Source organism: Cnephaeus nilssonii (assembly GCF_951640355.1).
Source record: "Cnephaeus nilssonii genome assembly, chromosome: 4".
NCBI lineage: Eukaryota > Metazoa > Chordata > Mammalia > Chiroptera > Vespertilionidae > Cnephaeus > Cnephaeus nilssonii.
Window position 1 is genome coordinate 56,931,770 of NC_137075.1, and position 144,179 is coordinate 57,075,948.

Consider the following 144,179-nt stretch of genomic DNA (forward strand, 5'->3'; position numbering starts at 1 on the left):
TTTTTGGTGGCATGGTGAATAAATCGTTATCCAATTCAAGGTGGTGACATTTTACACGTGTTTTCTTTGAAGAGCTTTATAGTTTTGGCTCTTAAGGTTAGGCCTTTGATCCATTTTGAGTTAATTTTTGTACATGGTGTGAGATAAGGGTCCAACTTCATTCTTTTACAGTTGGACATCCACTTATCCTAGTACCATTTGTTGAAAAGACTATTCTTTCCCCCCATTGAATGGTCTTAGCAACCTCGCTGAAGATTAGATGACCCTAAATGTGAGTTTCTTTCCCCCAAATTGGAATTTTGGACTCCTTACTGTCTTCCAGGCACCGTCCTAAGCACAATTCGTCTACTCCTCCTATTAATGGTGAAAGGGCACTATTGTCACTCCCGTTTTACAGATGAAGAACTCGAGTTAACAGAACGCTTTGTCCAAGATGAACTACATGGCTGCTGAGCAGCACAACCAGGACCTCACCTGCGGCCTCCCGACTTGAGAGTTTGAGCTCTGACGCCTGCCATGGATGATTGCGAGCAATCAGAACTTAGAATTCCCCTGAAGAGTTCCTTTAAAACTAAACAGGGGGAGGTCGGGTTGGCCACCAACTTGGGAAAAGCACAACAGAGCAGGGGCTTTCCTATCTGGCTTCGACTGAGAATTAGAAATGCACCTGCCTTCTTCGGTTGGAACCCTTCCGTGCCAACGTAAGAGTTTGTATGTGAAAGCAGCACATTGGCCTCTTAGGTTCCCGGGCAGCGCTAACGTGCACCGCGCTGAGCGGCAGAGAGGTCGAGGCCCCGGCCCCGCCCCGCCCCGCCCTCGCGGAGTCCGCGCCCTCGGCGTGAGGATGCCCGAGAGGAGGCGACTCTCGCGGGAAGTTACTCTGTTGCCTCGGTAACGGCGTCGGGGTCGCGAAAGATGGCAGGGCGAAGCCGCGGCGTGAGGGTCCGTTCCACCCCGGTCTCCTGGGTCGCGTCTAGGTTGCGGGCGGGCTGGAGGACGCCGAACCTCTTTTAACTCTGGGTCTGAACGTCTCGGTCTCTTTTGCAGAGACGGACAGGGACTCCACTCCCGCCCCGCGTTCAGCCACCGGCTGCGCCGCGACGGGACTTGCTCGCCAAGGAGGAAGAATATAAGTAAGAAATGTGGCGGTTCCGCTTTTCCTTCTCCCTTTCACCTAACAAGTGAGGCTGCTTACGAGGACTTCTGCGGGTGGCCGGAGCGTTGGGACGGCTCACTGCCCAGCATTCTCTCCCATCTTTTTAACTCGAGTTCGCCGGCGTCCAACAAAGGTGTTTGAAGTGAGCGAAATTTCCGTCCAAGCAAAATGCTCGTCCCTGAGACGATACTGCTGGACGTGGTTTGGATGGCCGGAATTGCCACGGATAGCTAGCTCCGTTTGTAGTGTAAGGAATTCCACTCAATTCCCGTTTCCTAAGAGTTTACGTCTGTAAATGTCTTTTAGGCTTGGTTTCTAAAATGGAAAGCCTGTTTCTCGGGGCATTTGGAATTTTCTTGTCCACATTTGGTGGCGCTGGGAGAAGGATTTCATCTCTTCATCAGCTGAACGTAATGACAAACGATCCTGACAACATGTGTTTTCATTCTCGGACGATGTCCCTCTTCATCCCCCGGTTTTCACACAGATGCCAAGAATAATCTCTTAATTTGATCATGTCATTCCCGTCCCTAAGTTTTTTGCAAGGATCTCATGTTGCACTTCGAAAGCCCTGTCAGATCTGACGCCAGCCTCTTGTTTGACCTGGTGCTCTCTCCTTTTTGCCTACCACACTTCATTCAGCCTGACTGGCCTTTTAGTTCCTCAGCTTTTTCCTTGAGGGACAGTCCCACGTGTTTCCCACCCGTAATGCTCAGAGTGGCCTTCCTTGACTATGCTAAATAGGCACCTCTGTTCTTCCCTTTTTTCTTTATTGCCTTATTAATTTTTCCTTGCATTCCCCTAAATTCATTTGTTAGTTTACTTTTTGTCTTTCCTCCACTGGATGATGAGTTCCACAAGGTCTGAGACCATGTTTTTATTTACCATTGTATGCTAATATACCCTTAAAACATCAACAAAAATTATATTTTAACAATTCACTTTCTTTTTTAAGGAACTAATTTGATTTAAAATTTGGAACACATTTTGACAGTTCTTTAAACAGTTAAACAGAGTTACTATGTAGTTTGTACAAAGCATATTTAAAGTTAAAACTGACATGTACCCTCTTTAGATGAACGAAACACATACCATTTGCCATATAGCATGTGGGAACATAATCATCCCTCTCTATTTGATGAAATGGGTCTGTTATTCCAGTTTAAGAGTGTACTTAAGCAACTGACCTGTTGTCCATATACAATTCAGTTATTTTCATCACTATACACCAGATAGCACTAAATACCTAATTTGATTAGATCAAGTCATTTGTTTATTTAAGGGGTATGTTTTGCATCTGGCTCTGGCTGTCATTAGGGATATAGTCCAACTTAAAGGCAGACTGTTCTATTTTAGCAAAAGTTGTTTTTTCTTAAAGATGCCCAGGTCTGTTACCTGTAATCTGCAGTTGCAAATCTGAGACGTTTCAACAGAGTAGCTCACAAGTTCTGACTAAAGCTTGTAGGTCACTTCTGCACCACGGAGAAAAGTAAACTGGCCATTGTTTTATTTTATTTTATTTTATTTTATTTTATTTTATTTTATTTTATGTATTATTGTGGTAAAATTAGTATACAACATTATATATATACACTGAGTGGCCAGGTTATTATGATCTCTGAATGCATAATAATCTGGCCACTCAGTGTATATCCTATATAATAAAAGGCTAATATGCAAATTGTCTCCTCAAACAAGAGTTCGACCAGCAGGCAGACTGGCCAACCGTCCATGTCCCCTCCCCCTGGCCAGGCTGGCCGGACCCCACCCATGCACGAATTCATGCACCGGGCCTCTAACAAATATACACACACACACACACACACACACACACGCACACACACACACTGAGTGGCCAGATTATTTTGCATTCAGAGATCATAATAATCTGGCCACTTAGTGTATATTTCAGGTGTCCAACATTATAATTCAATATTTGTATATACTACATAGTAATCACTACTATGTCTTAATTACTCCCTCCCTCAACCTCTGCCCCTCTGGTACCTGCCAATCTGTTCTTTGCATCTTTGAATTTGTTTGTTGGTTTTTGTAGTTGTTGTTTTAGAAGATTCCACATATAAGTGAAATCATAAGGTATTTGTCTTTGGTCATTCTGATAGGCAAGAATGTGAGTTCATACACAATATTTTGACCACATGTTGTTTTGCTTTTAAGCATATTGTGATGTCTTTTCAATTACCTGAACACAAGACTTCCCAGGGATTTCAATACAGAATTGGAGGAAATAATCACTATCTAAGAGGATAGACTAAGGAACATGCTGATCATTGAAGTCAGTAGATTTTCCAAGCTTCATGTTATATCATAAAACCAGAGAGCTATAGAACAAGATTATGTGACATCTGTTTTAATTGGTCTCGATAACTGGTAGGACAAGCCTCCCCACACACCCCCACCTGCCCAACCCCCTGCCTGTAAATGGCAGTTACATTGTATTTATAGATTAACTAGAGGCCCGGTGCGTGAAAATTCATACACTGGAGGGGCGGTCCCTCAGCCCGGCCTGCCCCCTCTCACAGTCCAGGAGCACTAAGGGGCAGGAGGTGACCTGGCAATCAGGGGAAGGTGATGCTCCCATCACATCTCTGCTGCTGCCACTGCTGGCAGCGCAAGCCTTGGCCAGCCCTGGTTACCTGAGCCTTGGGCAGCCCTGGGCAGCTGGGCAGTTGCCATCCAAGGCTTGCCTGTGCTTCAGGCTGGCCCTGGGTGGCTAGGGGACTGAGGGGACTGGGCGCCGCCATCTTGTGGCTGTGGGCGCCTCCATCTTTGAGGGTGTGGCAGTCAACTAGCATATTTCCTCCTTATTGGCTGTGGGCACTGCCATCTTTGTGAGGGCATGATGGTCAATTAGCATATTTCCTCTTTATTAGATAGGATTTGCAGAGAGCAGATATCTTTATGCTGTTGAATCTTTCCTTCCACAAATATGGTACACCTCCAGTTACACATGGGTGTTTGGGTGTCCTTTACTATTATCCTAATATATAAAAACCCAGTGTCCGTAACAACCGAAGGCTCGAATGACGAAGTCAGTCCTGCAGTCAGTGCTGGGTTGCCGTGGCGACCCAGCAATGACTGCCACTGCTGTGGGCACAGCGACTGAGCACTGACTGCCTAGGGGGCTGCGGATCAGGCCTGGAGAGAGGCCTGGAGAGAGAAGCAGGGTCTGATCTGTAGCCTCTGTGGCAGCTGTTGATCAGCCCTTGCCTCTCTCTGTGTCTTTCTCTCTCTCTCTCTCTCTCTCTCTCTCTCTCTCTCCCTCACTCCCCCCCCCCCCTCCCCGGGCCTGGCCAGCAGCCGTGCCTCTCTTTTTCTCCGGGCCTCGATGGGGTCTGCTGATCAGGCCCGGAGACGCTGACTGGCATAGCAGCCAACCAGTCAGAACCAAATCTGGATGAACTGTGAGGAGCCAATGGTTGCCTAGGAGGCAGAGCTTTTGACGCTGACTGGCATAGAAACTGACCAATCAGAACCAAAACTGGGTGAACTGTGAGAAGCCAATGGCTGCCTAGGAGGTGGAGCTTTTGACGCTGACTGGCATAGAAACTGACCAATTAGAACCTAATCTGGGTGAGCTGGGAAGGCAGAAAATAAGGTGGGGCTGAGGAGGCGTTTAAGGGAAACAGATTTTTGGTTTATATCATTATATTACCTTTTTTTTTTTTTTTTTTACTAGCTGTATTGGTTTCTTAGAGATGTACTAAAATCAATTATAACTATAATTGAAAAATAATCTATAATAATTTAATATGCTAATTAGACTGGACGTCATTCCAATTGTCATTCTGTATGTCCTTCCAGACGAAGCCAGGGCCAGAGGGAAGCCTGCATCCCAGGTGCCTGCTGGCGCCTAGAGCAAAGCACAGGTCCTGGGTGCCTGCCAGCAGCCAGAGGGAAGCCGGTGCTGGCAGATGGGGGAAGGAAGGCATACTCTTGCATGAATTTCGTGCATCGGGCCTCTAGTCCTATATAATAAAAGGATAATATGCAAATAGACTGAACGGCAGAACGACCGGTCACTATGACGTGCACTGACCACCAGGGGGCAGACGCTCAATGCAGTAGCTGCCCTCTGGTGGTCAGTTTGCTCCCACAGAGGGAGTGCCACTCAGCCGCAAGATGGGCTTACCGCTGGCAAGTGCAGCGACCCACCTCCATGGCAGTGCTAAGGATGTCCAAGGATGTCCCAGTGTGGTTAAGCCATCAGTTGGACAACCCCTGCGAAAGGGTGCAGGCTGGGCTGAGGGACCCACCCCCCCCAGAGTGCACAAATGTCATGTGCCTCTAGTTATTCATATAATCGTGTCCATTTTTGTTTGGGGGATATATTATTTACTTAAATCCTCTAGATGAATTATTCCTTTCATTATTACATCATGTCTGTCATATCATTTTTCATTCCTTTATATTCAAACTTTTTATGTCATTTAGCTTTAAGAGTACTAGTATTCCTTTTATATTGTGTCTGATAATTTCTGCCTTCTAATAAGTGAATTCATTTATATTATTTTGCTTATTAAGTTGAAGTTGTTTGGCTATCTTATTTTGTTTTTTGTATTACGATGCCTTTTCTTTAGTTCTCATGACTTCTGTTGGATTGAATGAGTTTATATTGTCTTCATTTTTCTTTTACTGGTGTGGAAAGACCTTAGATTGATTTAACTTGTTTTTTTTCCTGCCTGTGATGTTAGATATTGGATTATACTTTCATTCCTCTTTGTTTGAATACCCCTCTCTGTTATTTTTATAGTCTTTACTAATTTAGATTTATCATTATGTTTTCTAATTTCTTGTTATGATTTTTTTTCAAGTTCAGTTTTCTTCTTCCTGAAGTGTAGACTCTTCATTACTTGTCTCTGTGAAAATTTGAGTCTTAAATTCTCCATTCTTTCCTGAAAAATTTCTTCCTTTGCACTTATTGTTCAAAGACAGTTTAGCTGAACATAAGAATTCTAGATGGTCTATTTTTTCCACTCCACAGTTTAAAGAATGTTCTCTTGGTCTTTGAAGTTCTGCAGTGTCACTATGATGTATACAGGTGTGGATTTGTTTTCTTAATTCTGCTTGATATCCATCTTTCTTCACTTCTGGAAAATTCTCAGCATTATCTCTTCAAATATTGACATTCCCTCCTTTTCTGGGATTTCCTTCTGCACTTTCTATTAGGTAGATATAAATCTGTCTTTGTCATGCAATCTGTCTTTAGTGAATGTTAATCTCTCTTTTGTATTGCTATCTTTCTGTTTCTCTGTACTTCCTTGTAGGTGATTTCTTCATATCTGTCATCTAGTTCATTTATTCTCTCTTCAGTGCATTCTGTTGTCCAACTTATCCATTGAGTTTTTAATTTCAATGACTGTGTTTTCATTTTTGTAATTTCAGTTTGGTTCTTTTCCATATTCAGTGTTCTTTTGTAATGTCTAGTTCTTGCCAGATGGTTTCTATTCTTGCTTTGTTTTTTTTGAAAAAAAAAAAACGAAAAATGTTTATTTACTTGTTTTATTATCTTCAGTTCTTACACATTTTTTTTTTGTATCTGCTGATTATTCCTCTTGGTGACTTGGTTCTTTATGCAATTTTGTTATCTTTGTGAAGTCATCTTTAGCAGGGTTTACTTTCTGAGAGAGTTCTCTATGTTGTCAATGAGTAAATGTCCCTAAAGATGGTTTTGCATTTAGCTTAAAGTTTTGACTGGTTCTAGGCCAACTTTCTATATTACAGTTTTGGCATAGAGTCTCTATATCATCTTGGTAAGAAAAACTTGGACCACATTCCTGTATGCTCTTACTACTCACAAGAGATTCTTTTCCACCAATGGCTATAGTTTCATTTCTGTTCACCTAAGGTTATGGGTAGTGTCTTTGTTTGTGTTTAATAGGTGTAGCTCTCCATGACTCCCACATGTGCATCATTTTTTAGCTGTTAAGCTAGTTTGTCTTCTGTTCTTGTTAATTGCTCTCACTTTTAGTTGCTGCTTTATTTTTGGTGCCAGTTTATTTTCCTTGCCTGAGTTTGAGCTTAGCAATATAGCCTTCATTACATTATTTCCATGGGTTTGAACAGAATAAAAGCCTTCTGAATCATCTTGGTCCATTACATTTCCCAGAGGCTTCTAATGGTTCTTGTTAGGGAAATATGAAAATTCAGATAATGCCATCTTAAATGGAACTTTAAGCATTTATTAGTTATTTTTCTTTTGATTAATTCATCCTAAGCTGTAAAAATATTTTCTGAAACATTGGACTATTTTAAGAAGAGATATGTTACTGCTTTTTTTTTTTTTAAACAGGGGTGGTTGGTGTTGTGTTTTGTTCACTTCAGAATCACATATCAAAAAAAACACAGCAAAGTATCTAATTTTTAAAAATTGCTCAACATATTTTCTTCTTATAACTTCCAAACATCGTAAATATTCCAGAAATTTTAAAATTCTATTTTAGTCTATGAATAGAATAAAATAAGTTACATGCTTTTGAATGTGTTTATTATAGTGTTACTTACATTTATGTATGTATGTATGTATGTATGTGTGTGTGTGTGTGTGTGTGTGTGTGTTAATTCTCACCTGAGGATATTTTTCCCATTAATTTTTAGAGAGTGGAAGGGAGGGGAGAGACAGAAAGAGAACATTGATGTGAGAGAGACAAATTGGATTGGTTGCCTCCTGCATGTGCCCTGTCTGAGGGGTTAAGAGGTGAGATCAAGCCTGCAACCTAGGCTCTATCCACTGAGCCAAACAAGCTAGGGCTATATTGTTACCTTTAAAAGTGAAAAAAAAGGGACTTTAACTAACAATAGGAATAGATTAATATATACATTATGTTAACTTCAACTTATTAAAGTATTTCATATCCATTTAAGGCACTAATTATAAAGAGATAAACATATTTCTTCTGTTTGTTATGGGAAAACATAGTGCAAAATTGTGTATATACTATAGATGAAAAATACAAAGTAATAGAATAAAAATGTCACAGCAACGCCCGAGGCCAAAGCAGGCTTCTCTCCCACCCTACCCCACCCCTGTCCCCAGTTGGAGTTCATCCCAAGATGATGAAGAGTGGCATTGAGTTGAACCCACCAGTTTACTCTTCCCAAATAAGACATTACACCTGAAATGAGGGCCAGAGAGAAGACAAGAGTTACACTGTTTGAATTTCTACCATAAAAAAAGAGGAATCTTGGGGAGTTGGAGATAAGTGTTCTAGTCATTTTGTTAATTTTAGAATAAAAAGTCATGTTTGTTTTGGAATTTGTTGATTAGCTAAAGTATAGTTACTGAAACTTAATTACTTTTATTTTTGTTAGAATCTTCAGTATATTCCAATTAGTAAATTATTTTCTGCTTTTAGGCGTTTAAATGCAGAATTGGAGGCAAAAACAGCTGTTCTCGTTCGACAAGCTGAGGAAGCAATAGTAAGTAAATGTTAGTAGTAATTCCATGTAAGTGCTAGTTTTTTTAAAAAATTTGATTTATAACGTGCATACAAAAAAGTACCCAAAGCATAAATTTTAAGTTCAATGAATTATGACAAATTGAACATGAATATATGTATAGGTAGGTAGGTGTGTGTATATATGCATGCATGTGATTTTTGTAAGCATATATTTTCTAAAAGCCACTGAAAGTGTTTTCCATTTAGATGTCCAATCATAAGAATATTAATATTAATAAACTTCCCCACTATTTTAAGATTAATATTTGAGAATAGCTATGTAGAATTAACACTGGTAATTCTGTAAGGAAGGAAATAAAATTGTCTCTGGGCAAAAGCTGGATAAAGGATAACAATCATTAGATGGTAATTTACTTCTTATTCAGGTGTAATTTGTTTCTTAAATTCTGCAGATGCCTATAATTTACATTCTTAGGGATAGACCATATCAGATTTATAGTTAGGAAAAATGTAGTGAGGTTATAACACTAGACAATGTAAGCATTTTTACCCCATTCTGGGTACCAATTGGTTATTCCTGCTTTAAACATTCATCCTTATGCATCAGCATCCCCATTATGAAATGGAAGTATGTAGTAGCATTCCTTAGAGCCGTGGTCAGCAAACTGCGGCTCGCGAGCCACATGCGGCTCTTTGGCTCCTTGAGTGTGGCTCTTCCACAAAATACCACGGCCTGGGCGAGTCTATTTTGAAGAAGTGGCGTTAGAAGAAGTTTAAGTTAAAAAAATTTGGCTCTCAAAAGAAATTTCAGTCGTTGTACTGTTGATATTTGGCTCTGTTGACTAATGAGTTTGCCGACCACTGCCTTAGAGGAATAAAGTGGCTGCTTTAAAAATACCTTTTTTTATAGTTTTTACTCTAATTATAATTTTTTCTTTTAAACCCCACCCTCCACCCCACTTTGGAGTTGATGGGTGCAGGAAAGAAGAGGTGATATTTTATTTTAAGGCCTTATATATAACCATAATTATTTGTTAAGAGTAGAATAAGAAACTTAATTTTATATATATATTTTTTTTCAGGTAATACATTTTTATAATGGATGCAGATTTGCTAGTTGCATTTGTAACTAAATATTTATTTAAAAAGAAATATTTTTATTACATCTTTTAGTTTTGCCAGTGTCTGAAGAGTCAGAAAATGCTTTAAAAAGAAATCCCAAGTTATGGTAGAATGAGGGATTCATTATGTTCTGCTTCAAGAACCCTCTAATAAGGATCTTGTAATTTATTTATTTAAAAAAAGAGTAGAGTAGAAAACTGGGAAGGGGTAGGAAAGAGGAGAGGGCATTCCTGCCCCTACAGAAACTGATAGATATAATTATTGTCACATTGGATGTTTGTTTGCTCACTTTTATTCCTTGATATATCTTTGCCAAAAGATTTTACTCTTAGTGCTTCTTTTTTTAGCCTTTTCATGGTATTCTTAACATTGAAGTTCTGTGTTATTTGCGACAAATTTTTCTACCCATCTCATGGATTTATGTTTTCATTTCTTGTGAGTATAATTTCCTTTGCATATTACACAAAATGGAAGATTCTAATGTAGTATGGGAGCAGGAGTCGGATAAGATCATATAAAGGCATTAACACACTAACATTTTCCCCTTAAAATTGACTTTCTTAACCCAGAACGGATGAAAGGTGAAACTACATTGTTACAGACCTTATTTTCATACCATGTTCTTTAGAATTCTGTGCCTCAATTTCGTGGAAGCTGTGGACAAGTCTGAAATGATTAATAATAATAAAGGCACTGAATAAATTCTATTTTTGTTCATTTTTTCCCTATGTCACTTATCTTTACTCATTTAACTAGAGAGATCAGCAAGAAGTACGATCTCAGCCTATTTCAACACAAATTAAATCCTATGAAGATGATGGTGATTACAGTTTAAGGTAAGTGACTTAAATTCTTAAACACCTTTTTTAAAACTGGGTAAATGCTTTAAGGTTGTTTTTACTTTTAAGATCTAATCAACATATAACTTATTAGTTTCAGGTATACGGCAATTATTTGGTATTTATGTATTGTGAAGTAGTCATCATAATGAGTCTAGTTAACAACAATCATATATCTGGCTACAGAATTCTTTTGTTATAATGAGAACTTTGAAGATCTACTTTCTTAGCAACTTTCCAATAATGCAGTACAATGTTATTAACTACTAGAGGCCCAGTGCATGAAAATTCATGCACTGGAGGAGGGGTCCCTCAGCCTGGCCTGCCCCCTCTCACTGTCCAGGAGCCCTCGGGTGGGAGTTGACCTGGCGATCAGGGGAAGGTGATGCCCCCATCACACATCTGCTGCTGCCACTGCCGGCAGCGCAAGCCTCAGCTGGCCCTGGTTACCTGAGCCTCGGGTGGCCCTGGGCAGCTGGGCAGCCGCCATCTGAAGCTTGCCTGTGCCTTGGGCCAGCCCTGAGCGGCTGGGGGGCTGAGGGGCCTGGGGGACTCCGGTGGGGCTAAGGGGAGTGGGTGCCACCATCTTGTGGTTGTGGGCGCCACCATCTTTGAGGGCGTGGCAGTCAATTAGCATATTCCCTCCTTATTGGCTGTTGGTGCTGCCGTCTTTGAGGGCATGGCAGTCGATTAGCATATTCCCCCCTTATTGGCTGTGGGTGCAGCCATCTTTGTGACAGCATGAGGGTCAATTAGCATATTCCCTCTTTATTAGATAGAATAGTCATGCTGTACATTACATTCCCATGACTTATTTATTTTATAACTGAAATTTTGTACCTTTTGATTCCCTTCACCCATTCCCCCCCCCCCCACACACACACACACACACCTACCCCAGTCCTCAGCCTCTGGCAACTATCAGTTTGTTCTCTGTATCTATGAGTTATTTTTTGTTTTTTGGTTTTTCAGTTCCACATATACATGAGATCATATGATATTTGTCTTTTTATGTCTAACTTATTCACTTAGTGTAATGGCCTCAAGGTCCATCCATGATATGGCAAATGGGTCTTCTTAATGGCAGAATAATGCCACAGTTTCTTTATTCATTCATCTGACAATGGACATTCAGGTTGTTTCCACATCTGGGCTATTGTAAATAACGTTGCAGTGAACATACATCTTTTTGGGTGTGTTTTTGTTTTCTTCAGATAAATACCCAGAAGTCGAATTGCTGGATCATAAGATAGTTCTCTTTTCAGTTTTTTGGAGGAACCTCCACGCTGTTTTCCATAGTGGCTACACCAGTTTGCATTCCAACCAACAATGCACAAAGGCTCCCTTTTCTCCACATCCTCATCAGCATTTATAATAACCATTCTAACAATTGTGAAGTGCTATCTCATTGTGGTTTTGATCTTCATTTCCTTTATGATTAGTGATGTTGTGTACCTTTTCATGTACCTATTGGCCATCTGTATGTCTTCTTTGGAAAATGTTTGTTCAGATCCTCTGCCCATTTTTTAGTTGAACTATACTGCTTTGATTATCCTTGCTTTGAAAGTAAGCTGTTTTGGACCTCAAAAATTGAGATAAAATTTAGAAAATCTTTGAGTAACAAAAGCCTATTAAAGCTCAACTTTGAGGTAAAGATTAGACTAAAGGTGTGGTTTTCACAACTATGGGTAACATTTTTCCAGTGGTTCTTCAGGGCAAAGATCATATTAAATGGCACCTAGTGAAACTTTCCAATTGGGTAAAATGACTCAGGGCAAAGATCTAACTATAGGTATAGTCTCTCCATAGAAGCCTGACAACCTCAAAACAACCCATTTTTAAATTGGAGTGGGGAGAAGGAGAAAGAGGGAGAGGTGGGGGATGTGTTCAGGGTAAAGAAATACAGTCTTGGAAAGCATTGTGGGTGTGTTAATGGCACATGAAACTGACTGGAACCAAATAAGTAAGAAATTCACTAGTTTTTGAGAGTTATACCAGCAAAGAAACTTTGAGTGATGGACCTAAACTATTACTGTTTAAATCTTAAAATAGCTATCTGTCCTCCCATTCTTCTAAGATAAAGAAGCAGACTGTGAGAGTTGCACAGCCCTACTTTAGGGTATAGTATTTAAACACCTTAGAGAACTTAGAAACAAAAAAAAGAACTGTATTTAAGCGGCAGTATGTTTGGCTATACTTGAAATATTGGGACATTATTCAGGTACTCAAAAATAATTATTGCATATGACCCAGAAATTCCTCTCTAGATATTTAACCAAAAGAACTGAAGACATGTTTCCAAGCAAAAACTTGTATGCAAATGTTTATAGCAGTTTTATTCATAATTGCCAAAACCTGGGAACAACTCAGTATCCTCAAGTGGAGAATGGATAAACAAATCATGGTATATCCATGCGATGGAATACTACTTGACAATAATAATGAACTACTGATACTGCAGCAATATAGATGCTAAGTGGAAGAAGCCTGACCAAAAAATGTATAAATTGTATGATTCCATTTATTTGATATTCTGGAAAGTAGTTATATGGGGCTCGGTGGAAGGAGAAGATTAATTACAAAGGGGCACAAGATAATTTTTTGTGGTGGTGGAAGTATTTTTTATCTTGGTTGTTGTATGCTTACATGACCACATAAGTTTGTTCAAATGTATAGAACTATATGCCTAAAAAAGGTGTATTTTACTATTATGTAAATTATATCTCAATAAACTTGAAAAAATAAATTTTGGACACCATTAGTGCCAGGTCTAGTTACAGTGGTACAATGGTGAGTAAACAGACCAGGTTCTGCTTCCAAGGAGTTAATGCCTAGTGTGTTGCTTTTTAATTAAACAAATTTTCCATAAAAATTTTTACATCATCATTTGATGCCATGAAACTACTTATCCTTATTACATGTAATGCTTTGATATTTTGTGGAAAATGATGTTTAATAGTAATCAAAATTCCAAACTTTAGATTACTAATAAGATTGGGCAAGGCTTTTATTTGATAAACTGGTTTCTGTTGAAGCAAGTGAGAGAATTTCATAAGCATAAAAATAAATCTGTTGATTTTCTTTCACTAAATTTTCCTTAAGTGCAGAATAGTGATAACACCTCTGTTTACCTAGATCAGGTGGCTTTTAAAAAAATTACTTTGGATGGCGTTTACCACATGAACGAAACATGGCACTAGACTATTAGTAGGGAATTGCTGATTATGGGAGATAATTAATTCTGTAAAGAAACAGTCTATTTCAACTTGGAACAATGATAATTTAGCTAAATTATTATAGTCAGGCAGTATATCCTATATAATAAAAGTGTAATATGCAAATTGACCAAATGGCCAAACAGTGGGACGACCATCCGGGACCACATTATGACACCCACTGGTACCAGGCCAGCCAACGTGGGTGCGATGCGATTGGTTGGGGCCCGGCCATCACCCCATGATCGCCCTGCAGAGGGAGGCCCAGACCACCGACCCGGCAGGCTGCGGCGGGTGGGTGAGGCCTCCCTCTGCGAGGGAAGCCCAGGTCCCAGGTGTCGGCAGCCAGAGGGAAGTCTGGGTCCCAGGTATGGAGGGAAGCTGGTGCCGGCAGCCGGGGGAAGGAAGGCCTACTCTTGTATGAATTTCATGCATCAGGCCTCTAGTATTGTAATAAATATTCAGCATCCAAGATTACTCTGCCAAACTGTGTGCTAGGGAAACCAGAATTTATTTCCTAAAAGTATAGCATACATACAGTCTGCTGGAAGCAAAGTTTACTACACAAATCATTTCAATTATATTACACACAAACCTTTCCTATTCTCTATGCTGTACTTTGCATCCCCAAGACTATTCTGTAACAACCAATTTATACTTCTTAGTCCATCTTTTTCCCCCCTTGTGCCCAGCCCCCCTCCCATCTGGTAACTGTAAAATGTTCTCTGTATTATAAGTCTTTCTATTCTGTTTGTTTATTTTGTTTTTTAGATTCAGTTGTTGATATGTATTTATTGCCATTTAATATTGTTCTTTTTTTTTATTAAGAAAGACCCTTTAGCATTTCATGTAATACTGGTTTGGTGGTAATGAACACCTTTAGCTTTTTCTTATCTGTGAAGCTCTTTATATGTCCTTTGATTTTAAATGGTAGCTTTGCTGGGTAGAGTAATCTTGGTCGTAGGTCCTTGCTTTTTATCACTTTGAATTTTTCTTGCCCATCCCTTCTGGGCAGCAAAGGTTCTGTTAAGAAGTCAGCTGACAGTTGTATGGGAGCTTCCTTGTAGGTAACTAACTGCTTTTAAGATTCTTTCTTTATCTTTCACCTTTGCATTTTAATTCTGATGTGTCTTGGTGTGGGCCTCTTTGAGTTCAACTTTGGGACTGTGCGATTTCTGGACTTGTATGTCTGTTTCCTTCACCAGATTAGGGAAGTTTTCTGTCTTTTTTTTTCTTCAAATAAGTTTTCAATTTCTTGCTCTCTTCTCCTTTTGGCACCCCCATGATTCCAATGTTGGTACATTGAAGTTGTCCCAGAGGCTCCTTTACTTTTTTGAATTTTTTTTCTTTTTGCTGTTCCAATTGGGGTTTTTTGCTGTCTTATATTCCTCTGCTTCATCCACTGTACTGGTGATTCCCTGTAATGTAGTCTCCATTTCAGTTACTGTGTATTCTTCATTTCTGACTGTGTATTTTTTTAAATTTTCTATCTTTGTTTTTGTTTCCTATCTCTTCTTTCTGAGTTCTCACTAAGTTCATTGAGCATACTTATAATCAGTGTGTTGAACTCTGTATCTGAGAGGTTGTCTCCATTTTGTTTAGTTCTTTTTCTGATGGGCTGCTCTGTTTTTCATTTGGGACATTTTTCTTTTTCTCCTCATTTTGGTTGCCTCTCTGTGTTTGTTTCTATGTATTAGATAGATCTCCTGTTTCCCAGGCTTGATAGAGTGACCTTATGTAGTAGATGTCCTGTAGGGTCCAATGGCATAGCCTCTCCATTCACTTGAGCTGGGCACTCCAGGTGTAGACCCCCCTGTGTGGGCTGTGTACACCCTTCTGTTGTAGTTGAGCCTTGATTGCTATTGACATGTCAATGGACGGGAGCTATCCCCAGGCCAGGTGGCTGCAGGAACGGCTGTGACCACCAACCGCCATGGAGGATAGCTATGCTGGGGCCCACCCCACAGAGAAGGATTTACTTGAGTATGTCACTTGTGGAGGTGGTTGGGTGATGCTTCAATGTGGTCTGAAGATGTTTACTGGGTGCACTGGCTCTGAGGCCTCCTTGGAGGTGCTGACCAAGGTCATTTGCTGCCTGTGTTCTGCCTGGGGCCAGCCGGCATGAGCTACAAAGTGATCTGCAGATGGCTGCTACTTGTGCTGGGCTTGGAGATGCCCTGGCAAGGCCAACCTTATACCAAGGCCAGCTGCTGCTTGTGCTGAGCCTGGGGTCACTTAGCTAGAGGGATGGGGTACACTCAGGCCAGATTTTGCTTGTTAGAGAGATTTAATGAAAGTCAGAATCATGAGCCACGATAGGCCATTTGTATGGGAAACCTACTGGAAACTGCTTGGATAGGCTCACAAGTTTGGGATACAGGGTTTCGGGGAATCACCAGGGCAGGGTGAACAGTGTGACTTTTGAGACTCAGATAAGGCACTCACCTGCTGGCTCTATGGCAGGGGTCTCAGAAAAGGAACAGTGGCCTCTATCAGCACTTAAACATTTTTTAAAAATTTATGGATTGATTTTAGGCAGGGAGAGAGAGAATGAGAGAGAGAAAGAAACATCAATTGTTGTTCCACTTATTTATACATCCATTGGTTGATTCTTATACTAGTGTGTGCCCTGGGGATGGAACCTGCAACCTTGGTAAATCAGACATCATCTAAGCACTGAGCTACCCAGCCAGGGCTCTGCCAGCACTTTTATCTGACAGAAAGCTGTCCACCCACAGCTTTCCCCTTGATGCCACACAATCCAGTTCCTCCCTGTATGCCCCTGGTTCCTTTCAATCTGTTGCCCCAGTGCTGGACCTCAGAGGGAGGGAGTCGAGTAAGTCTGCACATGGGCCCTTTTAAAGGAACTGCCTGGGACTCCAGCAGCCCTTGGTCTTATTCAGCCATGCTGGTTTTGTTGCGTTTTGGTTTTTTAAAAAGATTTTCTTACTGATTTTTAGAGAGAGAGGAAGGGAGAGAGAGAAAGAGAAACATCAACGTGAGAGTGAAACATTGATCAGCTGCTTCCTGCAGGCTCCCTATCAGGGATTGAACCCACAACCTGGGCATGTTCACTTACTAGGAATCAAATCAGCAACCTTTAGGTGCATGGTACGATGCCCAGCTAACTGAGCCACACTGGCCAGAGATTCTTGTTGGTTTTTATAGCCAGAAATTACGGAGACTTCTCTTTTTGGCACTGGAACCCTGGGTTGGGGGGACCTGGTGTGGGACTGGGACCCCTCACTCCTCAGGAGGGACCTTCACAGCTGAGATATCCCTCCCAGTTTTTATCACCACCTGTAGGTGTGGGACCAGCCCATTCCACATCTCCACTCCCCACCTGCTAATCTCGATGAGGCTTCTTTAAATTTGATGAGGACTTACATTCAGCTAGATTTCAGGTGGTTCTGAATGATGGTTTTTCTGTAGTTTAGTTGTAATTTTGATGTGGTTGTGGGAGAATTCAAGTACAGTATTTTTAAGGTGATTTATTCAACCAAACCACTTTTCTTGTTTGTGACACTTAGGTTAAATAAATTAACACATGCATACCTAAAATTATAGCAAAGTCTACTTGATGTATATTTTTTCCTTTCAAATATAGTTGCTGTTGAATTTTATTGGGTCTCAGCTTAATATCATCTCTTTATTAATATATGTTTATTTTTGGTGTCTAGAGGTCTATTATCTGAAGGGACAGTTCATCCATATTCAGAAACTCAGGTATGAAATCAAACTTTTTGTGAATATAATTACATTCTGTAAAATTTAGGGTTTTTATTTTAGACTTTTCTTAGACAAAACAGAGAAGGGTTATGACTTAGAATATAAGCTTGACACTCAGAAGAGATGTCTTCATGAAATTTTGCTCATAAAATGAATGAAATCCATTTTTGTCTCATAATTTCACTGAACAATTTGGAGCTACAATGGAAAAAATTCTAAGTGAAATGAGTCTGTACCCTAAGCATATTTTAGTTTTCTCTCTGAAGCCCAAATTTATAGATAGAAAATCTGAAAAAGAAAAGTATTTATATATAAAGAGTATATTTTTAAAAGGTTTATTCAGTCATTTAAATATTTACATGTAGGAATCACTATTGTAGGTGCCGAGCTTACTGTGGACTGTAAATTCCCCACCCATGGGGATGTAGGTCTAAGTAACAGTATACATCAAGCATATCAAACTCGCGGCCGGCTTCGAGTTTGACATGCTTGGTATACATGAAAGCCATCTGGGGAATAATCAGTAAGGGGAACTAAATTCTGTGAGTCAGAACATTCAGTTTAACGTTCGACCCACTAGCTGAATATCCTTGAATCTTTGGGACTCATTTTCCTTGTCTTGGAATCTCTTGGTCCTAATATCATCTAGGTCTTTTCCAGCTATAGAATTCTGGGATTTTAAAAAAAAGTACAGTGTGATTCATTTCATGAAATTAGCAATTCTTTTATGTAGCAAACCAACAAGTCTGAATTATTTACTTTAGCACATGATTAGAATCTTAACTAATCAATTATTTAATTTTTTTTTCATATAGCCAAAGAACAAAAATGTTGATACAGTAAACAAGGTTAAAAAAAAACTACACTCTGCAAATAAAGGAAAGAAAACAAATTCAAGGTATAGTACAATTTTAAAGGTATACTTTTTTCCTAAATTTTATAATTTACAGTAGTATCATTCTTTTTAAAAAATATTTTTTATTGATTTTAGAAAGAGGAAGGGACAGGGAGAGAGAAATAGAAACATCTACACTGAGAGAGAATCATTGATTGGCTGCCTCCTGCACACCCCAAAATGGTGATAGAGCCTGCAACCTGGGCATGTGCCCTTGACTGGGAATCGAACTGTGACCTCCTGGTTCATAGGTCAGTGCACAACCACTGAGCTATGCTGGTCAGGCCATTCTTAATTATTAAGCTTTTTGTTTCTCCAGGTCTTTTTTACCACAAAATATACAAAATTACACTCTATATATCTGTCCACATTCAGTAATTTAAAACATTTTCTATTCAGAAATGTCTTGTAGCAGTTTTTTATTTTCTTAGAACTGTGACTAGAACCTAGATGTTATTTCCTGCCTACTTCTCTCAAGTAAACTAAATTGCATATACTTTTTGAGTATTTAACAGGGCACCATACCTTACTGTATTTATTGAGACATAGAATGATTTGACTGGCTCTAAGACTATAATATAATTTACATTCTATTGCTTTTGATGAAAAATAATTCAAGACTGTTCTTAGTATTTTACATATTAAAAGTGGGGCCCACGAGGCTCTTTGGGTTGGAGACTTTCTAGAAAAGGAGGGTCATACCTGCCGTGGGTTGTACCAATCAGCTTCTTATCCACAGTATTTTAAATTCATATGTCTATTACTTACCTAAACTCCTAATTTGGGAAAAATGTTTGTTAATTCTGTGTCTTTTAACTGGCTAACCAACCTTTTTGTTTTTTTCAAAAAAAGAAAAAATAGAGTGAAAGGATAGGAAGAAAAATCTTAAAAAAATGATTAATTGAAGAAGAGAGAACACATACTATATACTGGAAAGGTTATCTTATTTTTAGACTTCATGTTTACTTTTATAAAGAAAAGGTTGCTTTTCAAAATAAAATTCAGAAGCCTTTGCTTATGTGTCAAAAGTAAATCCAACTTTTTGGTCGACTTTGATCCTGGTTACAATGTGTTTCTTTAGGTTGAAAAAATGTTGAGTTTGAGCTAAGAAGTGTTTACTCTGTAATTCTTTCTCAAGAGATATTGTTTTTTAGTGTTTGCAGAATTATGGCTGGAGTGCTATTATTTGTACAGGTCTTCTCCAGTAGCATGTGAAATTAAAAGCCACAGGCTAGATTTGACGAAAGAGGCCAAGTTTAGTACTTTTATTTTTGCCTAGAGCAGTGGTTGGCAAACTGTGGCTCACAAACCACATGCGGCTCGCGAGCTGTGGTTTGCCGCTCTGTTGACTAATGAGTTTGCCGATCACTGGGATAGGGGCTTAATCACAAGGAACAACAACAGTCTGTAATTATTGGAATCGAGACTCTAGGTCAGTGGTCAGCAAACTCATTAGTCAACAGAGCGGCAAACCGCAGCTTGTGAGCCGCATTGGCTCACGAGCTGCAGTTTGCCAACCACTGGACTAGAGGCCTGGTGCACAAAAATGTGTGCACTCAATTGGGGGGGGGGGTCCCTCAGTCTGGCCTGTGCCCTCTTGCAGACCAGGAGCCCTTAGGGAATGTCCTATTGATGGTTTAGGCCTCCCACTGCAGGAGGGACCAGTGGAGTGATCAGGAGACGGCACCAGCCCCCAATCGCCCCTCTGACTCTGCCAGTCACCGTCCCCTCCCTCTGCCCACTGGCACCGCCTTGGCTGGCCTGGTGCTGCCTGCTCGCTGGCCCTGCTGACCGGTCATTCTGCCGTTTGGTTGATTTGCATATTAGGCTTTTATTATATAGGACTAGTGGCCCGGTGCACGAAATTCATGCACGGGAGGGGGTTGTCCCTCAGTCTGGCCTGCACACTCTCCAATCTGAGACCCCTCGGGGCATGTTTTGTCCTGAAGGTCTCCCGGTCTAATTAACATATTACCCTGTGGGATCGGGTCTAAACCGGCAGTCGGACATCCCTCTCACAATCCAGGTGGCTCCTAACTGCTCACCTGCCTGCCTGCCCGATGGCCTCTAACCACTCTGCCTGCCAGCCTGATTGCCCCCAACTGTCCCCCCTTCCAGCCTGATCACCCCTAACTGCCCCACCCCTACCAGCCTGATTGTCCCCAACTGCCCCCCTTGCCAGCCTGCTCACCCCCAACTGCCTACCCTGCAAGCCTGATTGCCCCCAACTGCCATCCCTGCCGGCCAGCTCACTCCCAACTGCACCCCCTGCTAACCTGCTTGCCCTCAACTGCCACCCCCTGCCAGCCTGATCACCCCCAACTGCCACCCCCGCTGGCCTGTTTGCCCCCAACTGCCCCCACCTGCCAGCCTGCTCACCCCCAACTGCCACCCCTGCCAGCCTGCTTGCCCCAAACTGCCCCCCCCTGCCATCCTACTTGCCCCAATTGCCTCGCCCACACTGAACTGATTGCCCCTAACCTGCCTCTGCCTTGGCCCCGCCACCATGGTTTTGTCCTGAAGGTCTCCTGGTCTAATTAACATATTACCCTTTCATTAGTATAGATGTTCTCTGTTTGGAGGCAATCCTCTCTAATAAAAGAGTAATATGCAAATTAACCATCACTCCACTACACAAGCCATGCCCACCAGCCAAGCCACGCCCACCAGCCAATCAGGGTGAGTATGCAAATTAACCCCAGCCAAGATGGCTACCAGAAGGGAGGCTTGGGTTTCCCTGGCAACAGAAGAAGCCAAGCTTTCCACACACACTGGCGGGCCCTGGCCTCCACTCAAGGATACAAAGTTTCAATTATAGAAGGTAAACAAATCCAAACAGAAATGGCGGCAGCCACAGATTGAGCAGGAGGCTTGGCTCCGCTCCAGGCTACAAAGTTTCAATTATAGAAGGTAAATAAATTCCAGATACCAGGGCCTCTGCTTGGGTCACCAGGGGGTGTGGCTGGCCTGCAAACCACCACAGGCCCCTCGTTCAGGCTGCCCCACGCCCCAAGGGAACACCCACCCTGATCCAGGACACCCTTCAGGGCAAACCAGCTGGCCCCCACCCATGCACCAGGCCTCTATCTATCTAATAAAAGAGTAATATGCAGATTGACCATCACTCCAACACAATATAGCTGCCTCCATGTGGTCAAAGATCTTGCCCCCAAGTGGACACAAGACGGCCACCACAAGATGGCCAGCAGGGGAGGGCAGTTGAGAGGCACCAGGCCTGCAAGGGAGGGCAGTTGAGAGGCACTAGGCCTGCAAGGGAGGGCAGTTGGAGGCAATCAACCCTGCAGGAGAGGGCAGTTAGGGGTGACCAGGTCAGCAGAGGAGGGAAGTTGGGGGCAAACAGGCTGGCAGGGGAGCAGTTAGACATCAATCAGGCTGGCAGGGAAGTGGTTAGGGGGTGATCAGGCTGTCAGGCAGAAGTGATTTAGGGGAAATCAGGAAGGCAGGCAGGCGAGCAGATGTGAGCCAGCAGTCCTGGATTGTGAGAGGGATCCCAGATTGGAGAGGGTGCAGGCTGGGCTGAGGGACACCCCCCTGCTTCGTGAATGAATTTCGTGCACCAGGCCTCTAGTGTTTAAAATAAACAGACCTCACAAAGCCTTCTCTAGCTCTGTGGTTGTGTAAATCATAAAGATAGAAAGTCTACTAAGACTCTTATAGTCCTTGAAGGTATCAATTATAGGTTTCATCATAAATTTAAATTTTATTATAATTTTGATATGCTTTGTTATTTGGATAAAAGTCATATTTAGGAGTCTTATATATAAAGTACGTGTAATGTACATTTACATATGTAATTTTATTATTTAGTATGAAGTTGAAATACTCTGATGTATCAACTGCCAATGATGTTGCCATTCCAGAGGATTTCTCAGACTTTTCTCTTGCAAAAACAGTTAGCAAAATTGAAGGGCAACTGGAAGAAGAAGGCTTACCTGATTATATAGATGATGATATTTTTTGTGGTGCTAGTAAAGACATTGGAACAGGTAAGTTTTCTTTTTGTATATCACAGTTACTTAGAAAAAGATATTTAGGAACTTTATTTTGCATTTTAAAATGTATTGTGATGTATTTGTTTAAAAATCATCTAGTGGGACATGATGGTGGAAGGAATGAGTGGGATTATAACTGAAGTAATTGGTTATGAGTTAGTAATTATTAAATGGATCATGGGTAAGTAACTGCCTCATTGAACTGGTCTCTATTTTTATGGTGTTGGTTTCATTGACCACTCTTAAACTAAGGTTAAAATGTCCCAAAACTAATCCTTAAAACATTAAAATAAAAAATAAAAAACACACACACACCACATGATTCTTTGAATTTTTTCATTTACCATTACTATATTCTGCTTATTGCATATTAAATTAACACATGCAAAAAGATAAATGAATTATAGATGTAGCATCAGGTAAAATGATCAAATGAGTTTTCTAACCAATATAATTTTCTTTCTTATAAACTCATTTTCATCAGAACACTAGAAACATAATACTACTAAGTTTAGATCATCTAAAGACATTGTTAGTTACCAGTAATGTCTCTAAAATTATGTTGAATTTTTGAGGAGTCACTAATGCTATTGTAAACCAAAAATAAGACAGTTCAGTGTATATGTACATAGTTAATGCTGAACTGTAATTAATTGTGAGTTCAGACAAGCCATTTAGCCCCTCTATAATAGCAATATATTAATTTTGAAATTTAGCAGTTTGTATTAGGTGATTATAAACTTTATCTTTAAAATTATCTGTTTCTGTGAAAATCGCAACAATTGTATGTATGATTGTTGTGCTGCATGCTAGTTAGTCATAAGTGAGGAGCAATATATTTATGCATTTACTATATTTATTGACCTATCCAAGCTTTCTGGGGCTAGTTGACAAGAAGGAAGTTAAATGAAGCAGGACGTTGCTTTTGTGTCTCTGTTAAGATGCCTTCAAGGACACAATGGTCAGATGTTAGCTGTACCTCAGCACACAGTGAACATGGCCCTGTCACAGTATTCCTCTTCCCTGATACAGGGAACCAGCACAAATTACTTTTTCTAATTGTTCAATTGCCCCTCTGCAACTTTACTCCCTTTTTGAGAATTTTTGCCCTAGCTCTCTCCTCTTTTATTCTTTTTAAAAATATATATTTTATTGAGAGGAAAGGAGAGGGATAGAGAGTTAGAAACATAGATATGAGAGAAACATCCATCAGCTGTCTCCTGCACACTCCTAATGGGGATGTGCCTGCAACTCAGGTACATGCCTTTGATCAGAATCAAACCTGGGACCCTTCAGTCCACAGGCCGACGCTCTATCCACTGAGCCAAACTGGTTAGGGCTCCCCTTTTATTCTTTTACTAGAGGCCCAGTGCATGATTGAATCATGCACGTGTAGGGTCCCCTACACGCTTTTGCTTTTGATCACGGGGAGCTGGGTGCCTGTCCGCTAGTGCACCAGGCCTTTCAGAAACCTCCAGCGCAGCGGAGACTTCTGAAAGGCCTGGTGTCTGAGCGGAAAGGCATCCAGCTGCCACGCTTTTGCTTTTGATCGCAGGGAGCTGGGTGCCTGTCTGCTGGTGTCTGAGCGGACAGGCATCCAGCTGCCACGCTTTCACTTTCGATCGCTGGTGCACCAGGCCTTTCAGAAGCCTCCGCCACGCCGGAGGCTTCTGAAAGGCCTGGTGCTTGAGCGGAAAGGCATCCAGCTGCCACACTTTTGCTTTTGATCGCGGGGAGCTGGGTGCCTGAGCGGACAGGCACCCAGCTCCCACGCTTTTGATGGTCCGTGGCCGCTGAAGGGGGCTACCCTGCTGTTGAGAGGCGCAGGGGGCGGGACTCCCACCCCCTGCGCCTCTCAACGGCCGCTGAGGGGGGCTGCCGCGGACACCTGGCTACCCTGCCGTTGAGAGGCGCAGCTGGGTGTCCGCGCAGGCCCCCTCAGCGGCCGCGGATTTGGCCTCCATCTGGCCGTTGAGAGTCGCAGGGGGCGGGAGTCCTGCCCCCCTCAGTGGCAGCAGATCCGTGCCTCTCAATGGCCGGATAGGCCACCCCGAGTCCCGCCCCCCAGCCTCCCACTGCCCAATCGTGGGCGTAGCGGAGTGATGGTAATTTACATTTTACTCTATTATTAGATAGGAGGATTCCAGATGATTGCCTGTGGTTACCTGGGGGAGGAAAAGATCAAAAAGTAGTTTAGCAGCACAGATTGCTTTGAAAGACTAATGGTTGGAGTGGGATGGAGAGGTTAGTGCTGTGTACCTAAAGTTGGGGAGAGAAAGATAGTAGGAAAAAAAGTCATGCTCTCCCATTCTTTTTTCTTTTCTCCTAGAGACCAACTACTGCAAACATCACACTTTTTAATTTATCATTCCCCTTCTATCCCTGTTAGCCTGATGTTATATGAGAGGCTAGAAAGAGAGTTGAGGCTAGAGAGATCTAGGTGGGTTAGAGCCAACCACAGGTCATCAGCTCCATGGTGACACTGGAACCTTAGTAAGAACTTTGGAACAGAAAGTGTGTACGCACACTTATGCCTGTGGTTCAGATTCTCAGGAGTGCTTTGGTCCTGCCCTATTCCCCCCTTTCTTTACTTGATTCCACTGTTGAAATGTGAGCAGTTTGTTTCTGTTGGGTGGATTTGTTAATTTATATTTAAATTAGGAATATTTAGTCTTCCTAAACAGGGATCTCCTGTTAGATTCCCATCTTGAACATGTTTGTTCTTTCATAATATAATGGTCTGTCTTACAACTGATGATGTTTTAGATTCAGTGAAAGGCAATAAATATAATTATTTTAATCCACAGAAGCACAGATCAGATTTCTGAAGGCCAAACTCCGTGTTATGCAGCAGGAATTGGATAATGTTGTATGTGAATGCAATAGAAAGGTTAGTTTTTAAAAGCTCTCAATATACATGCTCTAATATTAAGACATTTTAGGAGTAATTTAAATTATATTTTTTAATTAGCTTCATTGAGATATAATTCAGTTAAATTTTGAATTAAAAAATTATATGTAAACACTGAACTCCATTCTAAGATGTGGAATTTTCAGAGCTAAAGAATTTTAAATACTTGTTAGCAATTAGAATTCTTTATATTAGACTTACAAGTGTAAGCTATTAAGCACAAATAAAATATGTGACTCATTTTTTAAGATGAAAATCAAAGATCATATGAAGTTCCTTTTTGTTTCTGCTTTATATTTTAAAATCATGTGCATTTTTATATACCAAATCATGTGCATTTTTTTCACATAATCTATAATTTCATAACTATAGGAGGATGAAATTGAGGATTTAAAGTCTCAAGTAAAAAATTTTGAGGAAGATTGTGTAAGACAGCAGCGAACAATTAATTTGCAACAGTCTCAAACAGAAAAATATAAAACTCTTTTTGAAGAAGCAAACAAAAAATGTGATGGATTACAGCAACAGCTGTCTTCAGTAGAAAGGGTAATTATTTTGCTATTTTTCTTAACCTAAAACCAAAGATGCACTAAAACACTATAGTTGCACACTTGGATAGACACCACTTTTGGTTGTTTAGTTACTTTGTCAGTGTTGACTGAAAAGTCTTCTTCCTTATATAGGAGAGTATTTTTTAATAGATTTATTGAGATATAGTTCACCTAAAATACATTGCACCCTTTTAAAGTTTACAATTCAGCGGCTTTTAGTGTATTCAAAGAGTTGTGCAACTACCACCACTTACCGATTTTAGAACATTTCATCACTCCAAAAGACACCTATACCCTTTAGCCAAGTACCCCATCCCTCTTCTTCCAAACCCTTCCAGCCCTAGGCAACTTCTTATCTACTTTTAGTCTCAATAGATTTGACTATTCTGGACATTTCATATATATACAGCATCATACAATGTGTGGTATTTTGAGACCGACATCTTCAGCTTAACATGTTTTCAAGGTTTATCCACACTGTAGCACATATCATTACTTTAGTACTTTTTATGGAGTATGTAGTTGTAACACATTTATCTGTTTATCAGTTGATAGACATTTGGTTTGTTTCCAATTTTTGTGAATAATGCTGCTATGAACATTCATGTACAGGTTTTTGTGTGGACATGCTTTCATTACCCTTGGGTATATACCTAGGAATGGAATTGCTGAGTCATAGGTTAACCCTTTATTTAACTTTTGAGGAACTGCCAACTGTTTTCCAAACCAGCTATACAACTTTTACATTTCCACCAGCAGTGTATAATGGTTCCAACTTCTCTCTATATTCTTTTTTTCCCAGTTTTTTATTTTATTTATTTTTTTATTGTTTAAAGTATTACATGTAGTAGTACATACATCTCCTTTTTTTCCCCCTTGACCTTCCCCAGCCTCCCTTACCCCCTGCCTCATGCCCTCATCCCACACCCCGCCAGTGTCTTGTGTCCATTTGTTGTGCTTATGTGAATGCATACAAGTCCTGTGGTTGATCTCTTTCCCCCCCTCCTCAACACTCCCCAGCCTTCCTGCTGTATTTTTGACAGTCTGTTCGGTGCTTTACTGCCTCTGTATCTATCTTTTTGTTCATCAGGTTATAATGTTCTTTATTTTCTGTAAATGAGTGAGATCCTGTGGTATTTTTCTTTCATTGCCTGGCTTATTCCATCCATGCTGCTGCAAATGGTAAGAGTTCCTTCTTTTTTATAGCAGCGTAGTATTCCATAGTGTAGATGTACCATAGTTTTCTAATCCACTCATCTGCTGATGGGCATTTAGGCTGTTTCCAAATCTTAGCTATGTTGAAGTGTGCTGTATGAACATAGGGGTGCATATATCCTTTCTGATTGGTGTTTCTAGTTTCTTGGGATATATTCCTAAAAGTGGGATTACTGGGTCAAATGGGAGTTCCATTTTTAGTTTTTTGAGGAAACGCCATACTGTTCTCCACAATGGCTGCACCAGTCTGCATTCCCACCAGCAGTGCACAAGGGTTCCTTTTTCTCCACATCCTCACCAGCACTTGTCGTTTGTTGATTTGTTGATGATTGCCATTCGGACAGGTGTGAGATGGTACCGCATTGTTTTGATTTGCATCTCTCAGATAATTAGTGACTTTGAGCATGTTTTCATATATCTCTTGGCCTTCCTTCTGTCTTCTTTCAAAAGGATTCTATTTAGGTCTGTTGCCCATTTTTTTATTGGATCATTTATCTTCCTTTTATTAAGTTGTATAAGTTCCCTGTAGGTGTTGGAAATTAAACATTTATCAGTGGTAACATTTGCAAATATGTTCTCCCATACAGTGGGCTTTCCTGTTTTGTTGATGGTTTCTTTTGCTGTACAAAAGCTTTTTATTTTGATGTGGTCCCATTTGTTTATTCTCTCTTTAGCATCTATTGCCCTAGGAGCGGTATCGGTGAAGAAATTGCTTCGGCGTATGTCTGAGATTTCTCTGCCTATGGATTCCTCTAGTATTTTTATGGTTTCCCATCTTATGTTTAAGTCCTTTATCCATTTTGAGTTTATTTTTGTGTATGGTGTAAGTTGGTGATCTAGTTTCATTTTTTGCATGTGTGTGTCCAATTTTCCCAACACCATTTATTGAAGAGACTTTCTTGACTCCATTGTATGTTCATGCCTCCTTTGTCAAATATTAATTGAGCATAGTAGTTTGGGTCAATATCTGGATTCTCTATATTATTCCATTGGTCTATATGTCTGTTCTTGTGCCAGTACCAGGCTGTTTTGAGAACAGTGGCTTTGTAATACAGCTTGAAATCTGGTATTGAGATCCCTCCTACTTTGTTCTTCTTTCTCAGGATTGCTGTGGCTTCGGGGCGTTTTTTTTATTCCAGAGAATTTTTGAAGAGTTCTTTCTAGGTCTCTGAAATATGCCATTGGTATTTTGATGGGGAGTGCATTGAATCTGGAGATTGCTTTGGGTAGTATGGACATTGTAATGATGTTGATTCTGCCAATCCATGAACATGGTATATTCTTCCATCTGTTTACGTCTTCCTCTATCTCTTTTTTCAGTGTCCTGTAGTTTTCCGCCTATAGGTCTTTTACCTCCTTAGTTAAGTTTATTCCTAGATATCTTACTTTTTTTGGTGCGATGGTAAATGGGATTGCTTTTTTAGTCTCTCTTTCTGTAAGTTCTCTATTGGTGTATAGAAATGCCATAGATTTCTTGGCGTTAATTTTGTATCCTGCTACATTGCCAAATTCATGTATTAAGTCTATTAGTTTTTTGATGGAGTCTTTCGGGTTTTTTATGTTCAATATCATGTCATCTGCCAATAAGGATGGCTTTACTTGTTCTTTTCCAATTTGGATGCCTTTTATTTCTTCATCTTGTCTAATTGCAATGGCTAATACTTCCAGTACTATGTCGAACAGGAGTGGTGAGAGTGGGCATCCCTGTCTTGTTCCTGTTCTTAGGGGAAATGGTTTTATTTTTTTCCCATTGAGTATTATATTTTCTGTGGGTTTATCATATATGGCTTTTATTATGTTGAGGTATGATCCTTCTATTCCCACCTTGTTGAGAGCTTTTATGAAGAAAGGGTGTTGGATTTTGTCAAATGCTTTTTCTGCATCAATTGATATGACTATGTGATTTTTATCTCTCAATTTGTTTATGTGATATATCACGTTTATTGATTTGCGGATATTGTACCATCCTTGCATTCCTGGGATAAATCCTACTTGGTCATGGTGTATGATCTTTCTGATGTACTGCTGGATCCGATTTGCTAGAATTTTGTTGAGGATTTTGGCATCTATGTTCATGAGTGATATTGGCCTGTAATTCTCTTCCATTATGTTGTCTTTATCTGGTTTAGGGTGATGCTGGCTTCATAGAAGGAGCTTTGAAGTGTTCTTCCCTCTTGAATTTTTTTTGAATAGTCTGGAGGATAGGTTTTAGTTCTTCCTTGAATGTTTGGTAAAACTCCCCTGTGAAGCCGTCTGGCCCCAGGCTTTTGTTTGCTGGATGCTTTTTGATGACTGCTTCAATTTCTTCCATGGTTATTGGCCTATTGAGATGTTTATATTCTTCCTGATTGAGTTTTGGAAGGTTATATTTTCCTAGGAATATGTCCATATCCTCCAGGTTGTCTAGTTTGTTGGAATATTATTGTTCATAGTATTTTTTAACAATCCTTTGTATTTCGGTGGGGTCTCTTGTTATTTCTCCCCTTTCATTTCTGATTTTGTTTGTTTGGGTCCTCTCTATTTACTTCTAGGTGAGTCTTGTTTATATTTTCAAAGAACCAGCTCTTGGTTTTGTTGATCTTTTTTATTGTTGTTGTTGTTTATTTATTTTTTTTTTTGGTCTCTATGTCCTTTATCTCCGTTCTGATCTTTATTATTTCCTTCCTTCTGCTTACACTGGGCTTTTCTTGTTGCTCTCTTTCTAACTCTTTGAGTTGTAGGGTTAGGTAATTTATTACCATTGTTTCTTGTTTTTTGCAGTAGGCTTGTAGAGTATGAACTTCCCTCTCAAGACTGCTTTAGCTGTGTCCCATAGATTTTGGATTGTTGTGTTTTCATTGTCGTTTGTTGCCATGATGTTTTTTATTTCTTCATTGATCTCTCTGGTAACCCAGTCATTGTTTAATAGCATGCTGTTTAGTCTCCATGTGTTTGATTTTTTTGGATTGTTTTTATTGTAGTTGATTTCCAGTTTTATGCCACTGTGATCTGAGAAGATGCTTGATATGATTTCTATCTTCTTGAATTTGAAGAGACTTTGTCTGTGACCCAAAATATGGTCTATCTTTGAAAATGACCCATGTGCACCTGAGAAGAATGTATATTCTGTGGCTTTGGGGTGAAATGTTCTGAAGATGTCAATGAATTCCATCTGGTCTAGTAAGTCATTTAGGATTGAAGTTTCTTTGCTGACTTTTTGTTTAGAGAATTTGTCCAATGGTGATAGTGAGGTATTAAAGTCTCCTACTATGATTGTATTGCTGTCAATCTCTCCCTTGATATCCTGCAGAAGTTTTTTTTATGTATTTCGGTGTTCCTGTATTGTGTGCATATATGTTTGCCAGAGTTATCTCTTCTTGTTGGATTGCTCCCTTTAGTATTATGAAGTGGCCTTCCTTATCTCTTTTTATGTCCTTCACTTTGAAATCTAATTTGTCACATATAAGTATTGCTACCCCAGCTTTTTTTTTTCATTTCCATTCACCTGAAAAACCTTTTCCCATCCCTTCCCCCTCATTCTGTGTGTGTCTTCTTTTCTGAGGTGGGTTTCTTGTAGACCGCAGATATATGGGTCATGTTTTCTTATCCAATCCGTTACCCTATGTCTTTTGATTGGGGCATTTAATCCATTTACATTTAAAGTTATTATTGGTAGGTACTTATTTGTCGCCATTTTTATTCTTTACCCCTGTGTTCCTTCTTCGCTTCCTATTTCTTTTTTTTTTTTTACAGCAGACCCTTTAGCATTTCTTGCATTGCTGGTTTGGTGGTAATAAACTCCCTTAGTCCTTTTTTGTCTGTGAAGCTCCTGATTTCACCTTCAATTTTGATTGATAGCCTGCTGGGTACAATATTCTTGGATTCAGACCCTTCCTTTGCATGACTTTGTGTATTTCATTCCATTCCCTTCTGGCCTGATGTGTTTCTGTTGAAAAATCAGTTGCTAGTCTGATGGGGGATCCTTTGTAGGTAACTTTCTGTCTCTCTATTGGAGTTTTCTCCCCATATATATAGTTTGCTCCCCTCTTCTTTCTTATTCTCTTTCTCTGGTGTTCACCTTTATTTGGGGTTTAATATCGTGAATACATTTCTGTTCAGTGCCTTGTGCGTTGTACCTGGTTGCGTTTTATTTTGTGCCTTTAAATCAACGCAGGAGAGAGAGAACTACATAACCAGACACCTGTAGAAGAGAGATCATGGGGAGACAAAGAAACAGCCCGCATATGAAAGAAAAGCAGGCATCACCAGAAAAGGAAGTAAACGAAATGGAGGCAAGCAACCTGTCAGAGAAAGAATTCAGAGAAATGGTCATAAGGTGGATGAAAAGAATGGAAGACAAGTTCGACAATATGTGTAAGAACCAAGAGGAAATGAAGAAGAATCAAGAAAAAATGAAAAATGACATTGCTGCTGTAAAGAACTCAATAGAAAGCATCAATAGTAGACTAGAAGCAGCAGAGGATCACATCACTGAGCTAGAAGACAAGATAGGAAAAAAATACCCAAGTAGAACAGCTTCTAGAAAAAAAAATTAAAAAGCAGGAGAGCCTAAGGGAACTTTAGGACAACATGAAACAAAACAACATCTGCATAATAGGGGTTCCAGAAGGAGAGGAAACTGAGCAAGGAATAGAAAACCTGTTTGAAGAAATCATCCCAGATTCTACACCTGACCGGGAATTCTTCATTCTGGATTGTGACTGAGGGAAGATACTGATATCCAATTGGTTATAAGGAGGACCTTTCAGTTTCTGTAACAGCATCTGAGTCCTATGCATGTCCTGGAAAGGTGCCTGCCACTGGCCAATTCACACGCTGTAATGCCAACATTGTAAATATCTGACTTTACATTGTATCCATGTAAATCCTGTTTCAGTAGTTCTGGACTCAGCCACAGCTGCACTGATGTGGAAATAAAACACAGCCCTATGCCTCTGTCTGTGCTAACCCAAACTATGCAGGTGGGACAGGCCAGAGAGGGTCACTAGGCCATCACCAGAAATGAGGGTATGGCTGGCTTTAAAACTCCGGTGAATACAGCCATTTTAGTGCAGATAGTTCAACCCTCTCACTGCTCCAAAGAGAATGTTTCTTATTAAAGTTTCACTCATTCCTTCAGGAAAATAAGTCCTCAAGAACTGACTTGCTGAACCATCTACACCAGGGGTCCTCAAACTTTTTAAACAGGGGGCCAGTTCACTGTCCCTCAGACTGTTGGAGGGCCAGACTATAGTTTAAAAAAAACTGTGAGCAAATTCCTATGCACACTGCACATATCTTATTTTGAAGTAAAAAAACAAAACGGCAAAAACACCCGCATGTGGCCCACGGGCCGTAGTTTGAGGACGCCTGATCTACACTAATAAAAGAGATGCAAATTGACCGTACCTTCACAATGCCCACCAGCCAATCAGGAGTGAGTATGCAAATTAAACCAACAAAGATGGAAGATTAATTTGCATATGCAGGTGCCGAGCGGCCGGTTCCGCACCGCCCCAGCCACTCCAGGCCTCTGGGTAATGTGGGAAGGTGGAAAGGCAGCTCTGGGCCTGGAGCAAAATGGCTGCTGCCTCCAGCTTATCAAAAGCCATCAGTAGCACTGCCTCCAGCACCACCTTGGAATGAGCCAGACTCTGACTTTCCAGATGAAAAAGACGCAAACTGGAAATTCTAGGGCTGCCAAATCCTTTCCATCCTATATACTTGACACTTTCTCCCTGCTGCTTTTCTTCTGTATTTCTAGGTACAAATACTAGAATTATACTTAAAAATACAATTGGCGCACTGGAGAATCTACCATTTAACCATTTGCACTCACTTGCTTTTTTCTCGATTCCTTTATTCTAATGCTAACCGTGTCGAGTCACACTTGACATCTGAGTGCAAAAGGTTAAAACCACTCTATTCAAAGGAGCATGAGTTCGTAGCCCCTTTGGTTAGCTCAGAGCGCTACTACACCTCCAGGGAAACTTTAGAAGTATTCGTTTAGCTGCACTTAGTGTTATCTATTCTCACCCCCCCCCACCCCCACCCAAAGCTGTGACTAATTCTTCTTCTTGATCTCAATATAATTTTTGAGCCATTTAATTCTTTTAGCATTTCCTGCCCTCAGGGAATGTGCCCTCAAAGAACACATTTTTTACTTCCAGATTTTCGAGCATTTTTGATCAGCTATTGTTAGACCAACAGGCTAGTTGATTCTGGCATCAACCCCTTGTTTGGTAATAGGGAAAAGTTTATACTTTCCCATTTTCTTCTGTTAATACTTATGGTAATATCAAACTGAGCCTCATTCACATTAAATGATTCACTTGAAATATATTTAAAAGGGGGGGGGGGTGCGATCCTCATGCACTGATAGTGGGAATGCAGATTGTTGTAGCTACTACAGAAAACAGTATGGAGGTTCCTAAAAAAATTAAAAATAGAATTACCTTATAACCCAGAAACTCTGCTCCGGCCAGAGCGAAGGCGGTGCCGGCAGCCAGGGGAAGGCAGGACCATTCTTGCACGAATCTTTGTGCATTGGGCCTCTAGTAGGCTATAAATGGAGAAATAACCCAAAGCCAGCTGCCAACAGTGAAAACAGTCCAATAAGTTATAATATTGGGGTGCCGGAAAAAGTGGGATAGAATCACAGCTTTTTGTAAAGCTTTCGGGCATTCTTCAGTGCAGTTTTCCAGATTTGTGATTTTGATAGTCACCAGAGTTCCTGTGAGAGTATGCCGTGTAAGATGGACAGAAGTCAGGTTATCAAAGCCTCTTCCTATTTCCACTTGGAGTTCATAGTGAGAAGCATTGGTGGAGCAGATCACTTCACTGGGTCTAGCACAGTGGTTGGCAAACTGCGGTTTGTGAGCCACATTCGGCTTTTTGTCCCCTTGAGTGTGACTCTTCCACAAAATACCACGTGCGGGCACACACATACAGTGCAATTTAAACTTCGTGGCCCATTCGTATAAGTCGGTTTTAGGCTCTCAAAAGAAATTTCAATCGTTATACTGTTGATATTTGGCTCTGTTGACTAATGAGTTTGTCGACCACTGGTCTAGCAGATGGAGACAACCAGGGAAGGGTTGGCTTACCAACCAAGTTTTGATGGATACTGGTTTCAGACTGTTTCTCAGTCCTGAGTGATTCAACTTGTGTTTGTGAAGTACAGAAACAATCCAGGAAAGACATTGAATCGCTTTAGTTCACAGAAAGTGACAAAAATTAATTATTGCAGAGAAGATTATTACTTAATCTTCAAGATGCAAAAATATCCTTCCGGAGGCGATCATGGCCAGGACTCTTCCTCAGGCGGCCAGTGGTGCGGGGCGTGGGCAGCATGGGCAGTATGGGAGGCCAGTCCGCCCAGGGGCAAGGCAAGTGAGCGAGGCCCACTCCAGTGTTGGCCGGGCTGCGGGGTACAGGAGGCCTGAGCAACCCGGCCAGGACGGTCCACGGGGAACTCTCGAGGGTTCCCTTTTTATCCACATCCTTGCCAATACTTGTTTTTGTTGATTTATTGATGATAGACATTCTCACAGGTGATACCTCACTGTAGTTTTAATTTGCATTTCTCTGATGATTAGTAATATTGAGCATCTTTTCATATTTATTTGCCATCTATATGCCCTCTTTGGAGCAGTGCCTTTTCAGATCCTCAGCCATTTTTTAATTGTACTGTTTGTTTTGGTGTTGAGTTGTCTGAGTTCTTTATAAATTTTGGATATTAACTCCTTATTGGATATATCGATGGTGACTGTTTTATTTCATTTAGTAAGTTGTCTTTTTCTTTCTTTAATGGTTTCTTTTACTGTTCAAAAACTTACTAGTTTGATGTTGTCCCATTTGTTTATTTTTTTCTATTTCCCTTAAGAAAAAATATATCAGAAAAAATATTGCTAAGAGAAATGTTAGGGTTTGCTGTGTATGTTTTCTTCTAGGAGTTCTATGGTATCAAGTCTAACATTTAAGTCTTTAATTCATTTTGAGTTTGTTCTTATATATAGTGTAAGAAGGTGGTCTAGTTTTATATTTCCACATGTATCTGTCCAGTTTTCCCAATATCATTTCTTAAATAAAGTGTCTTTACCCCATTGTATGTTCTTGCCTCCTTTGTCAAATATTAATTGATCATATAAGTGTGGGGGGTTTTTTCTGGGCACTTGATTCTGTTTCATTGATTTATGTGTCTGTTTTTATGACAGTACCATGCTGTTTTGATTACTGTGGCATTATAGTATAGTTTGATATCAGGTAGTGTGATACCTAAAGAACTTTGTTATTCTTTCTCAAGATTGCAAAGGCTACTTGGGGTCTTTTGTGGTTTCATATACATTTTTGGTTTATTCTACTTCTGTAAAAATGCCATTAATATTTTGATAGGGATTGCTTTGATTCTATAGATTGCTTTGGGTAGTATGGACATTTTAACTATGTTAATTTTTCCTATCCATGAGCACGGTGTATACTTCATTTGTATCTTCTTTGGTTTCTTTCTTCAGTGTCTTATAATTTCCTTACTACAGTCTTTTACCTCCTTGGTTAAATATATTCCTAGGTATTTTGTTTATTTATTTATATTATCAATATTTTTTAGGGTACAAAAACATTTTAATAGACCCATCACTAAAGAAAATACATGAATAGCAAATAAGCACATGAGAAGATGCTCAACATCATTAGGTGCCAGGGAAATACAAATTAAAACCATAATGAAATACCACTACATACATTCATTAAAACCATAATGAAATACCACTACATACATTCCCACATGGCTAAAACAGAAAGAAATAATTAAGAACAAATGTTGACCAGAAACTCATATATTGTTGGTACAAGTATAAGATGATACATTTTGGAGAAAGGTCTGGCAGTTCCATATAAAATTAAACATAAAGACTTGGGATGATGAACACACAATACAGTGTACAGATGATGTTTTGTGGAATTGTGCACCTGAGACGTATGATTTTGTTAACCAGCATCACCCTCATAAATTGAATAAAAAGGAAAAATTAAACTGAAATATAAAAAAAAGAAAATACTAGTTGCTATATTTAAAGTCCCAATAAGAGCAAAGGTTTTTTCCCTACAGTTTTCTAGTACAAATTGCCGTATTTTCAATAAACACTGTATAATATTGTGATTTAGAATCAGATTCAAAACCTTATCTTTTTTATTGTTTAAAGTATTATATATAGTACTAGAGGCCTGTTGCATGATATTCGTGCAAGAATAGGCCTTCCTTCCCCTGGCTTCACTCCCAGCTGCCCAGGAGCTGGCATGTCCCCACTCCCCGGCCCGCCCGGGAGCCCACAAGTCCCCGCTTCTGTCCAGAGCACCGCTCCAGTAGCTCCCTCCGCCGCCCCCTTTCCCCTCATAGCAGGCGTCACCCCCTCTCCGCCGCTCCGCGAGCCTGCATATGCAAATTAACCTCCATCTTTGTTGGGTTAATTTGCATACTCACTCTGATTGGCTGTAGGCGTAGCGGAGTGATGGTTAATTTGCATGTTTCTCTTTTATTAGGTAAGATTATATGTATCTCCTTTTCCCCCTATTGACTGCCCCCGGGCCACCCCACACCCGCGGCACATGCCCTCACCCCTATAGTGTGTGACCATTGGTTATCCTTATATGCACACAAAGAAGTCCTTTGGTTGATCTCTTATCCTTCCTCCAGCCCTCCCTTGCCTTCCCGCTGATAAGTTTGACAGTCTGTTCGATGCTTCTCTGTCTCTATATCTATTTTTGTTCATCGGTTTATGATGTTCATTATATTCAACCAATGAGTGAGATTATGTCATATTTATCTTTCTCTGGCTGCCTTATTTCGCTTAGCATAATGCTCCCCAGATCCATCCATGCTATTGCGAATGGTAAGAGATCTTTCTTTCTTACAGCAGCATAGTATTCCCTTGTGTAGATGTACCACAGCTTTTTAATCCACTCATCTGCTGACGGGCACCTAGGCTGTTTCCAAATCTTAGCTATTGTAAATTGTGCTGCTATGAGCATAGGGTTGCATATGTCCTTTTTGATTGGTGTTTCTGGTTTCTTGGGATATATTCCTAAAAGTTGGATTACTGGGTCAAATGGGAGTTCCATTTTTAATTTTTTGAGGAAACTCCATACTGTTTTCCACAGTGACTGCACCAGTCTGCATTCCCACCAGCAGTGCATGAGGGTTCCTTTTTCTCCACATCCTCACCAGCACTTGCCATTTGTTGATTTGTTGATGATAGCCATTCTAACAAGTGTGAGATGATACCTCATTGTCGTTTTTATATGCATCTCTTGGATGATTAGTGACTTAGAGCATGTTTTCATATGTCTCTTGGTCTTCTGTATGTCCACTTTCAAAAGGTGTTTTTTTTAAGTCCTTTGCCCATTTTTTTATTGGATTATTTATATTCTTTTTGTTAAGATGTATGAGTTCCCACCCTGACCGGTTTGGCTCAGTGGATAGAGCGTCAGCCTGCGGACTCAAGGGTCCCAGGTTCGATTCCAGTCAAGGGCATGTACCTTGGTTGTGAGCACATCCCCAGTAGGGTGTGTGCAGGAGGCAACTAATCGATGTTTCTCTCTCATCTCATTGATGTTTCTAACTCTCTATCCCTCTCCCTTCCTCTCTGTAAAAATCAATAAAATATTTTTTTTTAAAAAAGATGTATGAGTTCCCTATAAATTTTGGAGATTAGGCCCTTATCAGATATAACATTGGCAAATAGGTTCTCCCATGCAGTGGGCTTTCTTGTTGTTTTGTTGATGGTTTCTTTTGCTGTACAGAAGCTTTTTAGTTTGATGTAGTACAATTTGTTTATTTTCTCCTTAGTTTCCATTGCCCTAGGAGCTGTATCAATAAAGCTATTGCTATAACATATGTCTGATATTTTGCTGCCTGTGGATTCTTCTAAGATTTTTATGGTTTCCCGTCTTACATTTAAGTTCTTTATCCATTTTGAGTTTATTTTTGTGTATGGTGTAAGTTGGTGGTCTAGTTTAATTTTTTGCAGGTATGTGACCAATTTTCCCAACACCATTTATTGAAGAGACGTCTTGATTCCAACGTATGCTTTTTCCTCCTTTGTCAAATATTAATTGAGCATAATGGCTTGGGTCAATTTCTGGGTTCTCTGTTCTGTTCATTTGATCTATTTCTCTGTTCTTGTGCCAGTAGCAGGCAGTTTTGAGAACAGTGGCTTTACAATATAGCTTGATATCTGGTATTGTGATCCCTCCAACTTTGTTCTTCTTTCTCAAGATTGCTGCACCTATTCGGGGGTTTTTATTCCATATGAATTTTTGGAGAGTTTGTGAAATATGCCATTGGTATTTTAATGGGGAGTGCACTGACTCTATAGATGGCTTTGGGTAGTATGGACATTTTAATGATGTTGATTCTACCAATCCATGAACACAGTATATTCTTCTATTTGTTTATCTCTTTTACCTCCTTAGTTAAGTTTATTCCTAGGTATCATAATTTTTTTGCAAGGTAGATGGTTTGTTTTTTTTAGTTTCTTTTTATCTTGATTTTTAAGGGACCCCACTTTTAATAACTTATCACTGTTTGATATATGTATTGGTACCTCAGCTTTTTTATTATTTCACAAAATTTTTCTCTAGCAGTATGAAAACTGCTTAATTTTTTGTGACTGTAGATTTACTTTATATTGAGTAACTAGAGGCCCGTTGTACGAAGAGATTTGTGCAATAGGCCTTCCTTCCCTTGGCTTCCAGCACCGGTTTTCCTCCAGCACCCAGGACCCAGGCCTTTGCTTTGACCAGAGTCTGCCATCTTTGTCTTCACTGAAGACTCCGGTGTCTGCAGTCTTGTATTTGCTGCAGCACTCCACTCCTGTAGATCCTTTTGCCCCCTGCCCTCCCTCTCATAGCAGGCGTTCTGCCCCGCCTGGCCACTCCGTGCCTGGAGCATCTGGGCGGCTGCCATCTTTAGCCTTTCATTTGCATACTCACTCTGATTGGCTGTGAGCTTAGCAGAGGTACGGTCAATTTACATGTTTGTCTATTATTAGGTGAGATTTCAGGATGAAAGCTCTCTCATAACAGTATTGGTATCCTGTCTGCACTTTGTAAAAAGTACTTGAAATGATTGAAAAATGTTTTCAAGTTTTTAATAAGCTTTTTTATTTCTATAGTGGATTTACTTACATAGGAAAACTTTATTTCCTACTTTACTATTCTTCTGACTATACTTTTTCTTTTTCACTTCAAGAAAGGGATTGGGCAGTATTGAATCAGGGTTAGGGAGGACATCATATGGTGAAGGATGGTTTTCATTTTTCTGTGAAGTAGGTTACAAAGTCACCAAGAATTTTGGACTTTGTAGTTAACGAGAGAATCTTTGCTTTTTCTATGTGAACAGTGAGATAAATCAGGCTTGTTCTTAGTGTAAGCTTCCACCAGAAAGCTGTGAAGAAGGCTGGTGATAGCAGATGGTATCCATACACAGTCTGATTTGTTTAGAAACCTACATAAAGAGCAGCATGTGTTTTGTTTTCCCTGTAATTACTTGGAGCCAGGGAGATCAGTTTTCAAATACAGCAGAGTGATACAGCCAGGAGAAAAACTTACAAAAGGAAACAGATAACTGTATTTTTAACTCCCTCATCTCAATTCCATATTTATTATGTTCTTTGTAAAAGGCTCTGTACTAGGCATTGCAGGTGATACAAAGAAGATGGAGTGAAGTATTTAAAAATAAAACCCATTCAACTAACATGTCATTAGTGCCTATTATATGCCACCAAAGTTCTGGGAATATAGAAATTAGGACAGTTCCTATCCTCAAGGAGCTTACCCTGTAGTGGGGGAAACAAACAAAATGGATAGATTCAGTTTCATACAACAGGGACTATCATGTATGTATATCAAGATGCTATTGAAGCTCTGAAGAACGGTACTAATCTAACCTGGGAGGATAGTGAGGAAAGTCTTCTGGGAGAAGGTAAAACAATAGTGTATAGTCCTAGCTGTCTTAAAGGGGAGTATGTGCTAGCCAGGTAAAAATGAAGAGTAGGGAGGGATCAGGGCAGAAGGAAGAGCATGAGCGAAGGCTCAGAGGCAAGAAATGTCATGGTGGTTTGGGAGATAGCCAAGTACTGTTGATAATAGCCAAAGTTAACATCTGTGGCAGGAAATGAGATTATGGTGCCAGATTATGGTGGAGTTGGGAGTTTATCCTATATGTTCTTGTTTCTTTTTTGTGTGGCCTACAGATTCTCTGCAACAGCAACTCTTAGAATATTTGCAGAAATGCAGGTCTAAACCCACCCTGATATGTGGAAAATAACCCCTAAGAGCTGTTATTTTTGCATAGAATTGGGATTTCCCTGTAAGGCTAATGTAGAACGCTCTGTATTTAATATTTATTTTTAAAAGTTTGTCAGGTTTACACAAACAGTATTTATGAGTTTGTGTTTTACATTTGGTGTTTTGGGTTGTTACCAAAGGAATAACTGTAGTTATAAAAAGTTGCTTATAAAATAGAGGGCATGACTACTGTATCTTGGGATCAATAAAAAGAGGCAGAAAATTCCAAACAAAAAATAATCTGAAAGCTTAATTTGCAACTATATCTTTAAAGATATATTTTTCTAATACCAATTCAGGGTAAGAATCCTCTGAGACCTCTGTCACTCAGTGTTCAGCCTCTGGTGGTGGCGTGTGTGTAAAATTTTGAAGAGAGCAAGGAATATGAAATGGAAAATATTGCAGACTAATAGAGGGAACGTACGATATATTTATAAATGTTCCATTCATTTTCTTTTTACTGTACAGGAATTAGAAAATAAAAAAAGACTACAAAAACAAGCTGCCACTACTCAAAGTGCCACGGAGGTTCGCTTGAATAGGGCTCTAGAAGAAGCAGAAAAATGTAAATTGGAGCTAAGTAAATTAAGACAGAATAACAAGGTATGGAAACATGGAAAGGTTTCAGTAGTGATCAACTTTGATAGCTTCCTCTTTTATGCAAGAGTCAAAACTAAATAGTTTTTTAATTATAATTCTTATTGTCATGGTAAACATTTCTTTTTTGAGAAATACACTCAATATCAATATGTACATCTTCAGTAAGAATTACATTGCTTGGGCAATTGCTATAATTGGGTGATAGCACAACTCTTTGGAGGATTCATTCACTATTTTCATCCAACATATCTGCCAGACACTTTTCTAATTTGGGGATAAATGAAGAAGAAAAGTCTCTTTCTTTCTCGTTTGTTGTATCCTTCTTTGAGCCTCAATTTTTTAGTATATAATACAAGGGGCTCTTTTACAGGTCACTGGTTCACCTGGAGGGCTCATTAAAACATAGATTGCTGGGCCCCAGCCCAGAGTTTCTGTTTCAGTAGATCTGGGGTAAGGCCTGAGAGTGTGCCATTTTAACAGATTCCCAGGTGATGCTGATGCCACTGGGTCTGAGATAACATTTTGATAACCACTGTTATAGAATTACTAGGGGCCCAGTGCACGAAAATTCGTGCACTGGGGGTGGGGGGTCCCTCAGCCCAACCTGCCCCCTCTCACATACTGGGACCCCTCAGGGGATGTCCTACTGACAGCTTAGGCCCGCTCGCCCGCTCCAAGCCGCAGTCTGGCCTCCCTTTGTGGGAGGCAACCGGGCTGATCAGGGGAAGGCACCAGCCCCATTACCCTGCTGCTGTAGCCATTGCCAGTCACCACAGCCACCAAGGTGTTTTCATCAACACGGACTCCAGTCCCTTCACCAAGAAAAAATGACAACTTTCTTCAGGCATTTTCAAGATGTGTCTTTCATAGGATATGCATTTCTTTATTTTTATTTTTTATCCTCACCTGAGGATATGTTTCCATTGACTTTTAGAGAATGTGGAAGAGAAAGGGAAAGACAGAGAGAAACATCAAAGTGAGAGGAGCACTTTTGATTGGTTGCCTCCTGCATGAGCCCTGATCTGGGCCCCGGCCAGGGAGGAGCTGCAACCTAGGTACATGCCCTTGATCAGAATCAACCCAGACCCCGCTGTTGGCAGGTCGAGGCATTATCCACTGAGTCAAACCGGCTAGGGCAGAATATGACATTTCTTAGCCCTCCAGCAGTGGACCTTTGTTTTTTTCTCCAGAAGTGTGGTGGAAAAACCCTAGATCACCTTTTTGGATTCTTATTACCCAAGTTACTAAGAATATTACCAGTGGCATTCAGGAAGCTTAGCCAATGTGCAGTCAGAAAAGGTGTTTCCTCTATAGGTCACACCAATCGTGGGCTGGGCCCTGGCCGAAGCTTTAGGCCTGGGCAGGGGCCCTCCAGCTCCCTCTAATTGCCGGCTCCGCCCCTGCCCAGGCTGAAAGCGGCCTGGGCAGGACACCCCCAGCTCCCTGAGATCGCAGGCTCTGCTCCTGCCCAGGGCAGGGGACCCCCAGCTCCCTGTGATCACAAGCTCCGCCCCTGTCCAGGCCTGCCCAGACCGAAAGCGGCCTTGGGCAGGGGACTCCCAGCTCCCTGCGATTGCAGGCTTTTGGCCCTGGGCAGGAGCAGACCCCAAGCTCCCTGCGATCGCAGGCTCCGCTCCTGTCCAGGCCTGCCCAGACTGAAAGCCTCTGGCCGAGGCTTTTGGCCTTGGGCAGGGGACCCCCAGCTCCCTGTGATCACAGGCTCTGTTCCTGCCCCCTCGTTCTGATGGCAGGCTTGGCCCTGCCCAGGAGCCCCTTGGCTCAGGCCCTTCCCAGGCTGCTCTGGACCCACTCGGCCTTAACTCACAGTGACCTGAGTGCCAGGATGATCCTGGGACACAGGCGCTGGGCGCCTATATATGCAAATTAACCATCTTTTTTGGGTTAATTTGGATACTCACTCTGATTGGCTATGGGCATAGCGAAGGTACTGTCAATTTACATGTTTGTCTATTATTAGGTAAGATTGTGAGAATATTCTTGGTATTCCCAGTATCTAACAAATGATTGCCATAGAATTACCATTTAATTCCTAAAATATCTGTTGAATAAATGAAGACTCAAATATTGATGTGTGTGAAAACATTTTGTACACTATAAAATATTAGCTATAGTTTTTGGTTCTGTGTCAAGCGGAAAGTGTTGCTCCATTGAAATCTCTCTCTTAGGACAATATTTAACAACTAGAGGCCCGGTGCATGAAATTCGTGCATGGGGGTGGTGTGTCCCTCAGCCCAGCCTGCACCCTCTCCAATCTGACATCCCTCTCAACAATCCAGGATTGCTGGCTCCCAACTGCTTGCCTGCATGCCTTCCTGATTGCCCCTAACGGCTTCTGCCTGCCAGTCTGATCACCCCCTAACTACTCTCCTGCCAGCCTGATTGATGCCTAATTGCTCCCCTGCCAGCCTGATTGCTCCTAACTGCCCTCCCCTGCAGACCTGGTCACCCCTAACTGCCCTCCCCTGCAGGCCTGGTCTTCCCCAACTGCCCTCCCCTGCTGGCCTGATTGCCCACAACTGCCCTCCCTTGCAGGCCTGGTCCCTCCCAACTGCCCTCCCCTGATGGCCATCTTGTGGCGGCCATCTTGTGTCCACATGGGGGCAGCCATCTTTGACCACATGGGGAAGCCATCTTGTGTTGGAGTGATGATCAATTTGCATATTACTCTTTTATTAGATAGGATAGAGGCCTGGTGCACAAGTTGGGGCCGGCTGGTTTGCCCTGAAGGGTGTCCTGGATCAGGGTGGGGGTTCCCTTGGGGAATGGGGCAGCCTGGGTGAGGGGCCTGTGGTGGTTTGCAGGTTGGCCACACACCCCCGGCGACCCAAGCAGAGGCCGTGGTATCTGGGATTTATATATCTTCTATAATTGAAACTTTGTAGTCTTAAGCGGAGACCTGGGCTGGCCAGGCTGGGTGGGAAGCTTGGCTTCCTCTATTGCCAGGGGCAACCCAAGCCTACTGCTCTCTCCAGCTCCATGGCTACCACCATTTTTGTTGGGATTTATTTATCTTCTACAATTGAAACTTTGTAGCCTTGAATGGAGGCCAAGGCTGTCAGGGGCGGGCAGGAAGCTTGGCTTCCTTCATCACTGGGGGCAACCCAAGCCTCCTGCTTGCTCCAGCTCTGTGGCCACTGCCATATTTGTTGGGTTAATATGCATACTTGTTCTTATTGGCTGGTGGGCATGGCTTGTGGGCATAGCAGAGGTACGGTCAATTTGCATGTTTCTATTTTATTAGATAGGATGGGTTGGGTGATGAAATTAGGAGCTAAACTCATTACATAAAATGATATATTTTAGATTAAATTAACATAACATAGGGCATTGAACAAAACTGATCTTGGTAAGTCCTCCAACAAGTTGAATAGAGGCAAATATGTTGCAGTGACTATAGAGTTTTAAGATGTCTTCTGCAAGATAGTTTATACTGTATGCACTTACTATGTTCATATTTAAGAGCTTATAATGATGGCATGATGATGGGGATTTATCAATAGAAGTCATTAAATGAACAAATTAGGAAGTCTACAGACTTACCAGTAATTAGCATGTTATTACAGTACTAGAGGCCCGGTGCACAAAATTCATGCAATGGGGGTTGGGGGAGGTGTCCCTCAGCCTAGCCTGCGCCCTCTTGCAGTCCAGGACTGCTTGGGGGATGCCAGGGATCAGGCCTAAGCCGGCGGTTGGACGTCTCTCTCGCAATCCAGGATCCCTCGCTCCTTACCACTCGGCTTGCTCCTCCTTAGTGCTGCTGCGGAGGTGGGAGAGGCTCCCGCCACTGCTGCTGCTTGCCAGCCGTTAGCCCAGCTTTTGGCTGAGTGGCTGCTCCCCCTTTGGGAACGCACTGACCACCAGGCGGCAGCTCCTGCATTAAGCATCTGCCCTTGGTGGTCAGTACGCATCATAGCAACCAGTCATTCTGCTGTAATGGTTGCTGAGGCTTTTATTATATAGACTAGAGGCCCTATGCACAAAATCCTTCATAGCCCTGGCTGCTGCCTCGGCCCTCGCAGCCCCGGCTTTGTCCAGAAGGTCGTACGGATGGTTGTTCTGCTGTTCGGCCATTCGGTCGATTTGCATATTACGCGTTTATTATTATAGATTATTTTTAATTTGGTGCATTCTAAAGGAAGTCTGAAAAAAATGAAGTGAAATAACCAATTATGTCAGGATTTGCTATTTCTGGTTATAGATTTGATTTTTATTTTAGCATACACACTAAACAAGTAGAAAGTAAAACTTGCTTCCATGACAACAGACGAGTCTCCTAATTATAGCCAGCCATTTTGCAAGTTTAAGTAATGACCTGGTATGTGAACAACTTAGTATAAAAACCATCAACTTTATATAAACAACTTAGATGTATTAAAGACAAACGTCCGACCCCAGGACTGCATTATGGGTGAGCGATTTAAACAATGGAATGACATTTTGTTTGTATATTACTGCGTATTTACTATCAAGTTTTCTTCCAGGCGTTTCATGGCTTTTGGTCTTAGATTTAAGTCTTTAACCCATTTTGAATTAATTTTTGTGGGTGGTGTAAGATAGGTGACTAGTTTCATTCTTTTTTCCCATTGTGTATTCTTGGCTTCCTTGTCAAGTATTAGTTGATCTTATGTGCATGGGTTATTTCTGGACACTAGATTCTATTCTTTTGGTTTACATTTTCTGTTTTTATGCAATACCATACTATTTTGATTTCTACAGCTTTATATGTAGTTTGAAATCAGGAAGTGTGATGCCTCCAGTTTGTTGTTCTTTCTGAGGATTTGCTTTGTCACTTTGGTATCTTTTGTGGTTCCATATAAATTTTAGGATTGTTTTTTCTATATCTGTAACAACTGTCATTGGAATCTTGATAGGGAGTTGCATTGATTTGATAGGTGGCTTTGGTAATACGAACATTTTAATAATACTAATTCTTCCCATTTACTTGTCTCTTCTTTGATAACTTTTATCAATGTCTTATAGTTTTCATTGTACAGATCTTTCACCTCCTTGGTTAAGTTTATTCTTAAGTATTTTTTTTCTTTTTGATGCAGTTTGTAAAGGGGATTGTTTTATTTCTTTCATAGATAATTATTAGTCTATAGAATGATTACTGATATTTTAATGTTAATTTTGTATCCTGCAATGTGAGTTTGTTGATTAGATCTTAACAGTTTTTTCATGGAGTTTTTAGGATTTTTTCCATATAAAATCATGTAATCAACAAATAGACAATTTTACTCCTTTCTTTCCAATCCTGATGCCTTTTATTTTTTTCTTGCCCGATTACTGTAGCTAGGATTTCTGGTACTATGTTGAATGGGAGTGGTAAGAGTGGGCACTCTTGTCTTGTTCCTGATCTTAGAGGAAAAGCTTTCAACCTTTTACCATTTAGTATGATGTTAACTATGGACTTGCCATATATGGCCTGTTATTATGTTGAGGTATGTTCCTTCTAAACCTAATCTGTTGAGTTTTTATTATGAACAGATGTTGAATTTTGTCAAATGTTTTTCAGTGTCTATTGAGATGAGCATGTGATTATTTTCCTTTATTCTCTTAACTAGAGGCCCAGTGCATGCACTGTTAGGGGGGCTCCCTCAGCCTGGCCTGCCCCCTCTCACAGTCTGGGAGCCCTCAAGGGCAGGAGGTGACCAGACAATCAGGGGAAGGCAATGCCCCCATCACACCTCTGCTGCTGCCACTGCTGGCAGCACAAGCCTTGGCCGGCCTTGGTTACCTGTGCCTCAGGCCGGCCCTGGGCGGCTGGGGGTCTGAGAGGAATGGAGGACTCCGGAGGCAAGCGCACGGGCCCGGCCTTGCTACGCACCTGCCACCCCGGCGAGACTGAGGGGACTTGGCGCCTCCATCTTTGAGGGCATGGTAGTCAATTAGCATATTCCCTCTTTATTGGCTGTAGGTGTCGCCATCTTTGAGGGCGAGGCAGTCAATTAGCATATTCTCTCCTTATTGGCTGTGGGCGCCGCCATCTTCGCGACGGCATGAGGATCGATTAGCACATTCCCTCTATTAGATAGGATGTGTTGTGTTACATTCATTTTCATGTGTTGAATCATCCTTGCAAATCCAGCAATAAATCCCACATGGTGTATAATTTTTTCATGTGCTGTGGAAATCAGTTTGCTATTATTTTGTTGAAGATTCTTGCATCAATATTCATTAGGGATAGTGGTCTGTAGTTTTATTGCAGTATCTTTGTCTGGCTTTGGTATCAGGTTAACCCTTTGCACTCGCCTGTTTTTTCTCGATTCCTTTATTCTAATGCTAACCGTGTCGAGCCACACTCGACATACGAGTGCAAAAGGTTAATAATGCTGGCCTCATAGATTGAGTTTGGAATTGTTTTGTCCTCTTCCATGTTTGGAAGAATTTGAGGACAGTTGGTGTTACTTCTTTTAATGTTTCGTATTATTCACCAGTAAAGGCATCTGATACTGAGCTATCTGATTACTGTTTCAGTCTCCTTACCAGTCATAGGTCTGTTCACATGTCCTATTTCTTCATCATTAAGTTGTAGTAGGTTGTGAGTTTCTAGCAATTTATCCATTTCATCTAGGTTATCTGATTTGTTGGTGTTCATGATTATCTTATGATCCTTTGTATTTCTGGGATGTCATGTTGTAATGTCCCTCTCTAATTTCTGACATTATTTGAGCCTTCTCTTTTCTAGGTAAAGGTGTGTCAGTTTTATTGTTTTTTTTTCCTAGAACCAACTCTTGATATCATTGATTTTTCTACACTATTTTTCTATTATATATTCATTAACTCTGCTTTAATTTTTATTATTTCCAATCTTCAACTAACTTTGGGTTTAATTCTTTTTCTAGTTTCATAAATTGTAAAGTTGATTTAAGATCTTTTTTTAATGTATTTACAGCTATAAATTTCTCTTAGAACTTTTTTCACTGTATCCCGTAAGTTTTGGTATATTGTATTTTCATTATAATTTGCCTGAAGTTTTTTCCTAAATTCCCTTGATTTTTTTTGGCCCGTTGGTTGCTTAAGTCCCACATGTTTGTAGCTACTGCAGCTTTCCTTCTGCAATTGATTTCTATTTCATTATATGAAAAGGAAAGATACCTTGTATAATTTACTAAGACTTGTTAGTGGCCTAATGATTGGAGAATGTTCCATGTATATTTGAGAAAAATGTTGGGTGGAATGTTCTGAATATGTCTATTATTATGTCTTGGTGATTTAGAGTGTTACTGTTCCCTTAATCTTCTGATTGTACTATCCATTATTGAAGTCTCCTATTATTACAGAGCTGTCTATTTCTCCTACCAGTTCTGTTGATGTTTGCTTCATATACTTAGGAGCTCTGATATTTGTGCATATCCTATCTAATAAAAGAGTAATATGCAAATTCACCATCACTCCAACACAAGCCACTCCCACATGGTCAAAGATAGCTGCCCCCATGTGGACACAAGATGGCCGGCAGGGGAGGGCTGTTGTGGGCGATCAGGCCAGCAGGTGAGGGCAGTTAGGGGTGACCGGGTCGGCAGAGGAGGGCAGTTGGGGGGATCAGGCCTGCAGGGGAGGGCAGTTGGTGACGACCAGGCCGGCAGAGGAGGGCAGTTAGGATCAACCAGGGTGGCAAGGGAGGGCAGCTACGGGTGACCGGGCCAGCAGGGGAGGGCAGTTGGGGGCAACCAGGCCTGCAGGGGAGGACAGTTAGTGGCAACCAGGCCTGCAGGGGAGGGCAGTTGGGGGTGACCAGGCTGGAAAGGGAGGGTAGTTAGAGGTGACTGGGCCAGCAGGGGAGGGCAGTTGTGGGCGACCAGGCCTGCAGGGGAGGATAGTTAGGGGCAATCGGGCTGGCAGGGGAGTAGTTAGGGGGTGATCAGGCTGGCAGGCAGAAGCGGTTAGGGGCAATCAAGCAGGTGAACGGTTGGGAGCCAGCAGTCCTGGATTGAGAGAGGGATGTACAACTGCCCGTTTAGGCCCAATCGCACCAGGATCGGGTCTAACTGGGCAGTCGGACATCCCTTGAGGGGTCCCAGACTGGAGAGGGCACACTGTATATTTATAATATTTATAATTGTTGTAGTGCCTTAGTGAACTAACCCTTTTATCATAAATACTAGAGGCCCAGTGCACGAAATTCGTGCACGGGGCGGGGGGGAGGGGGAGGTGGCCCTCAGCCCAGCCTGCACCCTCTCCAATCTGGGACCCCCTTGAGGGATGTCCGACTGCCCGACATCCCTCTCACAATCCAAGACTGCTGGCTCCCAACCACTTGCCTGCTTCTGCCTGCCAGCCTAATCACCCCCTAACCACTCCCCTGCCAGCCTGATCGACACCTAACTGCTCCCAGGCCAGCCCGATTGCCCCTAACTGTCCTCACCTGCCATCCTGGTCATCCCTAACTTGCCTTCCCTGCCAGTCTGGTTGCCCCTAACAGCCCTCACCTGCAGGCCTGGTTCCCCCAACTGCCCTCCCTTGCTGGCCCAGTCACCCCTAACTGCCCTCCTGCTTGCCTGATTGCCCATAACTGCCCTCCCTGCAGGCCTGGTCCCCCCCGCCCCCAACTGCCCTCCTCTTCTGGCCTGGTCAACCCTAACTGCCCACAGTTCCCAGCTCCCCTGCTGGCCATCTTGTGTCTTGGAGTTATGGTCAATTTGCATATCACTCTTATATAGGAAGGATTAATGTCCTTTTTTGTCTTGTAACTGTTTTGCCTGATATTATTAGAGCCACACCTATTCTCTTTTGGTTACTATTCCATGGAATATCTTTTTGCATTCTTTCATTTTCAATCTATATATGTCTTTAGATTGAAAGTGAATCTCTTGTAGACAGCTTATAGTTGGTCCTATTTTTTTTAACCCATTCTTCTAGTATATGGGGAATTTAATTCATTTACATTTCACATTATTACTAACAGGGAAGAACTTCCTGTTGCCATTTTAATTTTTTTTTTTCTCTATGTCTTAAAGCTTTCTTGTCTTTTAAATGTCTTGATTTCCTAAGCGTCTTGGCCCTTCTTCTTCTCTGTGCCTTAGATGTATTTTATTCCTCTGCCCATAATCTCTTGCCCCTGGGCACCTGTGGTTCTGCACACCCCCTTCAGTCCTCATGTCCAGCAGTGCCCACCACTGCTTTCAGCAGCCTCCAACCTAATATTCAGACTATGCCACCATTCCATCAGGTGAGACGAAACAGTCCCTAAGGCAGCCCTCATATAAGTCAGAACATCAAACCAAGTTCTCTTCTTGTTCTTTCCCTCCCAAGCGAGGAGCTGGGAATTGAGAGGCTTCGTGCACTGTGCTGGGGAGGGTGAGGTGAACATAAATGCAGTGACATTTCCTAGTATTTTGAATGTGGTTCTTGCTTGGTTGCTCCTGCTTACTTGGCTTCTAGAGTTCTCACAATGCTCCAATAATGTGTGTGCTGTATATTCAGTGTTTCCATGGGAGTTCCTTAGAGAACAAGTGCCCTGGAGTTTCCTACTCTGCCATCTTGCTGACATCACTATTTTAAAAAAAATGTTTTAAAGTCATATTTTCTATTTTATCACATTACTATTGCTGTTACTCGTTTTTTCTTTATGTGTATGTAGATCCAGATTTCCTTCTGGTGTCATTTTCCTTTTGCATGGAAGACTTCCTTCAACTTTTTTTTAAGTATAGCAGGTCAAATAATGTAATTTCATTCAATGTTGTTTTGTTATAATGTTGATGACATGCCATAGGAACTTGTTTGTATTGAAATTGATTTCATTAGATATAGTTTCTCTGACATTAAGTAAAATAATCTACGATGCTAAGTGAGGACTTACTATATAATACCTTCCAGTACTTAGTAACTTCTAACCTGTCTCACTTGTCATGGGCAGTGGCTGCACATGGTTATTTAGGTGTCGGCCAAGGATTAGAGGCAAATATATATGCATATTTCAAGGACTCCATTCTTTCCAAGATTTCCCATGGATAAGACTGGTATTTCTGACTTGAGGTCTATCCCCAGTGAACTCATGAACTGGAAAGTACTCTCAACCAATATGCTTCCATTTTTTTCAAGAATCCTACCACCTCCACTTTGCTATTGACCTACATCTTCAAATATTTTTGAAATTGTGTCCAGAGTTTATATCTGCTAATATCTGGAGAGTTGATTCAATACAAGCTACTTTACTATTACTGGAATATAACAGAATTGTTATTTCAAAAACGTTTTTTAAAATGTGAGAGACTTGAATATCATTAAAAGTTATCAAAGTTACAGTAATTTAGTAATGCAAATAAAACTATCCACCAAAAATGTTGTATTTCAGTTCATTATAGTTTTTATAATCTTTTTCTATTAAAAGACTGAAAAAAGTATATATGGAACTTTTTTTTCTTTTATAGGATATAGCAAGTGAAGAACACAAAAAAATTGAAGCATTAAAATCAGAAAACAAGAAGCTAGAAAAACAAAAAGGAGAATTAATGATGGGGTTCAAGAAACAATTAAAATTAATTGATGTTTTAAAAAGGCAGAAGGTGAGTGTACCCTAAAAAGAAAACCCATAGATATTATTTGGAACTCCCTCCTAAAGTATTTACTAGTATTTGTACTTCAGGTATTTTTTTTAATATGCTTAGGCACAAAAGTTTATATAAGATTTATTTGTAATGTGTCATCCAAGAAAGTGGATATTTTTGTGCAAGTAAATTAGTAATGTGGAAAATGGGACTGGTAAATACTGAATGGGTACTTCCTAAATAAAGAACGTACAATATACAAGAATAACTTATCTTAGGGGATTGTATTGCCTCTTGAAGAGTGAAAATTGATTCCAAATCACTATTGTTCCATTCTCTACATGAGTCACCTGGTAGTGAGAAGATATGAATTCGTGGTTCTGCCTCTTTTCCTTTTTGCAAAGGTTAGGTTAAGGTATTAAACTATTATTGAATTGTCTTCCAACAGTTAATTGGTACAATGCCACCACTGGACAAATAGGCTTTTATAGGCTGACTCTTGAATGTAATTACTGTTTCATATATCACGTTTATTGGAATTAGAGTACAGATTCCTACAACAGAGCTTATAATTTGACAGCACTTGACACACTTTTACAAACTTCCTGTTGTTGTGTGGTTTATTCTTAATACTAAAGTAAACGTCTTCATATTAATTTTTTTAAAAACACAGATGCATATTGAAGCTGCCAAGATGCTGTCTTTCACTGAAGAGGAATTTATGAAGGCACTTGATTGGGGAAATTCTTAAGTGGAGTATTTTAGTTAGTGTTTATAACTAAGTGTGTGATGGATATACATTTTATCTAGCTCAAGTTATAATGGTTTGAATTATTTTTACTCTTAAGAAATAAGTTTATCTGAGAGAAATTCTGTTTTAAGTTCTTATTGACAAATAAAGCACTTTGAAATTCCTCACCCTTTACTTTTCTCCTCCCTTATAGTAGACAGAAAAGGATGCTTTACTTACACTAAAATGAATGTTTAAAAAATAAACTGTATAGATTCGTTTGCTAAGGCTGCCCTAAGAACCACAGACTTGATGGCTTAAACAACAGAAACTGTCTCACAGTTCTGGAAGTCTGAGGGCTGTCTGCTCCCCAGGATGTCACATGCTCAGAAAATTAAAGATTAATTTAAAATTTAAGATTAGTTAAACCCAAATTAATCCTATATAATAAAGAGGTAATATGCAAATTGATTATCACTCCAGCACACAAGATGGCCAGCAGGGGAGGGCAGTTGTGGGCGATCAGGCCAGCAGGGGAGGGTAGTTGGGAGGGACTAGGCCTGCAAGGGAGGGGGCAGTTGGGGGGATCAGGCCAGCAGGGGAGGGGACAGTTGGGGGGATCAGGCCAGCAGGGGAGGGCAGTTAGGGGTGACCAGGTCAGCAGCGGAGAGCAGTTAGGGGCGAACAGGCCAGCAGGCGAGGGCAGTTAGGGGCAACCAGGCCTGCAGGGATAGGCAGTTAGGAGTGACCAGGTCATCAGGGGAGGGCAGTTAGGGGCAATTGGGCCAGCAGGGGAGCAGTTAGGCGTCGATCAGGCTGGCAGCAGAGTGGCTAGGGGGTGATCAGGCTGGCAGGCAGAAGCGGTTAGGGGCAATCAGACAGAGGCAGGCGAGCGGTTGGGAGCCAGCAATCCTGGATTGTGAGAGGGATGTCAGATTGGAGAGGGTGCAGGCTGGGCTGAGGGACACACACACACACACACCCTCCCGTCCCGTCCCCACCCACCCCCCCCCCCCCGGCCCATGCACTAATTTCGTGCACTGGGCCTCTAGTTATAAATACTTATTTCCCTGGTCAAATCAGGCAAGTAAAGTTCCTACACACAAACGTAGACAGAACTGTAGCCTGAAAAGGGATGCAGAAAAAATCATGAACAGTATGGGAAAGGTAGTGTCCATATTTATATACATGGAATGTTATAATATGGTGGTGTAGAACTCAGATATTCAGATTTCAGTACAAAAACAGCAGTTAATTTTGCAGTTGAAAGTATTTAATCATTTTAATTTTTATCAGAAAATAAATGTTTTCTTAAAGAGAACCTCTTACAAATGATGAAATGGAGATGTTTTAGAAAATTCAAATAGACAAGATTCCTACTATCACTGAAATGTAAAACAAAACTTACACTGACATCTAGTGGTAACATGCAAAAGAATCCAGGTTTTACCAAATCTTGGTATCACTTTTCTTCACGATTTCACCCCTTTTCTGATATGCTTTCCTAAACTCTTCACCAAGCATATCAATATCATCCTCTGTTTTGAATACTCCCTATAAGAAAAATATATCTGGGTTACTTGGAATACCAGAATATTTCCCCAAATGCTTGTAAGACTAGCAAATAGAACTGAAATTTGCAGTTGTTTCTAAGATAATTAAATCTCTTTAGTATAGTTATAAAAAAATGGTTATTTTCTTTGATATACATACTGAATATTCTCAGACTTTCTTTGATATACATACTGAATATTCTCAGACTGACCAGACTTCCTGATTTATCAGTTCCACTGTTGAAACTTGTCATAGGAATCATCTATTTTACAAGTACTACTACTTGGATTGGCTGAACGGGAAGGAATTTAATGCATACTGTATGCTACCCTGTCTTGAAACAGACCTACAATATGACTATGAGGAGTCAGGATGAAAAGTTCGAGTTTTGCCAGATTCATGCATGAGACTGGTTCTAGCTTCAGTTCTATGGCTAATCAGCAAACATTCAATCTTACAGGAAAGAATGAATCCATGTTTGGAGTTTAGCCATTTGAATAAGCCTTTGAAATTCTTTTGTTTTCTCTTATAGTAAGAGGTGGCTCTTTAAAACAAAATTGAACTTAAGTATTTACTTATAGTTAAAGGATCCAAAGAATAATTTAGGTCATTTGGGCCATTAGGACCTAAAGGATAAAAAGTCATTTTAGGATATCCGGTTCATTAGATTCTCCTCATTTTCATAATTATTTTCCTAAAAAAAAAATCTAAATTCCAAGACTCTCCCAGAATTTGTAGTCTATTTCACAGAATTTATCAATTCAATGTGGCTTTTGCCATTAATATATCATTTTGTATTCATTAATCCTATCTAAACAATTAGACTATACGATCTTGAGGGCAGGCAATAATTACTCATGTTTCTCTTTCTCCTTCCTTAATTTGCATTGGCTAAATATAAAATATGCACTTGATTCTTCCAATTAACTAAAATATCAAATGGCATAATTTCTATATTTGAAGGATGAAAATACAAGAGTTTATATGGCCTGTGAAAGCTTATTTTAGTCACAGTGTATCTCAGATGTATTGTGAAATTTGCTAGCTTCTGGAAGTTCTTTTAAAAGCAGGTTACTAGTACCTAGTGATAACACAACCTCCCACTATAGAGCAGATCTGTCATAGATTCCTTTCAAGCATGTGCCTGTCACTGGTATTACTGATTATAAGACTTTCCTGTTGCAAAGTATCACAATTGCTTTATAGTTTAGTTTTAGAACACCTACACTGAACGGTGAGAAAAGAATCTCTAAACCTTAAATTCAATACATTTCACTCATACTTCTAAAAATGTGCCAAGACTAGCTCTCATTTTGGAGATGTTCAATGAGTGGCTAAAATCTCTCTGCTGCTTGGTAACAGCAAAAAGTGAGCGAAACCCAGGACCTCTATAATCCTAATACATGTTCTGTTTTTTTTCCCCACCAGTAGATGTCATCTCACTTACTTTAGGGAGATATCCTAGTAATTTTGTAGCATGTTCTTGGAGAAGTTTTAGTCTTTCTTCTTCAATAATTGCATTAATACGTCCTTGACTACTTTGTTGCAACTGCCATTCTTCCAGTTCCTGTTGCTGGAAATATAAATAAAATTTTATTGTCACACAATACCTTAATCTTAAAGAAGCTGTCAAAACTACTCTTGCAGTGAATTAGATAAAAGTGATGAACTACTTATTGAGATTAATTTCAAAAGATATTAGATGATGTACAGGGTGGGGCAAAAGTAGGTTTATAGTTCATATGGAAAATGATACAGCAATTAATACATAATATAAGAATTGTATTTTGTGTATTCACAACTGTAAACCTACTTTTGCTCCACCCTGAATATATATCATATATATTATATATATATATACCTTTTACAGTAATGATTCCTTAAAAGTTATAAGAACAATACAAGGTAGAGCAAAAGTAGGTTTACAGTTCATATGGGAAATGCAATAATAAATGATACAAGAATAAACTTTCACATACAACTGTAAGCCTACTTTTGCCCCACTTTATGGTTATGACTGGGATTTTAGAAGGCAAGTACATATTTTCAGGACAATGTCTTCATTGCCAAGGAAGAAATGTTCAAAGTGATTTCCTAATTAATTCAACAAATATTTGGCAGGTGCTGAAGGTAGTTTACAGTGTCTGACAAAAGAAATGGATACAACACAATAGAGATATCTAAAAGAATTATTTCCATATATTAAATTTTAAAAAGCCTGTATGAAATACAAAAGTAGCATCAAGAGTTCTGAATACGCAACCACACCAAAATTTTGTGCCATATGATGTGGAAGAGATGACTAGCTTTAAAAAGTTTTAGGGCTTAAAAGAACTCTTAAGGAAATGTATCCAAAAAATCCTGTTGACAGGGAAGGATGTTAAAAGGCAATATTGAAATAGTGATGAATTCCTACCAGGAATTACTTTAGTTAAAGTAGTATTATTAATGCAAAGCTTTTCTTTGAAATAACTAGTTTACAAGGGTCACTATTTCTTCGGACCACTCCTTGTCAAAGTCATGGAAACAAGAAAGGAAAAAAATTATATATCATATATGATTAATAGCTATCATCTGGCACATAAAAGGTTCTCAGTTAACTGTTTACTGAATGAATACATGAGCTGATGGCTGTTAAATAATGACCAAAAACCCACAACAAAAAAACCTTTTTTCTTACTTTGTCTGCAAGGAACTGGTTGCGACGCTCTTCAATAAGTTTTTCCACAGCCCTCCTGTGTTCTAGTTGCTTCATTCTTTGTTTGTGAGCATTCATTAATTCTATTCGATCATCCTCAGCAAGTTTAGCTAACATAGCTTTTCTAAAGGCCTCCTCTTCCTCTTTTGCAGCCTGTTGTACTAGTTCCTTCAAAGCCATTTGTTCTGTAAAATTTTGCTTTAACTCCTTTTGCTTTCTCAACTTCTCTTCTGCTTCTTCCTAAAAAACATTTATATATAGAAGTTAATTCAATAACTTTCTTTAAAGCAGATTTCTAAAGAAAGGGTAGAATAGTTTGATTAAGCTTAGTGTTACAATGTGAAATAAAATTGAGAAATTAAGCCTTTTCAAGATAACACTTTGCCGTTTTAATACTATTTGGATAAAGGGCATGTTACGTTTGAATTGCCTTCTATTACTTGTTTTTAAATTTTAATTTGTATATATTTACCATCAGAATTAACACATAACTACTTTGAAAAGAGCTGAATATAAAAACTTCTTGCTCACCTAAGTTCATTAAATCTGTGTTCTGTGAAATTTGTACCAACTATGAATCATTCTAGAATTTTGCATGAAACTATTGTTAAAATCATTGATAAATACTTTTCAGAACAATAATCTAGCAATGACAATCTAGGAAGAGTTAAAAAGTACTTTTCTATAAACTTTAATTTTTCCAGCATTTTATTATGAAAAATTTCAAACATAACCAAAGAAACATGAAGAATTTTATAGTGATCACTCACATACCTTACACCTGGATTCTACTAATAACTGCTTTATCACTTTATCTATTCAGTTTGGACTAATGTAAAATTTAAGTCCTTCTCTAATCTAACCAAATATTACACAAGCTCCAGTTTCTTCCAATTATTACACAAGCTCCAGGTAGTCCAGTATCCTGAAGGCATTCAAAGTAACACAAATGTTTTTAAAAGGAGGAGTGGGTTTTAAGTGATCCAATCTGCAGTATCAGTTATAGCAACTTTGATCATTATATTGGGTATTCAACCTCTTCACTTAACCCTATTTAATCCCCTTTTCAAATCCTACCTCCTCCATAAAGTCTTTTCTAATCACTCTAATTCATATTTCTTTTTTTGGGACTCAGATACCATTTAACTTTTCCATCATTTAATTTTGCTTCATATGTACATGCCTTATCTCCTCACTAAAAATAAATTCCTAATAGGCAATCTTATTTTTCTTTGGGCTACTATTTTCTTTATCAATTTAGCCATTGGTGCACACTTACATATTATTCCCATGTCTTGGCTATGTAAGGCTGCAAACTGGGCATCCAAAAGCAAAAACTGAACCTTGGCCTAAGTCTCACACCTTATGCAAAATATTAACTGAAAATGGGTCACTGACTTATAAATACAAACATCAAAAACTGTTAGGAGAATAATTTTTCAGGATCTAGGGAAAGACTTCCTAGAATTAATACCAAACTACAATTCATAAAAACAGAAATTGATAAATTGGACTTCATAGAAATTGAAAACGTTTGCTCACAGAAAGACCCTGTTAAGAGGATGAAAAGACAAGCTACCGACTAGAAGAAGAAATTTGTAACAAGGACTAGTATCTAGAATATATAAAGAACTCTCAAACTTTTACAAGAATGAACAAACAACCCAATCAGAAAATCGGCAAATCATCTTGAGATTAAGTTTCTTGATGCTGTTTTTCAACGCTACATCCTGTGGTTTTATGACTATTCTCTATATTAATGAGAATGGGTATTGAAATCTTCAATTATATGGATTTGTCTAGTTCTCCTTTTGGTTTTGTATTCTGGAGCTTTAGGTTCATACACACTTAGGACTAGTACATCCTCCAGATGAGTTAACCCTTTATGTTGACTTCCACTCAACTTGCTTTTGAGTAGTGTCTGCATGGTATATCCTTTTCCATCCTTTTGCTTTTAATTAAACTATATGTGTCTTCATGTTTAAGTTGTGTTTCTTATAGACTACATAGTTGCATCATGCTTCTTACACAGTTTGTGAACTGCTGCCGGAGTCTAGCTTTGTTCATCCAGCCTGAAAATTTCTCTCTTAATTGTAGTGCTTAAACCATTTACATACAAGGTTATTATCAACATCACTGGGTTTAAATCTATCTACTGATTCATCTCAAAATATTATTATTCTCTATGTTAATCATTCTTTCAATTTCCAACTTACATTTAGTTTTCTCTTTTGTATTTCAGCTTGTTCTTCTTGGTATAATTCTTGTCGCACTTGTTCCAAATCTTCGCGTTGCTGCAGCATTTGTCCCAATTTCTGAATCAGCTATTAAAAACAAAACAAAACAAAACAAAAAATAATCAGACACTAACAGGTACCAAATCCTATAACACATACCTCAGAATTTCTCCAGTGTTAAAAAAGTGGTTATTTTAATACCATATTCTGAAGCTGTAGCCTTTTTTCTTCATTTTCTTGAACTTTTGCCATCCGTTCTTCTTCTCTTTGATGCTGCAAGTTGGCAAACTCTATGATTTTTCTGTTTTCTTCTTCCATTTCCTCACGTTTCTTTTCTCTCCAGAGAGCCTGCTCTTTCTGAAACTCTTCTATATACCTTCGAGTTGCATTCATTTTTTCTAACCTTTGTTGTCTTTCTCTAAAATGCAATAGTGAGCGCAGTTTTATAGTAACAAATAATAAAATATTGAAAAATATGTGTAATTTTGTTCAGTCAATCTGGGAAAAATGTATAGTGTGTTCATTCATTCATGCAACAAAACATTTTGAGTGTCTATTTGCCACTATTTATATAATGGGTATATGTTTTTTCTGAGTAACATACTACTATGCCTCTTCTCTAACCTACTAATGAAGTTTTATGCATCACATTTCAAAACGCTACAACCTGCTAACATCTGCTTCACAGCACTCTACACTTCAGCCGTCACCAAGGAAATTCATCTGAAAACAAGTCCTCTGACATTCGATATGGGCATATTTAAGAAAAACTGGTTACTCATTGTCACTTAATAAACATTTGCTAATTACCAGATAATTATCATGCCAAAAGATAAAAGCTGGGCTCAGTTTATGTGATAACATTATGAGGACTTACTGTATATTAGACACTCTCTTTAGGTGCTTTACCTCTTCAAGCCTGAGATTAATGTAAATGTTTATGCACATAAAATTAGATTAACTTACAATTGATCTTCTTCATAGATTTTCCTAACAATTTCATCAATCATGAGTTTCTCTTTCAGCAACTGCTCATAAGCTTCCTGCTTTTTTCTCTCTTGTTCTTCAAGTTGTTTCTCTAAGTCAATAAAGTACTGTGCTTTTACTTTATTTCGTCTCTCTTCCGCAGCATTCTCTTCCTTTATTACTCTCTCCTGTTCTTCCATCATGGTTTTCACTATTTCAGCATCACGTTTCTGTTAAGAAAACAAAATTCATCTTTCCATTTTCAAATCTGAGCAGTGTGATAGAATATTTTAAAGAGATATAACTGAATATGATAAAGCCTGTTACATAAAATACTCTCATCTTGTGTAGGTAAAAAGCAAAGGTAAGTCACAGTCACCTGAAGGGTTCGAACAATGAGTCAGACTGTAAAGAGGCTTTCCTATTCCTTCAAGTAGTTCCCTCAGAGCAATACTTAACAAGGACAGTTATAACTCCACGTGTGAAAAGCAGTAAATAAAATTAGATGTACTCTATTATTAACTTTATGTTAACTGCAAAACAACAGCCATCTCTTTCTTCTATTTAATGGTGGCAGTTTTAACAATTTTTAGCTCTATTGTGTATGTGGAGGGAAAAAAGTGGTTCTATGGAAAGTAACCTCACAGGGTGATCTGATCATAGATTCCTAACTGGGGAGGTCATAGTAGATAGTCATGTCCGAGGCTTGTAACTTTTTAGTATAAGGTTTATCTTTGCGTTAAGTGAACCCTGTCTATTGTTTCTGTTCATCTAGGTTAAAAGACCTTTGAAACAAGGCAGTAACCACCCTCAACAGAGCACATCATCTCATTAATACCCTGTAATACAATCACCACTCTGCTTTCTTCCACCTCCACATAATCTTACTTATGTTCACTCTGTAATTTCAAATGCATAAAAGAAGCTACAAAACTTATTCCCTGGAGCATTTGCGATTTTGCTCCCCAGCATATGTCACCAGTTTAACTCAAATAAACTCTTAAGAAATCCTCAGGTTTGGACATTTCTTACGTTGATGAGTATCAGCTCTATTTAGAGTAAGGATGGTGCAGGCACACCTCAGAGATACTGAGGGTTCAGTTCAAACCACCACAATAAAGTGAATATTGCCATAAAGTGACTTGTAATTTTTTTTGCAATTTTTTTAATTGATTTGCCTTCAATTTCTAAAAAACACAGTATCTGTGGAGTAGGAGGAAAGGAAATGCAGTTAAATAAGGTATGCCTGACTGTACTATCTTTTCATACAGGGCTGCTATTAATAACTCGGAGCAACTCTTAAGTGTCTCCCAGACTAAACTTTATTTCCTGCCACTTGCCTTTTAAGTCTCTCTTTTCAAAAATTCTATTAAAGACCCTTTGTAATCATTATAACTTAAAAGGGTCACATATGTCTCTGTGTCTGTTTTCTGCAGCTTAGACCTCAGTCATTCAAGACCATTCTTCTGAGTACTGTTTCTTGAATGGGTTAAAACCCTTATTTGTTTTGAGCATTTTAAAATCATTTAAAAATTTTAAATTAAATGTATATTGGGGCAGTTTTAAAAACTATCCTTTACTATTATGATCACAATAGTTAGATGCTAGAATGGTTAGCCATATCAAACATACAAGATCAAAATGTGAATGCTAAATGCCATTCCTGATTTGATGTCTTTAACATATACAGTACACTATTAATCTGACTCAATCAAAATTCTTTCTTTGCTTCTGTTTGTGTTTGTTTTTTAAAAACATATTTTTATTGATTTCAGAGGGGAAGGGAAAAGTAGAGATAGAAACATCAATGATGAGAGAGAATCATCGATCGGCTGCCTCCTGCCCGGCCCCTACTGGGGATTGAGCCTGCAACCCAGGCATGTGCCCTGACCAGAATCAAACCGTGACTTCTGGTTCTAGGTTGATGCTCAACCCCTGAGCCACACTGGCCAGGCTTTTTTTTTTTAAACATCAATATAAGAGAGACACATCTATTGGCGGCCTCCCACATGCATCCTGATGCTAACGTCTGAGCCAAACCAGCTAGGGCTGCTTCTGTTTTCCTAGCACATGTGCTAGGTTTCTCAGAAAAAAATGTAAAATGGCAGAAACATGTATTACAATTACCATACACTTATATAAAGACTTCTCATTTCACAGATAAGAAAACTAAGGCTAATCAGGAGCTTCACAGACAAAAAAGGACTAAGGGAGTTTATCACCACCAAACCAGTAATGCAAGAAATGCTAAAGGGTCTGCTGTTAAAAAAAAAAAAGGAAGCAAAGAAGGAACACACGGGTAAATAATAAAAATGGTGACAAGTACCTATCAATAATAACTTTAAATGTAAATGCATTAAAGGCCCCAATCAAAAGACATAGGGTAACAGATTGGATAAGAAAACAAGACCCATATATCTGCTGTCTCAAGAAACCCACCTCAGAAAAAAAGACACACACAGACTGAGGGTGAAAGGATGGAAAAAGGTTTTCCAGGCGAATGGAAATGAAAAAAAAGCTGGGGTAGCAATACTTATATCTGACAAATTAGATCTCAAAGTGAAGGACATAACAAGAGATAAGGAAGGCCACTTCATAATACTAAAGGGATCAATACAACAAGAGGATATAACTCTGGTAAACATATACGCACCCAATACAGGAGCACCCAAATACATAAAAAAACTCCTGGAGGTTATCAAGGGAGAGATTAACAGCAATACAATCGTAGTAGGAGACTTTAATACCCCATTATCACCACTGGACAAATCCTCTAAACAAAAAATCAGCAAAGAAACATCAATCCTAAATGACTCACTAGACCAGATGGAATTAATTGACATCTTCAGAACATTTCACCCCAAAGCCACAGAATATACATTCTTCTCAAGTGCACATGAGTCATTTTCCAAGATAGACCATATGTTGGGACATAGGCAAAGTCTCTTCAGATTCAAGAAGATAGAAATCATACCAAGCATCTTCTCAGATCACTGTGACATAAAACTAGAAATCAACTACAATAAAAACAATCCAAAGAAATCAAACACATGAAGACTAAAACAGCATGCTATTAAACAATGACTGGGTTACCAGAGAGATCAAGGAAGAAATAAAAAACATCATGGCAACAAATGATAATGAAAACACAACAATCCAAAATCTATGGGACACAGCTAAAGCAGTCTTGAGAGGGAAGTTCATACTCTACAAGCCTACTGCAAAAAACAAGAAACAATGGCAATAAATTACCTAACCCTACAACTCAAAGAGTTAGAGAGCAACAAGAAAAGCCAGTGTAAGCAGAAGGAAGGAAATAATAAAGATCAGAGCAGATATAAACAACATAGAGACCAAAGAAACAATAAAAAAGATCAACAAAACCAAGAGCTGGTTCTTTGAAAGGATAAACAAGATTGATGAACCTCTAGCCAGGCTCACTTAACTAAGGAGGTAAAAGACCTATAGGTGGAAAACTACAGGACACTGAAAAAAGAGAGGAAGATGTAAACAGATGGAAGAACATACCATGTTCAAGAATTGGTAGAATCAACATCATTAAAATGTCCATACTACCTAAAGCAATCTATAGATTCAATGCACTCCCCATTAAAATATCAACGGCATATTTCACAGACGTAGAAAGAACTCTCCAAAAATTCATCTGGTATAAAAAAAAAGACCCCAAATAGCCACAGCAATCCTGAGAAAGAACAACGAAGTAGGAGGGATCTCAACACCAGATTTCAAGCTGTATTACAAAGCCACTGTTCTCAAAACAGCCTGGTACTGGCACAAGAACAGACATATAGATCAATGGAATAGAATAGAGAATCCAGATATTGACCCAAACCACTATGCTCAATTAATATTTGACAAAGGAGGCATGAACATACAATGGAGTCAAGAAAGTCTCTTCAATAAATGGTGTTGGGAAAATTGGACAGATACATGCAAAAAAAATGAAACTAGACCACCAAATTACAGCATACACAAAAATAAACTCAAAATGGATACAGGACTTAAACGTAAGATGGGAAACCATAAAAATATTAGAGGAAAACACAGGCAGAGAAATCTCAGACATACGCTGAAAGAACTTCTTCACTGATACTGCTCCTAGGGCAATGGAACCTAAAGAGAAAATAAACAAATGGGACTACATCAAAATAAAAAGCTTTTTCCCAGCAAAAGAAACCATGAACAAAACAACAAGAAAGCCCACTGTATGGGAGAACATATTTGCAAATGTTATCACTGATAAAGGTTTAATCTCCAACAGCTACAGGCAACTTATACAATTTAATAAAAGGAAGATAAATGATCCAATAAAAAAAAATGGGCAAAGGACCTAAATAGAATCTTTTTGAAAGAAGATAGAAGGAAGGCCAAGAGACACATGAAAACATGCTCAAAGTCACTAATTATCTGAGAGATGCAAATCAAAATGACAATGCGGTACCATCTCACACCTGTCAGAATGGCTATCATCAACCAATCAACAAACGACAAGTGTTGGCGAGGATGCAGAGAAACCTTTATGCATATAAGCATAACCAATGGACGGAATAGAACTGTATGACCCTCGTGCACTGCCGGTGGGAATGCAGACTGGTGCAGCCACTGTGGAGAACAGTATGGAGTTTCCTCAAAAAACTGAAAATGGAACTCCCATTTGACCCAGTAATCCCACTCCTAGGAATATATCCTAAGAAACTGGAAACACCAATCAGAAAGGATATATGCACCCCTATGTTCATAGCAGCACAATTTACAATAGCTAAGAGTTGGAAACAGCCTAGGTGCCCGTCAGCAGATGACTGGATCAGAAAACTATGGTACATCTACACAATGGAATACTATGCTGCCATAAAAAAGAAGGAATTCTTACCATTTGTAGCAACCTGGATGGAATTGGAGAACATTATGCTAAGTGAAATAAGCCAGTCAATGAAAGAAAAACACCACATGATCTCACTGATTTATGGATAATAAAGAACATTATAAACCAATGAACAAAAAGATACAGAGACAGTAAAGCATCAAACAGTCAAATTACAGCGGGAAGGTTAGGGAGAGGTGGGGGAGATAAGAGATTAACCGAAGGACTTGTATGCATGCATATAAGCATAACCAATGGATGCAAAATGCTGGGGGGTGAGGGCATGTATGGGAGTGGGGTGGGGGTATGCAATGGTAAGATATGTACACATATAATACCTTAATAAAAAAAGAAAAACAAACAAACACTAAGGCTTAGAAAGACTGAACCAAAACTAGCACCTAGATATCCTGACACCTAGTCAAGTCCTAAGAGTATTTGACTTTAATTTTTATGGATCAGTGTTATTTAGAAAATAGCTATTGTTTCATGTATCAGAAAAAATGTTTACAATTGCCTTGACTAACCTCAATTATAAGGTAATTAAAACTGCAAACTGCTGGTCAAATAGCACATCTACACTAATAAGAGAGAAACATGCAAATTGACTGTACCTCCGCTATGCCCTCAAGCCACGCCCACTAGCCAATCAGGAGTGGGTATGCAAATTAACCCAACCAAGATGGCTGCAGTCACGGAGTGAGCAGGAGGCTTGGGTTTCCCTAGCAATGGAGGAAGCCAAGCCTCCCGCCTGCCGTGGCCTCCGCTCAAGGCTACAAAGTTTCAATTATAGAAGATAAATAAATCCCAACAAAAAAAATGGAGGCAGCCACGGAGCTGGAGAGAGCAGGAGGCTTGGGTTTCCCCTGGCGATGGAGGAAGCCAAGCTTCCCGCCTGCCCTGGCCGGCCCTGGCTTCCTCTCAAGGTTACAAAGTTTCAATTATAGAAAATAAATCCCAACAAAAATGGCAGCAGCCACAGAGCTGGAGAGAGCAAGAGGCTTCGGTTGCCCCCGGTGATGGAGGAAGCAAAGCTTCCTGCCCAGCCTGGCCAGCCCTGGCCTCCGCTCAAGGCTACAGTTTCAATTATAGAAGATAAATAAATCCCAGATACCAGGGCCTCCGCATAGGTCGCCGGGGGCCGTGGCTGGTCTGGAAACCACCATAGGCCCCTCACTCATGCTGCCCCCACCCTGATCTGGGGCACCCTTCAAGGCAAACTAGCCGAACCCCACCCATGCACCAGGCCTCTATCCTATCTAATAAAAGACTAATATGCAAATTGACCATCACTCCAACACACAAGATGGCTGCCTCCATGTGGACACAAGATGGCCTCCACAAGATGGCCAGCAGGGAAGGGCAGTTGGGAGGGACCAGGCCTGCAAAGGAGGGCAATTGTGGGTGATCAGGCCAGCAGGGGAGGGCAGTTAGGAGGAACCAGGCCTGGAAGGGAGGGCAGTTGGGGGCGATCAAGCCTGCACAGGGGAGGGCAGTTAGGGGTGACCAGGCCGGCAGAGGAGGGAAGTTGAGGGCGACTGGGACTGCAGGGAAGGGCAGTTGGGGGGGACCCAGGCCTGCAGGGGAGAGCAGTTGGGGGGGACCAGGCCTGCAGAGGAGGGCAGTTATGGGTGACCAGGCCTGCAGGAGAGGGCAGTTAGGGGCAATCGGGCTGGCAGGGGAGCAGTTAGGCATCAATCAGGCTGGCAGGGGTGGTTACGGGGTGATCAGGCTGGCAGGCAGAAGCAGTTAGGGGCAATCAGGAAGGCAGGCAGGCGAGCAGTTGGGAGCCAGCAGTCCTGGATTGTGGGAGGGATGTCCGTCTGCCCGTTTAGGCCTGATCCTACCTGATCCTAAATGAGCAGTCGGACATCCCTCGAGGGGTCCCAGATTGGAGAGGGTGCAGTCTGGACTGAGGGACAAACACCGCCATGCATGAACTTCGTGCACCAGGCCTCTAGTTGTTTATAATCTACTTTACTTTTGAAATGGTGGAATAGAACTGTATGACTTAGGAATTGAAGGCTCCTCACCCTCTCCTATCATCACTGTTACAGCATGCTATATAACCCTTCAGCTGTTTCCTATACTGCCATACATGCACACATACCACTGTGGTCAACATCTGTCCTGTTTTAAAAATATCCTCACTTGCCCTAACTGGTTTGGCTCAGTGGATAGAGCATCGGCCTGCGGACTGAAGGGTCCCTGGTTCAATTCCGGGCAAGGGCATGTACCTTGGTTGTGGGCACATCCCCAGTAGGGGATGTGCAGGAGGCAGCTGATTGATGTTTCCCTCTCATCAATGTTTCTAACTATCTATGTCTCTCCCTTCCTCTCTGTAAAAAAATCAATAAAATATATTTTTTTAAAAATTTAAAATATATTGATATATTTATTGATTTGAGAGAGAGAGGAAGGGAGGGGGAGAGAGAAACAAGGATGTAAGAGTGAAATATTGATTGGTTGCCTCCTGTATGTGCCCTGACTGGGGATTGAACCCACAACCCAGATATGTGTCCCAACTGGGACTTGAACCTGAAACCCTTTTGGTGTATGTGATGATGCTCCAACTAAGCCACCTGGCCGAGGCAACATCTATTTTTATTTGATACCTCTATTGTACTGTACCAGTTAAATATTTTAATATCACCCCTCTAATTGTGTGTATGAGTATGTGTGTATTGCTATATACAATACATATATGTATGTATATACACATATTGAAATCCACATACATAAATGTACAGGTTTTTTTAAATAAAAATGGTCTGTGATATGTATTATTCTCTAACTTGATTTTTCTTCAGCTTTCCCTTTTTCCTTTTAACCTAAAATATATTCAGTCTAGCTTTTTACCTCTACCTCTTTCTCTTTAAAAGCTATATAACAAGCATGTCAAACTCAAAGGCTAACACGGGCCAAATAAACAAGGTTTAAGTTTATGTGGAACGCAAAAAAACAAAAGCTTCCATTTTCATAGAAATGTAGGTTCATTTCGATAGAGACATGCTTGAATAATAAGGGCTGAAATAAATGAGTCATCGTTAACATAAAATAATAGAACATTTTAATAAAAATTAACATTTTTTTCTTGAACATTAACTTACCAGACACTGAATAACTGCACACATTAATATGCATAATACAAATAAACCTATTTTTCTTATTCTCCGAAAGCAAAATATTTCCTGTTGCGCACACCAAACAAGTCAGTCCAAGACTAATGCGGCAATCGGTTGCTAAAATATTCGCTGCTAGTGTTAGTGGAGAGAAATGGTGCATCTGTGCATAAGGTGCGTAAGGGAAATGAATGCAACACAATTATAGGCATCAGTCATTAGCGAATGTTGTAGTTCCTTATTAATAATTATGTATAACAGGATATTGTAAAAATTAAGTTACAAAAATTTTATTAAAACGTTTCTTACATACCGTTATATTGGCTAGGCCGCAAAAATATTTGTTGTGGGCCGCATGCGCCTGTTTGGCCTGCTTGCCGAACATCTTTTGAAAGAGATCTAGGAGAGAGAACTCTACCACCAAAATGCTCTACACCTTAATAGAGCAATGAGAGGAGAGAAATGTAAAGGCTGTGTAATGTTGAACAGACCTTCCCATCTGTGTCTAGCCTTTCTTTGTGACAGCGAGAGCTCAGTGAGTGTTAACTCAATGAACTCTCTTTTGGTGAGTGTGTTTGAAACTCCTTTGCCCAAGAGTAACTCTTGTCCTGAACTTGGCAGGATGTCAGGATGTAGAAAAGGGGATAGAGGGAAACATGGTAAGACGAGATTGCTGTTTATAATATAGAAAAGTTTACCTAAAATTATAAAATGGTTTATTTTTTAGAACATTTTAAAAATGAAAAATAACACAATGTAAATTATGCTAACAACTTGTACTGTATTGGTTTGTCAAAGAATAATTGGTTAGAGACCATAAAGAATGCTGGGAGTTTTTGAATAGAGCCATTCATTCTAAGCAGCAATCTAATCCTTTATGTCTCTGAAAGGCTCTAATATTAAATTAAACAAGGCTCAATATTAAATAACTCATGATTTCCTATACTTGAAAGATCTGAAAAGTAAAAAGTATTTGAGAAATCTAGCACCGTAAATTCTTTCTAATATGTAACGATTTTCAAAATATTATTTTAATTAACCTAAAAATACAGAGAGCATAATGGACAGAAACATGCTTACCATTTGTTCATATTTAATAGCATCCTTTTCAGCAATCTGAGCTGCCCTTTCTTTATTCATGTAAGCTGCTTTTAATTTCTTCTCCAATTCTCTGATCTCAATACTGTTTTAAAAAAATAAAAAGAAATTTAAATTTAAGGACGATTACCATAAACATAACCTATATCTGAAATTTAAAACAATTTTTACCTAAATGTGTAAAATATATTTACATTACAGTAGGTTCTCGGGTTACGTCGGAGATCCGTTCCTATGGTGCGACATAATGCGATTTTCGCCGTAAGTCAGAACCCACCTACATAAGCACCTATGTCACTCACATGGAGCATACACAGCAATAATAAAGTGAAACAGTAAAAAAAATTTTAAAGAAAGGTAACAATTCCTGACCTTTACTTGTGGTAAATAAATAATAAAAAACATAAAGCACATATGTACATACATCAAAATGACAGAATTTTTTTTTATATAAATAAATGGGAGATGGCGATATAACCATGAAACTACATACGTCGAGTCCAATGTAATTACAGGACTGCCTGTATTATTTAAATACTACAGGCCCAATGCACAAAATTCGTGCAAGGGCCTTGGCCCCAGCCCCCGCCTGCCGCTGCCACAGGGGGGTAGAGTGGGGGGCCTTTGCCGCCTCTGACTCAGCCCCCGCCCACTGCGGCTTTGTCGGAAGGACATCCAATCTAATTAGCATATTACACTTTTATTATTATAGACTAGTGGCCCGATGCACGAAATCCGTGCATGGGGGGTGGGAGGGGCGTCCCTCAGCCCGGCCTGCACCCTCTCCAATCTGGGACATCCCTCTCACAATCCGGGACTGCTGGCTCCTAACCGATCACCTGCCTGCCGGCCTGCTCACCCCCAACTTGCCCCCCCTGCTGGCCTGCTCACCCCCAACTTCCTCCCCCGCCAGTCTGATCACCCGCAACTGCCCCCCTGCCAGCCTGCTCACCCCCAACTGCCTCCCCCACCAGCCTGCTCGCCCCCAACTGCCCCCCTGCTGGCCTGCTCACCCCAAACTGCCCCCCTGCCGGCCTGCTTGCCCCCACCTGCCCTCCCCGCCGGCCTGCTCACCAACTGCCCCCTGCCAGCCTGTTTGCCCCCAACTGACCCCCACTGCTGGCCTGCTTGCCCCCAACTGGCCCCCCCTGCCAGCCTGCTCACCCCCAGCTGCCACCCCCGCCAGCCTGATCACCCCCAACGCCCCCCCCAAAAGCCGGATCACCCACAACTGCCATCCCATCCTGGCCTGATCACCCACAACGGCCCCTAACTGCCTCTACCTCGGCCCCACCACCATGGCTTTGTTCAGAAGAACATCCAGAAGGTCTCCTGGAAGGTCTCCCAGTCTAATTAGAATATTACCCTTTTATTAGTATAGATTTTGAAAAAATACCGTTCTCCCTTCATACAAAGAAAAATCATAATGCATGTGAAATGGGACACTATAATTAATTTTATACACAAAACAACCCTTTATTTTCAATAATCATCACTAAGAAGCTTTTTGCCAGCGCCTAGCTTAGAGAAGGTGCTTTGTCAATATTGGTTAAAATTTCTGTCCAGCTACTAATACTAAAAGAATAACTACAGTAGAGGGGTTTAAACCTAAGCAAGTTTTTAAAATTTTGTTCCTTGGTTTTCTCTATGTACTAGTAAAAGGGATAATATGGGAATTAAATTAATGTGTACAAAGAGCTTAGAAAAGTACCTGTTACAGAGTAAACACTCTATAAACAGTAATTATTTTTTATAGTGATTATGAAGAGGGAGTGACAATTGGAAAGTTTGCTTCACATCTCTGGGCTTTTCTTACTTGTTAAAAAGTGGAAACTGGCCTCAGATAATCTCTGAACTATTTTGAATCCATAATTTTCTTAACCTTAGTGAAAACAATATGCCATACAAAAATTTTTTATGTTAATGTGCCAGTCATAATTCTGAAAAAGTCAGAACTAGAGGCCCAGTGTACAAATTCGTGCATGGGTGAGGTCCAGCCAGCCCGGCCCTAATCAGGGTGGATCGGGGCTGGGCCTGTTGGGAGGAGGAGACAGCGGGAGGTTGGCCGTTGGCCTGCCCCAATCAGGGCTGATCAGGGCTGGGCCAGCTGGGGGAAGGGGCCGTGAGCGATTGGCCAGCAGGCCCTGCCCCCAATTGGGGTGGGGGGCCGATTGGGGGTGGGACCGGCCATGGGGATGGGCTGTGGGCAGTGGGCCAGCTGGCCCCACCTCCAAATGATGCGGGACGATTGCAGGTCAGCGTCCAGGGGAGGAGCCATGAGAGGTTGGCCGGCCAGCCCCACCCGATTGGTGTGTGTCTGTGGGGAGATCGGGGCAGAACTGGCTGGAGGGAGGGGCCACTGGCCGATTGGGGTGGTGGGGGCTGATTGGGGTTGGGCCGGCCATGGGGAGGGGCTGTAGGCCGTGGGGGGCTGATTGGGGACCAGTGGCCTGGGGGAGGGTCCATGGGTGGTTGGCCGACTGGCCCTGCCCGTGATCTGAGTGGAGGAATTGATTGGGGGTGGAGCTGGCTTGGGGGAGGGGTCGCAGACCGATCAGGGTGGTGGGGGTCCATCGGGGAAAGGGTTGGCTGGGGGGAAGTGCCACAGGTGGTTGGCCGGCCAATCTGGGGTGGGGTCAGGTGGGGGGAAGGGCCACAAGGGGGTTGGCCGGCTGCCCTGCCCTCAATCAGCCGGTTCACTGGCCACAGTGGGTGTCATAGTGACCAGTCGGTCTGGTCATTACGGTGTTCCGGTCGCTGGCTTTTTATATATATAGATATGAGAATTGAGTTGGAAGGGTCCTTAGATGTCACTTAGATGTACTTCTTAATACTTACAAGTACCCCAACCTACAAAGAGATAATCAAAGGGGTAAGGGAAGAAAGATATTCCTAGTGTTATGGTGTGCCCTCTTGCCCTTACTGCTGGGGGTGCAAATGTATACAACACTAGATTGCTCTTCTTTCATAAAAATAATATTATAAATTAAGATTACGTTTCTAGGTTAGTCAATATATTTTACTCTCCTAAGAGGCTGATATACACTTGCAAGGTTTTTGTTTTGTTAGTTGGACATTGGCTGTGAACCAAAGTACAAACCCAATCACAATTCATAATTGCCTCTACAAAAAAAAAAAAAAAAAAAAAAAAAAGCGTCAAATTCCAAACAGCAAATAAATGACCTTCACCTGAAGGACAAGTGCACACATTTCCACTGAATATATACCTAGGAGTGAAATTTATAAGTCACAGGGTAGACTATATTCAAATTTAGTAGATAATGCTGGTTTTCCAATGATTTATACAATTTACACTCATTAACAGTACCTAAGTGCTCTCACTGCTACCCGTCCTTAGTAACACTTTTTAGTCTAGTCATTCTTTTACATTTTAGCCACTCTTGTGGGTAGCTAATACATCACTGGGGTTTAAGTTATGCTTCCCTAGTACTAATGGAACTGAGACCTGTTCAATATGTTGTAATTTATATATCTTCTGTGGAGTTCTTATTCAATATTTTTGTCTTTTTTTATACTGGATTGTCTACTTCTTACTGTTGATTAAAAATTCTTTATATATTATGGATATAAGTCTCTTGTTGGTTATATACATTGTAATTATCTCCTTCCAGTCTGTGGTTACGCTCATAGTGCTTTCTTTGGATGAAGAGATGTATTCTAATTCACCAATTATTTTCTTCATTGTTAATGACTTTTGTGTCATATTTTAAGAAATGCTGCTCACCACACAGACACAATGATATCCTATATAATCCTATATAATAAAACCCTAATATGCAAATTGACCGACTGGCAGAACAACCGGTCGCTATGACACGCAATGACCACCAGGGGGCAGACACTCAACACAGGAGCTGCCCCCTCGTGGTCAGTGCTGCTCAGACAGAAGCCGGGCTCACGGCTGGCAAGTGCAGTGGCGGTGGCAGGAGCCTCTCCCACCTCCATGGCAGTGCTAAGGATGTCCAACTAACATCAGTTAGACATCCCCCTAGGGCTCCCGGACTGTGAGAGGGCACAGGCCGGGCTGAGGGCCCCCCTGAGTGCATGAATTTCATGCACCGGGCCTCTAGTTTTCTTATATTAGTCTCTCAACATTCTGTCATTTCACCACTCACTTTTAGACTACAATTCTTCAGTGAATGCTTCTTGCGTGTGTTCTGAGGGAGAAACCAAGTTCATTTTCTTCCATGTGGATATACAATTGATCCAGTGACATTTTATAAAAATGTCTTTAATGCTCTGCAGTGTCAGTTTTTACATAAAGTAAGTGTGCATACATGCATGGATCTGCTTTTGGATTTTTCTATCCCATCCTTCCTTAGCAGGGGTTCCATAAGAGAATTAGGCCTCACAGAAAATGTACTGATTTATGTTTTTAATTTTCTCAAAGACGGTATAGAGCTGACATTATTTTAGATCCATAGGAGTTAATTCATTACATATAATGAATGCCTTAGGTCATTATGGCCTAAATTTTCTGGTTGAGAAGAGGTACTCCATTCTATTCCATTGATCCATTTGTTTATCCTGTGCTAATGTCACACTATCTTAATTATTGTAGCTTTAAAATAAATACTCATATCCTAGAGAAGTCCCCAGTTCTGATCTTGAAGATCGTCTTAGGAGTCTGCCAGTCAAGATGGCTGAGTAAACACTGTGCTCACCTTCTCCCATGATATCATAATTACAGCTAAATTATAGAACAACCATAATTGAGAACCACCAGAAGACTAGCTGAACAGAATTCCTATAACTAAGGATATAAAGAAGAAGCATTGTCAAGACTGGTAGGAAGGGTGGAGACATGGAAAGGGCAGGTCCCAAACACACAGTGAGGTGATTAAGAATTGGGAGGGCCTGGCTGGTGTGGCTCAGTGGTTGAGCATCAACCTATAAACCAGGAGGTCACGGTTCAATTCCCAGTCAGGGCACATGCCCGGGTTGCAGGCTCGATCCTCAGTAGAAGCATGCAGCCAATTGATGTTTCTCTTTCATTATGTTTCTATCTTTCTCTCTCTCTCCCCATTCCCTTCTAAAATCAATAAAAACGTAATTTTAAAAAAAGAATAAACCACCTAGAAATAAATTTACCCAAGGAGGTAAAATACCTGTGCTTGGGAAACCATAGGATACCGAACAAAGAAATTAAAGAAGACACAAATAAATGGAAGGACATACTGTGCTCATGGATAGTAAGAATTAACATTAAAATGTCCATACTACCCAAAGCAATCTACAGATTCAATGCAATCCCCACCAAAATATCAATGGCAGTTTCCATAGAACTAGAACAAATAATCCAAAATGTATATGGAACTGCAAAAGACACCAAATATCTAAATCACATTGAGAAAGGAACAACATTTGAGGTATCAAGCTACTGGAAATCAAACTATACTACAAGGCTACAATAATCAAAATAGCATGGTACTAGCATAAAGACAGATGCCTAGATCAATGGAACGGAATATAGAGAGAGCCCGGAAATAAACCCACACCTATGTGGTGAATTAATCTATGACTGAGAAGCAAGAATATTCAATGGGTAAAGACAGTTTCTTCAATAAATAGTGCTGAAAACTGGGCAGATACATGCAAAAAGAAAAAAAATGAAACGATCACTTTTTACACCATATACAAGAATAAACTCAAAATGGATTAAAGACTTAAATGTAAGACCCAAAGCCATAAAACTCCTAAAACATAAGCAGTAAAGTTTCTGACATCACTCTTAGCAATATTTTTTGGACATGTCTCCCTGGGAAAGGAAAACAAACAAACAAAAATAAACAAATGGGACATCAACTAAAAAGTTTTGCACAGCAAAGAGAACCATCAACAACATGAAAAGGCAGCCTGCTGAATGGGAGAAGATTTTTACCAATGATACATCTGATAAGCAGTTAAAATCCAAAATAATTATGTAACTCATACAACTTAATATAAAGTAATTTGATTAAAAATGGGCAGAGAACATGAATTGACATTTCTCCGAAGAGGACATACAGATGGCCAACAGACATACAAAAGTGCTCAACATCACTAATCATCAGGAAAATGTAAGTTAAAACCAAAATGCAATCACCTCACACCTGTCAGAATGGCTATCACCAATAAATCAACAAACAACACTGGTGAGGATGTAGGAAAAAAGGAACCCTGTGCACTGTTGGCAGAATTAAAAATTGATGCAGCCCCCCTGGTTGGTGTGGCTCAGTTGGTTTGGCGTTGTCCCAGGCACCAAAGGGTTGGCGGTTCGATTCCTGGTCAGGGCACATGCCCAGGTAGCAGGCTTGATCCCTGATGGGGGAATGCAGGAAGCAGCCAATCAGTGTCTATCTCTCTCACATCGATGTTTCCTCTCTAAAAAAAATCAATAAAAACCTTAAAAAAAAAATACAGCCACTATGGAAACAAATATGGAGGTTCTTCAAAAAGTTAAAAATTTAACTACCATAAGACCCAGCAATTCCACTGATGGGTATTTATCTGAAGAAATATAAAACACTAGTTTTAAAAGAGGTATGCACCTCTGTGGTCATTTCAGTATTATTTATAATAATTAAGATATGGAAGCAACCTAGGTGTCCCTCGATAGATGAATGGATAAAGAACATGTGGTACATATAGACAATGATATATTACTCAGCCACAAAATGAAATAAGTCAGAAAAAGACTAATACCATATGATTTCACTTATATGTGGTATCTACAAAACAAATCAACAAACAAAACAGAAACAAACTCAGATACAGAGAACAAACTGGTTGGTTGTCAGATGGAGGGGGAGGGTTGGGGTGGGTGGTAAAACTGGTGAAGGGAATAAGAAGTACAAATTGTCAGTTATAAAAAGTCATGGGGATATAAAGTACAGCATAAGGAATATAGTACTAAACTTATCAGGGTGATCACTTCATAAATTACATAAATGTCTAATCACTATGATGTACATGTGAAACTAATATAATCTATATATATAAAAACCTAAGCGATCGTTATGACCAGTCGACTGATCGCTATGACATGCACTGGCCAACAGAGGGCAGATGCCCAACTCAGGAGCTGCCCCCTGGTGGTCACTGCGCTCCCACAGCCAAATTCCCACGGCTGGCCAACCTCCTGCAGTCCCTCCCCCTGGCCAGCCGGGTGGTCAGTGTGCTCCCACAGCCAACTTCCTGCAGCCAGACAACCTCCCACAGTCCCTTCCCCCAGTGGGTGAGATGGCCCCAAACCGCCCCGATCACCGGCCAGGCCGAGGGACCCCACCCATGCATGAATTCGTGCACTGGGCCTCTAGTATATCAACTATAATTGAAAAATAAAATAAAAATGTTTATAGTTTTGTCTGAGTTTTTGTTTTGTTTTGTTTTTTTTGCTTAATTCCTTAACCTTTTTCACCCAGCCCCCTCAAGCCCCATCTCCTTCTTTTAAAAGGTGAAATTAAAAAAAAAAAAAAAAAAAAAAAAAGGATTTTCTTGGCCACTTTAACTCCATGTATTTACTTCCTATCTCAATTTTGTTATAATTTATTATACTTTTAACTCTTTATATATATTAAATTCCAAAAGACACAAGTGATTTACACATTCAAATTTCATTTAGATTTATCTTCCTGAAATTCTGAAATTAATGTTGGGTTCATCTCCATTCTTCTACCTGAAGAATTTATAGTATTTCCTTCAATGCAGGGTTACTGTGATCAATTCTGCTGAAATTATTATTTTTTATTTATATCACAGACTTAATTTTAATAATCAACATACTGATGATGAGTCTGTATGGCATCAGCAAGGAACAGGTTATACATTTACTAAGGGAAGACTATATCTTTTCTTTGAGCTTGTTTTTCACTGAAGTGAAATACAAATTATGTATGAGGTATTGCTTTTGCTTTCATAAACACATTTGTTTTCTATGTAATAAACATATTGTTGCTAATTATGCAATAATTATAAGTTGTATAATTAATTATGTCATACAATGAATGAATTTAATAATTATTCTAAATATAAGTGATAATTGTGTAATTAATTATAATTATTCATTAAATTGTACTATACTTAATATAAGCTTTCTAAAAATGGGCATTGAGTTTCCCAACTCCACTTAAAAACAATGATAAAATAAATTGTCTTATAAATATTTTCTTGGATAAAAAAATGATGTGCTCAAAATCAAATAAGAGTCTCATGACTTTTGAACTTATTTTCTAAATAAATTTCAATCATTTAAAAAAATTTACTCTGTGTTTAAAATTTTAATTTTTTTTAAAATGTAAGCAGTACTTTGGGTTACTTTGGATACATTTTAAGTACCACAGCAAACATTTTCTTGGACTTCCAGTTTGCAAGTGAACATACTCATTAGGAAAATGGTCTGTTTCTGCATGTCAGTCAACATTTTACCATGGCTCATGCACAAAATAAGACATTCTTAGCAGTTCTGCATTGCTGAGAGGCAGCATACTCTATTTGAAAGAATGCTCAACTGAATTATTTTTGCCTTAAATCAGAAGAAATTTTCACAAGGTATAGAATTTTAGATGGGCTATTATTTTCTTTCATCTCTTTAAATACACTATCTCCTAGTTTCTACTGTTGCTGCTGAAAATTCAATCATACTTTTTATTGTTGTGCCTTTGAAATCTTTCTTGTGTGGCTACTTTTGTTATTTTTATTATTTTCTCTACTGTTGGATTTCAGAAGTTTGACTATGATGAATATGAGTGTAGTTTTCATTATATACTAGAGGGCTGGTGCACGAAATTCATGCATGGTTAGGGTCCCTAGGCCTGGCTGGCGATCAGGGCCGGTCTGTGGGGTGACTGGTGGGGTGATCAGGTGGCCCCCGCTCGCCCCTGCCTTGGGTGGCCTGGCACTGCCCACTTGCCGGCCCCACCCCCTACCCCCCGCTGGTCAGGGCCTGCGGGCTGGGGGCAGCTCCTATGTTGAACATCTGCCCCCTGGTGGTCAGTGTGCATCATAGCAACTGGTTGTTCCACTGGTTGCTCTGCTGTTCGGTCGATTTGCATAATAGGGTTTTATATAAATAGACTGCATTTTAACCTGTGGCTTTATGTCTTTTATCATTTTTGGAAATCCTTGGCCAGTACCTCTCCAAATACTGTTCTGCATCTTCCTCTTTCATGTCTCCTACCAGGACTAAAATTATACATCTGTTAGAACTTTTCACTATATCCCAAATCTCTTTGAAGTTCTCTAGTATATTTTTCTATCCTTTTTCTCTCTGTGCTTTATATTCTAGATATTTTCCACTAACCTGAAACACTATCTCTTCATCTGTTTCAATCAAATAACATCTAACTAAATTCTTATTATTGAAGTAAAACATACACTAAAGTACACAAATCTGAAGCATACAACTTGTAGAATGATGTCAAACACCTGGCCATCTGCTTATTAGTTAAACTCTGCTTCACTTAACTCTCATCCATAGTTTTGGAATCAGCAGGTTACAAACTCCCAGCTCACCATTCTGGTTTCCTTCCTCTCCAGATCTCACTGTTATGCTTTCTCCAGACAATCTCTTCTCAGCGGGAGCATTTATCTGTATCACCTAGTCTACAATTGCTAGGAGTGGGAAGCTCCTCTCTTTAAATCTTTTATCAGTGAATTAGATAAGACATGTCACATAATAGAAAACCATGAGTGATAGCTTATGATGATTTAAGAATTAAGGTCCAAAAAGATAGTTTGAGACTAGAACAATATGAAGACATTAGCAGTAATTTAAAATCATTTTTAATAATTAATAACCCCTTAGAGAATTTAAAAGTTGTGGCCCTACAAAAATATATATGGATTTATTTGCCAAACATATAATTTTAATGAGGCTCAAAACCCCTGAAACTCATTCATGGGTCCTATCATATTCTACAGAAACCCTCTCAGTGAAGATAAAGCGCAACAACTATCCAAGTACATTTCCAATATATTCAACTAAATAAGAACATGGGCATTTAGTTAGCACTGAGTTTTAATCAAAAGGGTGACATGGATACCCCTAAAAAGCAACTCTATCTTAGACAAGAAACATATTCTAGAACAATGTGGTTAACAATCCCACTATTAGGGGTACTACCCAATACCCTGGAGAAAGTGCAATGATACCAAGAAAGAAATTGTGGTGGCAATATTTTGTTAAGAAACACCAATAATCTAAATTAGATTTACAGAAGAGAACCTAGAAGTTGAACAAATTAAGGAATGAAGGATATCTAAGTTACAGAAGAAAACATTTAATGGACTCATAAATATGAAAGGATGTCCTCAAGAAAAACTAATTTTCCCCCCATTAGATAGCAAAACTGAGATAAGCACATGAAAGTTACAGGGAAATCAATTTTGAGACAGCAAGGGGGAAAGGTTATTCAAAGTTAGGACTGAATAAAAAAGAAAGTTCCTATCACAGTCACTAGAGGTGTTGATCACAAATGACCAACCGCTTTCCAGAAATACTGTAGGAAGTTTATGTAGGAGTATAAATTAAATGAGGTATCACCCAAAGTTCTCTTAAGAATAGGATTCCATGAGTCTATTTTTTTATAATAGGTCATTTTAAAAATTACGTTTAGAGGAAAAAGCAGAGGGAATTGATTTCTTTTTCCCACCTTAAATATTAACACTTCTAGGAATACAGCTTCTTTTCTCAAATGAATATATATAGGATATAAAGCAGTAAGTATTTCCAGGCAAAATGTTAACTAAGTGCAGTGATATAAAGAAGTAAATTTCACTCTCGGGTACTAAGCATTACATAAAAGTTTACAGAGAAAGACTAACTTCATGAAATTTATAGAAATCAAGATACCTGTTTTCTTTTACTTGTTGCCTTATCTTTTCATCCTTCAGACGTTCGTGTTTTAGTTTTGCCAGTTCCACAGCCAATTTTTCTTCTTGTTCAAACTGGAGTTCCCTCAATCTTCTGTTTTCTTCTGCCTGAATAAGAACAAAACAAAACAAAGCACAAAACTTTAGTTATTTATCTTCCAGAATCAGGTTTTTTTCATGAAGGTTGAATTTACTTGTTTATAACAGAGAACTGCCAGTGCCTTCAGAGCCAACCCCCGCAGTTCCTCCCCAGCTGACAGCACCTGAGGCGGTGCCGTGGTTTGAAGGGCCCATGCGGAGTGAGCGGGGTCCCTCTGGCAGATGGGGTCCTTCAGCCTGGCCTGTGGGGATCGGGCCGAAACCGGCAGTCCAACAACCCCCAAGGGGTCCTGGAGTGTGAGAGGACACTCTGCAAAGTTGCTGTCGCTTGGCAGCTCCTGCGTTGAGCGTCTGCCCCCTGGTGGTCAGTGCACGTCATAGCTACTGGCCAGTCAGCTGGTCGCTTAGCCTTTTATATATATACTAGAGGCCCAGTGCATGAGGGAGGGTCCCTCAGCCTGGCCTGCCCTCTCCCACAGTCCAGGAGCCCTCAGGGGCGGGAGGCAACCCAGTGATCAGGGGAAGGCGATGCCCCCATCACACCTCTGCTGCTGCCACTGCCAGCAGCACAAGACTTGGCCAGCCCTGGTTACCTGAGCCTCGGGCTGCCCTGGGCGGCTGGGCAGCCACCATCCGAGGCTTGCCTGCACCTTGGGCCAGCCCTGGGCAGCTGGGCGGCTGAGGGGACTGGGGGACTCTGGAGGCAGGCACGCGGAGCAGCCGGACCCTCCTGGGGGCGGGCCCGGCCGTGCCGTGTACCTGCTGTCCCAGTGGGGCTGAGGGGACTGGGCACCACCATCTTGTGGCTGTGGGCGTCGTCATCTTTGAGGGCATGACAGTCAATTAGCATATTCCTTCCTTATTGGCTGTGGGTGCCTCCATCTTTGTGAGGGTGTGATGGTCAATTAGCATATTCCCTCTTTATTAGATAGGATAGATAGGACTACAAATTAAAGACAACAAAGAGGAAGTAAACAGATAAATTCAGAATGTGGGATATCATATACAACAACTGGCCTAGTTAATAACAATTGAGAAACATGAAGTTAAAAAAATTAAAGAGCCCTGGTTAGAGCATCAGCCCACACACCAAAGGGTCACAAGTTTGATTCTGAGTCAAAGACAAGTACCTGGATTGCAGGTTTGCTCCCCGCCCTGTGCTGGAGGCCACAGGTCATGTCTCTCTCTGTCTCCCTCCCTCCCTCCCTCCTACTCTCTCTTAAAAAGTCAACAGAAAAAATATCTTCCAGTGAGAATTAACCAACAACAATAAAAAATTAAGGATGATGGAAGCGCTGTCTTAGATTAAGAGGGATCTAACAAACAGCCAAATATACTGCATGAACCTTGTTTAGACCCTGATTAAAACAAACCAACTGAAAAAGCAGATTCCTGACATAATCACAGAAATGTGCTTATGAAATGACTAGAAGCCCGGTGCACGAAATTCATGCACGGCGAGGGGTTGTCCCTCAGCCCAGCCTGTACCCTCTCTAATCTGGGACTCCTGGAGGGATGTCCGACTGCCCGTTTAGGCCCGATCCCACCAGGATCGGGCCTAAACGGGCAGTCGGACATCCCTCTCACAATCCAGGACTGCTGGCTTCCAACTGCTTGCCTGCCTGCCTTCCTGATTGCCCCTAACCGCTTCTGCCTGCCAGTCTGATCACCCCCTAACCACTCCGCTGCCAGCCTGGTTGATGCTTAACTGCTCCCCTGCCAGCCTGTTTGCCCCCAACTTCCCTCCTCTGCCAGCCTGGTCACCCCTAACTGCCCTCTCCTGCAGGGTTGATCACCTCCAACTGCCCTCCTCTGCCGGCCTGGTCACCCCTAACTGCCCTCTCCTGCAAGGTTGATCACCTCCAACTGCCCTCCCTTGCAAGCCTGGTCCCTCTCAACTGCCCTCCCTTGCAGGCCGGGTGCCTCCCAACTGCCCTCCCCTGCTGGCCATCTTGTAGTGGCCATCTTGTGTCCACATGGGGGCAGGATCTTTGACCACATGGGGGCAGCTATATTGTGTGTTGCAGTGATGGTCAATCTGCATATTACTCTTTTATTAGATAAGATAGAGGCCTGGTGCACGGGTGGGGGCCAGCTGGTTTGCCCTGAAGGTGTCCCGGATCAGGTGGGGGTTCCCTTGGGGCGTGGGGCAGCCTGAGCGAGGGGCCTGTGGTGGTTTGCAGGCTGGCCAAGCCCCCTGGCAACCCAAGCAGAGGCCCTGGTATCTGGGATTTATTTTCCTTCTGCAATTGAAACTTTGTAGCCTGGAGCGGAGCCAAGCCTGCTGCTCCCTCCAGGGCGGGGCGGCAGCCATCTCTGTGGCAGTTAATTCACCTTCTATAATTGAAACTTTGTAGCCTTTAAGCGGGTGAGCCTGGTCAGGGTGTGCGGAAAGTTTTGCTTCCCCTGTTGCTGCCGGCAACCCTGGCCTGCTCTCTCAAGCTCCATTCTGCCGCCATTTGTTTGAATTTGTTTACCTTCTATAATTAAAACTTTGTAGCTTGAGTGGAGGCTTAGGCCTGCAACAGCTATGGAAAGCTTGGCTTCCTCTGTTACCTGGGAAACCTTGCTCTCTGTGGCTGTAGCCATCTTGGTTTGGGTTAATTTGCATACCCGCCCTGTTTGGCTGGTGGGCGTGGCTTGGCTGGTGGGTGTGGCTTATGTAGCGGAGTGATGGTTAATTTGCATATTACCATTTTATCAGAGAGGATACCTAGAAGTTATTGATAATTCTATTGGGTGAGATAGTGGCATTATGTAAGAAAATATTTTATAAGATGCCTACTGAAGTATGCAGGAGATAGTTGATAGGATATTTGGGATCATCTTTAAAGAAAAATAAGAATTAAAGGAATAAGGAAAAAAGTTAAACCCAGAGATCTTGCTCAGGGTTAAAAAAATCATGTCTAAGTTTCTGGAATTTGGAACTTAGACAGATGGTTACTACTTTTAATTAAAAAAAAAAAAAAACTTTTGCCACGTCCCATAATGTCCTACAAAATGTTGAACATAAAACAGGCACTCAAAAAACACTGAAAGATCAGGATACTTTTTTCACATTTATGAGAACTCATTTCTTTTCTTATTGGCTTCCCTTTTTCTACCACCCTCATCCTTTTAAACATTTAGAAATTTCCACTGAAAAATTATCTCTGTATTTTAGGAGATATAAATTGTACCTGAATTCTTCAAGGCAATATTTAAAAATACGAGTAAATTGCCGAAACCGGTTTGGCTCAGTGGATAGAGCGTCGGCCTGCGGACTCAAGGGTCCCAGGTTCGATTACGGTCAAGGGCATGTACCTTGGTTGCGGGCACATCCCCAGTGGGGGGTGTGCAAGAGGCAGCTGATCGATGTTTCTCTCTCATCGATGTTTCTAACTCTCTATCCCTCTCTCTTCCTCTCTGTAAAAAATCAATAAAATATATTTAAAAATACGAGTAAATTCATACTTAATACATAAGTGTTCATTTTCTGCCTCTTAATGTTTAATCTCAGTAAGTTCAAAAGGTATTAAATGTTTGTCTTTATAATTTTATGGAAGGCAACAGAACTGTACTTATGTGAACAAAACTGTGGACATTAGTAATTATGGATATCATATTTATAAAAAAAGAAAAAAACACCTGAGTGCTAACTTTGTTCCAGGCACTATATCGCAAGGGCTTTGCATGTATTAACTCATTAATCATTAAAACAATCATACAAAGTAGGTACTATTATTATTCCCATTTTATAAATGAGGCATAAAAATTAAAAGCAACCCACCCAATGTTCCACAACTAATATACAGGAGTCCTAGGATTCAAAGACACATATAATCTAGCTCCAAAACCCCAGCTCTGAACCAATACACTGGGCTGACTTACATTGAGGCATCCTATGTCTGATGCTGTTGTCTATCTACTCAATTCCAGTATGAGTGGTTACCTTTCATCATTTCCAAGGAGAAAATGAATGGGGAAAATGATGTAAGAATGAATAATAGAATTTACCTTTTGAATGGCCTCTTCCGTATCCAACTCAAATTGTTCATCCTGTAATAACCTGAGGAATCTCTTGCGATCAGCTCGTTCATCATTTTGATTCCGCACAATTTGGTCCCTGATTTGAGTCTCTATCCTTTTTAGAGCATTGATGTGCAACATTTTGTTGTAGTTTCTATCTACTAATTGCTGGTGCTTTTCATTGAAGCTCAAAGTTCTCTTTTTGGAAGCCTATAATACAAAAATGAAAAATATATAAAAGTATGCATATTTTGGTGTTGCAAAATCTAATTTTTTAAAAATACATTTATGTAACCCCCAGGAACAAATGATACAAAGACAGGTAACAGTAATAAAAATAAAAAAATGGGGGGGGGGGCCCCTTTGGCTTCCTTCTTAAATTCAGAGAGATAATAAAAGTGTAAATGTGCTAGAAATCTATCAAAGAAGTAGGTACTATTATTCCCCACTTTATAGATGAGGTGTCAAAAGTAAAAGCAGCTTTACAAGGTCCTTCAGTTATCAGCTGTACTAGGATTCAAAGACATGCAGTTGAGCTCTATACACCCAGCTCTTTACTGCTGTGCAGGGAATTCCTCCTCTCCTCACCCTCCTTCCCTTCCCCCCTCTCGACCTCGTCCCCTCCCCCAGCTTGGCCCTAAAGTGCTGTTCTCATGCCCGTCAGGTGTCCCTAATATAGATTTAATGAGTCCACCCACTGCTACTTCTATGGGGAATAAGATGTTTACCGGGCAGATCTAACAGTGTGGCGAAAGTGCAAAATGAGCTGGAAGCTACCGCGCACCTGAGCGCAAATGCCACTTTCCCACTAATTCTCAGGCTGGGCATTTCGACTCCTTTTTCAGAAGCAGGCAAGCTCTAAACTGCCGCTCAGTCAACAAATAAACAAGTAGTTTCGAGGCCTCCCCACCGGCCCCACCCGCTCACCATCTCGGCGGACGAAAATCCCCGGCTTCAGGGAGCCACAATCCCCCGACCGCAAACGCCAACCCCCGCCGTGCCCTCTGGTGTTTACGTGGTTTCCCGGCAACGGCCCCAACCTGACCTAGGCGCGGCCTCCCATTGGACAAGTAAGACCCAATCAGCGGTGAGGTTCTTGGGAGGCGGGCTCCTCCTACAGGCCTAAAGGAAGGCGGCGGGAAGTTCAGATCCGGGGGCCGGGGGCCGGGGGCCGTCAGCCCCTCGGCGGTCTGTGAGGGAGCTCCACTTTCCCTCAGCTGCTAAACTCGGGTGGGTTAGGGAGCCAAGCCGAGGAAACTGTTTCCACAAAATGCACAAAACCCCCTCTAGTCCCGGAGGCTCAAGGCACTTCCCACGCCCTGAACGTCTGTGCCCTCAGTGCCCACCCCGCCGGGGTTTGGGAGTGGCTTCTCAGCCCCACCCCCTTCACACACACACACACACACACACACACACACACACACACACACACACACACACACACACACACGGAAGCTGTGGATACATTTTGGGATAAAATGTATGTACCACATGGATATTATTCTGCTGTGTAATACATGGTTCTGGTGCCAATGAGAGAAAACAAAGATGATCACAGGAGGTAGGTCTGGTTTATTTCATCAGCAGGTTAAATGAAAAGTCCATTTTAAGTGAAAGAACTTAAGGACAGGAATGGGTCAGAGAAATTAGTCCAATATTGATTTTAGAGACGACATTTTTGGACAAATATAAAATCTCCAAAAAAAAAAATTAAGGTAGTAGGTGCAAGCACCTGACTTAGTTTGTGTTGTCTAACTGAAAGTCCATCTGGTGTAGCACTATCTCTGCTTAAAGATCAATAACAAAAAAGACTTCCGGTTTCAGCGCCAAAATATAAAAAGCTTGGAAGTCATCGTCTTCATCCTTACTACCAGAAAAAGCTGAATAAACTAAACATTAATTCTTTTTCTTGGACGAATTATAGAACCAAGGTCACAGGGCAGCCCACCACCCAGCAATCTGGAGAGAGGTAAAATCAAGGAGTCACTTCCAAGACCTGATTACCTGGAGCAGAAGCCACTGGAGCCATAAACTAGTCACAATTAGGTGGTAATTTCGATGGAATGGTAAAGGCTAAGTGTGGATTAGCGTCAGTGAAACCCCGAGGGCCTGCAGTGTTAGGGAGGCCCCACACTTCCATGGGTTTCGCCTCCAGGAATCCCAGCAGGTTCTCATAGTGAAAAACCAAGGGATGAGAAGAATTCTTCTGGGAAGAGAAGAATCATTGTGAAATATGTCCAGAACCTTCTCCGTAATAAAGGCCTACTATCCAGAGGGAACTATTTTACCACAGCCTTACCCCACCTGGGACACTCCTCCAGCCTCCCTGGCTCACCTAAGTGGAGAAAAAGAAGCTACGAAACACCTGTGAAGGTCACAGCCCTACAAATAGAGATTTAATCATAAAATTGTAAAAGCTTTCCTTTTTCCACGCTTTACCACCACACCCACAGTGCTCCCGTGTAATATTAGTGGATTGCAGCTGGGAGTGCTGCAAAACACTAACGAGAAATTCTTAGGGCAGTGGTCGGCAAACTCAATAGTCAACAGAGCCAAATATCAACAGTACAACGATTGAAATTTCTTTTGAGAGCCAAATTTTTTAAACTTAAACTTCTTCTAACGCCACTTCTTCAAAATAGACTCGCCCAGGCCGTGGTATTTTGTGGAAGAGCCACACTCAAGGGGCCAAAGAGCCGCATGTGGCTCGTGAGCCGCAGTTTGCCGACCACGGTCTTAGGGAAATCCACGGACAACAGGAGACAAAAAAAAACTAGAGGAATCTGAAGCCTCTGGCACCTACAGATACAGCAAACATTAAACGCAGCCCACCCTCTAGCAATGTTATAAAAAAACCTCACACCTCACTAAAGCCTAATTTACCTCAGTTCCCGTTACCTCATATACCAGGTCCAGCTTTCAACAAAAAGACTACAAGATGAAAGGCAAGTTGCTAAAAGGCAAGGAAAAACACAGTCTGAAAGACAAAGTAAGCATCAGAACTACACTCAGCTTTGACACAGATTTCTTGATTATTCAATAGGAATTTAAACTAACTATGATTAATTTCTGCAGAGTGATGATGGAAAATGTGGACAGCATGCAAGAACGGATTGGTAAGATAAGCAGAGAGATGGACACTCTAAGAAAGAACCCAAAAGAAATTCTAGGAATCAAAAACACTTAGCAAATGATGACTGCCTTTGATGTAAGCCTATTAGTAGACTGGATAACCCTGAGGAAAGAATAAGGGAGCTTGAAGATTTGTCAATAGAAACTTCCCAAACTGAAATGCAAAAAGATTGACTGAAAAAACGGTAACTCCTATGGGCTTGGATACCTCATCTTAGATTCAAATTACTTTCCTACGTTAGAAGAGGACTTGTGTATGTATGGCGGGTGGGTATTGTCAATGTTTCTGTCTTTTGGGGGGCCTTCTTATTATAAACCTAGTTACCACAAAATTAAACTTGACTACAGGATGTGTACAATGTAAAACATTTTGAAACCAGGATGCAACTGTCACGTGCATTTAATCCCATTAGTTGAGCAACTTCCACAAGAACTCTGCCAAAGACATGGCTTAGGTACAGGTTGTCACGAAGCAGCCTCTAATTAAAAGTTGCTGGCTAGACTGCCACCAGAAACTTGTATTTGTTTTGGACACTGATGTATCCTAAGCATTTAATATAGTGCTAGGCACCCTGGCCAGTTCAATTCCGGCCAGGGCACATGCCCAGGTTGTGGGTTCCACCCCACTCTGATCGATGTTTCTCTCTCTCTCTCTCTCTCTCTCAAACCAATAACATATTAAAAAAAAAAAAAAAGATACCCTGGCCAGTGTTTACTCAGTGGATAGAGCATTGGCCTGTGCACCAAAGGGCAGATTCCCAGTCAAGAGCATGTACCTGGTTGCAGGCTTGATCCCCTGCCCCGGTTAGAGGTTGTGCGGGAAGCAACCAATCGATGTGTCTCTCTCACACTGATGTCTCTCTGTCTCTCTCCCTCCCTCCCTCCTTCCCTTTCTCCCCGCTGCTACTCTCTAAAAATGAATGGAAAAAATATCCTCAGGTGAGGATTAACAAAAATAGATAGTGCCTGGCATATAACTGGTGCTAAATAAATATTTGCTAAATGAGCAAATGGTTGAAATTATATTACTGTTATGCACATAGGAGAAAGCATTATCCAGAATTAACACTGAAGAAATATTGTTCTTCATCAGTTTAAGTTGTATTAATTTTATTTATATTTTCAAAGAGCAAACTTGTGTCTTTTTTTGAGTGTACTGTTTTTCTATTTTCAAGTCCATTGATATCTGCTCTTACCACCATTGGTCCCTTCTTTGCTTGCTTTGGGTTAAATTTGCTCTTTTTTTATACTTTCTTAGGGAAGGAGCTTAAATTTTTAAGATCATTCTTCTTTTGAAATACAAACGTTTAATATAAATTTCCTTCTAAGCCCTGCTTTGGCCACCTTCCACAGATTTTGATATGGTGTGCTTCCTCCTTCATTCAACTCAAAATATCCAGAGATGTCTTTGACCCATGAATTACTTAGGAGTGTTTTGTAAACATTCCAGATATTTCCATCGTCCAGATATCTTTGTTATTGATTTCTAGTTCAATTATAATATGGTCAGAGAACATACTCTGAATGACTTCAAATCTTTTGAACTGGTTGAGTTTTGTTTTATTGTGCAGAATATGATGTATCCTTGTAAGTGCTTCATGTGCACTGGAAAATAATGTGTATTCTGGTACTGTTGGTGAGGTTTTCTGTAAACATCAACAAGGTCAAGTTGGTTGAGCATGCTGTTTAAGTTTCTGTATTCTTAAACTATTTCTATTTGCTTTATCAATAACTGAGAGAAGTGTTGAGGTCATCAAATATAATTGTGGATTTGCTCATTTTTCTTTTCAGTTCTATCTTTTTTGCTGCATGTGTTTTAAAGTTCTACTACTAGGTGTATACACCTTAAAGATTATTAATGTATCCTGATAACATTTTTGACATTAACATTTTGAAATGACTTCTTCATCCCTGGTAATAATCTTTGTTCTAAAGTTTATTTGATATTAATGTTACCACTCCAGATTTTTTTAAACCGGTGCTTACATGACACATTTTTCTCCATGCTTTTACTTTGAATCTTTATGTCTAAAATGTCTTTCCATAGATAGCACATTTGGATGTTGTTGGATGTTGCTTTTTTATTCAATCTGACATCTGTCTTTTAATTGTTATACTTATGACATTTACATATTATTGATATGGATGTATTAAAATCTATAATTTTGCTAATTTTAAAATTTGTTATACCTGTTCTTTGTTCATTTTCTCTTTGTTTCCTTTTTTGATATTTTTTGTGATTCCATTTTATTTTCACTATCAATTTATTACTTATACCTCATTATGTTTAGTAATGGCCCTAAGATTTAATATATGTATATTTAAATATTCAAATACTATAATTCTGTCTCATTTGTTGTGTATAAACCTTACAACAGTATGATTCTAATTCCTCTATCCCATATTTTGTGCTATTGTTATCATACATTTTACTTTTACATATATAAATCCACAATATATATGTTTCCACATAGGTTAGATGGTTTGATGTTGCCTCAATGCTCTCAAATGCTGTGGGGTTTTTTCTTTATATTTCTTTAATCTTTTTCTCCTTGTGTTTCTGTTTGGGTAATTTTTATTGCTATATCTTCAAATTCACTGACTTCTTCCTGAGCTGTAAGTCTTCTGTGGAGCTTGTCAAAAGCATTCTTCAAGTTCATTACTGTTTTGGTTTTTATCTAATATTTCCATTTAACTTTTTCTTATAGTTTCCATCTTCTCATAAAAATCACCCATCTTTTCATATATTGTCTACCTTTTCATTAAAGGCTTTAATTATATTGATCATAGTATTTAAAATTTCCTGAGTTTCACCATCTGGGTCATATATGAATTTTGACTGCTTCATATTTATACAGTCTTTACAAACGTTACAATGTCTTTTTTCATTTTTGTGGATCTCATTTTTTTATTAAATGCCAGACATCATGTAGAAGACAATAGAGACGATGGTAAATCATATTTATACCTGGAAATAAAAACACCTGTCCTTCTGCTACAACATTAGTGTAGGAGGCTGAGGCAGTACAGTAGGAGGTGAGCTGCATTTGAGCTTGGTTGTTACTATGATTACCTTCAGTGCTCCACTATCTTCAGCTTTTTTTGTTTTTAGTATTAGCTTGTATTATATTGGGGGCTGGTTTTCCAGAGGCTTCTCGCAATGTCCGTGATCCGCCCCTAGCATTAGGCTTTCCCCACATTCCTGCACATTGGAGAGTGTCTCTCTCCACACCCTGGCTCCTGCCTCCAGGAGTAGATCCCTGTTCTTTGTTGCTCATGCTTGCTGGCCAGGTGGTCGGAGGAGGAGGTTTCTCTTTTGTTCTGGTTCAGTCTCAGCGTTAGGTCAGCTAGCTGTGAAGGGTATCATAAATTAGAAATTTTTTCCTTAATGGTAAGTATTCACTGTTTTCTAAGTTCCCAACTCCTAACCTGATCTGTAAAGGTTTGTATGTCTACTTCAAGTTTCTTCTTCAAACTTTAGCCACAGTGGACTTCTTTGAGCTCCTTCCTGCCAGAGGGCCTTTGTATGTGTGGGTCTCCGCCTGTAATAAGACCGAAACTCCACCAGCCACCTAGTTGATGAGCTAGTACATGCTCTAGATAGCAGAGCAGAGAAATAGAAGGAGCTGTGATATTTTTATGACCAAAGAGCTACTATACCAGCCCTGCCTAATTCTTGACCTCATGCTAAATGAAAGAAAAATAAACCATTGAACTAAGCCTCTAAGTCCTGTTTTTCACGCAGAATTCTATTACTGTTAAACAAATGCAATTCCTAACTGATACCCATTTAATCTAATGGGTTAAAGTGAGTAAACACACACACACACACACACACACACACACACACACACACACACTTTATCACTGTTTCATTTTGAAGGTTAGTAGGCAGAGTGGAAATTCTCTGATTTCCTTTCTCCTATTTTCCTCTCCCCTTTTTACCTTCTAGAAGCTTCTGGCCAGTTTTTCCCTTCCCTTAATCGATGTACTCTCAGAGTTTTGATCACAACATTGGATTCTTGGTTTTGTTTTCCAAAATATCCATGCAACATGCTTGTCTAGTAATTGGATCAATCCCAGGGTCATAGATAAAAACGTAGACTAAGACTGCGTGGATGCAGAGGCCTGGCCTCCACCACGAGAATCTCTCTCCCACTAAAAACAGACAAACAACCTTTGAGCATGATCACTCAACTAGTTATCAATGCACCAGTGTTACTAGTATACTACCAACATTTCTATACCTTTTCTGTAAGAATTTACTGGGAGAATTCCCCAAAGGCTTCACTAAAGTAGAGATCCATTATGATTTCTTCATTTCCCTTAACAGCTTAACACAATCCAGTTGATTGCTTGACAACCACATGACAATTTTTTTGGTTGAATAGATTCAGGTCAACATTATTTACCTCAAATGCTCACAGATAAATAAATAGAAATGTTTTTAAAACATGAACAGGTCATAAATGTGATCATTAAATGTTTAGTTACTTGGTAAAAGTAAATTCTATCATGTACAATGAACTTCTAAATCACACTGATATATTTTTGCAAGGAAACATTTGTAATTTAAAGACTAGCTAATCAAATACACAAAGTATTTCACTCATCAATACATAAATTATCTATTAAGTCAGGCTCTTAAGTAATCAATACCACTTGCTTCTTAAAACACCTGGTATTTCAGAATACCACACACAGTAAGCCATAGTTTAAATGCATTACATCTCTTGTAGCAATATTTTTGCTGATGCATCTCCTAGGGCAAGGGAAACAAAGGAAAAACTAAACAAATGGAACTACATCAAACTTAAATGCTTCTGCACAGCAAAGAAAACCATCAACAAAATGAAAAGGAAACCAATTGTATGAGAGAATATATTTGCCAATGATACATCTGATAAGGGGTTAATTTCCAAAATATATAAAGAACTTATACAACTCAAAACCAAAAAGACAAACAACCCAATTTAAAAATGAGCAATGGACCTGAATAGACACGTCTCCAAAGAGGACATTCAGATGGCCAATAGACATGAGAAGATGCTCAACATCACTAATCATCAGAGAGATGCAAATTAAAACCACAATGAGATATCACCTCACACCTGTCAGAATGATTATCATCAATAAATCAACAAACAACAAGTTCTGGTGAGGATGTGGGGAAAGGGGAACTGTTGGTGGGAATGTAGACTGGTGCAGCTACTATCGTATGGAGTTTCCTCAAAAAATTAAAAATTGAACTGCTTTTTGACCCAGTGATCTCCCTTCTGGGAATATATCCTAAGAACAAGAGGCCCGATGCATGAAATTCATGCAAGGGGCTTAGCCCTCGCAGCCCCAGCTTCATCTGGAAGGTGGTCCAGACGGTTGTTCTGCTGTTCGGTCTAATTAGCATATTAGCTCTTTATTATATAGGAATTCTGAAACACCAATTCAGAAGAACAGCTCAGCTGGAGTGGCTCAGTGGTTGAGCTTCAGCCTATGAACTAGGAGGTCACAGTTCAGTTCCTGGTCAGGGCACATGCCCAAGTTATGAGCTGGATCCCTGGTGGGGGGCATGCAGCAGGCAGCCAATCAATGATTCTCTCATCACTGATGTTTCTATTTCTCTCTCCCTTGCCCTTCCTCTCTGAAATCAATATATATATATAAAATATATGCACCCCTATGTTCATTACAGCATTATATAATTGCCAAGATTTAGAAACTGCCCAAGTGCCCATTAGTATATAAGTGGATAAAAAGCCGTGGTACATTTACACAATGGAATACTACATGGCCATAAAAAAGAAGGAACTCTTATCTTTTGCAACACTATGGATGGACCTGGAGATTATTATGCTAAATGAAATAAGGCATTCAGAGCAAGACAATTACCATATGATCTCACTTATGTGTGGAATCTAATGAACAAAATAAACTGACAAAATAGAACCAGAGGCATGGATACATGGAACAGACTGACAGATCTCAAAGAGGAGGGACTGGATGAAAGAAGGTGAAGGGATTAGCCAAAGAACATATATGCAGAACTCATAGACACAGACAAAAGCCAGAGGGAAGGAAGGGCGGGGGCTGGATGGAGGTGGGCAAACAGGGGGGAAATTGGGATATTTGTAATAGTCCCAACAATAAAAATAAAGTTTATAAATGCATTATTAATTGTCTAATGCCAGGATGTTTCTCAGCATCTAGAAGGATTCAGGAATCTGGAGAAAGGCTGCAAGTAAATTAATAAAGAGATTAGACATGAAATATAAATTTGGAAGGCATTTTGGGGAGCCAGAGGAGACCTAGCTTCAGTAACCAAGTTCTTCGAATCTCTGGACCCCTAGCTTTTTATTAACACAAATTGCCCTAAAGCAAAGCAGATATACATATCAAAGGTAAGGTTTGGTATACAGTAGGCATTGTCAGGTTGGGGGAACTGCCTTTGGCTGTTCCAGTAGCAAGCAATAATATATACAGATTTTCAGGTTTGGGGAAATGTTTTCGGCTAGTCCAGCAGCAGGTAATATGATTCAGCCCTGCTGAATATAGAAGCCCATCAACCTTTAGAGGACTTCTTGCATTTATGACCTGCTGGAATTAGCCCCCAGCAGTATAAGTTTACTAAAATATGGCTAGCACAGAGCCCTGAACATAGTATAGCCTAACAAATATACACTGAACAGTTCCCAGTATATTTAGATACAGTACTTTCAGTGTTAGAATGGTCAGAAGGATAATTCAGATGGGGAATCTACTGTGTAGGAGGAGGGAAAGCTTTGCATTTAGTCAGAAATAAATTAAGGGGAAACCAGGTAGATCACCAGAAATTAAGACAAGAGAGACAAAGAAGAATTTTTAAAAGGCCAAACTGTGTAACGGTTGGCAGGTTTTTAACCACAAGAGTAAGGGGAGTTGGAAAGCCAATAGGACTCTGATCAAGCAGAGTTCAGTTCTCAGAGTGCTCCCACTACCCTCCAGGTTGCCCCAGCAAAGGGCCCCCACCTTAAAGTAATGATATTATAATAAAAGCAATGTTTCCTAATGAAGAAAACTGTGATTAAAGGTATGGCCATGCATAATCAAGTTAAAATATCCAACATGCTGGTAAGGAGTGTGAAAAGGTAGATATGTGGCAAAGACTGAGACGATGAGGAAAAGAATACAAAGCAGGAGTCAAATGTTTAACTCTTGAGCCTTGAAAGAGCTCCTGGGAGTTTCAAACATCCCTTCTCTGTCCTTGGGTATATATATATATATATATACACACACACACACACACACACACACACACATACTAGGGGCCCAGTGCATGAACTCGTACACCTTGAAAGGAACTGTGGGCTGCGAGGCTGCGGTGGGCACAGGAGCAGGTCTCGGCCCATCCTCCTCGCCCCTGCCCAGCCCCTCCCACCATGGCCCCCGGTTCCCTGTCTGCTGGCAGCTCTGCTCCCGCCACCGCTCACACCTGCTGATGGCACTGAGCAATCGGGCTGGCGCTGGGCACTGGCAGTGGGTGCAAGTGGCGACAACAGCAGCAGGTGTGAGCGCTGGGCAGGACTGTGGTCCACGGGAACAAAGAATTTTCAGTAATCACCAAAGGCTCGCCCTGATGACAGCGACTGGCACCCCACCTTGGTCTGGCACCCCCGCTCACCTGCTCCACCATCCCACCGCGGGTGGCCAATGCCTGCCATGTTCTGCGCTCTGCTGCCTGCTGCCAACGACTGCCATGTTCCCCACGCAACCCCTGGTGGTCAGCACAGGTCATAGCAACTGGTTGTTTGGTTGTTCCACTGTTCAGTCTATTTGCATATTAGCCTTTTATTATATAGGAGATATATATATATATATTTCAGAGAGGAAGGGAGAGGGAGAGATAGAAACATCAATGATGAGAGAGAATCATTAATCAGCTGCCTCCTGCACAACACACACTGGGAACTGAGCCCGCAACCTGGGCACATGCCCTGACCAGCAATCGAACTGTGACCTCCTGGTTCATAAGTCAACGCTCAATCACTGAGCCAGGCTGTCCTTGGGCCTTTGATGATGTGGTTGTGCACATTGTCTGCACTGCTCTGCTCTTGGCAATACTGTCTGAGAGGAAGAGAGAGAGCACAAAATGACCTGGGAGGAAGCAAAGCGTCTTTTCAGAGAGTCAGGTTTTCTGTAGTGAGGGTAAAGGTGGGGCGGGTCCGGGAAAACCAGGGTATAACAGGTTGTATAGAGTAGAATGTGTTAATTCCTCATAGTGAAATGTGAAGCAGCATTGCAAAATATTCTTGCAAACATGTGCTTTTCATTATTTCTTGCTTCCCTAACTGGTGACATTTGATTCTACCACAAATTTTAGTAATAGCTCTTTGTTTCCGGTCTACCTAAGAATATTGCAGATTCTACAATAATTTATGTAATTTAATAGGTGGTCTGTCAGAGAAAAGGATTTTTGGCCAGAGTGTTCATCTAAATCAACGACAGCTATTAATCTATTGCAATACTTAACTTATTTTCACCTGGAAAAAGTAGCCTAACTATATTTTTAATAGAGCAGTTTTAGATTTACAGAAAAATGGATAGACCATAGAGAGTTCCTCTTACGTCCCATCTCCCCTCCACACTCATCCAGTGCCCTCTATCATTAGCCTCATACATTGTGTGGTACATTTGTCAAAATTGATGAACCAATATTGATATGTTATTATTAACTAACGTTCATAATTGGCATTAGAGTTTACTCTGTTTTGTACAGGTCTATGGGTTTTGACAAATGCATAAGGCCATGTATACACCATTACAGGGTCATGAAGAATAGTTTCACTTATTTAAAAATCCCCTGTGGTCCACCTATTCATCTCTCCCTGCTTCTCCCCAAGCTTCTGGAAACCACTAATCTTTCTACTGTCTCTATAGATTTCTCTTTTCCAGAATGTTATAGTGTTGGAATCATCTAGAATGGAGCCTTTTCAGACCGACTTCTTTCTCTTAGCAATGTGCATTTAAGGTTCCTCCATGTCTCTTCAAGGCTTGAAAGCTCGTTTTTTTTAAATCACTGAGTAATATTCTATTGTATAGCTTTTTAAGAAAACGATTGTTACATTTAAAGATTATTTCTCATGATACGTTATTACTATTGTAAATGATATTTCATTGTTCAGGAAAGATTTATGCCCTCCTAGCACTAAGGAGAAATCTGGTCTGTTTCCCTTTGGAAGATAACTTTCCACCTATAGGTCTAGACCCGTGGTCGGCAAACTGCGGCTCGCGAGCCACATGCGGCTCTTTGGCCCCTTGAGTGTGGCTCTTCCACAAAATACCATGGCCTGGGCGAGTCTATTTTGAAGAAGTGGCGTTAGAAGAAGTTTAAGTTTAAATAATTTGGCTCTCAAAAGAAATTTCCATCGTTGTACTGTTGATATTTGGCTCTGTTGACTAATGAGTTTGCCGACCACTGGTCTAGACTAAAGGTTTAGAGAACTGAAGGGAAAGAGCTTTTCCTCATAATAAATGATGGATCATACTGATTAATGTTTCCCAATAGTTACAACATAAGAGGGTTGAACATATCAGAGTTGTTCATCTGAAATAAGGCATGTTCATAGGTATGTCCTAGAAGTTGTAACTATACAGTAGAAGTTATTTACAAAACTGGATTGCTTTATAAAAGAAAGAAATCAGAACAATTTTTCTTTCATTCAAAAAAGTGCCCGAATCTAATCTAATTTGCTGCAGCTGGACGCCACCTGCAGATGACTGCCTAAGTACTCTGAACATTACACACTTATCTTTTAAATATTGATAATGCCATTTTTCATTTTCTCGACATGAAATCCCACAGGGAATAATTATGCTAATAAACCTTAATGATTCTTGCAAATAAATGATCAAACCAAATTGCTACTGTTGATTTATATTAATGGATGCCTTTAGGACGAGATTTGCCAGTACGGTGCTGCCTCTTGAATCTCAATTCATCTTATTTAGATGAAGAGTGTACATAGTTGGTTAAATAGATGAAGTGTTTAAAATATAATGTGTTGTGCAGTTTTTGCACTTCATAATGTTCAAGCATTACCATCTTGCCTTGTGGCAAATCTGCATTTAATGGTTTCATTGTATATAACTTCCTTTCCTACGTTTTGTCTCTATTATATGAAGTTAGGAAGTGACTACTTTCTCATTGATTTTTTGTTGCTTCCATATGTTGTATCTGATTGTTTCATTAAGAGAGTAAGATCAGTTTCTGGATATTTTAGCCACCATAATTTGGAATCACACTGACTGTGTGATGATGTGATCAAGTGCTAAATAATTGTTGGGGGGGTGGGTAAGGGCACCATTAAATGGCTTATTTGGTGCCCCGTTTAAACCTAGATTCGTGGGTCTCTTCCTTTCCTGCTCTCCCACTTTCACTCTTGCTCTCGCACCATCACCAAGTCTATAGGAAATTGCCGACTGTGAATTCTAAAATAAAACTGGGAAATAACTACAGAATTTTATTATGCATTTCCAGGGTTGGGGAACACTCCACCAAAGAATGCTTATTCATTGTGGATATGAATAAAATTTTATCTGGGTAATTCTGTAAAAAGCTACCTTTATTTAAAATGCCATATGATTGAAAAAAAAAATGACCTTCTCCAGATTATTGCCTCAACTGTCTATTTTTCTGCATGAAAAGCCATATTCTAATCATAGGAGAAAAACAGAGAGAATACACAACTGGTATAGACACAGAATTGAATGAAAAATGATGTAAATTAGTCAACAGGGGGTTGGGGTGTGTGTGTGTGTGTGTGTAACATAAACAGGGTATAGAACGTGTGATGTCCTATAACAGTGGCTTAGGGATTTGTCCTGTGGGGCCCAGAAGCTGTAACTTGGTTAGTGGTGAAGCAGAGATGACCACATATTATTCATTGTGGAGAACAGAGGAGTCCTCTTATGAATTATAAAGCTCTTATTGATTTTTTAAAAGTATGTGTATACATATTAATCTGTATATACATACTAGGCGCCCAGTGCATGAATTCGTGTACCTTGAAAGGAACTGTGGGCCGTGAGGCTGCAGTAGGCACAGGGGCGGGTCTTGGCTCATCCTCCACGCCCCCGCCTGGCCCCTCCTGCAGCGGCCCCCAGTCCCCTGTCTGCCCGCAGTTCTGCTCCCGCCGCCACCGCTCCCATGCGCTGATGGCACCAGCCCCGCTCGCACCCGCTGACAGCATGGAGCGATTGGGGCTGGCACCAGCAGTGCTGTGAGTTGAGCAGGCGCAGGTGTGAGCAGCAGCTGCTGCCCCGATCGCCCCTCAGGAGCAGGGGGAGGTGGAGAAGCCCTCAGGGGTGATCAGAGCGGCAGCTATGGCTCACACCCGCTGATGGTGCTGAGTGATTGGGACCGGCACTGGGCATTGGCAATGGGTGCAAATGGCAGCTCCAGTGCCAGCAGAGGGTGTGGCGCTGGCAGCAGGTGTAAGTGCCGGGCGGGAGCAAAGAATTTTTAGTAACCACCGGAGGCTCGCCCTGATGACAGCGCCCAGTGCCCCACCTCGGTCTGGGGCCCCCACTCAACTGCTCCACCATCCTGCAGTGGCCAACGCGCCATGTTCCACACACGCCCCCTGGTGGTCAGTGCACATCATAGCGACCCTTTGTTCGGTTGTTCCAGTTGTTCTGCTGTTCAGTCTATTTGCATATTAGCCTTCTATTACATAGGACATATGTAAACCAGCTTTAAAAAGGTGTTTTTCATTTATTAACTTTAGAAAAAGTGCCTAATTTGATCAAATATGCTACATTTATGCTAATTTTTTCTAATAAAAAATTAACCAGATGAAAAACTTTAAACCATTAAATCAATTATTTTATTTGTTGTCGAATTTTCTAGTTTAGAAAAATATGTAATGATAAGGAAATGATTAAGTAAAGGATAGTACATAAGCTCTGTGGCTAGAGAAATTAGGTGCGTGTGGAGAGCCAGAGGGGCAGGCAAGGACGGGTGGTTTGTGGGGAGCCTGAGCAGCCTCCTAGGAAAGCAGAATGACTGGGCACCCAGGGCCTGAGCAGCAACTCCATGCCCCTCCAGAGGAAAGGCAGGCAAGGAAGGCCGGCGAGGAGCCCGAGCCGGCTGTGAGCACCGGACGGACAGACAGCAGAGGAGTATTGGTGCCAGGCTGTTTAGGCTGCCTCAGACCCGGCCCTGCTTGTCAACTGCCACGAGAGCAGGGAGGGAGCAGGAAGTGAAAGGAGGAAGTGAAAGGGGGAGAGAGGGAGAGACAGAGAGAGAGAGGCTGTATCAGTTAACTGACAGTTGACAGACAATAATGGCCCAGAAGTTGTGTAACCGATAAGGAATATACTCATGTTAGTGCAGAGGCAGAGACCTCTTGTTGGGAATACAGGGAATGCACGTGGAAACTGATCCACCATAAAGACTGTCTGGTGGGAAAGGAAACAATGGTTTTAATCCTAATTTTAAAAGGAGTCAGTACCAAGGAATACAATGTTAGATTATCAGGTATATTTCTGGGGCGTCCAGGCAGCAGATCCCATAATCTCCCTGAAGATGATCAGTAAGCTTACTGAATTGGCTTCGTCCTCCACTCAGTCCTACATCAACACAGGGCTTGACACAGAGAGTGAAAACCTTTGTCATACCTCCCGTTGTACAAGATACTGCTGGGCGTGTGACAGAATAACCAGAACTATAAGGTCAACTACGGTCTATAGGCAAACATCAGTCATAAAAGCAGCAAAAAAGGAAAGAGTAAAAGAGTGAATAGAGTCAGAAGCCAAAGAGTACATTTTCTTGCTTCTTATGATTTTTAATGCTTCAATGGCTCTCTGTTTCTGTACTAATATATCCATAGCAATAGTTACCCACTGTACACCTCTCCGTCAGACAAGTCTGCTCCCTGGGGTTTTCTTTCCTTTCCTAGTAGATGTACCTAAGAAATAGTCAAATAATGACCCACAAAGGCTAGTTCAGCGCCTTAGTTCTTTAGAATCTATTACAGACCCTGGCATCTGGTGATCTGAATTGAGCGAATACATTTTAGTGGATCTATGACGCTGTCAGGGGTACGATGCACCCTTTTACTATTCATCAGTAAAGAAGAAAAAAACTCTGCCAATTAAATTGGCACATCATCTATTTTAAGAGCCATCTCCATTTCAGAAAGGTTAAAATACAAAAAAAAAAAATTGTATCTTACAATCTAAGAACCCTGGATTTTTTTTCCCACTGGAAACTAATTTTACTACAATAGTACATATATCCTAAGGCCATGCCATTATGAAGGAGCACAATTAAGGAAGTGCAATAATGACAAGTACAACCACCAAATGGGAACCATTACTATAGGCCCCCACCAGCAAAGCAGTATCCCAATTCTTTCTCAAGTCATTCTTTTGTCCCTCCTTGGCATCAGCCAGAGTAATTGCTATACTTCCTATCCGCCGGGGTCTTCTGAGCTACAGATGCTGACAGAACGGGCTGGTCACGAGGCTTATCTGGGGAAAAGCCTATCACAGAAAAAGTGGGAGGGGAAAGTCCAGGTCAGTGGGGAGAGCCCTCAGGACTGACAGGTCTGACACCTGTAAAAGGAGAGAGGAAAAGAGAAAGCAGGAGCTTCAAACAGCCGCACATCTCAGCAAGTCTGTGCCAGGAGCATGGGGATACCCCAAGCAAAGCCTTCCCATGAGAGATTAGAGCCAGAAAGTCCGAGCTCTGCAGCCGGTTGTCCGCTGGCCCTGGCTGGGAGCAGCTGTGGGGAGCGTGGCCTCAGCACGAACACAGCAGCAGACCCGACCATGCAGCTGCTGGAGGTCCTCAAACAACCACTTTTTGTGCAGCCGGCTCCCCTAAAGGCAGATTTGAGCAGAGCAGCGCCCTGGCTGCCACACTGCCACGCGGCTTGTCGCCATGCCTCCCACATTGATAGGGGCTGTCTCGTCCCCCGACCTTGCCACATGTCATCTTTGCTATCATTATTGCCCTCCTGATACCTTTTCTCAATACTCCAAGCACCAGCTTTTCTACATGCATCTTGGAATCAGGCCCTAAGAAGCCGTAAGGGATGGCATGACCTGCAAGGTGCCACCAGGATTAGGTGTCACTCACACTGTCAAACGGGGCCCCTGTTTTCCCAGGCAGGCTGCTCCTGTCTACGGAGTTCCACTGAGCGCCCAGACTGAGGAGAGCGCCCCGCCCACTTTGCGGCATGAACACGATGGAACAGGCTTCAAACTGTAAAAACTGAGGCTTGGAAAACGCTTGCAAGAAGACATTGATGAGTGTATTTCCACGTATTTTGTGAAAGGCTATCACATAAGAAAAACTTGGGTTCGAACAATATTTCAAGATCAGCTGCAAAGAAACCCACAAAGGCTTTAAGGAAGCAACACTGAACCTGTTTACAGCATGCAGTGGCAAGAACAGACAGTATCTTTGACCTTGAACGAGTCATTTAACCTCCCTGCCTTCTGTTTCCTCCTCTATAAAATGAAGAGGGTGGGCTAGATCATCCTCGAGGCCTCTTCTGGCACTAACATTCTATGAAATAAAAGTCAACTTAAAGATTAATTGGGTTTCTGAGCCTCAAGCAATTAATTACACTGTCGCTGCCCTTTACTAGACCCGTTGCAGATGAAAATTGGATTCAACTGACAGATTTTAATCTTCAACTCATGTTGATCTTAAGTTCAACATTATTTTTTAAGATCTGCAAATTAATGCTTTTACAAAAAGTTCAATAGCTTTCTGGGCAAGCGTTTTGACCTGATAGACATATTATAATGCTAAGGTCATTCTTTTCATTTGAAAAAATAGTCATTGTGACGGCTTTCTCTTTCCAGCCACCCGCCCCCCCAACCACCCCCAATATCCTGAACCTCAGCAGGCACTCTACCAGAGTTTTATAAAATGATGGACAGTGGTTTTATGAAATTCTGTAGCAATTTCTGAAGTGCTCAAGGACATTAGCGGTCAGGGACTTCCGTTGTGCCCACACCTACTCCATCTAATTCCATTATGTTTTTCTAATTCTTCTTTGGCTTCTGCATTTCCTTGCCTTCCCTTGTCTTTACTTTGGGTGAACATTGAATTATGTTGGTTAATTTTCTAGCAAAAAAATAGTTTTGATTTTCAGTTAGTAAGTGTTTTATTTTATCTTCCTTTTAATGCCTATCCATTTCAACAATGTTTTCCGATTTTTCCCGTAAGTACTATAGTTCACATCCAGTTTAGATTTAAAAATTAAATCCCACCACATTCATGGACATTTGATGTCTGATATCTTATTTCTACTTTTGTCATGTCCACTTGCATTGGTAACATTTCTGACACACAGAAAAGTATGGAGAACAATACGAACACCCATGTTTCCATACCTGACGTATTCAATTAAGTGTTGTAATTGTTGCTAACATAAGTAATATCCAAATCATTGAAGGTCTAATCGTTGGGGTCACTTATGTAAACAGGCCTTCAGGACAGCACCAGGGATTGTATAGGGCAGTGGTCGGCAAACTGCAGCTCGCGAGCCACATGCGGCTCTTTGGCCCCTTGAGTGTGGCTTTTCCACAAAATACCACGTGCGGGCGCGCACGTACAGTGCGATTGGAACTTCGTGGCCCATGCGCAGAAGTCGGTTTTCGGGCTCTCAAAAGAAATTTCAATCGTTGTACTGTTGATATTTGGCTCTGTTGACTCATGAGTTTGCCGACCACGGGTCTAGTGCCCAGGGGCCAGTCACTTTGTGGAACCATTACCACTCCTAAACCTAGGGGCAAATGGGGGGTGGAGGCAATTTTCCAGAACCCAAAGACACAAAAAGCTATGTGGAGAGAATCCTTCGATGGGAATTATGACCTTCAGTCAAGGCACACAGCCAGCCAGGAACAACCCCACAGGGAGAGAGGGGAGGGGACATAATCCCCACCCTTTTCCCGCCTCGTGATCTCAAGCGGGTGCTACCACTGACTGAAACCAGAAGCCTGTTCTCTCCAGTCTGTGAGGCTAACAGGTGCCCAGCACTGTCTCCTTTGCAAACATAACTTTCTGTTTATTGCTATTATGTAGGAATGCAAATAATTTCTGTATATTTACTTTATATCCACTAGTTTTGCTGAGTTCCTTTTTAAATTCTATTTATCTGTGGATTCTCTTGAGTTTTCTATGTTCACAAACTTTTTTTTTCCTTTTTCTTTCCCCTACTTAATACCATTAATTTTTTTTCTTCCCTTTTTGACCTGGCTAAAGCCTACAATACAATTATAAATAGAAGAACTAATAGGGGTATCCTTGACATATGTTTGACATCTCACTTCTGAGTATGATGTTTACTGTAGTTTATTTTGTTTTTGCTTTTATTATTGCAAAAGCCATATATGTGCATTTTAGAAAGTATAGATGACTAAATATAAGGCCAGAACATATATTCCTGCCACCCAGAGATTACAATTATTAACACCTCAGGAAACTACACATATTTACAGATGTTTAACAGAAGCTGATTATTCTGTCTATGCTGTAACATAAAGGGTACATGCTGTAAACTGCTTCTCATGCAGTTTTATTCCCTTGCTTGTGAAGAGTGTTCACCCTAAATTGGAATTCAATTTTAGCATTTGTATTTAGAGAACATAAAGTTTTTTTCTCATTAACCAGTTAATGTCCACCAGAATAGTTGTAGTAATATTCTTACTTGCTTGTTCTGTGAGGGTAGGTGTGTGTGGACCTGTAATCTGGACAGGTAGCTCGCTAGTTCAGTTTAACCTTGACTACACCAATTCCAAAATATACGGTGTTAAAATAGAAAATACCTTCATCTTATTTCTCTTATACTGGAATAAGTTAAACAAAGTTTATTGTATTTGATAATTTCATTATATAAAGTTCTTAGGGATCTAATTTTGGTATTAGATTTTTCTGCTGACTCCACACTTGGTGATTATTTACTTGGATATTTATAATTTGAGATCATAAGCTCATCTTTACAGAAGCGTGATTTGTGGGAACACTGTGAGGCCCAGCTTGCAGATATGTTCACCAACAGGAACATTCGTTTTTGTTCCAGGGAACCCGACCACTTTTTAAATGCTTATTTCTAGGCTTTACTTATTTTTCTGTTTGAGGTATCTGGAACAATTAGTAGATGTGATGGGGGAAAGGAGAGAAAATATTGAAATACAGTAGATAGCAGTTATTTCACATTTTAAGTTACCCTCAAATAATACGCATAGGCAGGTGTGAATTTTGTATAAATATTGGTCTCTGCGCTTGGCCCTTTCACCATTTTTTGCTACAAGTGGATCACCTGACATTTGGGGGACACAAGAATTGGTTGGTTATCACTGAAATAATGTAGTGGTTCACAAGCAACAGAAACATCTGTGAAACTTTAGGTATAAGTGCAGCTGCCACATGCCACAGCTTACCTCACACCATATACAAAAATTAATCCAAAATCAAAGACCTAAATGTAAAATCCAAAATTATAAAACTGTTAGAAGAAAACATAGGGAAAAAGGTTCATGACATTGGGCTTCACAATGATTTCTTGGACATGACACCGAAAGCCCAGGCAACAAGAGAAAAAAATAAACAAGTTGGACTACATCAAAATAAAAATCTTCTGTGCAAAGGACTCAGAGTAAAAAGGCAATGGAATGGAGACAATATTTACAGGTCAGATATCTGATAGGGGGTTAATATTCAGAGAACTCTTACAATTGAACAAGAACAACAAAACACTTTCTTTTTTGAAATGGGCAAAAGATTTGAATAGTCATTTCTTCAAAGAATAGATACAAATGGCCAAGAAGCACATGAAAAGATGCTCAACATTATGAATCATTAGTCATTAGGGAAATGCAACTCAGAATCACTAGATGCCACCTCACACACCTTAGGATAACTACTGCTTTAAAAAAAAATTAGGAGAAATCAGAACGCTTGTGCACTGTAGGTGGGAATTCAAAGTGGTACAGCCACTATGGAAAAGATTGGTGCTTCCTTAAGAAATTAAAAATAGAATTACTATATGACCCAGCAATTTCATGTCGGGGCATATACCCAAAATAATTGAAAGCAGTGTTGTGAAGAGATATCTATATACCCAAGTTTATAGCAGCACTATTCACAATAGTCAAAATGTAGAAGCAACCCAAGGGTCCATGAATGGATCAATGGATAAAGTGTGGTATATATATATATATATATATATATATATATATATATATATATATTGCAATATTATTCAGCCTTAAAAGTGACATTATGACACATGCTGCAGCATAGATGAGACTCAAAGATACCATGCTAAGTGAAATAAGCCAGTCACAAAAGGACAGATACTGTATGATTCCACTTATGAGGTACCTAGAGTAGTCAAATTCTTAAAGATAGAGAGTAGAATGGTGGTTATAAGGGGGAGGGGAAGAGGGAAATTAGACTTTCTGTTTTGCAAGATGAAAAGAGTTCTGGAGATGGATGGTGGTTGTACAAAAAATGTGAATGTACTTAATGCCACTGAACTGTATACTTCAAAATAATTAAGATGGTAATTTTCATGATATGTTTATTTTACCACATTTTTAAAAAATTTGCAGGTGATTGAACCCCACTTGCCAGATAGTCTGATTCAGTAGGTTGGGAATAGAACCCTGGTATTTCTCTTTCAGTCTTCACAGTAAAGGCCAAAAATAAATTGAGATTCCCTTAAGTCCATGGTCGGCAAACTGGGGCTCGTGAGCCACATGCGGCTCTTTGGCCCCTTGAGTGTGGCTCTTCCACAAAATACCACGGCCTGGGCGAGTCTATTTTGAAGAAGTGGCGTTAGAAGAAGTTTAAGTTTAAAAAAAAATTGGCTCTCAAAAGAAATTTCAATCGTTGTACTGTGATATTTGGCTCTGTTGACTAATGAGTTTGCCCACCACTGCCTTAAGTAAAAAGAAGAAGGCTGGAAAAAGCAACAGAAGAATGAAATGTAAATAAGTGAAATAACTAACTAAAGCTTGATTATTTTCAATTTCTACTGGATGCTAATTTTCCTTGATGCCTCCAGCAAAACCTTTACTTTATATTATAAAAATTATTCTCACCTGTAGTAGGTCAATATATCGAAGTGTTTACCAACATTTATAATTTCAGAGAGGCAATAGTTCATTTTAACTTCCCTTTTTTCTCTGATGATTCCATCTTTCCTTACTTTTTCTGACTATTGCATCCTGACTTTCTTGTGTTTCATTTTTTATTTATTTATTTTTAATACATTTTTATTGGTTTCAGAGAGAGAGGGAGAGAGAGGTAGAAATATCAATGATGAGAGAGAATCATTGATCAGCTGCCTCCTGCATGCTCCCCACTGGGGACTGAGTCCACAACCTGGGCATGTGCCCTGACTGGGAATTGAACCATGACATCCTGTTTCATAGCTTAATGCTCAACCACTGAACCATACTAGCTGGGCTTTTGCATTTCACTTTAAAGAAATAAAGCTTAACTCCTCAGACTTTCTTAAAGCTTGAAGTCTGGAAAAAGATTTACAACTTGTATCATTTATTCAGGCTAAGTTTATACCTATAACTTTCTTCAAATAAGAGCAACTATATTAATGGTAATCACATTGTCAGACTCATTGCCTCCATGACTAATTATAATAATCTTTAAGCATCAATTAACAAATATGTCAAGTAGATGCATGATACCATGTGAAAAATGGAAATTTTACCAAAATACCAGAGATGTAGCCCAATTCTATGAAAGCATAGAGTTGAGTGCATTTAGACTCATGAATGCAAAAAAGAAATTTATACACCCACTTAATATAAATGGTTCATCATGGCATTCAATAAATACTTGTTGAATTAATAAACATGGAATATGTTCAACTAGAAATAGCAATATGAGAGGTAAGAAACATTTCTCTAAAACATTAAAAACAACAGGCATTCTAACATAGAAGTTTAAAATTTCCAAATAAAATACCTAGAGTGTGTAAGAAGAGCACTAGAAATGTATTAGGTTTCACAGAGAACTGTTTCTCCCACCCAGGGAATAATACCATAGTGGAGCAGAGCCTACGTTGGCTTCCAGATCAAATTTGAAATTCTGTTCTTGACTTTATTGACAAATAAGTAAACTATTATTATATAACTAGAGGCCCAGTGCACAGATTCATGCACCGGTGGGGTCCCTTGCCCTGGCCTGGGCCCTCTCACAATCCGGGACCCCTCGGGAAATGTTGAATGCCCAGTGCACAAATTCGGCCAGATCCCCACAGGCCAGGCCGAGGGGCCTCTAGTCTTACATAATAAAAAGGTAATATTTAAATTACCATCACTCCGCTACGCCCACGATTGGGCCAGCGGGTGACACAGGGGGCGGGACTCGGGGTGGCTGGGGTGGTGATTGGGCTGGCAGGACGCTGAGCTCGCGTTGCCAGTGGCGACGCGAGCTCAGCGTCTGCGCCATGGCTGTGCTGCGGCACAGACAGGCCTCTGGGGCAGCGAGCCGAGCCGGCGTTTTGGAGGTTTGGAGGCGGCGGGGGTGGGTGGGTGGGGGCGGGCGGCGCGGCTCCCCGGGGAGGAGTCTGGCGGCAGTTGGGCCGCAGGAGCACGTGGCGGCGGCGGCGGCGGCGGCCCCAGCCTTCCTGGGCGGGAGGCAAAGGCAAGACCCAGGCCTGGGCTCTGGCCGCAGGAAGACCACGCCCCCGCCCCGCCTCGCCCTAGGGGCCCAGGGACTTCGGAGCTGCCGACCAGCGGACAGACAGCTTACACGTGCATGATTAAATCATGCACTGGGCTTCTAGTATGCATATAAGATCTTTGGTTAATCTCTTCCCATCCTCCCTCCCTCCCCCGCCCACTTCCCTCTGAGATTCATTAGTCTGTTCCATGTTTCCATTCCTGTGCGTTGAGCATCTGCCCCCTGGTGGTCAGTGAGTGTCATCAAAGGATCGCTTAGGCTTTTACATATATAGATTAGTACTTTCTTGTGAAAAAAAAGCAGGTTGTTGAAGTTGGGGAGGCCATATCTTGTGCTCAGCCAGGGAAGACTTTTTTGGTATAGAAAATTCTAGTTTCTTGGCTAACTTGTGTCTTTTGTGATTGACAGAAATGCATTCCTGGACTTCCACTGACAGCAATAGCCACTCCTAACTCAACATTTAATACTAACATTTAATACTACCTTTGCTACCATTAAGTTGCTTAATCCAGTCCCCCTAGTTCCATCTAACTTTAAAGGGGGAATCTATCTCATTGGTTTAAAACTGTGCATGGAAACTATTCTTCTTTATTGCTATTTTATTTACTTAATTGTATGTATTCAAATAATTCTCAGCTCAACCAAAGCTAGCCCCCCATCTCTTTGTCCCAGAAATTGTCCACATGATTCTGAACCTAATCTAATACCTATCAACTTATTCCTAGAAAATAATGAGATCCAATGTTTACTGGTTTTACTATGCAGCAGCAGAACTTCATATGTATTATCTAATTGAGTCATTTCAACAGCTCTAAGAATAGGCACCATGGTTACTGTTACTTTAGAGAGGAAGAAACCAAGGACCAGAGCAGATAATTTGGATGCCTAAGATGATAACAACTACTAAGTGATGAAGCCAGGATATAATAGTCACATGCCAAGCCACTGGGCCATATTGACATCCAAACAAAACTCTGCGTAGAGCAGCCTCAGCAATGAACCGAGCTGCAAGAAAGCAGGCGAACTTCTGTCATCATCCTCAGATACTGGGAGTAGTGCAGGGAAAGGGAACTGGACCCAGAAAACACTTGGAGCCAACTCCTTGTCCCAACCACATTAGAATTCCAGACAAGCGGACCATCCCGAATGAGACTCTATTACTTGCTTAATGTTTGCTCAGACGTATGTAGAATTTACTAAGTATAACTTCAAAGCTCTTTCACATTCACATGTTCTGCAGGGATAAACAAGTTAAGGCCTCATGTAGTCTTATTTCAGAGACTAAATTTGCCAGGGTGAAAAACCATAGTAGAAAGAAGGCCCTCTGGCTTTTGTCCATTGGCTAGGTCTGAGCAATAAAGCCCATAATTATGGGTCCTTAGTGCCTCGCTTGCACAATAAGAATCATTTTCCCTCTCCTGTGGGCCAGCTCAGTTTTATTTCCCATCTCGGAGCCACAGGACACATTAATTCTCAATTATGCTTACTCAAGGCCCCGATCTGCAGTCCTTACATACACAAAACTACGATGGGAAGCCTGAATAATTAGTTCCTCCAACACTGTGTAGGCTGGGGATTTATTTTGTGTTGTTTGTTTATTTTAAGGAAAACTCCTGGGATTTGGATTCAGATGAGTCTACAAAATTAATGAGAGTGGAATCTTATCTTTCTAATCAGCCCGACTAGCCACTGCAGATGGCTAAGTCACAATCCCAGGGGCCTGGTGCATCTTGACTGCTTCCCAAAATGTTAAATAAGAATGATGATACCATCAAAAGACAACACTGTAGCACATACCACGGCCAGAACAGAAAAAGTGCTTCAGAAGCACAGCATTGACAAAAAAAAGATTCCTCAGTGGAAAAGCCAACTCAATGAAGACTCTTATCCAACTGCCTCGCAATCGATACCCAGAATCATGCTAGCAACCCAAAAGCGTTATCAACATAAAACACTAGATGTGATGGATGCTGTGCTGTGTTTCCCAGGTCTGTCTTCAGGTCTAAGTACTTACTTTCCCTTTACTGCTGGGAGTGCTGTCAGTGCACAGTCCTTAGCTCTCAGCCCTTTCCAGAACTTGCCCGTGGCTACAGGGCAATCTCTCTCACCCAGGATTAGCTTGCATCCAATCTCTGGTTGATGTGGGAGTGTGAGAGCCTAGCTGCCTCACTGCAAGGGGAGGGGTTGGGGTCAACTCTAAACGGCCATACCAGCTTTTCAGAAGAGCTCCCAGAGCGTGCTGAGGCCTTTGATGAGACTGCATTGAGCTCAGCTTTTCCCTCTACCCAAGTCCTGACCCCATCCCTTCCACAAAGGGTACTTCCTAATGCACACTCTGCATGCTAATCTCTGCTCCTTGGGGAGCCCAGATTGGAACACTAGGAAAATCAAATTGTTTCTAACATGTATTAAAATATAAGTATTACCTTATTCTGGCTGGGTGGCTCAGTTGCTTGGAGCATCATTCCATACACCAAAAAGGTTTCAGGTTCAATTCCCAGTCAGGGCACACACCTAGGTTGTGGGATCAATCTCTGGTTGGGGTGTATAGGGAGGCAATTAATCCATGTTTCTCTCTCACATCAATGTTTCTTTCTCTCTCGCTTCCTTTCTCTTTCTCTACTCTCTCTTCCTCTCTCTAAAATCAATAAATGTGTACTCTGGTGAGAATTAATATATAATAAATAATTAATATATAAAGTATAAGGAGAAAATATGTTTTTAACCAGCATTTAATAATATAAAATTATTTAGGTTTTTTGTTGTTGTTGTTAATCCTCACCCGAGGATATTTTTTTCCCACTGATTTTTAGAGAGTATGGAAGGAAGGGGGAGAGACAGAGAATCAGGTAAGAGAGACACATTGATTGGTTGCCTCCTGCTCATGCCCCACAGGGGCCCAGATCAAGCCTGCAACAGGAGCCGGGGATCCAGCTTGCAACCCAACTTCCTGCCCTTGACCAGAAATGAACCTGCCACCCTTCAATCTACAGGCCAACGTTCTAACCGCTGAGCAAAACTGGCTAGGCTTGTTTAGGTATTTTAAAACCACCTGCTGCAGAACTATTTTCCTCTGGATACAGGTAGGGAGGGCTTGTTGATTTGCTGTGACAGAAAAACAATCAGGAGGGAGAGGAGCATTGGTGATAGATCACCAAGTTGTCAAGTCTCCACACTCAGGAAATTACAAAGGGGATTGGGGAATGGAATTGGAGGTACATAGGGGAGTGAGAAATTAGGAGGTTGCTAGTCACAATGGAATCCTCACAGAAAGTGTTTGGTTAAGGTCTATAGCCCTCCAACTCTCTAGAGTGAGGAAAATTTAGCATGATAATCATCTGCCTTCCCTCTATTCTTAGTTCCCTCTGCTTTTGGTCTGATATCTCAGAAAGGCTTTCTTCCCTAGTTTTTTATTAGCCAACTAGAGGCCCGGTGCACAAAATTCATGCATGGGGGGGGGGTGACCCTCAGCCCAGCCTGCACCCTCTCCAATCTGGGACCCCTCTCACAATCCAGGACTGTTGGCTCCCAACTGCTCGCCTGCCTGCCTCCTGATTGCCCCTAACCGCTTCTGCCTGCCAGCCTGATCACCCCCTAACCACTCCCCTGCCAGCCTGATTGATGCCTAACTGCTCCCCTGCCAGCCTGATTGCTCTAACTGCCCTCCCCTGCAGGCCTGGTTCCCCCCAACTGCCCTCCCCTGCAGGCCTGGTCCCCCCCAACTGCTCTCCCCTGCAGGCCTGGGTTCCCCCCCCAACTTCCCTTCACTACAGGCCCAGTCGCCCCCAACTTCCCTCCTCTGCCGACCTGGTCCCCCCCAACTGCTCTCCCCTGCAGGCTTGATCACCCCCAACTGCCTTCCCTTGCAGGCCTGGTCCCTCCCATCTGCCCTCCCCTGCTGGCCATCTTGTGGCGGCCATCTTGTGTCCACATGGTGGCAGCCATCTTGTGTGTTGGAGTGATGGTCAATTTGCATATTACTCTTTTATTAGATAGGATAGAGGCCTGGTGCACAGGTCGGGGCTGGCTGGTTTGCCCTGAAGGGTGTCCCAGATCAGGGTGGGGGTTCCCTTGTGGCATGGGGCAGCCTGGGCGAGGGGCCTGTGGTGGTTTGCAGGCTGGCCACGCCCCCTGGTGAGCCAAGCGGAGGCCCTGGTATCTGGGATTTATTTATCTTCTATAATTGAAACTTTGTAGCCTTGAGCAGAGGCCAGGGCTGGCCAGGGCAGGCAGGAAGCTTGGCTTCCTCCATCGCCGGGGGCAACCCAAGCATCTGGCTGGCTCCAGCTCCATGGCCACCACCATCTTTGTTGGGATTTATTTATCTTCTATAATTGAAACTTTGTAGCCTTGAGCGGAGGCCAGGGCCGGCCAGGGTGGGCGGGAAGCTTGGCTTCCTCCATCACTGGGGCAACTCAAGCCTCCTGCTTGTTCCAGCTCCATGGCCGCCGACATATTTGTTGGGTTAATTTGCATACTCGCTCCTGATTGGCTGGTGGGCGTGGCTGGAAGGTGTAGCAGAGGTAAGGTCAATTTGCATGTTTCTCTTAGATAGGATAGACACATGCTGAGGGTATTTGAATTTTAGTACAGAATTTAAGAGAAGGCAAAAACTTTTAACATAGTGGAATGAATCTGAACTGCTAATGGAAGTCTCAGACACCATGATGAGTGGAAGAAAGGAAGCTTAGGACAGAGAGCTGCCCTTTAATAGAGTCTTTAATTAATCATGCCTTGTGCTGAGATTATTTCATCCAACTCACAATGACTCCTTGGTAGTACAGTCTGCTTCACTAAGTTTGCATTTCAAGTCTGGATTTAACAATTCATTCAACCAATAATTATTGAGAACCTACCAGGTGCCAGAGAATCCAAAACAGACAAGGCCCCTGCTTTATTTTGGGGGAATATAAACAAATATAAGTTCAGATAATAATAAAAGCTGAGAAGAGAAAGCAAGGTTAAGATAGAGGTCCATTGTGGGGTAGTGACCATTTTAAGCTAGGAGATGGGTCAGTGAAGACTTTTCTGAAGAGGTAACATGAGAAAAATATCTGAATGGTAAGCATCAAGCCGTGAGAAGATTTAGGCTGAGAGCTCCGAGGCAAAGGCTGTATTCCACAAACAGCAAATACAAGGTGGAGCAGGAGCCTAGCCAATGAAGGGGAGAAGGAGGGAGAGGAGGACTAGTCGGGAAGAACCAGACCATGAAGAACCTTGAAAGCCAGACCAAAGCGTTTGAATCTTGTTCTAGATGCAATAAAAAGCCACTGGGCCGAATTCTAAAGAGAAAGAAATCTGATAGTATGTGGGTTTTTAAAGGTCCCTCTGAGAGCTGTGTGAAGGCTGAGGGGGCAAGAGTGAAGTCAAGGAAAAAGCAGCAATTTTACAAATTTGCTTCCGAATCTGTGAAAGTCGGAATCTATATTAGCTTTCCTACTGACTCTAATTTTCTGAATTCCAAATTTAAAGTCTTAGACACACAAAAGTTATCTTATGCAGTGAGTATAATAGGACATTAGTTATGAGCAACAGGAAATGGCATGGGAGCTCACCGGGGGAGGAGATACACGGGGTCAGGCGCCAACAAGGAGGGTTAAGGGGAGAAGTTAGTTGAACTGGGCTTTGCATCCCCATTTACTGGTAAACAGAGCTCCTAAGTCCTGGGCAGTTTCTGCCTGAACAGAAGGCTGCTCCAGGGACGCTAGAGGGAGCCAGGGCTCAGTCTGAAGGACAGCTTTCCGGCTCTGCGGGCCTTGGCTTCTCGGATTCTGAAACAGTCCCTTAGTACAGTGGTCGGCAAACTCATTAGTCAACAGAGCCAAATATCAACAGTACAACGATTGAAGGTTCTTCTGAGAGCCAAATTTTTTTAAACTTAAACTTATTCTAACACCACTTCTTCAAAATAGACTTGCCCAGGCCGTGGTATTTTGTGGAAGAGCCACACTCAAGGGGCCAAAGAGCCGCATGTGGCTCGCGAGCCGCAGTTTGCCGACCACGGCCTTAGTAAATTGAGAAGGAACACATGCAAGTGCTTCCACAGGACAATTTCAAACATGAGAACTATTTTGAGTCCAGTTTCAGTTTTTCCTGGTGTTAAACGTCTTTTGAGGAGACAGTATTTCATTTCGTGTCATTTTTGGGGCCAGTGAGTAGCTCCTGGACCTTCACTGAGAACTGATCTCAGACACTGAACAGCTGGAAGTGGAGGACAACCTGGTGGGACCCTGCTGCGAAGACCTCCCTGCCCACCCAGACCGGCCCTGCGCTGGGCTGCTCTGTGACCACAGGTTCCGGAGCCGTCCGTCACAGCAGGCCCGGAGCGTGGAGGTTGCTGCCTACGCTTTCAAATACCAGGCTCCTGGGGCTGATTACAACACAGAGGTCACCCCTCTAGCCTTTCCATTTGGTGCAAATCCACAGAAAATCCTAAGCAAGAGTCTAGAAGTACCTGGAAGTTCGGGCTCAGTCGGGCTCACATCAGCAGTGCCGGTGGCTGCGGAGGACAGACAGGGAGGACCAAGGCTCCCGTGGGCTGGCAGGTGACACCGGTGACAACCTCAGCCCGGCCCGGTTTCACTGCCTGCCTCAGACAGGGAGACACTGAACGGTGTGAAACTGCGTTTCTACCCAAGGATTAGAACCGGATCATGTGTTTCTGCCACATTTAAATGTTTGCTTTTGGGATAAAGGAACTTAAAACAAAAGGTGAAAAGGCTAACACAACTCCAAAGCAACAGCGAATTGCTAATTGCGTTTGCCAGGGGAGGGGAGAAGAAGCCTCAGGGCCCGCAGACAGGAGCCTAGACCAGTGGTCGGCAAACTCATTAGTCAACAGAGCCAAATATCAACAGTACAACGATTGAAATTTCTTTTGAGAGCCAAATTTTTTAAACTAAACTTCTTCTAACGCCACTTCTTCAAAATAGACTCGCCCAGGCCGTGGTATTTTGTGGAAGAGCCACACTCAAGGGGCCAAAGAGCCGCATGTGGCTCACGAGCCACAGTTTGCCGACCACGGATCTAGAGCCTCAGAGGCTGGGAAACCTCACCTGCTGCTCCGGACACTCGCTCCTCTCCCTCCGGTGCTGCTCTCAGACGCCTCTTGATGTGGCTGCTGCCGGTTTCCAGCTACGTTGAGGGCAGGAAGCTAAAGACCCAGGGCTAGAGGAAAGAATGGAGAGGAAAGTGTGTGGGCAGCCTTTAAGCTGAGTTAAGAGGAAAGGCCATTATCCAGCATCTCACTGTGTTCCACCCCACCCCCACTGCCCCACCCCGCCCCCGCCCCAAGCTCACCTAGCTGCTTTCCCTCTGCCCCTAAATGCAAAGGGAATGAGGAAAGGGAGACAGAAGAAAGCAAACAGTGGGGGCTGGAGATGGCTGGCCGCTGGGGTGAGCGGTGAGGGTGAGCGGTGAGCAGAAGCGACAACAGGCTGAAGCTGCTACTCCTGTGAGGGCGCCGGACAGGCCCAAGCTCCAGGCAGGGTCAGGGAGGGTGCCCAGGAGCGTCCTGGCTTGGGCAGAGGAGGACCCTTCCGTGCAGGGAGGAGGGCTGTGGAGAGCCAACCTGAAGGAGGAGTGAGGGGGCAGGGAGCCTGAGCAGAGAGGCCTGAGGGGGGCTCAGTGGGGAGGGCTCCAGCTCCTGGCCTGTGCAGTCCCAGCCAGCCTGGCTTCACTCCATGCAGAGTGCACCCCCGAGGCAGCGTGCAGGCAGGACTGAGAGAGCACCCTATGCTGCCCCTTCTCCCCAGCCCCCCCATTTGAGCTAATCAGCGCCAGGCCCGAGACAGGCCCTTAAATGCACCCACGTGAGGAGCTGGGCCCCAGGTGAGCCCTGGTCTGGCGGGCTGGGGCTGGGACTGATAGGATAGGGTCAGGGCCCCATCTCAGACGTCTGCTGCCAAAGGCAAGTGGAACCACAAAGCTTTACCTGGGGTAGGGGGGCAGTGAGAGGAGACGAAGAAAAAAGAGGAGAAAAACAGCAATTTGTGTGTGGGGAGCTGGGGACGGCCACGGCGAAGAGCTCTGATTCTGGCGGACGGAAGGTGCTCTTTCAGCAAACCCACAGGAGGCTCTCCACGGTCGTCCCAGCTGACCCTGTGGCCTGGTTGTGGGCTGGACATAAAGCTCGGTGAAGGCCAAACTGCATCCACACTCGAATACTGTTCCCCATTCCCACATAGCAAGTCCTTCAAGATCAGGTTCAGGTGCCACCCACTCCATACAACATCCTTCCGTTCTCAGCTGACCCTTATCTCCCTCACCTGAGACCCCTCAGACTTAATTTTCATTCCTTGTGGGTTCCCACCCTGGGTGCCTGGGGCGCGTGACCTGTTTCCATGCCTCCCTGACGGGTCCCTGAGACATTCTGTCTCCTCCACAGCACCCCGCCCAGTGACAGGGAAGTCTCATTAGACACTGTGGCAGGGATAAAGCAGCAGTTCTACCAATTTGTTTCCTGGTCGGTGACAGGAGGAAGGTTTCTACAAAGCATCTTCTTTTCTGATTCTTAAGTGAGATTAAGGATGGGACACCTGCTGCAAGTCTGATACAGTGTGCCTCATTTCAAAGAAGTGAAAGACACCAATGTGACCCTATGGTGGTGACACAACATACAAGGAACAACTGGATTCTGAGACTGAGTGTAATAAAATGCTAATAGTGCTTTGTAAGGGGAGCTCAGAGGGGAGGTGCATGTGGTGCAGTCAAGGCCTGGGGGGCTGACTGGAAGAGTGTTCAGCGGAACTAAGCTTTGGGAGGGGGGTGGATTGGCCCGTTAGCAGCCCCACAGGGGTCGCAGCCCCTGCCCTTAGTGCCCTGCCAGCAGCGCTGTGCCTGCTGCTGTGACCACTGAGTGAACTAGAGGCGGGGCCGGAGCCCTGAGCAGCCCCTGGTAGAACAGAACACAGTCTCCTTGGCTGTCTTGTCCCCTGATCGTCAGGCCTCCCAGGCAGAAGCTGCAATCATGGAGAAGGGCCAACTATCAGGACTCTTCACGGATTTCTGTGACTCTGACCTGGGGAAAACTGGGGCGCGGTGGCTGGGAGTCTCCTCTGACCTCATCCTTCTTCTCAGTCAGGAAGGAGTGACCTTCACAGTAACACTTTCCACATAGGCCTCGCCCTGATCATCCAGGATGGAAGCTTCCAACTTAAAATACACACACACACACACACACACACACACACACACACACACACGTGTATATGTGTGTGTGTGTGTGTGTGTGTGTGTGTGTGTGTGTGTATTATTGATTTCAGAGAGAAAGGAGAGGAAGAGAGAGACAGAAACATCAATGATGAGAGAGAATTATTGGTTGGCTGTCTCCTGTATGCCCCCTGACTGGGAATGGAACCTGTGACCTCCTGGTTCATAGGTCGATGCTCAACCTCTGAGCTAGGCCGGCTGGGTGAAGCTTCCAACTTTTTATAGGACTGCCCATACATTTGGCCTTGCTACAACCCATGGCGTGTTTTTCTCAGTTCCCATCATCCGGGTATTGGGGAGTGACTCTGATGCTCAGCAGGTGGTCACAGGAGCACCTGCCCTCAGCTCAGGAATCCGAGATGCCGCTAAGCCCCTACCTGAGAGGTGAGTCTTTCCTTCTCCAGACTCTGGTCCACGCCTGGTTCACTAGGTAGGAACGTCATGCCACCTCAGGGGGAGGCCTGCTGCCTTACCTGTCAACGTGAGGCAGGGTAGGAACAGGGCTGCCCAGAATCCAGTCTCGGGCCCTGGTGTTGCTTTTTCATCCTGATCTAATAATTGCTCTGGGATGACATAGTCTGGAAGTCCAACAAACAGACACACAGTATACAGGCTGCTGTTGTCTGGTGGCATGCGTCCTAGCTTCCCACAGAGCTTCACTGAGCATCCTGCCAGGCCACCATCTTCCCTGCCTGTGTGGATCTGTATGTCTCCAGGGCCTCGCACAGAGCCTGGCACACAGAGGACATCCTATAAATGGTCCTGAGTCCTGAGGGAGACACTTGGCAGATGAGTGGCACGAGCTAATGCAGCCTTTAAGGTGTAGGATGACACAATGATAAGAATAAATATCCTCTATCTCATTTCGAAACCGTAAATGTGAAACCCCGTCTCTCAGAAAAAGCATTGTCTCCACCGAGATGCCACGTCAAGGTTCCTGCTTATCAAATGCTGTCGCTTGAGTGTGGAAGGAGAAGCTCTGTGTAATCTGTTTACCTTAAGGAGCTCGGTCACGTGCTCGGCTCACAGCCCGTTTATCAGGATGAAGGATGCTCTCTGGAGAGAGCGGGCAGCAGGACCGGCTGAGCTCGGATGACAGTCTGCCCTGTGGAGATTGACTTTAATGAAGCAAAGAATAAACAGGAAGATTAAGAGGGTGCAAAAACCAGTGACAAGTTCTGAGTGCACCTCTCCGTAGGAAATGAAAGGCTCTCTGCACAGCTCAGCGCTGTCTCTGGGTTATAGATGGGGCATCTGCTCGGTCACTAATGATCCCACGCTATCTCAATCAGCCTCTGTGCGAGCAGAGAAAAGTTTTCTTTTCGTTTTACAGGCCCACTCCTGTGCAGTTAATTCACCCGTGATGTGATTGGCTTTACAGGGAGTAGAAAGATTGGAGTTATTAAAGGGTGTGAGCAATTACTTAATAGGCTAACATGTTAGCCTGATAAACGGGGACTAAATATTTTTTATCTGCTCTTTTCTACATCCCTCTACTTTGTGCTGAGAAATCACACTCACTCAGAGACTCCTGACTTCGAGATATTGTCAGAACCGGAGATACGGCTCATTGGATGGAAGGACTGAGTTCATGGGATAAAACAAACACAAAAACTAGTCTTCCTCATTAACCAGCATCCTTCCCATTGAAATGTAATGACAGCAGACATTTTATCGTATGTTGTCTTAGTTCCTTATTTCATATATGATTTATTTCAATAAATAGAAAGGAGAGGTTGCAAAACATCCCGAGGACATAGCCTACAATTCACACCCCGTTTTTTGGAGATGATGGTTTCATTTAGAGCAGTGGTTCTCAACCTTTCTAATGCCTTGACCCTTTAATACAGTTCCTCATGTTGTGGTGACCCCCAACCATAAAATTATTTTCGTTGCTACTTCATAACTGTAATGTTGCTACTAATGTTGTTATGAATCGTAATGTAAATATCTGTGTTTTCCGATGGTCTTAGGCGACCCTGCTAGCGGTTCTCAACCTGTGGGTCGCGACTCACAGGTTGAGAACCGCTGCTGTAGAGCCTAAGACCATCGGAAAACACAGATATTTACATTACAATTCATTAACAGTAGCAAAATTACAGTTATGAAGTAGCAACGAAAATAATTTTATGGTTGGGGGTCACCACAACATGAGGAACTGTATTAAAGGGTCGAGGCATTAGAAAGGTTGAGAACCACTGATTTAGAGGATCCAAATGGAGATCATTTCTTGTTTCATTGTCATTTCTCTTTTGAGAACATACATAACGTATTGATTTGATATATTTCTTATTCTTTAATCAAACTGAGAACTTGTGTATGTGTGTATACTAGTACACGTATTGAATGTATATTCATTAGGTAGAATGTAATCATATTGACAGTATTGTGGCATTTTCACCAGTAGATGGCACTGCGTTTCAATTTGATATGCTAAGCTTCCAGTGGTCCAGGAATAACATTTATGGAGTGGTAGCTGTGAGGAAGACACTGTACAAGTCAGCTATATCCAAGTGAAAACGGGTGGCAACACAAAAATAACTCAAAACCACATTTGCAAATTATTTTAGGAAAGATGACATGTGTGAGGATACAAGGCACAATCATAGTGGAGCGATCAGAATGCCTGGGACCGGAGGGGATTGCTTGAGGACTCCTTGACGGAAGAGCTTCCTAAAGCACGGTGCTTTGAGTAGAGGGGGAGGGACCTGAGGCAGCAAGAAGCAGGCATTCCAGGTAGAAGTGGCCTGTAGGAAGGTTTCTTGGGAGCCAGAGAAGTGTGTATGAGGAATAGGGAACAGATTGGGTCTACTTTGTGAAAGTCATCTGGTGCAGGCTTAAAGTCAATAGCTAAGCTTCATGTAATGAGAAGGAAGTTGCAGGGCCGGGGAGGAGGGAGAGCAAGAGAAACACTCAGCTTTGCAAAAATAAACAAACAAAACACGGTCAGCAAAAGTTATATGTCTTGCATCTGATTTTCTCTTGTGATTATTTATCCCAATAAGTAAAATTCCAATCAGCCAACGGAGCCAATATCATTGATTTCTGGTTTCCTCTGAGTGTCAGTACTTACATGTCCATTTCACATCATGTAGTTCTGGAGATGGTGGAACTTGCATTAGTCAAATTAAATGTGGGGTTGTCTACCTAAATGTAGAACTCGGAACCAAGTGTCTCCAGCACTTCCCAAAGCCATTCATGAGACTTTCATGTTTTGTTACCTTAATGGCGTCCTAACCAGGCTGTGTCCTTCTGCAAATGTGGGCATTGTTTATTGAATTATTTAGCCTGGGTTTCGGATAAGAGGAAGGTCATAGCACAGTGGTCGGCAAACTGCGGCTCGCGAGCCACATGCAGCTCTTTGGCCCCTTGAGATTTTAGCAAAGGCCAGCTTAGGAGTACCCTAATTCAGTTAATAACAATGTACCTGCCTATATAGTTTAAGTTTAAAAAATTTGGCTCTCAAAAGAAATTTCAATCGTTGTGCTGTTGATATTTGGCTCTGTTGACTAATGGGTTTGCCGACCACTGTCATAGCATAAACAGAGAAATGTACTCATGGTTGGGATTCAGCTTGTATTTATTTTTAGCATTTGAGGCAACAGAGGAATCTCATTTGGCATTGTACTTTCTCATGCAAATGCAAAGTTAAAGCAGTAAGGAGGTGCTTTAAATAATTCAGCAGAAACTGCACCAAATGAGCAGTTAGTTAAATTTCTTTAAAGTCTCAAGTATAGTAAACCGTTAATGGGAACTATGTTGCTTAATCTACAGAAAGTGTTTTCCATTCACCATATGTTACCGGGACGACCATTAAAACAGTAATTTATTATGAGGATGAGTCTTTAGAACGTTGTGCTGAGGCCCCAGGTCTGGAACCACTGCCTAGGCCAGCACTTTGTGATTTTAAGCAGTGATGTGCCTTGGGTAAGAGAGAGGGAATGAGGTTCATTAATTCTTGATGTGCCTTAAACACAGAACTACTGTACTTTTTTTTTTTTTTCCTGGAAGGGGGAAACTCCCTTAAACAAATAGGCTAAATACTCTATCTGGCTAGTTTTCCTCGAGGTTAATAATGTCTCACTTCAATGTGGATGGATGTTCCCAACAAGCTGTCACTGGGACAGGGCTTTGTGCTGTGCCAAAGGGAGGGGTTTTGATGTGGTGCCTGTTGAGGTCACCATCTGACCAATAGAAACAGTCTGTTAGAGGCAGGTGCAGTTAAATGTTCAGTCTGGTGGAAAAGTGCCGGAAGCCAATTTCAGCATGTCAGCAGGGCTGAATCATCTGGAATTGCTGAGGGCATTTCCCCAAACCTGAAAAGGATGCATTAAATGATTGCTTGCTGCCAGACCAGTAAGGGCATCTTAATCTACATGTTATTGCCTCCTACTGGCCAAACACCTGAACAGCCAAAGGCAATTCTTCCAATCTGACAATGGATTGTGTATACAAACCCTACCCTTTGATGTGTATATCTCCACCTTGCCTTAGAACATATTGTGTTAATAAAAAGCAAGGGGTCCTGAGACAAGGAGAACTTAGTTCCTTTAGCTAAGTCTTCTCTGACTCCCCATAATGCCTTTCAAAATTACGTTTCGTCTCTGGACTCTTGATTAATTTATGCACAGCGCCGTCTCCAGGTTCATGAACCCTTCTTGATGCTGGATTAAGACGACTGGCGGAAAAGAGTAGAGGAATTGTTGCTGTCAGGCTGGGGTCACGACCTGAGCCTGTCAGCCACTGCTCTCTTTAGCTCAGCCACTCTCAGTCCCTCTGAGTTTCTGTGTTATCGCCATTGTACTGGAGGCTTGCTGGCTACAGTATTTTTTAATATGTTTTTATTTATTTCAGAGAGAGGAAGGGAGAGGGAGAGAGAGATAGAAACATCAATGATGAGAGAGAATCATTGATCGGCTACCTCCTGCAGGCCCTCTACTGGGGATTGAGCTCCCAACCCAGGCATGTGCCCGGACTGGAAATCGAACGGTGACCTCCTGGTTCATGGGTCCATGCTCAACCATTGAGCCACACTGGCCAAGCTGGCCTTAGTATTTGAAGACAGTCCTTGGGCTATATTTCTTGAATGATTAAAATGCTTGTCCTGTTCAAGTAAGCCTGTGAGACTGGAGGGAGGTGTGGAGTTGAATTAGGGGTGATAAAAGATTAATCTAGAAAGATAGGAAGAAAGATGGTCCCAATGTGAAGGGCCTTGGACCCTTGACTTGGGGTCTTTCAGAAGCAATTCTGGGACTGAGGCCCTTCACACACACTTACATTTAGTCCCAGTTGTTGACGACATATTTGCCAAAGCAGTTGCAACTTAAATTTTTTATTTCCAACCATAACCCATGAAAAGAATCGTATAGCCCCTAAAATATTCATGTTATTGCTGCTGCATGCTCATGCTAGAATTTGAGGGCTTGCCTTCAGCTATACCTTAGCATAAAAGAAATCATAGCAAAATAATTGGCATAAAGCCATCAGCTTGCTCATTTGCTGTCTTTCACTATAAGACAATAAAGGAATTAAATGATGTCTCATTTGGTTTCATACATTTGCATACTTAAATATTTGGATACTTCCTGCTAAGTAAATTGGGTCTGATCAGACAAGCTAGTGTGTGAATACCTAAAATTTTCAAATGTACTCGTTCTTTCTGTCTGTGGAATATTTTTATTGACTATTATACTATATCAACGCTATATTGTTGAATGGATGAAGCAGGTTAACAAAGCTGATGGCTTCATGCCAGTTATTTTACTATGATTTCTTTTATGCTAAGGTATAGCTGAAGGCAATGTGAAAAAAGTTATATGCATGCTACATATGTTATCTTTTTCTAAGTACACATAAAATGATAATGCACACACACACACACACACACACATATAAAAAAACCAGTATGTCAAACCATATTATGAGTACAAATTAAGGCATATTAACACTTGATGCCTCAAATACAATGGCTTCAGTTCTTCCCCGGCTCTTGTCCAGTCTTTTACAATGTCCACTTCCCAAAATATTTCTGAGCCCCAGAGGAGCTCACATGCATTGAAAAACACTACTCTCGGGCCAAATGACCCCATTAATGTGTAACCCCCATCTACATTGCTGCCAAATTTGAGTTTTGTTCACACAAAGCAAGAATGATGGGGGTAGGGGGAGTGGTTCCAATGTAATTACCTGTCCCTGCCCAGTACAGCATAGAGCTTTCTCGTTGTGTCGAGGAAGCAGCAGTTTGCAGGCAACAGCAAAGAATTCTCTCTCTTTGTCTCTCCCCACCATACAAGATGTCCCAAAACAAAGCAGTTGGGTTCCCAAGTGAAAGGAACACACACTCACGCTCTCATACACATACACACGTTATCTTTCTCCAGGCTGTACGCTAACCACAGGGCCTACACTGGAGCAACCTTCCTTAATTCTCCTTCCACTGTGAGAACCTCATTTAGTTCCTTCCTTCTCTACTTCCACTCTTCTTACAACTGCCATGTTTTGCCTCCATAAGAATAAGTTATTAGTATAGTATCACTAGCTCAACCTTGAATTAAGAGGGTTTTTAAAAATATATATTTTTATTGATTTCAGAGAGGAAGGGAGAGGGATAGAGAGATAGAAACATCAATGATGAGAGAGAATCATTGATCGGCTGCCTCCTGCACACCCCCTAGTGGGGATCAAGCCCACAACCCAGGCATGTGCCCTTGGTCAGAATCGAACCTGGGGCACTTCAGTCCACAGGCCAATGCTCTATCCACTGAGCAAAACCGGCTAGGGCCATGGTTGGCAAACTGCGGCTCGCGAGCCACATGCGGCTCTTTGGCCCTTTGAGTGTGGCTCTTCCACAAAATACCACGGCCTGGGCGAGTCTATTTTGAAGAAGTAGCATTAGAAGAAGTTTAAGTTTAAAAAATTTGGCTCTCAAAAGAAATTTCAATTGTTGTACTGTTGATATTTGGCTCTGTTGACTAATGAGTTTGCCGACCACTGGTAGGGCAATTAGGAGATTTTTAAGTCCATGTGGCCAACTTTTGTTCAGAATCTTAAAAATCAAATATAAAGATTTACGTAACCAAATTAAGAACTTGAGTCTATCTACCCCACCTACACTTTATTTGAGTATAGACACCTTATGTATCATGCATCTATCATCACTAAGAAAGAATACACTACTTTTTCAAGCACATATGAAACATTTATTCAAATCAACTATGTAACAGATGTGGCAGAAGCCACAATAAATTTCAAAGAAACAAATGATATAGTATTACCTGACCATATGCAATAACAAAGTAAGAAATCAGTAACAAGAAAAGAAACTTTAAGATATACACGTCTAGAAACTAAAAAATGTACCTATAATCTTTTGGTCTTTTAAAGAGAAAACTTAAAATTAAATGGTATTAAAAATATACAGGTCAAATTTGTAGGACATACTAAATCACTATGTAGAAGTAAATTTATAGATTTGATAAACATATTTATCAATAACCAGAATGATTTAAGTTCTTACTTCAGGAAGTTGGAAAATGAACAATAGAAAAAGCCCAAACAAATATGTAGGAAGAAAATAATAAATATAAGATGAGAAGTCAATAAAATACTGAATAACAGCAACAGCAAAAAATAGAAAAATTTAGTTAAAGCAAGGACTGGATTTAAAAATAAACAAATAAAATAGACAAGCTTCTGAAAAGAATGATAAAAGGAAAAAAAAGAGAGAAACTGGAAAGAAACAAAATACAGAAAGAAATTAGAAATTTAAAATTATACACTCACATATATATATACACCAATATATTTTAAAACCGAGACAAAAGGGTATCTATAAAAGTATACAAAGGTAAAAAATGATGCAATATGAAATCTAAAATGTGAATAGACCAAAGTTACTAATGAAATAAGAAAAATGAAATAATTCACCTTTCTATAAAAAGAATTAGAATCCTCCATCCCAGACTGTTATACAAGTAAATCCCCCAAACATTCTAGAAATGCACAATTCTTACCATATGCCAGTAATTCCAGAAAGGTGAAACCAAGGATGGACTATCTATTTCTCAAACTTATTCCCTGTTTTCCATACTTCTTCCATTCTTATTACGAAGTTCTTACCTGGGCAGCCTTTGTAGGTATAATTTTTCTTCTCTTTGGTCAGTTTCTTCATTTTCATAGACAAAGGGTCTTCCCAAAGACATCTTTTTACCTCTGTGTTTGAATTTTCATCATGAAACTCACTCTAATCCCACCTCCAGGATCCCCAATAAACTCTCAATGTAAAGTTAAACTGATTGGGCTTAGGGTCAGTCACATTACATTTAAATAAGCAGAAGGAATATAAAAAACACTAGGAAACACAGTACAGCTGTCTGTAGCTACACTTTGATAAGCCCAGCAGCTGTGGCCATTTGAACTCTCTCAAGGGAATTAAGAAACTAAAATCCATAAAACAATCTTCAGGCAATAACATTGGGTCTGCCTCCCCACAGAGAACAGGAATCAGTGGAGTAAGACTCAGCATCAGTGAGCTTGGTACAGAATCTAATCATTTTCTGGTGTGAATTTGTTGTGGGAAATGTAACATTTGGTATTGACTTTTAAACATTTCTGAACCTATTTATTATTGGACCTAATTTAAAAATGCATTTCCCGCCGAAACCAGTTTGGCTCAGTGGATAGAGCGTCGGCCTGTGGACTCAAGGGTCCCAGGTTCGATTCCGGTCAAGGGCATGTACCTTGGTTGCGGGCACATCCGCAGTAGGGGGTGTGCAGGAGGCAGCTGATCGATGTTTCTCTCTCATCGATGTTTCTAACTCTCTATCCCTCTCTCTTCCTCTCTGTAAAAAATCAATAAAATATATTTAAAAAATAAAAATAAAAATAAAAATGCATTTCCCCTGATTACTAGAATGAAGAAAAAAAAATTGGGGGGAGGGGAGCAAGTTTTTCTTCCCTGTTGCAAAGGGGACAAATGGAAATACTAGTAACCCTTAAAACCACTGAATTGCTTATACATATCTGAAACCCACTCCTTTCTTGACATAAACTGCACGGTCTAAATGTCAGTTTGGCCAATTAAACTGGTATGTTCTACAAACCAACATGTCACACTTTCCTCTCCTGGAGGTCACCTGTAAGGAGTGAAGAAACACAATCTAGGGTAGCAGAAATTATGTAGGCACTGTCCAATTCAATGCAAGTTCAATTCACTCACTAAAACCCTTTATAAGAATAGAGTGAGTGTGAGTGTATCCATTAGTTTGACTGAATTAAAGACATTTGAGACTTCTACTGATAATAGCTTTAGCTACCAAAGTCTACTTATTGAGTATGTACTATATGTATATATATGTATATATATCAATATATATAGGCATATATATCAATATATATAGCTATATATATATACACCAATATATATATCAATATATATATATATCAATATCTACCAATATATCTCTATCTCTATCTCTATCAGGCCCTATTCCAGGCAGTTGTATTTACATTAAATATTATAAAGCTAATTTTGGAAATAAGGAATACTGAATCAGAAGCAGTAAAGAAGTGGACCATGATGTCATAGCAATTGAGGGCAAAACAAAGATGACGATGTGGTTCTGTAAGACCTGGAAGCATGAGCTCTTTCCTCCACTCCACTCACTCTTTCAGAAGTGCCTTAGAGTCACCAGCATACGTTTTTTACACCCTTGGGTAGGAATTAACTTGTAGATAAAACCATGAAGAATTAAATCAACTATAGACCATTTATAACCAAACCAAGATAGTATTAGTAGACTGAATAATGTTTAAAATTAATACTAATAATAAAAATATTTCTATGCTTTCCTGATGCTATCCATGAGATAAAAGCATTTATGCAAGTGGCCACATTATACTCTCTTTAAAGATTTTTTTAAATTTAAAAATGAAGAAAATTCCTATTAGTAAATACTTCCAGGAATTCAAGTCCAAAACTTCATCATCTTTGTATTTCAAAACTCAACATGGGTCTTGTACAAGGTGAGATCATATTTGATTGCAGACCTTTTAGGATGGTAAGGAGGAAAACATCAGACAAGTTATCATCCACAAAAACTTGGGCTGCATCATCTCCTTGGATTTTGCTTGGATTTTATGAGAAAAGATTAGGAATTTCAATGTCCACTTAAGGTTTTCTTCTAGAATCTTCACTATCCTACTGAGGCCAGTGGAGGAAGCAGAGGGGACAGTGGGGTGGGGTGGGTAGTAGTGTCCCCATTGAAGCTACCTTATGGCAGGGACTGATTTTGTTACTGCATTGACCACATTTTGAGACAAATCCATTAAGGGGTGTAGTTTGACCAGGGTATGATGAGGCCCGGGGGGAGAAACTGCTCCCATTGTTCTGAGGACTCTCCGCCCCTCTGCTTTCCTCAGCTCTCACTACCCGGTTCCCTGCAATGCCAAGCATGGAAACCACGGCAGAGAGAAGAAAGAGGAGGGCAGGGAAAGGGAGAGAAGAGCTGCAGGGAGAGCTGTGGGCATCACTCAGGAGTGGTTTTTACCTCCTCATAAACGGGATAAGAAGAAAGTCTTCAAATACAGACTTGGGGAGTATTCCACCAGGTTCCAGCTCCTCTCACAGCCTAAATTCAATGGCGCTAAGCTGCTAAGTCAGAGCGTCGCCATCATCAGGAATGCCGCTTTTGACCACTGGGTTGGCTACTATATTTAGGGAGGTCTACACTGCAAAGGTAGATGCCTTTTTGGAAAGAGATTCAGGGAGCTTTCCCCTTATAATCTAGACAAAGAGTAGCTTCCCTGAAGGCCTCACTGAGTTCACTTTCTCTTGCATCTCATTAGGCAGAACTGCCCTTGTAGCATGAGAACATCCACAGGCAGTAAACACGGGGAGGCTGTGTTCCAGGAACAGGTTATTCATAAACACAGGCAGCAGGCTGGATTAGCTTGCCGACCACAGTTTGATGTAGGAGAGAGATATTAAGTAGGCAACGAGCAGGGTTTCCCATCCCACCTGCCTGTTTTATCACATTGCTTTTTTAAAGAGAATGCAAAATTTATTTCAACTCTACATAACAGATGTCTTTTTAACTATAATAAACATCTCATTGCCATATGCAACCAGAAACCATATCTGCATACTGTACAATGCATGCATCATTCAAGTGCACATCAAACTGAGCCTTAAATGGCAGTCGCCCACTAAAATGGCTTTCCCAGTCACAGATAAAAAAGCACAATATGTAGATTTCCCCCCCCAAGATCTTATACTGCTATATATACATCACTGTGTTTTGGCAGTTTTATGCAATTTGCATAATTAATATAGCTTATATACTAGTGGCAAGCGTTAATTCTATGGGAACACTATTTAGGCCATTTGCAAAAGGCCTGGTAATGGCGTACACCTACCTTCTAGTTCACATTCTTCATCTTTCATTGCAATGCTAACTGTACACAGAGGTATCACAGAATTGCATAAACATAGGATCCTATTGTCAGCATGAATGAAGTTCCACCAAGTAGAAGTCTGTGGAGGCCATACCCCCACTGCCACACACAGCCTAGTACTGTCAACCAACCACCAGAGCTAATGGTGCCGGACACTCAGGACAGACCTGAACCAACAAAAAGCCTGGTTCTTATTCTCCAGTGATCTTACCAACAAGAAAAAAACATTGTCCCAAATGGCTTTCACTGGTGTAAAAAAAAAAAAAATTAAATAAAAAGGAATAATGGGAAAGTGCCAAAATTTTTGTGTATACAAAACAAAAATGTCTCATTAAGACGACCCAAATGGTACCTGGTGTTAAAGAAAAATCCAAGTGCAGCAATTGCATTTCAATGCTACGGTATATACAGCACATGGCAGGAGCCGCCCACGGTTACTAAGGCGCGGCAAGGGCACCGATAGCAATGCCCCGATTAGTATAGTCTCACCGGTCTGATCTGAAGAATCACTCCCCACTCTCCTTCCCCCTCACCCCCCTGCACTCCAGTTCTTGAACACACAAGAGAACAGGCTCAGCAAACATGGCATTTCACCTTTGGGCGGGGCCTGGCTTCTGGGCTGTCACAAGATGCGGTTTCTACCCCTTTCCTGACGTGGTGTGTGCGATTCCATGCAGAATGAAACACAGCTACTCCTGAACCTCAGCCTCGCCGTTTACTCGCGTGCAGGGGGACGGTGGCGGTGGAGGCGGAGGGGGGTGGGGTGCCCACAGCGCCAGTGTCTAGGAGTTACAAGCAAAGTGAGAAGTGGCTGTCACAAGATGATGAATGGCTGCCCTTGGAAGCTTTGAGTTGGATCCTCAGTGACAAAACCGGACCCACCAAGGAAACTTGGTAATTTTCTCTGCTGCAGAGCAGCCACCTGGCGAATATCACATTGCAGCCCCCAACCCTTGGCAGAGGTTGGAACAGCAGCTATAATTACAAAGAGCAGGGAGGAGACTTTAAAAATCTCTTCTGAGTGGCAAAAAATTCTGAAAATCAAGATAATTACAACACTAGCTCATCCTGATTTGCTTGGCTATTTATAGATGAGGAGAAGCGGATGCGCCCAGAGCTTTTCCTTTTTCCCCTCTCTCCCATTTGCATTAAATCCTGCGTGGCTCCTCTTTGAAATGCGTGCATATGCCGAGTCCGTGTGAGATGCCACCACTGGCACTTGTCATAAGAATTAAATCCCTCTCAAGCTTGTTTACAGCTCAGCTCTTGTCACACGGCTCCCCTGAGCTTCATGGCTGGTTGGGTTCTTTTTTTTTTTTCCCCAGCTCTGCGGAAGATTTAATTTCTTTTTTGTTTATGTGTGTACTTACCCTTGCAGGTGCAGGGGGAAAAAATTGCTGTGCCCAGATGTTTTGAGGCTGCAACAGCATACATACAGCCCAGATTAAACGGAAAGATTGCATAAGATAAGGCAGGCGCTGGAAGTACATTATCCTATGGGGTCTTTAATAAACCTGTCGTGTTTTCTTGACAACGAGACTCTTGAATATATTCAACTTTAGGAACGGGGGACTATTTTAAGGCATCACCGGCTCAATTCATTTATAGATGATGTTACAACGAGATTTGTCATTTTTTGAGTGGGGCCCATTACATTTACTCCATTTTCCAACTTAGAGAAAAGATCTTCCCAGAACAGAACAGTCTGGGAATTGGGTGGAAATATCGCCCATCAAGCTGTCTCAGTTCATGACTGAATTAGTTAGACCTCGGGGATCGGAGGCCAGATTTCACCTCCGTGTGGGAACGCAGCAAACAGACGCCTTGCTCCAACAACCCTCTCGCTGCTCGTTGAGCCCCGCGCTGCTCTGCAGAGGCCTGCCCGCCTGCAGATGGAGACCGCCTCTGCGGCCCCTCCGTTTGGATTTCCCTTTACCCAAGGTGCCGGGGGAGCTCAGCCCAGGAGAAGGGATAACGCTCAGAATTCTCCAGGCTCCACGGCACCCGCCTCCAACAACCATCTCCCAGGACTGCATGGAGGCAGCACGTCACCTTTGGCAACGAGCAGTTTTAAATCTTCCCTCGCAGTGAAAGCCTGGCCCGCGATGCTTTATAGCCACCCCTGCTTTGTGACATTGTCCCCTCGAGGGCCCCGGGAGCATGTTCCTGTTTTTACCTTTCCCGGGAGGTGCGGAGGAGCTCCCAGCTGACCTGTTTAAGATGTTGGCTTAAAAGAAAACCCCCATTTCCCTCTGCTCGTGAAGCTAAAGACCCTCAGTAGAATTAGGAAAGGAGTGCCGAGCGCCGCAGGCCTCTGTTTCTTTGTAGGAGGGAAGAGGTTGTGAAAAAAAAAACGAGAAAAACAGAAGCGCTCGCATTTTGATTTGAGTGCCAGTCTTAATCCCTCGTTGGCAAAGCCTTTTATAGTGAATTCTTGGCCCCGCATTCTGCATCTGCAAGATCAGAGCTTATTAGTATCATCTCTTACTTCTCTCTCCGGAGACTGTAAAAGGCTTAGACTACCCACTCGGCAAGGCAAATGGCTCTTCCTTAACTACCACAAAGCAGGTTTTTGCTTGCACTGAAAAACTCACCTTCCCCTCGCCATGCTGATAATATGAACACTCGCTTCATCCCAACGTCTTCTAGAACCTCCACATAGAACATGGAGGACACGCTAGGAGCCTGCATCTCCTCGAAGGGGGTGTGTGTGAAAGACCAAGGCACAGGGTCCAGGAAGCATCTTTCATTTCCTAGAATATGATGCTTCTGTTTGTCGGCCATTCATCACTTCTGGCAACAAAACCACCCTGTAGTTTATGGCCTTGTGACTTTGTCTTTTCTCTCTTTAATCTGTTCAAAGCATCCCATGAAAACACCAATTGTTCTTAAGGGAGGAAGCCAACAGATATAGTGGGACTTTAAGAGTGAAATCTGTGGTGGTGGTGGTTTTGCTAGTGTAAATAATTCACTACATCTTTAACAGGTAATAATTATAACTATTTTGTATATTGAACATCTTGTATACTGAAGCTCCAATCAAGCAGAGCCGCCCACACCAGACTACAGGTGACAGGGTCACGACACCAGCCGATACAATGACAGTGGTCAGGTGCGGCCAGCTCCTCACTCTCAGTGAGGTGTGGATGCCGGTGATGACTTCGGCAGCCCCCAAAGTGTCTGCTCCCCTCCTCCCCTGAAATCTCCACAAATACATACACAAGTATATATTGCGTACTTGCCAGATCCAAAAATCAGTTTGTGTAAAACCTTGACCACTTCTGCTAAGAGTCAGTCGTATTGTGTTAAGAAATAGCACAGTGAACCTACTACGTTTTTTAATGTCTTCAGATTCATTTGAGCCCGGAGCCAAGCCATGAAGAAGGGAGTCTCTTGCTGGCGGACCCTGTTACATTGCCTAGATAAAGGAAGCTAGGAAGAAATATGGAGACAGAGGTTATTTGGGGGAAGAATGGAGGGGAAGTAGATGGGAGACAGAGATTAAAATGGCCATCATCAAGAAGACAAGAGATAACAAATACTGATGAGGAGATAAGGAAAAGGGAACCCTGGGTGGGAATATAAATTGGTGCAACCACTATGGAAAACAGTATAAAGTTTCCTCAAAAAATAAATAAAAATAGAACTGCCACATGATCCAGCAATTCCACTGCAGAGAATATACCCAAAAGAAATGCAAACAGCCCTAGCTGGTTTGGCTCAGTGGATAGAGCATTGGTCCTCAGACTGAAGGGTCCCTGGTTCAATTCTGGCCAAGGGTACGGACCTTGGTTGCAGGTTCCTGGCCCTGGTCGGGGCATGTGCAGGAGGCAACCAACCGATGTGTCTCTCTCACATCGAGGTTTCTCTCTGTCTCTCCCCCTCCCGTTCACTCTCTAAAACTCAATGGAAAAATATGCTCGGGTGAGGATTAACAAAAATAAATAAAAATCCGATCTTTAAAAAAAAAAGAAATGAAAACATTACCTCACAAAGATACTGTCACCCTCATGGTAATAGCAGCATTGTTTACAATAGCCAAGGCCTGGAAACAACGTAAGTGTCCATCCATTTGTGACAACATGGGTGGGCCGTGAGGGAATTACGCTAAGTGAAATAAGTCAGACAGAGAAAGACACATTCTGTATGACAGCACTTACATGTGGAATGTAAGACAAAACAAATCAACAACAACAAAAACCCGACTCCACAAACTTGTAGAAAAAGATACCAGATTTGTGGTTAGCAGAGGTGGAGGTGAGGGAAGGGTAAATTGGAGGAAGGTGGTCAAAAGGGATAAGCTTCCAGTGAAAAGTCCTGGGGATGTGACTATAGCTAACACTACTGTATGCTATAAAAAAAGTTGTTAGGAGAGTAGATCCTATGAGTTCTCATCACAAGGAGAACTTTCATTTCTTTTTATTGTATCTGTAGGAAATGAGGGATGTTAACTAAACCTATGGTGGTTACGTGGTTATCATCTCACAATGTTTATAAATCAAGCCATCATGTTGTACACCTTAAACTTACACAGCATTGTATGTCAATTATTTCTCAATAAAACTGGGGGGAAACAGAGGGACATTCTGTACTTCACCTGCTTCAAAACTTTGTTCTGGAAATGGCCAGGCTAGAGGACAACAGGAGGAAGCCAAGGTAGGGTTACCTAGAGGCAATTCCATTAGGTCTGAACCCAGAAGTTCCGTGGGACTAAAGTTCTTAATGCAATTGGTTTTCCCTTTTCCATATAGTAGTCCCAACCTTTCCAGCTCCTCTCCTGCCACTCAAATCTTTCCCTAAAGCTAGTCACCTTTCTTGGGCATTTCATGCAATTCTGTGCCTTTGTACGCCTTTTGCCTTGGAAAACTGTCCGTCTTTTAGAACCAAGCTTGGAGGTGTTGTTCACTGTGACATCTTTGTCTGGTAGACCAGTCAGTTCCTCCACTGTGCTTCCAGCGTACGTTTTACATGTATTGCCTGATAGATATTAGGATTGTTTAATGTTGCCTTCCAGTAAGACTGAATTCCCAGAAAGCAGTGATTGCATTTGATCACCTAGTACCGTGGTCAGCAAACTGCGGCTTGCGAGCCACATGCGGCTCTTTTGCCCCTTGAGTGTGGCTCTTCCACAAAATACCACGGCCTTGGTGAGTCTATTTTGAAGAAGTGGTGTTAGAAGAAGTTTAAGTTTAAAAAAATTGGCTCTCAAAAGAAATTTCAATCGTTGAACTGTTGATATTTGGCTCTGTTGACTAATGAGTTTGCCGACCACTGACCTAGTATCCTCAGTGTTTAGTCCACAGTAGGCACTCCATACATGTTTGATGAATGAATGGATGGATGGTGCATTGCAACTCTTAAGGGAAGAAGAAAAGAGTGTGAGGGATTAGCAATCATGAAAGTTCCAAACTCTAACCACTTTCTTACAGAGGCTCTTATTTCACTTCCAAACATTTGACTCTCCACACTTCCATCCTTTCTAAATCAGCTGTAACCCAGGCAACCATCAAGGCTTAGAAAAACCATAGGAAAAGTCTTGGGATCCTGACAATTTGAAGATGAGTTTAAACTCCTCTGAAATATCAACATTGCCTGCCTATGTTATTTCTTTATGCATTCAATAGAGAGCTTACCCCTCAAAACCCGGCTGTGGTTTATCTTACATTTTCTTCATACTTGCTTCAACACCTGTTAACCACAACACTGGGGCTGCCTGTCCAGGCTTCATCTCGCTCTCTGACTGTTGCTACGATGGTGTAACTGTGGCTCTGCAGCTGCTGCGTTGGCAGCCATTCCAGGGACTAAGGTTGGCCTCTGGCCCTGGGGTGCTTTCCCCAGGTTCTTGTTTCAAGATGCCTTCCTCCCTCTCTGGCTCCCCCAGACCTTTGCTCATCCTGCTTTTACAAAGCTCATCACTTCACTGTAGTTAGCTTCTGCATGCGGATCAGCCTCACTGGATGCAGGTTCCCTGGGAGAAAGACCATGTCCTACTCATTGTTTCCCTTACACTGACCAGGACCTGGCATTGGAAGGCAAGAATGAATACTGAATAATGAAGAATGAATGAATGAATCATGAATGAATGCAACTGTTTTCATTAAAATTCATTGTTGGAATTTGAATTAAACCACTCATCACTCCTATCAGTTATTATCTCCCTCTCCCCCCAAATGATACATCTGATGCAGTGTAATTGGTTGCTTTTATTCCTTCACCCTGTAAACAGGTCATCTTTCTTGATTTTTAACAGCTTTGCTATAATATGAAAATAGAAAAGCAAAATCTAGACATAGGATAAATCTGCAAAAGGCTTCCTCTCTGAGAGCTTCCTTTGTACATCTCTAAATCACATCTATATATATAACAGCCTAAGTGACCCGCAGACTGGCCAACCGGTAGCTATTATGCGTACTGACCACCAGGGGGCAGACACTCAACGCAGGAGCGGAAAACACAGGCATGGAAACATGGAACGGACTGATGAATCTCAGAGGGAAGGAGAGAGGGGGGAGGGAGGGAAGAGACTAACCAAAGATCTTATAGGCATACTAGAGGCCTGGTGCATGGATTCATACACCGGTGGGGTCCCTGGGCCTGGCCTGCGGGGATTGGGCCAAAACTGGCTCTCTGACATCCCCCAAGGGGTCCCGGATTGCAAGAGGGCACAGGCCAGGCCAGGGGACCCCACCAGTGCATGAATCCTTGCACCAGGCCTCTAGTTTAATAATATTTTATTTCCCCTACATCTCAGGCCAGTTGGACATGGTACGCCCTGTGTAGGGAGCTGAGTGTATCTAAATTCCATTAATGATACTGCATTTTAAGAATACTACTTGCAACCGTGGCTGGTGCGGTTCAGCTGGTTGAGCACTGACCCATGCGCCAAGAGATCGCTGGGTACTTGCCTGGGTTGTGGGCTCCATCCACAGTAGGGGGCCAGCAGGAGGCAACCAATTGATGTTTCTCTCTCTCTTTCCTCTCCCTTCCTCTCTCTCTAAAAAGTAATCAATAAAAACATTTTTAAAAATCTTTCTGTTTAAAAAAAATACACTTGCAATTTTTTATTTGAAGAATGGAGTGTTTCTGCTTTTTTAGATCTTAAGAGATGTCTCTGGAATATTTGGGAAATTACGCAATATACTGAAACTTTATAATATCTTTAACAATGCCAAACAGACCACTCTTCCCATTTGAATTCTCTATCTTGACTCACCTAAACTGAATTTTTCTTTCCCAGTAAGAGAGCACTTATGGGCGTGGTGAGTGAGGGCCTGGTCTCAGAGCTGGCTGAATCTGACAGGAAAACTTGACCACAGGTAATCAAACTCCTTTCTCTCCATGTCTGTAAACAGGATAATCATATTGACTACACTAGGTTCTTGTGAACTTTAAAAGAAAACATTGCAGGCATAATGTCCGTAGCCAAATTTTGTGACGCAGCACTTCCTCTATCCGTGTTAATACTCTTTCCTTCCTGACTAGCTGGTCTCCACCAGTATTTCCTTTCCCAACAGGGTGCACTGTGGTGCCAGCATGCAGATAGAACTTCAGAACCAGAGGGGAATCCAGAGGTGAGGCGTTGAAGCAAATGGGAAGAACAATACTTTGATATTTTTCACTCCAGAGATTTTCCTTAGCCTCCGTTGGAGGATTTTTTTTATTTTCCGACTTCACTGACATCCCTTTCTCCTAACTCTCCAAATCTCAGGAGCACGGTCTGCTTCTCCCCCAGCCATACCAGTTACCTTTGTTTCCAGTTCAGCCAGCGTCCTCCTGGGCTCCCGTCCCAGGAAAATGCCCTAGTCCAGACCCCATTCTCTGGCCTGGGGCCTTCTAGGAGCACCCCTCCCGCTCAGTGCCATTCCCATCAGCTCTGCTAGAGCAAACACTCCTGTGCTCAGATGTTAACACACTTCTCCACAAGGTATTCCTCCAGCTTCTGGACTGGGTCACTTGAATTCTTCTCTGGACCTTTAGTTATCCTAAAAGCACATCTGAGCTCATCACAGTCACTCTCGTTCACCATGTTAATCTTCTTAGATGCACGAGGACGATCCCGAGGACCTTCTTTCACAGGGAAATAGACGACCATGGTCAAAGGCGCGTTTCCAGCTAAAGAGCACGCCTGCCTCTGGAAGTGGTTCCCCACCTGTCTTTACAAGAGTGGAACCAGTTCAGACTGCACACTTGTTTTGTTACAACTACTACTTCCACTTTAACTGACCAGCTTCCTTTCCATTAACAGTCAGTTGGAAGAAAGATTTTAAAATTTAAAATGTTAGTTTTTCTCTTTACAATATTTTTACAGTCAAAATGCAAAAAAATGCAAATAAACAAAAAATATATTAAGATACTATATAATCCTGTAGACCAGACCTAACCACTGCCAACTATTTTTTGGGTTTTGTGTGTGTGTGTGTGTGTGTGTGTGTAAAATATATTTTTATTGATGTCAGAGAGAAAGGAAAAGGGAGAGAGAGATAGAAACACTAATGATAAGAGAGAATCACTGATCGACCTCCCCCTGCACGCCCCCTACTTGGGATTGAGCCTGCAACTCAGGCATGTGCCCTTGACTAGAATCTAACCTGGGACCCTTCAGTCTACAGGCTGATGCTCTATCCACTGAGCCAAACTGGCTAGGGTTTGTTTTTGTGTCTTTCATGTATAGCTATGTATCTTTATGCTACAAAAGCACCATATAAGGTGTTTTAAAAAGAAATTTTTATTTATTTAAATTTTTATTTAATTTCTTTCAACAATGTTTATAGTTTGTGGTATATAAGTCTTGCCCTTTTATTAACTTTACTAGAGGCCTGGTGCATGAATTCATGCACGGGTGGGATCCCTCGGGGTGGCCTGCGGGGATTGGGCCCCAGCTTGTGCCCCTAGCCTTGCAGCCCCAGCTCGCGCTCCCAGCCCCACAGCCCCACCTGGCACCCCACTTTGGCCTGGCGCTGCCCCCTAATCTGCTCCACCATCCCGCCTGCAGGGCGATCGGTCGGGGCTGGGCCCCCCACCTGGCTCTTTCTGTGCCTGGGAGCCAGGCAGCAGCCCCACTCCCCGCCGCTGTCGCATGTGGGGCAATCGGTGGGGTGATCAGGCCCCTGCTCACACCCGCCTTGGCCTGGCGCTGCCTGCTCACCTGCTCCACCATCCCACTGCGGTCTCGCTCTCGTCAGGGCCCATCGGGGCCAGCAGTGCCTTCATTGCCATCCACTGCCAGTGCCATATCACTGAGGCCTGCCATGTTCTGTGCCGCCCCCTGGTGGTCAGCGCACATCATAGCAAGTGGTCGAACTCCTGGTCTCGCAGTCGAATGACTGCCTGAGGGGACAATTTGCATATTAGGCTTTTATTATATAGGATTACTAAGATTTTTATTCTTTTGCTTGCTATTGTGAATGGTGTTTTCTTAATTTTATTCTTGGATTACTATATTGATCATTTATCATGTGACCTCACTTCCTAGTTCTGGTATTTTGTTTTGTTTTGTTTTTATTAGATTCCCTAGAGGTCTTGCAGGGTGGAAGGGAAGGAGACTCAGGGTTCTCCCTGGGAGAAAAGTGCCTCCCTACCCCAGCCTCAGCCATAACTGCTCTAGTATCATATTTTTTATACGTTGGGGTTCAGTTTAAAGAACCATACTATATAATAAAAGGGTAATATGCAAATCGACCGAATGACAGAACGACCGGTCGATATGATGCACACTGACCACCAGGGGGCAGATGCTCAATGCAGGAACTTTCCCCTGGTGGTCACTGCACTCCCACTGGGGGAGCACCGCTCAGCCATAAGCTGGGCTGATGGCTGGTGAGTGCAGTGGCAGTGGTGGGAGCCTCTCCCGCCTCCACAGCAGCGCTAAGGATGTCCAACTGTGGCTTAGAAGCAGGCCTAAGCTGTCAGTAGGACATCCCCCGAGGGCTCCCGGACTGCTAAAGGGCGCAGGCTGGGCTGAGGCATCCCCCCGCCAACCCCACCGAGTGCACAAATGTCATTCACCGGGCCTCTAGTTTGAATATAAAAACCTATTCTACTCTTATTTCATTTTTCAGAGGAGGAAAGTAACTGATCTCCAAAATCACTAAGTAATTTGATGTGTAGTTTAAAATGAAGTGAAAAATTACAAAGGCTAAATGAGGTATGACAAGGATATACTAGGACAAAAGAAAAGTGAATCGGTACTAGTAAAACTGCAGCCACTCATGTTCCTAATGAAACATTTTATTCTCTCATCATAAATATTAAGTCATGGCAGATACAACTCTTTAGCTTTATGCAAATTTCATAGAAGAAAAATATGTAGATTTGTCATTTTTCTTATCTGTAATGGAAGCTGCATTTGAAAAGGTGAAAAGGTTGTACAATTATACTGTTATTAGATGTTTCATGAGCTGATATTATGCAGATAAGGCCAGTGGCTCTGTAACTTGAGTGTTAATCATTTGCAGCCCGGCATACAGGAGGCCCCCAAGGATATTATTTCTGAAGCACTGGCCCTTCTCCTGGCTTTGCTGCTATTAGTGTCAGCAAAGCTAGAAACTCTGCCTTGTCTGTCCTGTTTATTCATAGAGGGTAGAGTACAATTTTAGCAATATTCTTGCTTTTCATGTATACTAGTTCCTACTTTTGAAATTATATCTCATGTAGCATTTTAATAATCTTTTCCATTCATAGCTCACGTAAAGCCTATAACAGCCAACTTGTTATTAACTCTTTTTGACAGTGAGAAGTTAGTGAGAGATGAATACTAACAAGTGGAGAATGAAAGCCACCAGGATTTTCAGTTATTAATGGGAGTTTAAGCAGATGCTTTTTGATACAAGGTACAGGCAATGAAAGGTCTTACTTTAAATGGCATGGGAAAAATGACATAAACATTAGTCTGAAAATTCCAAGTAAATGGTGGAAACAAGAAAATAGATTATCATGTGAATATTTTTTAAAATATTTGGAGAAGCCTTCCACTAAAGCTTGGTAGAAAAAAAAAATCAAAGTTGTTACACACCAATTACAAACCATTGAATTTTTTGTCATTTACTTGACTATACTGTAGGCATCAAGTGTCTTTAGCTGGATAAGAACAGAACAAAACAGCTACTTGTTATAAAGTGAAGGGTGCTGCTTTTAAATCTACCATCTTTTTGTTGTTATATAAGGAGGCCATCAGAGAGTACCTGAAAAGGAGAAGTTGGGCCATTGCTACACAGTAAGATACTAGAAATGTTAACACAGCCTGAGTATTTTCACAAAGAAACAGCTTTATGATTGGGGATTTGTGTGACTGACAATATATGCATACAACTATAACCCTCCATTTATCTTAAAATAGAAAACTCACACTGAAGACTCAACGATATTTTTTAATTAAATTTATATGGTGACACTGGTTAACAAAATTATACAGGTTTCCAGTGCACAATTCCACAACACATCATCTGAACACTGTATTATGTTTTCACTCCCTCAAGTCTCCTCCATCACCATTTTCCCCACAGCACTTACCACACTGTTGTCTGTGTCCGTAAGTTTTTTCTCTTTTTTTGCTCAATTCCTCTATCTCCTCTCGCCCAGGAGCCCTAACCGCCTCCCCCACCCCCCTGACAGCTGTCAGCTTGCTCTGTATCTATAATCTGTCTCTATTTTGCTTGTTAGTTCATTTTGTTCCTTAGATTCCACATATGAGTGAAATCATATGGTACTTGTCTTTCTCTGACTGGCTTGTTGCATTTAGCATAATCCTCTCCGGGTCAATCCATGCTGCCACAAAGGGTAAGATTTCCTTCTTTATTATGGCCAAGAAGCATTCCATTGTGTAAAGGTTCCACAGCTTTTTAATCCACTCATCTATGGATGGACACCTGGGCTGCTTCCAAATCTTGGCTATTGTAAATAATGCTGCTATGAACATACAGATGCATATATTCTTTCAAATTAGTGTTTTGGGTTTCTTTGAATAAAGTCCCCAAAGTGGAATCTCTGGGTCATAAGTCAGTTCAATTTTAAATTTTTTGAGGTAACTCCCTATTGGTTTCCACAGTGGCTGCACCAATCTACATTCCCACCAGCAGTGCACAAGGGTTCCAATTTCTCCACATCCTTGCCAACACTTGTTGTTTGTTGACTTATTGATGGTAATCATTCTGCCAGGAGTGGGGTGATATCTCATTGTGGTTTTAACTTGCAATTTCTCTGATGATTAGTGACATTTTCATATGTCTATTGGCCATCTGTATGTCCTGTTTGGAGAAGTATCTTTGTCCATTTTTTAATTGGAATGTTCGTTCTGGTGTTGAGTTGTGTAAGTTCTTTATAAATTTTGGTTATTAACTCCTTATCAGATGTATCACTAGCAAGTATGTTCTCCCATTCAGTGGATTGTCTTTTCATTTTGTTGATGGTTTCCTTTGCTGTGCAGAAGATTTTAGTTTGATGTAGTCTCATTTGTGATTCCTTCTACTTTGTTCTTCTTTCTCAAGATTGCTGTGGCTGTTCAAGGTCTTTTGTGGTTCCATATAAATTTTTGGAATAATTGTTCTAGTTACGGACAATACACCATTAATATCTTGATAGGAATTGCATTGAATCTGTATATTACTTTGGGTAGTATGGACATTTTAATGATGTTAATTCTTCCTATCCATGAACATGGTATATGCTTCCACTTATTTGTATCCTCTTTGGTTTCTTTCAGTGTCTTACAATTTCCAAATATAAGCCTTTTACATCCTTGGTTAAATTTATTTCTAAGCATTTTATTCTTTTTGAAGCAATTATGAATGAGATTATTTTCTTAGTTCCTTTTCTGATAGTTCATTATTGGTGTATCAAAATGCAACTGATTTCTGGATATTGATTTTGTATCCTGCTAGTTTACTAAATCCATTTATCAGTTCTAGTAATTTTTTGGTGGAATCTTTAGGTTTAGGGTTCTCTACACACAGTATCATGTCATCCTATCTAATAATGGGGGATATGCTAATTGACCCTCATGCCATCACAAAGATGGTGGCACCCACAGCCAATAAGGAGGGATTATGCTAATTGACTGCCCCGCTCTCGAATATGGTGGCACCCACAGCCAATAAGGAGGGAATATGCTAATTGACTGCCCTACCCTCAAAGGTGGCAGCGCCCACAGCCAATAAGGAGGGAATATACTAACTGACTGCCATGCCCTCAAAGATGGCAGTGCCCAGTCCCCTCATCCCTGCTGCCTATCTCCAGAGTCTCCTAGTCCCCTCAGTCCCCCAGCTGCCCAGGGCCTGCCTGAGGTGCAGGCAATCCTTGGATGGTGGCTGCCCAGCCGCCCAGAGCCGCCCAGTTCAGGTAACCAGGGCCAGCCGAGGCTTGTGCTGCCAGCAGTGGCAGCAGCAGAGGTATGATGGGGACATCACCTTCCCCTGATGGCCGGGTTGCCTCTCACCCCTGAGGGCTCCCGGACTGTGAGAGGGGGCAGGCCGGGCTGAGGGACTCCCCATCCAGTGCATGAATTTTTCATGCACTGGGCCTCTAGTTTGCTAATAATGACAGTTTTATTTCTTCCTTTATGATTTGAATGCCTTTTATTTCTTCCTGTTGTCTGATTACTGTGGCTAGGATTTCCAGTACCATTCTGTCGTATTTCCAATCTGATGGGAAACACTTATAGTTTTTCTTTGAGTATGATTTGGCTGTGGGTTTGTCACATATGGCCTTTATTAGATTGAGGCATGTTTCTTCAATTCCCACTTTGCTGAGTTTTTTATCATGAATATGTGCTGGATTTTATAAGATAGTTTTTGATAAAAAATGATCTATTGATAGGATCATGTGGTTTTTATCTTTCATTTTGTTTATGTGGTGTAGGATATTGTACTGACCTTGCATCCCTGTAATAAATCCCATTTGATTATGATGTTTGATCTTTTTAATGTGTTGCTGAATCTGATTTGCTAATATTTTGTTCAGGGATTTAGTATCTCATCAGGGATATTGGCCTATTCTTTTCTTTTTTTCTAGTGTGGACAATGGCAATGTAGGTCTATTCATATATTTCTGATGACACTACAAGGAGTGTCACCAGAAGTTTAGGGGAAAATTATAAAACTAGTCATATTGGTCAAGACTTCCTTACTTAAGTAAAAAATTTATTCTTCTGTAACTTTAAAGCATTAGAATTGCTAACATTATTAAAGATTGAACTGTTGACCATCTAAGGCCTGCATTGTACATCTCAAGATTCAAAAGAAAGAGAGAACTATCTTTCTCTCCCCCATTTGGGCACTTATTGGACAGACTCAGGTCACATGCCCTCCCACCAATAAATAAGTCACTGCCCAGAGGAATACAGGACAATGAGAGATTCACCAATGAAGGTAGACACCATGAATGGTCATGCCCCCCAGGCTCTCCTTCTCCTTATGCATTCTCCAAAGGAAAGGGGATGATGGTACCAGATGACAGAGGATGGGAAAATGTTGTAAACAAAATAAAAGTGATTACAATCCAATATTTTAATCATGTCCTTTGCTGTGATAATATTATTCCTGAGAATGCATCCCCCCAAAAATTGATATGAAAGTTGGGGAGGGTCTGTGTGATTACTGTGCCAATATGTCATAACTGTGTACATTTTTAAATTAATAAAAAAACAACAATCTGGAAATGGCCCAAATTCTCAAGTGCTGAGGAATGATAAAGGCACTTCTGTGTATTATAATAATAAGCCATCTTATCCAATTAAGTTTACTAAAGATTGAAAGTGTACTTGGTCCAAATGTGAAAATTCAAGGATGGATAAAATATATTCCCTTCCTGTCTCTTAGTCACTAAGTGGTATTACCGATAATAGCAATGAGCAATTTTTATTATTGTTCATCCTTACCAGAGGATACTAGTATATTTTCCATTGCTTTTCAGAGACAGTGGAGGAAGGGGGAGAGAGGTAGGGAGAAACATCGATATGAGAGAGACACATTGATTGGTTGCCTCCTGCACACACTCCAGCTGGGGGTGGGGAGCAAACCACAACCCAGGTATGTGCCCTTGATGAGGAATCGAACCTGAGACACTTTGGTATGCAGGCTGATGCTCCAACCACTGAACACACCGGCCAGGGCACAGTGAGCATTTTTTTAGCACTTACCTGTTGATAGGCAGTGAGTCAAGTGCTGCATTATTACAGATTCAATCCTCTGAACAATATTTTGAAATAGGCACTTTTGTTACATCCATTTAATCGATGATGAAAACTGATTGTGACTTCCCTAAAGTCACACAGCTAATACATGATAAAAAAGAGACTCCATCCCAGGCCTTCCAACCCCAAAGGTCAGACTCTAAATCAAAGCTGTAGGAATACAGAGAGAATGGTTATTTTTATAGTGTTATTGAATTATGATTTGACATGCAATACACTGCACATATATAAAGCATACACTCTGATAAGCCTCGAAATGCAACTGTGAGGCCATCTAATCTCCTTTTTGTAACTGCAGATTAATGTGAATTTTTATAATTTTATATTTGTTTGACTTCTTTGACTCAGCTAATTATATTGAGATTTATCCATATTGTTGCATGTATCAAAGTTCAGTTCTTTTTATAGCTGAGAGTATTCCATTGTTTGGATATACCATAATATGTTTATTCATTCACCTGTTGAAGGAAAATTGAGCTGTTTCCATGTTCCTGGTCAGGGCACATGCCCGGATTGTGAACTCAATCCCCAGTGTGGGACGTACAGGAGGCAGCCGATCAATGATTCTCTCATTATTGTTGTTTCTATCTCTCTCTTCCTTCCTCTCTGAAATATAATAAAAAGTACTTTTAAAAATTATAAGTAGAAATAGTATCTCATTGCTTATGTTACTTTTATATTTTAAACAATGTGCTGGATGAGCATTTATTTTTACTCTTACTATC

General features: G+C 41.5%; 2 protein-coding genes and 1 pseudogene across 4 annotated transcripts; 1 reads left to right on the forward strand and 2 right to left on the reverse strand.

The window, feature by feature from the left end:
• Window positions 1-915: 915 nt before the first annotated feature.
• TEX9 (testis expressed 9) lies at window positions 916-52,378 on the forward strand (the record flags this gene model as incomplete). 2 transcript variants are annotated; one of them, XM_079767761.1, is made up of 12 exons in its annotated part: window positions 916-942; window positions 1,048-1,133; window positions 8,533-8,596; window positions 10,456-10,535; window positions 17,434-17,479; window positions 18,298-18,380; window positions 22,206-22,384; window positions 25,198-25,280; window positions 25,674-25,847; window positions 40,862-40,996; window positions 51,388-51,522; window positions 52,178-52,378. In XM_079767761.1, 12 exons carry the CDS (start codon window positions 916-918, stop codon window positions 52,253-52,255), a joined length of 1,170 nt encoding a protein of 389 aa, XP_079623887.1. In that variant the 3' UTR covers window positions 52,256-52,378. The 2 variants fall into 2 exon arrangements, with proteins under 2 accessions (XP_079623887.1, XP_079623888.1); XM_079767762.1 differs by lacking the exon at window positions 40,862-40,996.
• On the reverse strand, window positions 31,487-35,825 carry LOC307097555 (STE20-related kinase adapter protein beta-like; annotated as a pseudogene). The gene is made up of 3 exons: window positions 35,814-35,825; window positions 33,606-33,912; window positions 31,487-32,222 (listed from the first exon to the last, which is right to left on the reverse strand). The product of its transcript is annotated as an STE20-related kinase adapter protein beta-like (transcript).
• Window positions 52,379-53,505: 1,127 nt separating the features above from the next.
• Window positions 53,506-84,796, reverse strand: MNS1 (meiosis specific nuclear structural 1). The gene is made up of 10 exons (XM_079769533.1): window positions 84,698-84,796; window positions 83,759-83,980; window positions 79,644-79,771; window positions 68,774-68,876; window positions 59,690-59,919; window positions 58,925-59,141; window positions 58,703-58,810; window positions 56,469-56,726; window positions 55,236-55,361; window positions 53,506-53,788 (listed from the first exon to the last, which is right to left on the reverse strand). The coding sequence occupies exons 1-10, from the start codon at window positions 84,698-84,700 to the stop codon at window positions 53,681-53,683; spliced, it is 1,503 nt and encodes a 500-aa protein (XP_079625659.1). The 5' UTR covers window positions 84,701-84,796; the 3' UTR covers window positions 53,506-53,680.
• Window positions 84,797-144,179: the final 59,383 nt, after the last annotated feature.

Bases quoted from the DNA above. Each gene is read 5' to 3' on its own strand.
- MNS1 (XM_079769533.1), bottom strand. The intron at 79,772-83,758 runs GTAAATTCTATT...GTTCTTATTCAG, and splicing joins CGGAAGAGGCCATTCAAAAG to GCAGAAGAAAACAGAAGATT. The intron at 56,727-58,702 runs GTAAGTTGGAAA...AATGTTTTTTAG, and splicing joins TACAAAAGAGAAAACTAAAT to GAAGAAGCAGAAGAGAAGTT.